At 60.3% G+C, this 130,671-nt stretch overlaps 4 protein-coding genes and 1 long non-coding RNA gene across 12 annotated transcripts; 1 reads left to right on the forward strand and 4 right to left on the reverse strand.

Annotated features, from left to right (window-relative positions):
* Positions 1-1,342: 1,342 nt before the first annotated feature.
* On the reverse strand, positions 1,343-10,139 carry RNPEPL1 (arginyl aminopeptidase like 1). Its single transcript, XM_086375050.1, has 11 exons — positions 9,460-10,139; positions 6,730-6,870; positions 6,148-6,299; positions 5,660-5,776; positions 5,283-5,518; positions 4,947-5,060; positions 4,469-4,581; positions 4,105-4,213; positions 2,830-3,060; positions 2,614-2,756; positions 1,343-2,212 (listed from the first exon to the last, which is right to left on the reverse strand). The coding sequence occupies exons 1-11, from the start codon at positions 10,003-10,005 to the stop codon at positions 1,952-1,954; spliced, it is 2,163 nt and encodes a 720-aa protein (XP_086231176.1). The 5' UTR covers positions 10,006-10,139; the 3' UTR covers positions 1,343-1,951.
* Positions 10,140-12,384: 2,245 nt separating this feature from the next.
* Positions 12,385-15,647, reverse strand: DUSP28 (dual specificity phosphatase 28). The gene is made up of 2 exons (XM_086375129.1): positions 15,156-15,647; positions 12,385-14,920 (listed from the first exon to the last, which is right to left on the reverse strand). The coding sequence occupies exons 1-2, from the start codon at positions 15,546-15,548 to the stop codon at positions 14,792-14,794; spliced, it is 522 nt and encodes a 173-aa protein (XP_086231255.1). The 5' UTR covers positions 15,549-15,647; the 3' UTR covers positions 12,385-14,791.
* Positions 15,648-22,038: 6,391 nt separating this feature from the next.
* Positions 22,039-76,301, forward strand: ANKMY1 (ankyrin repeat and MYND domain containing 1). 8 transcript variants are annotated; one of them, XM_086375004.1, is made up of 19 exons: positions 22,165-22,241; positions 22,758-22,908; positions 23,282-23,384; positions 23,978-24,164; positions 26,834-26,977; positions 31,162-31,634; positions 33,137-33,353; positions 33,630-33,794; positions 35,103-35,524; positions 37,107-37,278; positions 37,955-38,095; positions 39,214-39,354; positions 41,172-41,279; positions 45,028-45,159; positions 47,407-47,520; positions 47,850-48,015; positions 54,643-54,718; positions 55,496-55,656; positions 75,791-76,301. In XM_086375004.1, exons 4-19 carry the CDS (start codon positions 24,072-24,074, stop codon positions 75,922-75,924), a joined length of 2,859 nt encoding a protein of 952 aa, XP_086231130.1. In that variant the 5' UTR covers positions 22,165-22,241; positions 22,758-22,908; positions 23,282-23,384; positions 23,978-24,071; the 3' UTR covers positions 75,925-76,301. The 8 variants fall into 8 exon arrangements, 7 of the variants coding, with proteins under 7 accessions (XP_086231112.1, XP_086231151.1, XP_086231130.1 ...); XM_086374986.1 differs by lacking the exon at positions 23,282-23,384 and having other exon boundaries at positions 22,039-22,241; XM_086375025.1 differs by lacking the exon at positions 23,282-23,384 and having other exon boundaries at positions 22,152-22,266.
* Positions 40,395-41,433, reverse strand: LOC147374804 (uncharacterized). The gene is made up of 2 exons (XR_015154586.1): positions 41,308-41,433; positions 40,395-41,062 (listed from the first exon to the last, which is right to left on the reverse strand). It is a non-coding gene; the product is annotated as an uncharacterized LOC147374804 (long non-coding RNA).
* A 572-nt stretch (positions 76,302-76,873) lies between the features above and the next one.
* On the reverse strand, positions 76,874-104,349 carry GPC1 (glypican 1). The gene is made up of 9 exons (XM_086375116.1): positions 104,015-104,349; positions 83,617-83,775; positions 81,411-81,802; positions 80,652-80,817; positions 79,810-79,940; positions 79,610-79,729; positions 79,376-79,509; positions 78,868-79,043; positions 76,874-78,547 (listed from the first exon to the last, which is right to left on the reverse strand). The coding sequence occupies exons 1-9, from the start codon at positions 104,178-104,180 to the stop codon at positions 78,312-78,314; spliced, it is 1,680 nt and encodes a 559-aa protein (XP_086231242.1). The 5' UTR covers positions 104,181-104,349; the 3' UTR covers positions 76,874-78,311.
* Positions 104,350-130,671: the final 26,322 nt, after the last annotated feature.

A 130,671-nucleotide genomic window follows, 5' to 3' on the forward strand; every position in this document is an offset into this window, starting at 1 on the left:
AATGTCCCGGAGGGGAGGTTAGAGCCAGGATGGACTGTGGTGAGCATGCCGCCGCGGTGTGGGGGTCACCCCAGGGAGGCCGTGGGCTTGCCTCTGAGCCTCCCAATGTCAGGTGGGGCCATGGGGGGCGAAATGTGGCCCCCGCCTGCCAAGCTGGGATTGGGACTTCGGTGGACCAGATGGCTTTTGAGGGCTGAACTGCCAAAGAAACCAAGAGCCTAGGACTAAAAACTGTGACTGGAGACCTGAGAACAGCCATGGCAGGGAGGAGGCTAAGGAAGCAGGTCAGCCCCGTGGAGGGCTTGGCCAGAACATGGGAGGACGGGCCCTTCCCGGGGCACAGCAAGGGCTGCAGAGAGCCCAGGACTCGGGGCCCCAGGCCCGCGGGCTCCAGCACCGCTGCCGGTGGAGCTCCTGGGCCCCTGCTTGCCCTGCACGGGGCTCCCTGTTCACCACGGTGGGGTGGTGACGCTCCCCGTGTCTGGGCTCAGAGCAGCCACACCCGGCCACGGTGCTAGGACAGCCCCTGAGAGCCAGGGCCACGCCTGGGTGGGCTTGGGTCAGCTCCCAGGGGGTGGGGGGTGTGGCAGGGAGGACAGTCACTGGGGCTCTCGCGACCTGGTGGCTCCATGCGGCGGCCCCACCACCCCCCGTCCTCCAGCGCCTCGGCCCCTTCGGAACGGGGTGGCTCTGTGACCGGGTCTCGCCAGTGGGCCAGCTGACAGGTCACTTGAGTCTGCGCGTGTGATCCTGGGGGAGACTCTGCAGCGCTAAGTGGACCCACAGCAGAGGTGCCGCCCCAGGAGCCTAGCCCCGTGGGCGGCCAGGGGGAGGGGGCCCGGACGCTACCCTGGTCACTGCGGTACGCTGCTCCCGGCATCCCAGCTTGGCCGTGCTCTGGGGCCATGCCCCCAGGGAGGCCAGCCCCACCTTCCCCTGGGCCAGCGAGGGCCGCAGCCCCTCCGCTCCATCCTCCCAGGTCACACTCAGGCCTGCCGCTCGCCTCTCCCTTCACTCCAGTTTGGGAGAAAGGCCCACAGCGGGGCTGCTGACAAGTGCCCCTGGCTTTGGTGTTTGGGGATCCTGGGGGTGGCAGAGGGGCTGGAGACGTCGGGGGCAGCCGGTGGCTGGTGCTCGGACCCTGGTGGGCTGCAGGGCAGGATGTGGGGCCTCCTCGTGCAGAGCGGGACAGTCAGGAGGGGCCGGATGCAGGCGAGAGCCCCCGCCTCCGGCTGGAAGCCTGGGTCAAAGGACAGGGCTGTGATCAGCTCCAGACCCCAAGCCACGGCTGCTGGGCAGCTGTGCAGGACAAGAGCCGGGACGGACAGGCCGGGAGGCAGTCTGCAGAGTGGAGGTTTAATGGGACAATGGCGGTGACCCCGAGCGGAGGTCCCCCCGGGGGGCCCAGCTCGAACCCCGGGGCTCCCGGGCCTCTCCCAGCAGGGGGGCTATAAACAGCACCGTTGCCCGCCTCCCCGCGTGTTATTGCTGCCCTGGCCCCGGCCTGGGACCCTGAGTTCCCTGAGGAGCTAAGGCTTTCCGGGGCCCCCTCCCCAGGGACATCCACCGTCTCTGCGGCGCCCTGTCCCCCACGGGGAGAGCGTGGGCATGTCTGCGTCCTCGTCCCTCGGGCAGGGACCGAGGGAGGCTGCCGGCCCCGGGGGCGGGGGGCGGGCGTCCAGGGCTCCGTGGAGGCAGGCGTGCGGGGCGGGCGTGGCAGCCCAGGCCCTCCCGGCAGGCAGGCAGAAGGCACAGTGTGGCGGTCACCGTCGACCCAGGGCAGCGCCTGGCAGTCAGTGTTGAGACAGGAGGGCCCGCAGTGCAAGAGCGCTTGGGGTGGGGTGGGGGGACGGGTCCACAGGCCTCGGTCGGCCCTGGAGAGGCCCCGGCAGAGCCCCCCAGCCAGGCCTGGGGCCCAGAAGGCACAATCGTGGTGTCTGGGAGGCGAGCGCTAGGCAGACACGTTGACGTCCCTGAGAGAGATGGCGCTGCTCGGGGCCTCATCCCCGAGCAGCAGGCCCGGCTCCGAGTCCGCCGCGGCCCCGCCTGGCTCCGCGCCGGGGCCCAGGCCCTGCGACAGGATCTGCTGGATGGTCCGCCGCAGGTTGGGGTGCAGCCGGCCCTGCGTCTGGTAGAAGACCTCCAGGGCGAAGGACTTGAGGGCGCCGGTGCACAGGTCCTCGTACAGCGGGATGGTGTACATGCGCGACATCTGTGGGTGGCCGCCGGTCACGGGGCGCCCTTCCCTCCCCTCCACCGGCCCCCACGTCCTCTCCTCCCCTCCCCAGGAGACTTGGTCTGCAGGGGCCCTGCCAGGGCACAGGCCTGGGGATTCAGTGACCCTTAGGCCTTAAGGAGCTCAGACGGCCCCAGAGTGCACGCCCTGCGGTGAGACCCCAAGACTCTGCTCCCGGCTTCACCACTGGCCTTGGGCACAACCTCCCTGAGGTCTGCTGGGGTCTAGACCCCACCCCATTCTCTGGGCCACCCAGCCTGAGTGGCCGGGTCAGCGGAGGGCAGGGGTTGCCCAGCCTGAGTGGCCGGGTGGGGAGAAGGCAGGGGTCGCCAGCCTGGGTGGCCGGGTGGGGGGAGGGCAGGCCTGCGTGGCCACACCTGGCTCTCCAGGAAGCGCCGGACCCTGTGAAGGTCGGGGTAGTAGTCATTGCGGACCACGATCTGCAGCCAGCGGATGCGGATCTCGGCGTTCATGGAGTCCAGCAGTGACGAGTAGCACTTGGATAGGCTCATCACCACGTCTGTTGGGGCCACAGCAGGTCAGGGCCGGTGACCACCGCCCCCTCCTCCCACCCCGGCGGCTGTGGCACTCACCCTGGGGCAGCGGGGACCCGTCCAGCAGCCGGTCCAGGAAGAGCGCCGTCTGGAAGGTCCTCCACTTGGAAATGTCGATGGCGCTGGCGGAGGCGGCCGCCTGCTCCAGGGGCTCGGCGGTCCAGAGCTGGAAGAGGGCCTCCACGGGCCGCGTCAGGCTGGATCCCTGAGACAGGTCCGGCTCGGCCAGCGGGGGGCCCGTGGCATTCAGCCAGCGCTCGAACTCCAGCCCTGCAGGACAGACGCCCTCCTGGGTTCCCGAGCAGGCATGCCCGGGAGACTGCAGACCCCGAGGGTGTGCCTGAGGGAGACCCTGCCAGGGTCTGGGAGCCCCAAGGGCGGGGGCGGCCTAGGGAGGCGGGAGTCGGCTGCAGACCCTGCAGGCCATGGCGGCTTCCGGGAAGGGGGCACAGAGCACCGGAGCCAGTGGCCAGGGACCCCCTGCCCGCCCGCGCCTCCCGGGCAGAAACAGTGAGATGCCGTGAGCCCACAGGCGGAGGCGCGGGGTGGGGAGCACCGCCCTGGGAGAAGGCTATTCCTGCTTTGGAGCCCTGGAGCCTGGGCAGCTGTAGGGGCAAGTCCTGCCATCCCTGCCCCCCAGACCCTTGGAGCACTTCCCAAACCTTCCCCAACACAAGGTCCCCAGCCCACACCTCATTGCGCTACCATAAACGCTGACTCCCCTTGAGATGGCAGACCCTTCTCTGCTTCAGCCTAAGCCTTGGACTGGGGGCACCCTTGCGAACAAGCCGGCTGCCTTCAGCCTGCTCTGAGCCAAACTTCCCTCTGCTCCTGGATCCTGCCCCAGGCCCGCTGCACAGTTTCCAAGGCTCTTTCTGGAACTGCCTATTCAGCTCTGCATGTATGGGTGCTCAATCGCTCAGCTGTGTCTGACCCTGTGCAACCGCATGGACTGTAGCCCGCCAGGCTCCTCTATCCGTGGAGTTCTCCAGGCAAGAACACTGGAGTGGGGTGCAGGGCCCTCCTCCAGGGCATCTTCTCGACCCAGAGTCTCCTGTGTCTTCCACGTTGCAGGCATTCTTTACCCACTGAGACACCTAGCCTAATTGCCACCTCCTCCAGGAACTCCCCGGGGCCGCTCCGGGCCAGGAATCGCGCTCTCCTCTCTCTTCCTTCCACGTGGTACAGCCTGAGTTCCACGCCAATGAGTGACGGCAGCTGCCGGCCAGACAGAGCCCCCAGGCCCCGTCCCACCCCCGCACCCGACAGGCTGAGGGTGGGCCGGTGAGGACACACAGCCGGTGGGGGCCTCACCTGCCCGGCAGTCCACGCTCTGCTCCTTCAGCTCTGGGAAGAAGGCCAGGAAGGAGTCCAGTAGGTCCTGGGCCACCACGCTGGTGAATTTGTACTTCTCCACGTAGGCCTGCGGGCGGAGTGGACTCAGCAGGCCCGGGTGCGCCACTGTCCCCCTCCCCCCCCAGCCAGGCACACACCGCGGCAAAGGGCCCAGCACACAGGGGTCTGAGCAGCAGTGGGCAGGGCCAGGGCGGGCGCAGGGGCGCCCACGGCTGCCACAGGGGCCTGCCAGGCAGCCGAGGCTGGGAGGTGGGAGAGCCAGGAGCCCGGTGACAACCCCGCTCATGGCCCCCACCCCGACCCCCGGGAGCGGACTACTTACTCGGAGGAAGTCGTCAAAGCGCTGCGGGTCCCCGCAGAGCTGGGACAGGTAGTACACGAAGCAGTAGCCCTTCTCGTAGGTGAACAGGTTCATCAGGTGGCTGGGGTTCACGCCTGCAAGGGAAACCGCGGCTCTGGGAGGCGCTTTGAGCCGCCCAGGCCCCCAGGGGTGGGGGCGGGATGGCGGTGGGGTGCTGCAGGGCAGGGGGCACCGAGGGCCCCGCCGCTCACATCCAGATGCCCCGAGAGTGTGTGCGTGGGGGGGCCTGCCCTGTTCGGGGGCCCTCGGTGGAGACCTCAGGTTACACACTGGGGAGATGGGTGCTCAGTGCCCGTGAGAGTCGGCGCAGGCTGCGGAGGGAAGCCTCCCTGGCCCGGCCTCTGCAGAGAAGCCTCGTGGGGATGCAGGACCCCCCTGGGCTGGGCGGGGGGCCTGACGTCTGCAGGTGACGTGCGCAGGGCAGGGCAGGAACAGGTACCTGGCTCCAGCTTGACCTGCAGCTTGCTGACTGGGCTGTCCTCTCCGAGGAGCTTCATCTGCCTGTGCAGGGCGTCCAGGCGGAAGGCTGTCTCCAGACAGGTAAAGGCCGCACCTGGACAGGCGGGAGCGAGGCCGCTGCCCTGGCTGCTTCCCGCCCTGGGCCCCACCGAGCTGCCCCCGCGGGACACACACACACACACACACACACACACACACACACACACACACACACACGGAGCAGGGACCGCAGCCTGGACCCAGCTCCGTGCATGGTGCCCGCCCCCACCGGCCCTCCCTGGTGCGGGCACCGCGCGCCCCGCCCCGCCTGGCGCACCGTGGGTCTCGGTGGTGATGCGCCGCTGCGCGTAGGTGGCCAGGCCCTCACTCAGCCACATCTCCTCCCAAGTGGCGTTGGTGACGGCGTTCCCAAACCAGCTGTGGGCCACCTCGTGGATGACGTCGATGACCAGGAACTCGTCGCTCTCCAGGATGGAGGAGATGATGAAGGTGAGGCAGGGGTTCTCCATGGCCACGATGGGGAAGGACGGGGGCAGAAAGACGATGTCATACCTGTGGGGTGCCGGGGTGGGGGGCCGCGGGTGAGCCTTGCCTCCTGCCGCTTCTCGGCGGGCTCGGGGAGTGGGGAGGGGTGGGGGGCTGGTGCACGTGCCCTCTGATCCCTCTCACGGCCGGCCGGGCTAGCAGACGTACCTGCCCCACAAGTAGGGCCCGTAGAGCCGCTCGGCCGCGCTCAGCCACTGTTCCACCGCGCCCGACAGCTTGCTGGTGGCCGTGGGCAGGAGACACGGCTCAGCCCACACGCGGCTCCTGCAATGGGGGAGACGGTGGGCGGGGCCCCCCAGCCCCAGCCCACGCCCCCACCGGGCCTTCCCTCTGCTTCTGGGCGTGAAGGCCGCCCAGCCCGCAGGCCCTTGGCTCCATGGGCCGCGCCCATCCACACGCCCTCTCAGAGCGCAGCAGGTTTGCCTGCAGAGGCACTGCCCAGAAGGAGCAGCACAGGGCGCCGGGGTGCGAGCAGCCGGGGGAGGATGGCCCCTGGGCAGTGACAGTTAGGCAGGGGCAGGGCTGGCCCCACCACGCGGGGCCATACAGGGTGGCCTCGGAGGCAGGCCACACACCGGGCCCTGGCAGCGTCTCCTGAGCCTGAACCCCGGGCAACAAGCAAGAGGCAGGCCTACCTGGGCCCGATGTCTGCGGGCTGGAGGTCCCCGGCCACGAGGGCCACGAGGTAGGCGGGCACGGGGTGCTCCATGTGGAAGCGGTAGACACCCTCCTCCTCCACGTAGGTGCTCTGCGTGGCGCTCATCAGGACCTGCACCCCAGATGGGGCCTGCGTCCCAGGAGGCCCCGCCCATCAGGACAGCGTGTGGGAAGCCCCACGCCCCCGTCAGGACAACCCCGTGTCCCCGGTGGGGACCCCACAGCCCAGTCGGCAAGCCCCATATCCCTGCAAGAAGCCCCACCACCTGGGTCAGGCAGCCACACCGCTAGGGACCCTCCCGTCTCTGTCAGGGACCCCCTACGCCGTTCCGGGAGCCCCCAGCTCCTGGCCTGTACACCTCTCATCCCAGTTGGGAGTGGAGGTGGGGCTGGGGGGCTGCCAGGAGCCTTGGGACCGGGCCGCTCTGCCTGCCCTGTCCCTGTATCGGCGTCCTGGGGCTCAGGCCAGGTCTAGGACCCCGACGCGGGCAGGGTGCGCGCCTTCTCAGATGGCCGTCTGGGTGGCAGCTGGGGGGCAGGGCGTGCTGCTGGGCGCTGACCTTGACCACAGCCGAGTAGGTGCACTTGACCGCGGGTGTGTCGAAGCATGGGAAGAAGGAGCGGTTGCAGACGGAGTGGCCCTGGGTGAACACGAAGGGCTTGGCGCTGCCGTAGGTCAGCTCTGGGTCCAGCCACCAGATCTGCAGCAGGTGGTGGGCAAGGGGTCAGCTCTAGCCAGGGAGCCCTCCCTGGGACAGCAGGCCAAGCCCTCCTGGAGACCAGAGCCACAGGCCGATGGCCCTGCCCCGCCAGGGAGCCGTCCCTCAGGCATTCCAGCCCACCACTGCCCCCAGCCTGCCCAGACCAGCTCAGCACTCCCGTTCTTAACACCACCAAGCATCCTGATGTCTCCAGGAAGGGTGGATGGAGGCCAGGGCCTTCCCAACCCAACTGCAGCCACTTTGTGGGGTCCCGAATCTGTCCCCCACATCCCCTCTGCTGGGACAATGTGGTCACTGAGGCCAACTGGACGGGTCTTCAGTGACCAAGCGCACACAGGTTCCCCCAGGGCCGTGATGGAGGGCCCCCAGCCCCCTGCAAGCGACAAGCCCCAGGATGGCAGCCACAGCTGCTTGCCGCTCGGGACCCCAGACCCAGGACCGCCACTGGGGGCTGTCCGTGCTCAGACCCCAGGGGTGGGGGACCCCAGATCCTAGCGGATGTCTGGGCCTGCAGGGCTGCCTATCCGGTTCCTGCAGACCAGCCAGGCCCCTGTCAGCCTTCATGGACTTCTACAAGACTTCTTTTTGGCTTCTATGTCTCTGTTCTCTGCCCATGCAGAGCCTGCGACAGTATCTTCCTTTTCTGCTGACCCGTAGGGCTGCCCCAGTGTTCGGAAGGCCTGTCTGGGGAGACTGTTCAAAAATGCAAACTCCTGGATCTGACCACAGAGTGCTGGGACCTAGGAACCTACATTTCACCCCCTACCTCCACCCCCAGGTCCTGGGACAAGCGGCCCCTGGCTCACGCTGGGGACAGGTCCCCGCGGTCAGGCTGCTGGGGACAGGGTCAGGCCAGCAGGCTAGCCTGCTGCGGGCCCTGGTTCCACCACTCTCCGACCACTCTGCTGGTCTTAGACGGACCAAACACATGGGCTCCAAGGTCAGGGAGAAGCATAGCCTCTGTTTTCACGGCTGTGATGGGAGCCGTGCCCGCCAGCTGTCAGAGCCCCAGAAGGCCCCTGGCAGGCATCAGGGGCCAGGCGGTCAGGGCAGGGGCCAGGCTGGCAGACAGCAGGGGCCAGGTGGGCAGGGCAGGGTCCTGGTGAGCAGGGCAAGGGCCAGGCCGGCAGACAACAGGGGCCAGGCAAGCAGGGCAGGGGCCAGGCTGACAGGCAGCATGGGCCAGGAGGGCAGGGCAGGGGCCAGGCTGATAGGCAACAGGGGCCAGGCGGGCAAGGCAGGGGCCAGGAGGGCAGACAGCAGGGGCCAGGCAGGCAGGGCAGGGCCAGGCTGACAGGCAGCAGTGGCCAGGTGGGCAGGGCAGGGGCCTGGTGGGCAGGGCAGGGGCCAGGCCGACAGGGCAGGGGCCAGGTGGGCAGGGCAGGGGCCAGGCTGGCAGACAGCAGGGTCCTGGTGGGCAGGGCAAGGGCCAAGCAGGCAGGTCAGAAGCCAGACCAGCAGGGCAAGGGCCAGGCTGGCAGACAGCAGGGGCCAGGCAGGTAGGGCAGGGGCCAGGCTGGCAGACAGCAGGAGCCTGGTGGGCAAGGCAAGGGCCAGGCAGGCAGGGCAGAAGCCAGACCGGCAGGGCAAGGGCCAGGCTGGCAGACAGCAGGGGCCAGGCCGACAGGCAGCAGGGGCCAGGCGAGCAGGGCAAGGCCAGGCTGGCACATCTGCAGAAGCTCACAAAGGGGTGAGGTGGCAGCTGGGGGCTCCTGGGAGTCATGCAGGAAGCCCGCAGGTGTGTGTCTGGCCTAGGCTCTTCCAGATCTCTCCTTGATGGCTCCTGGCCTGATGCCTTTTCGTCACCCTGTCTATTCACATGCCACGGCAGTGACGGATGGCACCTCCTGGGGCCTCACAGAGCTCCTTGAATGTCGTGTTTTTGGGGGGTTACTGTCACAAATGTGCGGTCCACACAGGGACCCAGGAACCCCCATGCTCGGTCCTGAAAGCACCCCTGCGGTGGAAGGGTGCTGTCTGGGCTGCCCAGCCTTCCCGTCGAGCCCCTGGGCGGATGGCGCACCATGTCCAAAGCCCCGCAGAGCCTGTGCATGTCTGCGTTGGGGACACGGGCCAACCTGCCGGAGCACCCACCAGTCCCCTGCGGCCTGAAGCATGAGAGCCGATTCAGGCCCCTCGGTCTCCCACTCTGGCAAGTCTGTCCCTCTTGCCACCCCCAGGGAACAGTCCTCTGAAGACCGGGTCACACGGAGGCCCTTGGTCGCAGTGCCAGGCTCCGGCAGATGCATAGCTTGGCATGTGCTCACCAGAAGCTGCCCCTGTCTCCAGGCAGGGACCCGTCCCTGCACAGCTGAAGGGAGAGGCTTCCCTGGTGGTACACAGTCCCCTGTCCCCGGGACCAGAACCTGGGGGCTCACTCGGTCCGGGGCTCCTAAGGGCTCCCCTGGCACCAGCTGGGAAGCCCCGCCGGCGCCTGGACAGGACTCAGGGGACGGCTCGGGGAGAGCCGGGCTGGCCCCCCTCTGCAGGTGTCGCGGGCGCAGCGCCCCCAAGAACGCCCCCCTAGGCCGGCAGCACGGGGAGAGGCCGCCCGGAAGCAGGACTCACGGCGGGGGCGTCGGTCGAGGTGTAGCGCAGGATGACCTGGAAGGGCTGGTGCGCCTGCAGCTCAGGGGGCAGCGTGACGGTGAGCGAGGAGCCATAGTCGGTGAACGGGTCCACCCTGAAGGCCAGCGGGCAGCAGGCGGGCTCCGCGCCGGGCGCCTCGCAGAAGGCGGGCAGCGGCGGCGGCGGTGCGGGTCCCGGCCCGGGGGCAGCGAAGGCGAAGGCGCAGGGCGGCTCGGCGGCGGCGGCGGCGGCGGCGGCGGCGGCGGGGGCGCGGCGGAAGGCGGCCGAGTGCAGGCGCAGGGCCGGGTGCGCGTCGAGCACGAGCGCGCGGGGCGCGGGCCGCCGCGCGCACAGCTCGAGCACCAGGCAGCCGGCCAGCTCGCGCGCCTCGGGCCGCAGCTCCAGGCCCAGCTGCAGGTGGCGGAGGCGGAAGAGCTGCGCGCTGGAGGCCGAGGCCACGTCCAGGGCGGGCGGCGGCTCGGGCGGCGGGCGGGCGGGCGCGGCCTCGGCGCCGGGCGCCTTGCGGCAGCAGCACTGCGCCGCCATGGCCGCCGCGCTAGGTGAAATCCATGGGCGGCGGCCGCCCGGGGCCGCGGGGAGCGGGCGAGGGGCGCCGGGTGCCGGGCGGCGGGGCGCGGGCACAACAGGAAGTCGCGCCGGGAGCCGCCCGGCCCGGCCCCGCGCCGTGCGCCGCCCCGCTCCGGCTCCGCTCGGCCGCCGCCGCCGGGGGCGCTGTGCGCGGGGAGACCGGGCCGCGGGGGACGCGGGGCCGGTGCTCCGTGCGCGAGGGGCCGGGGCGTCCGCGGCTCAGTGAGTGGGGAGACCCGAGGAGCCGAGGGGCTGAGAGCGCGGCTGGGGGCCGTGAGCCCGGGCGCAGTGCGTGGGCCCGGGGCCGCTGTGCGCTGGGCTGCGACCGTGAACCAGGTGCGATGCATGGGGCCGGAGCAGCCGCAGTGTGCAGGTGGCCGAGGCACGGGGCTGGAGGAAGGAGAAGGCGCGGGGACCCGGGCGCGCTGGAGGTTCCTCGGTCACCCACTGATGGGACACTTGTGTCAGGGAAGTGTTACTCGTCCGTTCCAGAGCCTCAGGCCCGGAGAAAAATGCAATGATTCCCATCAGACTGGCCTGCTCCCCTGTGAGACCAGTGGTCTGTGCTTTGAGCCATGTGAGGCATGCTGGTGGCTCTGGAACCTTGAGACTGTACCCTCAGATGTGTGAGGCTTCTTAAATTGAAATTAAATAGAATTAGAAGTTCAGGCCCTCAGTTGCACTGGCCCCATTTCAGGGTCTCCATGTGTGTTTGGAGGGGCGTGTCAGGCTAGTGGGGCTTCCTCGGTGGCTCAGTGGTAAAGAATCTGCCCTCCAGTACAGGAGATGCAGGTTTGATCCCTGGGTTGGAAAGATCCCCGGGAGAAGGAAATGACAACCTACTCCAGGGTTCTGGTCCTGGAGAATCCCATAGACACAGGAGCCAGGTAGACGACAGTGTGAGGTTGCAGAGTCAGACACGACTGAGCAAGCGTGCATGCATCAGGCTAGTAGCACCATACTGGACAGAGCAGGTATTTCATCATCACAGAAAGTCCTGCTGAACTCTGCTCCCTTCAGGGCTGTCCGGGCCCTGGAGGATGAATGTTTAGGAGGTGACTGCTGGGCAGTCACAAGATCTGGCCAGCCTGTCATTCCACTCTCGCCCAGGCCTGTCCATAGCCTTGGGCCCGAGGTAGGTGGCTGGAGATCAGCGAGGATGCTCAGAGACCAGCATTGGGTGGGTCTCAAAGCCATGAACGAGAGGGACTGCCAAGGTGTTCTCCTATCATCGTGGGAGAATTCAGGTCCTCAGGGAGCCGGGCTGTTTTGGCCTGGAGGCCCACCCACCTCTTTCCCTGCTCCGTGTCTGTGCGGCACAGCTAGGGCCTGACTTGCGCTGCACTCGCCCTCGATGGCGTCCCTGGAGGGTGTTTAATCCTTCTGGACTCAGTATCTCCATTTGTCATGCGTGTGATCCCTGGGGGCTGGGGGGGCAGGGTGGAACGGCCAAGCTGAGGACCCGTGTTCATGGAGTCGGCACCCGCACCGAGGCACCTCTTCAGCTTGCCCCATATGTCACTTTAGCCTCGGGGACACAAACTCACCAGCCACTTAGAGGAAGGGGTTCAGCCCTGCATCCGAGACTCAAGACGGGGGATACCTGGGTCTGATCAGTCCTCACTGCCTTCAGGGGCCTAGCACCTGCCCGGAGGCCGAGGGCAGAGAGTTTCAGACGGCACTCCCGGCGTGACCAGCCTTTCGGAGCCATCCTTTCCCCTCTCCCGGCCAGTGGGGCTGGGGCTGGAAGACCATCAGGGACTGCGTGTGGGCACCCACACCGGCCTGCCCTAAGCACCTGCAGGCAGGTCTGCCAGCCCCCTGCACAGGCTAAGTTAACCTCAGGGGGCTTCTTGCCCTCCTGGTGCCCTGGACTTTGGGAGCAGGGGTTGAGTCTCAACTCTTCTCTCCTGGAGGGCCCTGGGCACCTCCCAGTGGCCTGTCCTGTACACAGGACAGTGGGGTAGGTGCAGGCGTGTAGGTCTGGAGGAACTGTTACCACTCCTCCCGGGGCTGTGCCTTCCACCCCAGATTTTTATAAGGAACCAACACAAGTCAGTCTGGAGGAGCAAACAGATGTGTTTTGCAGCACTAAAGGCAGTCCACCAAGGCATCTGCGCACTGTGAAGGACACAGTGGTCGTCTCCGCTCTCCACCTCGTCCCTGTCCCGCGGAGGACGGTGCCTTCCGTGTCGGGGTCGGGGGCACTGCTTTGCTGACAGAGTTCCAGGGTGGGTGCAATGTACCCTCCTCCCCCAGTCCACCTGCGGGAGAGGAGCCGGAAGTTGGGACTGCCAGAGGCTGGGGTTTCTCCCATAGGAATTTTCATACACCAGCTTTTAATTTTTTTTAATTATTTTATTTTTTTACTGTGGTGGGCCTTTGTTGCTGCAAACTTGTGCTGGCGCGGGCTACTGTTCCTTGCGGTGTGCGGGCTTCTCACTGCGGTGGCTTCTCTTGTGGAGAAGAGGCTGTAAAGCACAGGCCTCCACAGTTCTATGGCGCAGGGCTGCCCCGTGGGATGTGGGATCTCCGTGGACCAGTGCCCCTTGCATTGCAAGGTGGAGTCTTAACCACTGGACCACCAGGGAAGCCCCATACACCAGCCTGCGTACGGTCCAACGCTTACTGGCTTGGCGGGTGGATGCACCTTCACCCAGCCTTCTCCTGATGGGCACAGACTGGCTGCCCCTGTTCGAGTGTGCAGGCCCCGGGAGGGGAGCGGGTCCCGGGCCTCACCTGTTAGCAGGCGGACACGGTGGTGGGTGGGCTTCCAGGAGGCCTCACCTGTTAGCAGGCGGACACGGTGGTGGGTGGGCTTCCAGGAGGCCCGTGGGCTCAGGTGGGGGCTGTGCTGTCCCCGGGCCTCTGGTGCAGGCAGACTTGGACGGTTCCCCAGATGGAGCTGGGGGACCAAGGGCTGGCCCGGGCTCTGACGGCTGTGCACCTGTGTCACCAGGGCCGCGTCAGCAGGTGAGGGGGTGTGCCAGCAAGGGCACCACGAGCACACAGGGAGAAGACCTGGGCTTGGGTCCTGGCTCCTGACCTCCCAGCTGGGCAAACCACTCAGCATGCCTGAGGTCACAGATGGAGTCACTGTGGCCTCACCTGCCATGTGCAGATAACGGCAGGAGCTGTTCACAGGTAGATGGAAAGGCAACATGAGCTGTGAGGGGCCTGCGGGGAGTAGGCGGCAGCTGGCAAGCCCTCCATAAAGGTGGCAGAAGTCGGGTTATGATGAGGGCTGTGGCTCTTGGAGATGGGCGCTGCTGATGCATGGCGCTGTGCAGGGCTGGGTGCTGGCCTGCAGGGGGTGGGGTGTGCTCTGAGCCAGGGGCCATCGTGCTGGCAAACCAGGAGCAGGAGCAGGAAGGCTGGGGAGGATGGGCCCCCCGTTCACAACCACCCCAGTGCCTCACTCATGGAGTACATGCTCCCCAGCTTTACCCTTTGGGCTCTGCTTGGTCAGAGGTCTTCATCTGCAGGTGGGATGCTTCCATTTGGGACAGGACGCTGAGACCCCACTTAGCCAGTTGGGGATCCTCAAGGCACAAATCAGAGCTGCTCTGCTTGGTGACTGACACTTTTTTGGGGGGGCGGTGCTGTGCGGCTTGCAGGCTCCTAGTTCCCCAACCAGGGACTGACCCCAGGCCTCAGCAGTGAAAATACCAAATCCTAACTACTTGACCTCAAGTAAACTTCCTGACCCTGACTCTGAAGAGGCGGCAGGGCTTTGCTTGCTGGGATTCATGCTGCTCAGGACTCCCGGGCTGTGCAGGGGATCACAGAGGGCACAGTGCAGGTAGGACGCTCGGCCCTTCAGGATGAAGGCTCCACACACCCACTAGGAGGACCAGGGCCTGAGGCCCTGGCTGCGGGTCAAGGGAAATGATAAACACCAGATTCGGTGTTTTATCCATTACTTTGTTACGTGTACACTCAGATGTGTTAACCAGGGACTACATTATCTGTAATTCATGTATTATCCGTTTTTTCCTTTACTCTCTCCCCTTTGTCTTTTCCTTTACTCTCTCCTCTTTATCTTATTTAAGGAGTGTTGAGGGTGATTAATTTTCTAGTATAGTCTTCAGGCTGTAGGATGCCCAGATGAGGTGCCTCTGAACCAGGGTAATCAACGCGCTCAGACACATGGGTGGTCAGTGTGGTCTGGGCCTGACCTTGGCTGAAACTGGGAGGTCAGTAAGGTAGGAAGTGGGTGTGGACACTGGGAGCCCAAGCTGAGCGGTCTGTCACAGAGCCTCGAACCCACACCCGTGAGTCACAGCAGCTACGAGTCTGTTTGGAAAGCCACTGTGGCCTGAGCTGGTGGCAGGCTCGAATGTGGAAGGAAGCCAGGGTCAAGGTGACAGGTCCTCGTGACTCCTGTGGTTTCCCCATCTCCTGACCTTGGCTCCCCGCCCTCCACCTCTCTGTAGTAAATGTTTTTCTGGCTAAGTTTTCTTGAGTGGTTTTGATGTTCCTGATCAAGCCCTGTCTAGTAAACCTGAGAACCAGGGGAGGAACAGTTCCCCAGTTCTCTGCGGACATACCCCTACGCTACCATCAAGCGGGGACAGAGGGCTTTGGGGAGCTACAGAAAATGAAAACTCCGTGGCACGTGAGGCAGGAGAGGATGGCCCAGCCTCCCGTCAGTGCATGAACTACGTCTTCCCACCCCGAGGATGCAGGAGACCCCCCAGCGTCCTGCTTTGAAGTTGGTTGGTCGTCCTCCAGGGCTGACCGCTTAGGGCTCAGTCGGGCCCGAGGGCTCCTTGGGCAGGAGGGACCGCGACTGCAGGGCCTCCTCGTACTTCTGGAGCTGGGACCAGAACCCCGGGTTGGGCTCGGCCACTGGGCGGGCGCTCTTCACCGTCTGCGAAGAGAGGTTGCGGGTAGACCCTTGTGCAGCGCTTGCGGCGAGGTCCACAGACGCGCCGCACGGGCGCGCCCCGCCGCACGGGCGCGCCCCGCCGCACGGGCGCGCCCCGCCGCACGGGCGCGCCCCGCCGCACGGGCGCGCCCCGCCGCACGGGCGCGCCCCGCCCCAGGCGGCGGAGCCTGCCGCTCCCGGAAGGTCTCGCCCCTCCCCGCCGGAAGTCCCGCCCTACCCGGAAGGCCCGCTCCAGGCTGAGGCCCCGGTAACGCATCAGGTAGGCGGTGCAGACGGCGGCCGAGCGGCTGCGGCCGTTCTTGCAGTAGACGAGGCAGGCGCCGCCGGCGCTCACCGCTGCCTCCATGGCGGCGCAGGTGGGCTCCAGGTGCGCCAGCAGGTCCTCCGCCGGGTCGTCGAACACGGGCACGCGCAGCTCGGCCACGCCGGGCGCGCCCGGGCCGGGCTGCTGGCGTGAGACGTTGACGCACAGGGTGACGCCCGCGCGCGCCAGCGGCTCCGGCGCGGCCGCGGCGCGCGCGCTCCCGAGGAAGAGCGAGGAGGCGACGCGCACGAAAGGCGGCGGGGGCGCCGCGGCGTCCGCGCGCTGTCCGGCCTGTTCCGGGTCCATGGCCGGCTCCCGGGCGCCCGGCCCGGGTGTCTTACTTTGGGTCGTCAGGTGCGGCCGACGCCCCCGGCTCCCTCAGGCCGCCCCTCCCCCTCCCGGGGCAGTCCCCGGGGCGGGTGTGAGGGAGAGGCCACGCCCACCATGCCCTGGCCGCCGCCTCACTGGCCAGGTCTGAGTGGGCGAGGCCTCCTCTGATTGGCTGACGATGGGGGTGTGGCCGTTACCGTGATCATCGGGAGAGTCTGATTGGCCGCAGAAGTGTGGGCGGGTTCAGGTTCCTGGGTGAATGGGCCCTCACCTGTGCCGGAGGCCAGACCCGAGCTGGTTGAGAGGCGCGAGGTTTGAGAGCCTCCCCCTAGCGGTCCTGGCGAGCCCTGAGGGTTCCAGCTGGGCCGGGCAGCGGGCGGCCAGCTTCTCAGGCTGTGGCTGACGCGCTGAGCCAGGGGCCCTGTCGCAGAGTCTCATCTGGGCACTGACCAGTCATTACTTCTCTTACAAGCGCATTTGCCAGGTGAGATGCCCCTTCAGTTCAGTCGCTCAGTCTTTGCGACCCCATGGACTGCAGCACGCTAGGCCTTCCTGTCCATCACCAACTCCGGGAGCCTAATCAAACTCCTGTCCATCGAGTCGGTGATACCATCCAACCACCTCATCCTCTGTCGTCCCCTTCTGCTTTCATCATCAGGGTCTTTTCAGACGAGTCAGTTCCTTACATCAGGTGGCCAAAATATTGGAGTTTGAGCTTCAGCATCTGTCCTTCCCCTTAGTACAGCTTTATGTTTATTCTTTTATGTTCTCTGCTTCCTAATAAATCGCCCTGTGTAATATCTGCATTTTATTTTATTGTAAAACATGGTCATATAAAATAAAGCTACTTACCCTTAGCATTTCCATTTTTCATAGACCAGTATTTCTGTGGTTTTTCTTATTTTGGGGGTTATTACTGTAGCTTTAAAGAATTACACAGTTGCCACTTAAGAAGACCTCTTCAATAGATTTTTCTGATGTCCAGTGTCTTTCGGGGGATCCGTTTCACTGAAAATGAACTGTCTTGCAGTTGTGTACGCGTCTAGTTATTGGTGTTTCGATTCTATTCTAATAATATTGAAACATTTCTGATTTTCAATCTGTTGGACCAGAAATTTTTCTCCAGTGTAGGGATCCCCAACCTCTGGCCCGTGGGCCAGCACCTCCTGTCATATCGGCGGCAGCATTAGGTTAGAAATACAGTGCACAAATGTAATGTGCTTGAATCATCCCAAACACCCCCGACCCCAGCCCACGGGAGACTGGTCCCTGGTGCCGAAGAGGTTGGGAACCACTGCTCTAGTACATCCCCACCCCACCCCAACCCCTGCCGCACACACACATGAACACACGCCACTCGTAAACTGAACCTCTGCAGTCTTTCTGGATGACCTCCATTCTCTCCATTCCAGCCAAAGCTGCCAAGCTTGGTAACTGTCTACCTGGGGCTCTCCTTTGAGCTGAAGATGGAAATGTTGGTCTGTAACCATGTCTTCACGGGCTGTAGGTCCAGACATCACCTACTTCCCAGCATCCATGTGCTTTTCTGTGCCCTCAGTCCTTTTCTGAGGGATTCTGACTTTCCTGGATGGGATTCTCATTTCCCATTTCCCCAGAGTTCACAGGAGCCATCCAACTAGGTGGGAGTACCAATCCCCCAGCTTCAGAATCAGGCTTCTGCTGACACTCTGGTCAGTGACATCTATGCCCAGGATTGCTTCAGGACAGGGTTTGGGCTGTCATATGAACCAAAGAGGACTTCCCTGGTGGCTCAGACAGTCAAAGAGCCTGCCTCCAATTGGGAGACCTGGGTTCGATCCCTGGGTTGGGAAGATCCCTTGGAGAAGGAAATGGCGACCCAGTCCAGTACTCTCACCTTGAAAATCCCATGGACAGAGGAGCCCGGTAGGCTACCATCCACGGGGTCACAAAGAGTCCGACACAACTGAGTGACTTCACTTTCACTTTCTTTCATGAACCAAAGATGGGAGAGGGGCTTGGAAACCTGTCCTCTCCTTATTACCACAAAGGGAAGCCAGCCTCGCTTGAAACCACGTGGAAGAAACCGTCCTCAATGACACTCGGGCACCAAAGCAAACCAAACCTGAAGAGCCTCCGGCTTCTGGTCTCTGGTCTCCTGAGCTGGCCAGTCATCCTTTATTGTTGGATGTCTGAGGTGAGTTTTCTGTTCCAAGGCCTTTTAACTGATAACCTCACACTCCTTTCCCCACCTTGAGTTAGTTAATGGGTAACAACTCATGCTGAGTATCTCAAGTCCATTCTCCCCCTTGATTGCTATGTTTGTTTACAGGACACTCTCTTCTGGACTTGGCACCATCCTCTGCAGGGAGCCTTCTATCCTTTCTCACTAGCCAGAATACACTTTTTAAAGCATTGAGTTTCTGAATGTTGGTCCTGACTCAGCAGGTCGGCAGGATCATTAGTGGGTTGTAAAGGAAATCAGTCCTGAGTATTCACTGGAAAGACCGATGCTGAAGCTGAAACTCCAATACTTTGGCCACCTGACGCGACGAGCTGACTCATTGGAAAAGACCCTGATGCTGGGAAAGATTGAGGGCAGGAGGAGAAGGGGACGACAGAGGATGAGATGGTTGGATGGCATCACCGATTCAATGGACATGAGTTTGAGTAAACTCCAGGAGTTGGGTATGGACAGGGAGGCCTGGCGTGCTGCCGTTCATGGGGTGGCAAAGAGTTGGACACGATTGAGTGACTGAACTGAACTGATACTAGTATTTTAGGTCATACCCATATTTTATTTTTTAGTAAAATGGTTTAGCAAAGAACAGACTACATGAAAATATTAGGGTGCATGTATACAGCACAGTGAGTTTTTCCTCATAATTTTTTGAGTCATGCTATGAAAGGGGAATTGCAGTGGGCCCCAGGCAAAAAGTCTGGAAACCTTTCATTTAGAGCACACATTTTGATTGCACTGCTCTCCTGCTTAAAATATCTTGATGCTTCTGTCTGTAACCTAGCATTCAAGGCTGTTCCTGCTTTGTCCATCTATCTCCTTTCTCTCTGTTCCCCTTGTCACCTACATATTGGCCCTTGCCATCCACCTCTACAAGGATTGAATAATGAGCCGCTGCAGCTGCTGACCTTCAACATCTCCTGAAAGGAGTTCAGGGTGGAGATCAGGAATGGAGGCACTCTGTGCTCTGGGGAAAATTGGCAGAACAGTTCTTCAGACAGTTATGTTTTTAGGAGAAGAAATTTTATGAGCCCAATTCTTGTATCTTTTCATGTCTAAAAAGGCACTCAAATCCTTCATGGTGATGTCTGCTCCTTGTCACTAGCAGTAACCTGCAAAAAATTTATGCTGGATTGCAGGTACTCCGTCTTCACCAGAATCACCTCTATACTGACCTTCCCCCAGTGCCTCTCCAGAGCAGTTTCTCAGAGCTGTCTGAGGTGCTGTCTCCCAGGGTATCATCCTTATTTTGCCCCGCAATAAACTTAGCTGACGCTGAAGCTGAAACTCCAGTACTTTGGCCACCTCGTGCAAAGGACTGACTCATTGGAAAAGACTGATGCTGGGTAAGATTGAAGGCAGGAGGAGAAGGGGGCGACAGAATGAGACAGTTGGATGGCATCACAGACTCAATGGACATGAGTTTGAGCAAGCTCTGGGAGTTGGTGATGGACAGGGAGGCCTGGCGTGCTGCAGTCCATGGGGTCGCAGAGTTGGACACGACTGAGCAACTGAACTGAACTGAAAACTTAACTCAAGATTCTCGGGTTGGGCAATTTTTTCAGTCGAAACCAGCTGCCCACTAGGCCTTGGCCCAGTGGTTCGAACATGGTAGGAATGCACATTCTCAGGGTTTATCTAGTCCGGACCTGCTGAACCAGAAGCTCCAGGAGTGAGACACAGGAAGCTATGTGTTACCATGTAGTCCAGTGATTCTGATACAAGATAAAAATCTAAGCATGATTTGGTCAGTGTAAAAAGTCATTTAGAGCTTTCCCCTGGGGGTCAGCAGAGGCTTTGCTCGTAGCGCACTCCGTTCCGGGCTGCACCTTCCAGTTTCCCTTCTTTTCTTCCTGTGAGCTTAAAGGCACTTGAGAAACAGTCTGCCGAACTGGAATTTTTTAAAAGACTTTTCCCCCATAAATCCTTTACAGTAGTCTCACATGCATCTAATTTGATAGCGGTTTTTTAAAGTGACTTTTGTTGACTTTTCAAAGCCTTCACCTGAATTTTAATAGAAACGCCACTCTGCTTCACCATCCACATGTCATCAGTCATACTTTACTAAATTTCCTAACTGTGATAGGCTCAGCCAGCACCTTCAGGTTTGCAAACACTATGACTGGTAACATGAGCAACTAACGTGCTGAAAACCAGTCTTCCTAAGGTCCGTTTGCTGAATTTTTATCAAGTTTACCAATTCACCAAAACCTTTTTAAACTATTATTCTTGAATATTGTCAATTACTATTAACATATTGTTCCTATGAACGTTTTCTTTTTGGATATACTCTTTAGCATCATTGTAGGATTTGTATCAATTTATGGAAATAAGGCTTTTTAATCTTTGTTTTTTAAAAATACCAGTGCACATATTCTTATGAACATAAGTAACATTTCAGCATTTTATATTGTGTTTTTTCCAGTTTATAGAAGCTTGCAGAACACCTTTTCTTTTGTGGCCACATTTTAGTATTTAGAATTGCTTTGTCAGTCTTCTGAAATTGTAAGGTTTGCTAAAACAAATACCGTTAGCTGTTGTTTATAGAGTCTTTCATGTGAGTTGCCTGGGGCCTCCCCAGTGGCTCAGTGGTGAAGAATCTGCCTGCAATGCAGGAGGTGCAGGAGATACTGGTTCCATCCCTGAGCAGGGAAGATCCCCTGGAGGAGGAAATGGCAACCCCCTCCAGTATTCTTGCTGGGGCAATCCTATGGACAGGGAGCCTGGCAGACTACAGATTGTGGGGTTGCAGAGTCGGAACCAACGGAGTACAGCACAGTATGTGAGTTTCCTAGAATCAGTGTAACAAAGAACTGATGCTTTTGAAGTGGTGTTGGAGAAGAGTCTTGAGAGTCCCTTGGACTGCAAGAAGATCAAACAAGTCCATCCTAAAGGAAATCAGTCCTGAATATTCATTGGAAGGACTGATGATGAAGCTGAAACTCCAATACTTTGGCCACCTGATGCAAAGAACTGACTCCTTGGAAAAAACCCTGATGCTGGGAAGGATTGAAGGTGGGAGGAGAAGGGGACTACAGAAGATGAGATGGTTGCATGGCATCACCGACTTGATAGACACGAGTTTGAGCAAGCTCCAGGAGCTAGTGAAGGACAGGGAAGGCTGGCGTGCTGCAGTCCACGGGGTTGCAAAGAGTCGGACACGACTGAGCACCTGATCTGAACTGAGCTGAGGGTAACAAAGTATCACAACCAACCAGTAGGCTTCAAACAACAGAAATGTATTTTTCTGTATTTTGTCTGCAAATCTCCCTGTCCTTCTAAGGATACCAGTTGTTTGGTCTTCACTCAATTACATCTGTAAAGACACTATTTTCCAAATAAGGTTCATTCTCAGGGGTTAGGACTTCATTTCAGTTTATTATTTGGGGTCGGGGTGGGGGGCCACTGCTCAACCCACCACAGGTGGTATGCTTTAACAGGAAGTTTTAGGTGACTTTTTCTTTCTCTTTTCAGAAACATTTTAAAGGTGGTTCCGTTTGTCTCTGCTCAGCTTCACAAGTAACAGCTGGAGCAGGGCAAAGAGGGGACGTGAGGGGAAGGATTAAGGGGTAGAGAAGGGCTCTAGGAGCCGAGGTGGTGCTGAGGGGCCGAGGGGCCGAGGGGAGAAGAGATGAATTGGGAGACAGACTGCAGGGTTGGGGGAGCGCCCCCGGAACCCTGGGGTCCGGGTACAGCCGCCTTCCGGCCACTGCAGCTCGCGGGGGGCGGCCGGGGCATCAGCTGTTGTCATCTGTTTTCGCTGTTCTAAGAAGGGGCGGTCTGCGCCTCCAGAGACCCCTCCTCTGTCCAGGAAGCCGCGGAAAGCCCTCGCGCTTTTCCCGGTTGCTTCTAGTCCAGTTCCCTGAAATGTGCTCGCTTCTGTTCTGAGAGCTCCTACTCATCCCCCGAAACCATACCTAGGCATCCTCTCCCCGTAAAGGCTCACCTGTGGCCCCGGCTGCCCCCGATCCTGTCCCCCTACCGGGCTGTGAGCTCGGCGCCTTCCATAAATACCAACAGAGCCACCAACCGGCTCTGGAGTCCGGGAGGCTTGACCCAGAGGCCGACCCACCGTGCCCCGCTTGACCTCGAGATGGGTGTCCTAGTGGGACGGCCGGCCTGGGCTCAGCAAGCCGGGGGTGAGGGTCTCGGCGGGGAGCCGGAGTGGGAGGCCGGGGCGGGGGTCTCTGTGAGGTCACAGAGGGGAGCCCTGCCCCGCCGGGACGCCAGGGGGTGTGGCCCTGGAGGGGCGGGGCGGGGCCGGGCGCCAGGGGGTGTGGCCCTGGAGGGACGGGGCGGGGCCGGGCGGGGGGATTGGCGGAACCTGGGCACATGGGCGGTGGCCCGGTCTCCAGGGAAACCTGACTCTTCTGCACCCTGAGCGGTGCAGAGTGCAGGCTGGCAGGCGCGGCTGCGCTGCGTTGGCCACAGCCCTGCGCGGACCCTGTACGGTCAGTGAGACCTCTCTGAGCTTCGGTGCGGCCCTGTTAGGGGGATAAGCGGGGATATCCCCGAGCTCCGAGGAGGCGGCGGTGGGGAATCGGCGCGTGGGCCCCACGTCCCCTGGGCCCGGCCCGCCGTTCTCCCTGGGAGCGGCGGAGAGGAGGTTTGGGGCCCGACGTGCGTGAGAGCCTGTTTTTATATGCGGGCTTGCGTGGGGACCGCGTCCTCGCCGCCCCGTCTCCCGAGGCTCTCGGGGGGAGAAGGGGCCTACTGTCTGCCGCCCAAAACGTGGCCCTAATTTAAGGTCGCGGGAGGTGGCCCAGGCTGTCTTCCTTGGTTTCAGGGACACCCTCAGGCGTTGGAGGGGGTTTCTCTGTGTTGGGGGCGGGGGCGTTCCAACAGGATCCGGGCGTCCGCCGTTTTAGGAGGGGTCCTTGTTTCTCTGAGGCGCGCGGTGCTGTCGGCGGTCCGGGCGCCCGCCAGGAACCCCGAGGGAGACTGTGGTTCTCCGACTTTGCTTCCAGGTTCAAAGAGGAGAGACATGGAATATCGTTATTCCTTGGTCCCACATGACGAGGTCCCAAAGGTTGGGAATTCTGAAAACCAAGTGGAGGAGGGCGGCAGCGTGCCTGCGGCCGCCGGGACACTGGAGAGCTCCATGCTTGGCGCCAAAAGGTGTGGGAGCCCTCCCGCGAGGGCGTGGAATCGGGCTGGCCCCTCTCCTTGGCTTGTAGACGGCTGTCCTTTCTCTGAGTCTTCACTTCATCTTCTCTCCACGCATTTCCCTGCCTCCAGACTTCCCCTTTTATTGATATAAGGACCTCAGTCACACTGGGCTAGAGCCCATTCTCATGACCTCTAATTTGATTATTTACATAAATTGACTATTTGGAGACAGCGTCTGTGAAGATTCTGACTCCAAACACAGTCACACAGCCAGGCCCTGGGAGTTAGAACTCTGACATATGAATTTGGGGTGTGGGGTGCGTGGCTGCTGCTGCTGCTGCTAAGTCGGGTCAGTCGTGTCCGACTCTGTGCGACCCCATAGACGGCAGCCCACCAGGCTCCCCCGTCCCTGGGATTCTCCAGGCAAGAACACTGGAGTGAGTTGCCATTTCGAGGAAGGAACACAATTCAACCCACAGCTACAGGTAAGAAAAAGGAAAACAAACCAGTTTTGAGCCCCCAGACTTTATCATTGTTGCATGAGGGTCTCTATCCTTCATGTTCACAGCAGCTGCAGCCCTTCGGAGTCGGGCAGGTGCTTTGTTAAAGTGCCCGTGGCTCACGGCTGGCATCTGAGGACCAGCTGGTGGAGGGGCTCAGAGCCTGAGGGCTCCCGTGTGTGTGCACCCCACCCAGCCAGCCCTGAGACACCCCACTGCAGCACCCCAGAGAGCCCTTTAGCGTTGGGAGACAGGTGGGTGTGTGTGTGATGGGCCAGGCGCGGGCCCACTTTAAGTCAGGATGTGCACTTTGAGACAGTAAGAGCAACAACAAAGCAGCCTGCTCTGGTGCTCAGCCTTGTCAGACAGCTGCACACTTACTGCCCTTTCCGCTTCCTGCGTGACCCTGAGCATGCTCCATGCTCCCGGTGCCTCCGTTCCCCTCCCTGGAGAGCAGGGACAGCCGCCCGTCTGGCCTCGGGGCTTGTCGGGTTGAAGCACGGCTTCTCGGGACTCGGTGGCCCTGAAGACCTTCGGTGGGCAACGCGCTCCCCACCCCGCCCCCTTCCTCTCCCTAGGCTCCTCCCGGAGGCCCCAGAGGAGGAAGAAGAGGCCGAGGGCCCGCTCAGGGAGCAGGACCTGAAGGGCGCCTACATCCAGCTGGTCCGGGGCATGCAGGAGTGGCAAGACGGCTGCGTCTACCAGGGGGAGTTCGGGCTGGACATGAAGCTGGGATACGGAGAGTTCTCCTGGCCCACGGGCGAGGTAACGGCCAGCCCCGGCCGGCCCCTCTGAAGAGGCCTGTGTTGTGAGCTTGTGGATCCGGAAGGAGGCTAGGCAAGCGTCCCTGTGTGAGCAGCACCCAGAGAGACTCCTGAGATCACGTCCGAGGTTCACCTGGTGTCCCCAGGCTGCAGCTCGGGAAACTGTGCCTTCAGAAGATAAATTCTTATTCTAGGCAAATTTTTTCTTTTCAATTGTCAACTACTGCAGTGAGTTGTATATTTGCAGTGGTGACACTGCCTTGTATTTAAGCTCGAGCAGAAGAAATGGGTCTTCTTAGAGACACAGTGAACGCGCGTTTCCGTGCGCCCGCGGTGGGCGGAGTTTGGGGCTGTGCGTACGCTAAGGGGCCCGTGGCAGGGCTCTTGGCGCCACCTGGTGTCCCTGGGGGAGAAGCAGCCGTGTGTGAGGCGAAGCTGGGGGTGTGCGTGTCCTGCGGGCTTACTGCGCGCCCCCCCCGCCCCGGCGGGCAGCTGGGTTCTCAAGGCTTCCCACGTTGTGCGGGCCCCTCCCCTCCCGCCGCATCTGCACTGCTGGCGGGTTCTGCGCTGCTTGCCCTGGTCTTTGCTTGCAAGTCATAAAAACCGTCTGGAGGCAATGCAGGGCTGCATTTGGTGGGTTATAAAAGCATCTGGGGAAGCCCTGGGGACCTAGAGGGCAGGACCCCCTGTCACCGAAGCCCTGCTGGGAGACGGGCACTGGGTGGCACAACCTCCCAGGGGCTGCGAGGGTCCCGGCTCTGTCCTCCTCCACGCGGCGGCCCTGGTTGCTTGGTTGTGGTACCTCACCCAGTCCCTGACCTCCCGCACTTAGCTTTCCTGGTTCAGGGAGGAGAGGGGAGGAGGTGCACAGGGGTCTTGGGCTGGAGCCTGGGGAGTGGTGCGGGCAGGGCGAGGCGGCAGGAGCAGCTGCAGGCGCAGGCGGAGCTTCGGGGCTTCCAGCCCAGTCCCACTTGGACTGCACCCCCAGAGCAGGGGACAGAGGCCGGGACCCGAGCTTCTGACATGGCACGCGAGGCTCCTTGCTGTCGATGACGCAGCACTGATTTTGTTCGGCATCTGCTTCTTTAGTCCTCCGTTGGCTTTTCTTTGCCCCAACACGGGTCCAGTGGTCAGACACTGTGAGCTCCTGGTTGTGGGGGTGGCGTCCCGCTGACAGGTCCTGCAGCCCTAGTCATCCCTGCGCAGGGAGACGGTGGCAGGCGGAGCATCCGCTTTGGTCCAGCCTGGGGGGACCTCTGGGTCCACCGAACAGACGCTCCTGCCGCCATAGAGGCTCCGGAACCAGAGGGAGCAGGAAGGCGAGAGGGCGCAGGGGGTTGAGGGCAGCGTCTTTGAAGAGCGGGCCCCAGCACATCCATCGGTCTGGTCAGATGAAGCTCCCGGTCTGTGTGGAGCACGGATCAGGAGGATCCTCCTGGGTGGACAGAAACCCCGTCTTCTATGGGTGAACCAAAGAGCAGCGGTTAGATTCTTCCTGAAGTTCTACACAGATGATCTGCAACTCGGGACTTCTTTCAGTTGGGTAAACTCTGTAAGCCCCACAGATGATCCCAATGAAATGAATGTGGGCAGATGATGGGCCGTTTCCTGCCCTGTGTCTCTCTGCTCTCCGTGTCCCTGCTCCAGCCATTCTCTAGGAGTGAAATGATGAGCCAGAAAACACCTCTCTTGGCTGTGGTGCCTGGAAAGCCCGTCACTGGGTCCCGGGGCCCCAGGCTTGGCTGGTTCCAGGGGTTCTCAAGACTCCATCAGGTCACTTCTTCCCTTCTCCCTGGGGGCGGCCAAGGTTGACCTTCTGCCACCTGGCAGAGGGGAACGGTTTTGGGGTCCCAGCCTCTTACAAGAGAGAAGAGGCCCCGTGGACACTGGTGTGACTCAGGGATGGGTCCTGTGGCCAAACGCAAGTCAGGGCTGGGGGTGGGAGCCCTCTGCTTGGCCGCTCATGCCAGGGAGGCTGGGGCCAGGGCACCACCTACCTGTGGGGACTTGTCTCCATTGCCAGAGGACGATGGGGCACTGGGCAGGTGGCAGTCGCCGGCCTGCTGGTGGGGGTGGGGTGGGGAGGGGTCTGTGAGCACAGCCGTCGGCCACGTGAGCGCCTGGCCCGCCTGCTTCTGGCTGGAAGGTGGCCGTCTGACGCGTGAGTCAGGGCTGGAGACTGAGAAGGGCTTGGGATGGACATTGTGTCCTTTCTCCCTCCTGGGGCACCTCCATCAGACCCCCCGGGGCTCGGGACCAGAGCAGCCCAAGTGCGTGGCCTCAGAAGCCAGGAGTCTTCAGTCAGGGCCAGGGTGGTGACCCCTGGGCTGGCAGCCCCCGACTCCCTGGGCCAGCCTGGGGGGTGCGGGCGGAGCCGGGGCCAGGGCTCACGCATGCAGACAGGTCGTGCCCCAGCCCAGGCAGTGCAGACACCTACAGCCTCCCCACCCAAGCCAAGACGGGGGCGGCATGGCCATCGGGGGGCCAAGTGTGCCTGGCGCCTGCTCTGTGTGAGTCGGGTGACCTCCCCTCTTGCGCCCAGGGCAGACCCAGAGCCCCACTCCATGTGGCCCAGGCCCAGAGGCTCAGCTGGGAGGGCGTTCTGGAAGGTTCTGGGGCAGTAAGGGGCTGCTCCTCAGACAGACCGGTCACCCCACTTTCTGTTCACAGTCCTACCACGGGCAGTTCTACCGGGACCACCGGCACGGCCTCGGCACCTACATGTGGCCGGATGGCTCCAGCTTCACGGGCACGTTTTACCTCAGTGCCCGGGAGGGCTACGGCACCATGTACCTGAAGGAGAGGCTCTTCCAGGTGAGGGGTCGGCCTGGGCATCCAGGCCACTGGCCGGCACTGCAGGCGCTGCTGGGTCCTGGGTGTGCCTGACGAGAAGCGGCTTTCTTAGTCTAAGGGAATGTGATAGTGCCAGTAATAAGGCGCATGAAGGGGAGTGAGGACATGAGACATGTCGCACAGTGAGGACATGAGAGCCGGTCATTGTCCTGTTCCCCGGACTGGGCCCGGGGTTTCCAGCAAGCCGCCGTGCATCTTGTAGATGAAGCAGTGAGCTCGGCGGAAACATTCACCTTTCTACACGTAGACTGGCTCGTTGCGCACATGCTCTTCTGGAAGTTCCCTTTTTCTGGGAGAACATTCCTGCCTTTGCAAATACAGATTCCTCCCCCAACCCCGCCTTACTCATTACAGTAACACTCGCCCCCGTTAGCAGGTCGTGCTGAAAGTTTTGGGGCTTCCCTTATAGCTCAGTTGGTAAAGAATCTGGCTGCAATTCAGGAGACCCTGGTTTGATCTCTGGGTCGGGAAGATCCTCTGGAGAAGGGATAGACTGCCTACTCCAGTGTTCTCGGGCTTCCTTGGTGACTCAGCTGGTAAAGAATCCACCTGCAATGTGGGAGACCTGGGTTCGATCCCTGGGTTGGGGAGATCCCCTGGAGAAGGGGAAGGCTGCCCAGTCCAGTGTTCTGGCTGGAGAATTCCATGGACTTGCAAAGAGTCGGACACGACTGAGCGACTTTCCTGCTGAAAGTTTTGACAAGCATGGTGCTGTGTGATGACTACCGCGGTCAAGGGTCCCAATAGTCCCGTCAGCCCCGAACATGCACCCGGTCCCTCTGGAGCAGGTCTCCTCCTGCCCCCAGTGCCCGGCTGTTCCGTTTCTGCCTATAATTTTGCCAGGTCATGAGATCATCATCTGCGTTTTCTTCTGTGTTTATGGTTTTGCCATAACGTGCCCGTCTGTGTTTGCGTTAATGTTGGTGTGTCACGGGAAGTAAGGCTCCCTCCTCTGCCACGCGGGGACGTCCGGGTGCTCCAAGCCCATCTACTGGAAAGACTGACTTACCTCCCGCCCAGCCGTTTCCTCTTTGTCAGAAGTCACATCTGGAGGCAGCTGCCTGGTTCTTTCGTGACACGATGTCAGGACTGACAGGTGGGCGCAGGTGTCAGCAGCCTGGTTCTGCCCTGCAGGGCTTCCCGTGTTCTTGCTTCCTGCTCTGCAAGGAGCTCCAGCCTCACTCAGACGCTTCCTGCCCTGCTTTGGGTGGAGCCTGGCTGCTTCAGTGGGATGCAGTATTTAGAAACCACGGTTTGGCTGCTCATCACTGCTGCACTGGTTGGTTTTTATTTTTAGGTGTTTTCAATAGCATATCTTGAAAACACCTTTCAAAACTTTTTTTTTCCACGCGTTATTTTATGACATTTTTTCTTTTTTTTTTTTTAAAGCGTTTTAAAATCGAACAATTTTTAAAATCCTGCTGTTGTTCAGTCGGTAAGTTGTGTCGAGCTCTTTGCGACCCGATGGACTACAGCACGCCAGCCCTCCCTGTCCTTCACCATCTCCTGGGATTTGCTCAAACTCATGTTCATTGACTTGGTGATGCCACCAACCATCTCATCCTCTGTCGTCCCCTTCTTTGCCTACCTTCAATCTTTCCTAGCATCAGGGTCTTTTCCAGTGAGTCAGCTCTTCACATCAGGTGGCCAGAGTTTCAGAGCTTCAGCTTCAGCATCAGTCCTTCCCATCAGCATTCAAGGTTGATTTCCTGTGGGACTGACTGGCTTGACCTCCTTGCAGCCCCGGGGACTCTTGGGCGTCTGCTCCAGCGCCGCGGTGCTTCACCTAGGCTCTTCAGTTTCCTTGCACAGCCTCACTCTCGTGGGCGTCTGCTCCAGCGCCGCGGTGCTTCACCTGGGCTCTTCAGTTTTCCTTGCACAGCCTCACTCTCGTGGGCGTCTGCTCCAGTGCCGCGGAGCTTCACCTGGGCTCTTCAGTCTCCTTCCGCAGCCTCACTCTCCTGGGCTCATGATTTCGTATGACCCCTGGATGACCGTTTGTTGTGACCCCCCCGTCCCCTCCCCCGTCCCTCTCCCCACTGGCAACCACTAGATCGTTATCTGTACCCATGTCTCTGCTTCCTTTTTTGTTTGAAAGTACACTTTTTTAAGTGAGAAAATGCATCATCAGTTCACACTGATATCTCCAGCGTCAGTGTAGGGGTGCAGGCTTTGCCCTCGACAGCTGTGGTGCTGTTTGCCTCTCTTCGTCTTAACAATCGTGGTTTCTAACAAGATTTCCTGCTTGCTTTATCTCTGAACACGTGTATACGAGTTTCAGAAAAGGGCAGAGCCTCATCAACGCCCCTCTGATGATTAAAAACAGTCTCAGGTTCCTTTGCTGTCCTTTTGTCCCCGGGGTGGCCCCACTGGGGAGGCTGGGTCCAGTCACGTGAAATAATTCCTCTCTGTGTGGTCACCCCACCGCCTCCCCCCCACCACTGGGTACAGAGCTGCAGTCACTTGCTTTATTTTGCTTTTGTTATTTTTGGCATTCTATTTTTAAAATCTTGTTTTGATTTCATTTTGTGATTATGAAAAAATCTGATGCTTTCTCCAAGTCAAATCCATCAGATATGGTCCCCCCCACAGGAGTCCCTTCGCTTCCTTCTCGAGCCTCCCTGGTCCTTGGTGATCATCTTTGTACTTCTGTCTCTGCATTTACAAATGATGGGCGACGGGCACACACGGTCCTCCCCCCGAGGGCATCCTGTCCTCCCTGTGCTCCACCTGCAATTACACCTGCTCCCAGAGCCCTGCCCCCTCCCAGCAGCTCCTGAAGGCCTGCGTCTCCAGGCAGCCTTCCTCACTGAGGATTCCATGTTTTCACCTGTGATCTTTGGGATGCATTTCTAGAAGCAGGATTGTTTGGTTAAAAAGTGAACACATGTTAAGAAAAGAATTTTCAAAGCCAGTACCTCTGGATAGCCCCTCTTTATTGAACCATCAAGGTTCCTGGATCATCGTCTGCTGTTCGCATAAGGCTGTGAACATATTATAGCTTTGATGAGCTGGGATGACTTCCTGTGACAGATTCCTAGAAGCGGACTCCTGGGACAGCTGCTTTTCTGACCAGACACCTGTCTCCCTGCCCAAGGCTTTCTTCCAGGCTCACAGCTCCTGGGGGACTGTCCCCCCACCCCGCCACTTTCACCGAGTCTGATGGTGTTTCTTGCCCTGTCACCGGTCCATTCACAGCTTCTCTTGGAAACAGCTGCAGCCCCAGCCCAAGCCTGTACAGTGGTCCTCACACGCTTTCCCTCCCTCATTTCGTCTGCTGCCGCCTGGTCTGGCCTGCCAGCTTCTTGTGGGCAGGGCCTTCCGTCCACAGTGCCCAGCCCCAGGCTTGCAGCCACAGGTGCTCCACGGGCAATGGGAGCTCCCGAGAGTGAGGCTGCCGTGCGGCTCGCAGACGAGGGGGTGGGGGCGCAGCTCCAGGGACTGACGTGTGTGCCCTCGGGGTTTCAGGCCTCTGTGCTTTTGCTGGGGGGTTCCTCTGCCTGCCCAGCGACCTCCAGGCATCATCCCGTGACTCCGTCTCAGGGAAGATGCAGCCCGTCCTCCCCGGGAAGCCGGGTCTCTGCGGTCCCCAGGTCCCCTTTGTCCCAGGTCCCTCGCTGAGGGAGGCACTGCTGCTTGGTGTCTCACTGAGACCCTCCTGGCTCTCCCTGCTCCTCACACCCACCCCCGGGCACCGATGCCAGCAGGAGCATCAGAGCCGCCCGGCGCTGGCTGCGCTCTGCTGGGCTTGAGGCAAGCCAGGCTGACTGCTCCTCCTCGGTTCACACCTGCCGGGGTGTGTCTGACTCGGCGCCCAGCGCCTCTACCTGCGTGCTCCTCCCCAGCCTGATGGGTGCCTAGGCCAGGCTCACCATGTTAGAGGAGCCGGGGGCACCCTGAAATGAGTCTGCACGCAGCATCCCCGGCTTCCCCTCACAAGGCCCCCGAGCCCGCAGCCCCTCTGCCCACGACGCGTCTGTCCCGACGCCCGTGCTTTGGGCCTGGAGCGTCCAAAGCCTCAGCAAACTGTCGATTGAATGAACATGTTTCTTAGGATGATGCTTTCTTCCTCTGATTTAAGAAACTGGCCGCAGAGCACAGGCCCTGCCCAGCCACCTGTTCTACCCCGTTGTGCCGTCCTGCAGGGCCTGTACAAGGCAGACGAGCGATTCGGGCCAGGCGTCGAGACCTACCGGGACGGCAGCCAGGATGTGGGGCTGTGGTTCCACAACCACCTCCTCAAGCTGTGCGTGGAGATCCCCGACAGCCTCTCCATCCACAGCTACCCCGAGTTCTTGGGCTTCCTGACCCACACGCCCGCCACAGTCACCCTCGCGGACGAGGAGAAGATGGGCTGGGGCCTAGAGGAGGGGCAGGACCCATTCTTCTACGACTACAAGCGGTTTCTCCTGAATGACGACCTCACTCTGCCTCCGGAAATCTATATCTACTCGACCGACAACAGCCACCTGCCCATGACCTCTTCCTTCCGCAAAGACCTGGACGCCCGCCTCTTTCTGAACGACATCCCTCCGTTTGTTGATGACGGAGAGCCCTGGTTTATCAGAAACGAGACCCCTCTGATGGTCAGAATCCAGAAGCAGGCTTACAAGTTCAGGTAACCCAGCCCGTCCTCTCTCCTCACCCCCAGGGCTCCTGTCCTCTGATGGGGGCACACTCAGGCCGGGGGTCCTGAAGGCCTCTGGCGGCCAGCCCCGCAACTTGGCTGTCCTGGCTGGCTGTCAGGCTTGTCTTGTTTGACTAACCAATGCAGCCCAGTGATGAAGGGCTGGGGAGCTTGTGCCTGGAGCTGGAACACGCTGCCCAAGTGCTGAGTGCTGCCCAAGTGCCGAGCGCTGGCGGGGAGCAGGGCAGGAGGAGGCTGGGTGGCTGGCTCGGCCTCTGGTTTCTCCACAGATGGCAGGGGAAAGATGGAGCACTCTGCTGGGCTCCAAAGATCACCGCCACCTGCCCCGGCATCCCTGGGGAAGTCAGCAGCCACTTGAGGAAGACTTATTTTTTAAGTTAAAGTTTTGAAGAATATTTTAACCCCTTTCCTACACTTTGTCCTCAAATATCTGTAAACTATTTTGGAATGCATGTTTTGTGAACATAAATGCTACTTACGCATGCATCATCTACCCATCCACCCATCCATTCACCTATTCATCCACCCATCCATCCATCCATCCACTTATCATATCCATTCACCCATCCATCCATCCATCCACCCACCCACTTAGCATATCCATTCACCCATCCATCCATCCATCCATCCACCCACCCACTTAGCATATCCACCCACCTATCCATCCACCCACTTATCCATCCATCTAACCACTTACCATATCCATCCACCTATCCATCCATCCATCCATCGACCCATTCATCCATCCACCCACTTATCATATCCATACACCTCTCTATCCACTTATCCATCCATTTATTCATCCATCCATCCACCCACTTAGTGTATCCACCCACCTATCCATCCATCTACCTATCCATCCATCTACCCATCCATCCATCCATCCACCCATCCACCCACCCACTTATCATATCCATCCACCTATCCATCCATCCATCCACCCACTTATCATATCCATACACCTCTCCATCCACTTATCCATCCATCTATTCGTCCATCCATCCACCCACTTATGCATCTATCCACCTATCATATCCATCCGCCCATTTACTCACACACCCACCCACACACCCACACACCCATCAATCCACTATCTGTCCATCCATCCATCTATTCACCCATCCTTTCACCTATCCATCCACCCATCTATCACCCCTCCATCTATCCATCATGCAAAGATCAGCTGAGCCTATAAATTTTTTTATTTTTAAAGTGATACAGCTCTTCCTGCTGAGGAAAGATGCTTGCTTAGCCATAGCATCTTCACCTGTGGGCAGCGTGTCCCCCAGCAGCTGGCCAGCCGTGCAGGCCTAGGGCTTAGGGTGTCCTAGGAGCAGACTGTGATGGGGGGGAAGGCGGGGTCCTGGGCAGAGGCATGAAAGAGGAAGTGTGGACGGGAGGGAGGGCCCCTTTCGTGGCAGGGCTTGGCATCCAGAATCGGGCTCCCCCCACTGAGGCTCCCTGACTGCCAGGAACAAGAGGGCTCACAGCAGCTGGAACATGGACACCATCCTGGAGGGGCGGCGGAGCGGCTTTGCGCGCCGTGGGCCCAAGGAGCGGCTCTCCAAGGAGATGATCCTGAAGGCCCAGGAAGGGAATTATGACTGGATTTACGGGATCCTGAGGGACAACCTCGCCAGCCCCGACGTGGCCGATGCCAAGGGCTACACGGTGCTCGCCGCCGCTGCTGTGAGCGCCCCACCCCACAGGGTGCTTGTGCGGGTGGCAGGGTCACTCACAGGACCGCTGACCCGGAGGGCCCTGGGCGGTGGCCCCTCGTAGGCAGGGGCTGCCCTCCCCCTTCCCCTCTGAAGCCTGCCTGTGGGACGGGCGTGCGGGGTCGGACGGGGAGAGGGGCGGGGTGCCTTCGCCTGGCTGAGCTGGCTGGGGCGGGGGGCCTCACTGGGGTCCTGGCCCCTGCTGAGAGCGCCCGCTGTCCTCGCCAGGCTGGCCCCCTCCCTGCAGGTTCACTGTCACATTGACATCGTCAACCTCCTGCTGGACAACGGGGCTGACGTGAACAAGCGCACAGACGAGGGCCTCACCCCGCTGAGCATGTGCTTCCTCCTCCACTACCCAACCGTGTCCTTCAAGCCCAACATCGCTGAGAGGACGGTGCCTGAGCTCCAGGTCAGCCTGGGGGTGCTGCGCCCTGGCTCAGAGTCTGCGCCAGCCCATCCCCACCCCCATCCCTGGGTACCAGTCCCCTATGCAGCTGTCCCCTTCCCCCACCCCCTGCCATCTCTGTGTCCTCAGTCCCCCACCCCCATCCACCCCTCCCCCTCCCCCTCCCCTGCCATCCACCCCCGTCCTCAGCCCCCTACTCCCCATCTAGTGGTCCCCGCTCCTCCATCGCCTACCTTCCATTCCCCGCCCCCCCACCCCCAGCCACCTGTCCCCCAGCACCCCATCCCCCAGCACCCCAGACTCATCTACCCGTCCCCTCCCCATCCCCTGCCATCCACCCCCCTCCCCCCGCCTCAGCCCCCCTCCCCCCTCCCCATCCCCCATCCACCCATCCAACTCTCCCTTGTCCGACTGTCCGCTGGTCCACTCGTCCCTCACCTGTCTACCTGTCCCCCAGTCCCCCAGCTCCCCGGCCTTCTTGTGCAGACCGGGCTCAAATGGGATGAACTGACGCTAAGGTGGGCAGGCAGGAAATGGGAGGAAATCATCATGGTCACTGGGTGCCCTGAGCTTGTTGCTACGACACAGCAGACGTGTCCTTTAGGAGGCCATGCACAGCCGCTGGGGCCTCAGGACAGAGGGCGCCGTGGACCCCGCACAGGACCCACCCTGGCCTCTGGCGACTGGCACTGCTGGGCGCCCCTGAGCCTTGCAGGGTGCCTGCTCCGGTGGTTCTGCGCGGGTACTCAGGGTGGAACTGCCGGGCCCTCAGCAGCAGTTAGTCACAGAGGGCTGGGCCCAGCCGCAGCCTTTCTGCCTGGGGGTGGTCCGCGGTGGGACCCGAGAACCTGCATTTCTGGCGCTGCTGCCGCCCGTCCCTGGGCCACCGCTGAGAAGGAGGCTGTGACGGCGGGTGGAGGGCGGCAGCAAGCCGCAGAGCGTGCCGCCGGCAGCCGCTGGATTTGGACGTTTTCAGGGCTCACGTGAGAAAAAGGCAGGACAGGTGGGATTCACTGTAATAATGACATTTCTTTAACCCATGTATCCAGAATTCCCCGTTCTGGTGTGTAATCAGTATAGCGGCCCATGGGGAGACATTTGGCATTGATTTTCCAGTCGCCTTGCCTACAATGCGGGGGGTCTGTGCCTGGAGCCTGCGTGGCACCAGCCTGGTCCCCGCGCTGGGGCCTGCTTAGCGCGGCAGGTCCGGGTGCCAAGGGGGGCGTGGGCCGGCCCTGCAGATGGAGGCGGCTTGCTTGGGTCAGCACTCTCTACTTTGTCCTAAAGACGTTTTCTCGGTCCTTTCCAAAGGAAGCTTCGAAGCCCATCACCACGACCCAGCGTTCCTTGTCAATTCCAGAATTGCCCGCAGAGCCAGTGGTTCTGGAGGAGCCTGTCCCGGCTCCTGGAGGCCCGGAGCGGAAGCAGTCCTCCGCCAGGCCGAACATCGAGGAGAGCCGCCGCGGGGCTCGGGAGCGGGGCTCCACGTCGGGGAGGAGCAGCGCCAGCGACTCGGGGCACTCTCGGGGCGCGGCGTCAGGGACACTGTGCCGGAGCTCGGCCTGCAGCAACGACTCGGACTTTGAGTCCGGCCGGGCCGTGCGCCATTTCCGCATCGACCTGCCGCAGGAGCTGCTGGAGTGCAGCGCGCAGGGGCACAGCCTGCTGCAGACCCCGGGCCCCGCGCCTGCCGACCGGGGCATCATGAGGAGGATGGCGCTGGACATGGTCCAGTAGGTGGCGGGCCCAGGGCGCGCCTCAGGGGGAGCCGTGAGCCCCACTCCCGCGGGAGGGCGGTTCTGCACGCCGGGGGCGGCTCCCAGCGGCTGGCCTCTGCGCCCTCCCTCGGGCCGAGCGTGGGATGGGGGCGCTGGCACCGGAGCCGCACAGGCGGGCACTCACCCTCAGTCACCCAGGGACACACGCGTGCTCTCGTGCACACCTGCCCGCACACAGCCACTCATCGTGGATGTGCGTGCACACCACACCTGGGGAGCCTCTCACTGAAGCAGGGCTGCCCCTCCACCAAGTCCTGAACACACAGAATGTCTTCAGGGCCAGCGGCGCCTCACAGCGAGGGCTCTGAGGTGGCCAAGTTTTTCATAAAAACTGGTTATCTCCGTGAATATGCAATGGTTAGTGTTACTTTTTGAATGTGTTACTAAATATTTGAACACATTTCTCAGTCTTAATTTGTAAGACAGCGGACAGGGATGGCTAGAACCCAGGTAAATAAAGCCCTTTGGGGGCCTGGAAGGATTGTACAAGTGCGGAGGGGTCGGAGGGCAAGCCATCTGAGCGCTGCTGCCCTACACTGACCCAGCCTCCTCTCTCCCTCTGCTCTGCCGGCGGTCAGCGGGAAGGCGGGCCCCCACCTGCCCCCGATGGGCCTCTCCACACACCCTGCTCTCCTCCCCGACCTTCTCCCTGCCGCCCCCACCCGCCCAGCCCTCACGGCGTCTGCACAAGAGGCTGTGTGTGCCACTCTGTGCTGCTGGTGAGAGACGTGTGTGCCATGTGAGTGTGTGTTGTAGGCGTGCGTGCACTGTGTCACACGTGTGGTTGTATGTACGTGCCGTGTTGTGCCTGTGTGTATATGTGTGTCGTCTGTGTGTGCATGCCGTGTGCTATGCATGTGTATGCACTGCAGCTGCTGCTGCTAAGTCGCTTCAGTCGTGTCCGATTCTGTGCAACTCCATAGACGGCAGCCCACCAGGCTACCCCGTCCCTGGGATTCTCCAGGCAAGAACACTGGAGTGGGTTGCTGTTTCCTTCTTCAGTGCATGAAAGTGAAAAGGGAAAGGGAAGTCGCTCAGTTGTGTCAGACTGTTCGAGACCCCATGCACTGCAGCCCACCAGGCTCCTCTGTCCGTGGGATTTTACAGGCTACGTTGTATCTGTGTGTGTGTAGGTGTGTGTTTACATACCTATGTGCATGTCTGCTGTGTGTGTACAACCTTGGACCCTATGGGCACCAGGCAATGTACATCGTCCCCTCACGGCCGCCCCAGGAGGGAGACTGGCCCCCACCCCCAGCCCGTATCACAGGTGACCTCAGGCTAAGTGAGCACCAGGGCTGAAGTCGGGCAGGGCCGCAGCTGGACCTGAGCTTGGCCAGGCTGGCCCGCTCGAGGTGGGCTGCCCTGGAGCAGAGAAGGGCTGCAGTCTGGTGAGGCAGGGCCCCGGGGTCGGCGTGCTCCACGTCAGGCCTTGCCAGCATCCGCGGCGGGGTCTCCTTCCGGCCCGGGGCATGTCTGGGCTGCGGGCCGCGCGTGCCCCTCCGCCAGCCTGTGACGGTCTCCCTGCTCCTTCCAGACACAGGCGCAGGTGGGCGACCATCACCCTCCTGCTGCACCGCGGCGCTGACCCCAACCTGTGCCGCGCGCCCATGCAGGTCCTCTTCTTCGCCGTCAAGGCTGGGGATGTGGACGGGGTGAGGCTGCTGCTGGAGAACCGGGCCAGGACGGACATCCAGTTCCCGCCCGAGGTGGGCTGCGCCGGGGGCCAGCGGCGGTGGGGGCCGGGCCGACCCGACGGTCACCCGCAGCGTCTGCTCTTCCTCCCTGGCTGTGTCGATGCTTGTCAGTCACTCAGGCCGCTCATATTCAGAGGGTGTCGACTTTTGAAAAGGCTGCCAGTCTCACTCTGGCTACTTGCTCACCTTCCGGGCCCCTGAGCCTGGTCGTTTATTTCCTCTTTTTTCTTGGGTGTAAGTGCAGGGGTGCAGGGAAGCGGGATTTCAGGTGTCACTGAAGACCCAGGAGGATCTCACAGAACTTTTTGGGTTCACTGATTGGACTCCATCTTTGAAACCTCCTGGAGGAGGGCGGGGACAGTTGGTCTAATAGGAAGCTGGGGCACCAGGGCCTGGTGCCCGTCTGTCACCCTGGCGGACGAAAGCGTCTTATGAGTCAGAGCACACAGGTGGGGTCGTGCGGTGTGTTTGTGGGCCGCTGTGGGCGGGCCTCTTGTCCTGAATGTCCCGGGATGACGGGAACGTGGTGCCTTGGGGACCCGAGGCAGGCGAGGGGCAGACGGCCACGCTCTCACCCTGGACGGGGGCCCCACGGGCCTTGTTCACACGGAGCCCCACCCTCGGGCTGCCGGCTGTCGCTCCCCAGGGACCTGGGGCTGCACCCTTACCGCCTGTGCTTCCTCTGCAGCTGGGGGCCCTGACCCCTCTCCACATCGCGGCCGCCCTCCCCGGGGAGGAGGGCGTCAAGATAACAGAGCTGCTGCTCCACGCCATCACCGACGTGGATGCCAGGGCGGCCGACCAGGATGACGTGTACAAGCAGGGCAAGGTGGGCGTCCGCCCTGTGGAGGGTGGGGTCCCTCTGCAGGCGCTGTGAGGTCCCCACAGGAGGGTGCCTGGCACCCTGTGAGCCGCAGGCCAGCCTGGATCCGGGCAGCGTGTGCCTGGTCACACCCGCAGTCATCTGTGCGAGCCGGGGCCCGTCTGGGCAGAGGGAGGCAGTGTGGCTTGGGCACCAAGTGTGAACACTCTGCACACAGGCCTGTAGTGTGGGAGAGGCACGCACACTTGATGAATGTGAGTGAGAACCTGCTTCTTCAGGCAGCTCACAAAGCCCGGGGGTCCTTGCCACGGTAGCCGGGCCCCCGGGAGGGCATTCTGTAGGAAGCTCTGTCTCACTCCACTCGGGGGTGCCCCTCTGCCTGGAGACACGTCTGCCCAGGGCCGCACTCCCTGGCCGGGTCTTCCTGCCCCTCCTGCCTCCCAGCCGCCCCTCCATCCCCTGGGCCACCTCTAGGCTGCCGCCATCTGAGAAGGCCGGCCTGGAGCCCTGCGGGCTCTGAGCTCCCGAGGTGCCTGGGGGAGTCGGACTGTGGGCCTCCTCAGGCAGCCTCCAGGTCCGCCCCGCCCTCAGGGAGCCTCGTGTCCCCAGACCAGGGCTCAGGGCCCAGTGCCCCCTGCCAACCTGCTCCAACACGTGATGGGGAGGGGAATGGACCCTCAGGGGGCGGGGCAGGCTGCCGAGTGGGTGACTGACACTGCAGAAGGGCCTGGGGGCCAGAGGTGGGGCATGGAGCCCTCTGGGTGGGGTTTTGGGCCGCAGGGCTGGAGAGGCAGAGTTTGGTCCTGGCACATGCAGTGACACCCCTGCCTCAGCAAGGCCATGCCGAGGCCCCCTCCACCATGCAGCCCTCCCAGCCTTCCTCCTCCAGGCTGAGCCCCTTGAGCATCCACCCGAGCCTCATTCAGCCCCCAGCGCCCGAGGGCGTGGGGCCGTGTTGAGGAGTCAGGGTGGCTCACAGGGCACCGCTGCGCATGGCCCTGGGGGAGCCCTGGGTGTGAGCAGCTGCCTGCAGGGGGCACAGGACCTGGGCGGCACATGGTGGGTCTCTGCACTCTCGGGGGACGGGCTCGAGGGTGACCCTCAACCCCTCTGTCTGCCCACAGCTGAACCTGCCGCCTTCCAGCCTGAAGCTCAACAACGAAGCGGGCCCGCCCAGCATCTACTACAGCAAGTGCACGTCCGTCCCCGACGAGGGGGGCAGGACGGCCCTGCACGTGGCCTGTGAGCGGGAGGACAGCCACAGGGTGAGGCGGCCTTCCGGGTGGGCCGGGGGGTGTGCACGGACGCCTTGAAGCGTACCCGTGAGTGCCCGTCCATGAGTGTGCGTGTGTCTGTGTGCAGGCGTGTGTGTCCGTGTGCGGAGCCCGCGGCCCTGGTGGGCTGAGCCAGGCCTCCCCGTGGCCACGCGAGCAGACCTGGGCGTGTCTGCCCCTGGCTGCTGTGGCCCAGACCAGGGTCCCCCAGCTACAGGTCATCCTCCCTGAGTGGGCCCCGGACTCGGGGGACTGGGTCAGGTCGTCAGTGAGCTGGGACATGCTGTGTTGAGATAGGATACGAAGCATCATAGAACTCGTGTGCACGGATGTGTTATTTCAGAGCACGTGTTGGGGACACGCGTCCACATGCAGGCCTGTGTACCTGGGCGTGGGGGCCCGGGTCGCCTCGTGAAGTCACTGTCTTACTGCAGGCGTCGGTCACACACGTCTGTGCTGTGAGCCCATCGCCCCCTGGACGGTGACCCCGTCTGGCGCCGCTGCCTCCTGTCCACCTTGGGGATCAGCTCGCATGCGGCAGGTGCAGGAACCCCTTGGAGGATGGGTGCAAGGGGCCTCAGGGGAGCTGGGGAGCCGGACCAGAGAACCCCCGAGTGCGTGATGCACGGAGCCTCTGTTTACCTGCCTAAACAATGAGACAGCAGCGGCCTCGTGGGCCTGCGGCAGGAGGTCTTTGTCACTGCCCAGGATGAGGGTCACACGTGCCGCCTTGATGGGCGCTGTGAGGGCCTGAGTGGGGGTGGGTGCCCACACAATGCTGGCAAGGGACCACCTGCTCCGGAACACCCCTGTCTCACCAGCGCATCCTCGGGATGTGTCACTGCCCTCTCAGAGAGGGGTGGCGAGCCCAGACTGAGGCTGGGGACAGCAAGGTTCCAGGAAGGCGGGCTGCCCAAGGCCCATGGTCAGCAAATTGGAGCCCTGGACTTGGAGCACAGCTCTTTCTAGCTCACACGTCTTTGTCCTTTGTACTGATTTTGGATTTGGAAAAAAGTTAAGAGGAAACAAAGTCAGGAGACACCATAGGCCACATCCTCATCAGATCAAGGACAGATCAATAGTGTAAAGTCTAGTTCTAAGACGTGAGGGCTGCAGCCATCCAGCCATCATGCCTGCATTCCAGCAGGGAGAGTGAAAAGAAGGGAAGCTTCCCAGGAACCCCTTGGCACACTTCTGTGGGCTCCCCTTGGCCTGGCCAGTGAGGCTGGCAAAGGGAGTGGTCTTGCAGGGTGGCCCAGCTGGCCCCTGGGGTCCGCAGGGCAGCAGGGATTCAGCAGAGTGCTCTGTGGTGAGGAGAGTCCAGGTCAACTCCCGCAGGCACATCCCAGAGAGGAGGAGGGGGAAGCCAATAGCTTCCTTGGGGGCGAAGGGCTGAAAGTGCCCCTGCGTTCCTTGCTCCTGGTGTGTCCTGGTGAAGGGCTCATCCTCTGCCCCACCTGCCGTGTGCCCGGCCCAGCTGCAGTAGTCCCGATACAGCAGCAACAGCTCTGTTAGAGTCTGCAATAGCCGTAGTAGAGCGGCCCCAACTCTCCTCTTTTCTTCAAATCAACTTACTCATCACCGACATCGCTGTTTTCCATCTTAAATGATCGACGTTTGGAAAGCCTCTTCTCAGCTTGAGGATCCACCCACCATTCACTATCCAGCGTTCAGGGCACATGGTGTGCCAGGCAGGGCCCTAGTACAAGGGAGGAGCAGTCAGTGGCCGGGCTGACCGCACGCTGTGTGAGTTTCCCCTGGAGGGGACGCGCCCCTGTAACCCGCCGTCCCGCCTCTCTCCTGCCCAGTGCGCCAGGGACGTCGTCCGGCTCCTGCTGGCCCACAGAGCCAACCCCAGCTCGCTGTGGAGCGGCCACTCCCCGCTCTCCCTGTCCATCGCCAGTGGCAATGACCTGGTGAGCAAGTCCTACCCTGCTGGTGTACCTGCGTGTGTCTGTCTCGTGCCCCCTCTCCAACACAGGCTCTGGGATGTGCTGTCCTTGAGGTGCCCCAGGGACAGCATGGTGTGATTGCTGGAGGGTCCCCTCCCGCGAGGACGGGGGGTGCGCCCTACAGAGGGAAGGGTGGAGGGAGGAAGTGAGCATGAAGGTGAGGGCACACCCGGGAGGTGCTGACTCAGCCTCAGAGCACTGGGAGGCCACCCTGGGTGGTTCCCACCTTCCCCAGCGGCCAAGGAAGGTGTTTGTTCTTCCACCCTCCCATCCAGCCACCCCCCTGACTAGCCCACCCAGGCATCCACTCTCCACCCAGTCAGCCGTCCATCCGTCCTCCCAGTCAGCCGTCCATCCGTCCCTCCACACTCCCAGTCATCCACTCTCCACCCAGTCAGCCGTCCATCCGTCCTCCCAGTCATCCACTCATCCACTCGGTCACCCACTCATCCATCCTCCCAGTCAGCAGTCCATCCATCCCTCCACACTCCCAGTCATCCACTCTCCACCCAGTCAGCCGTCCATCCGTCCTCCCAGTCATCCACTCATCCACTTGGTCATCCACTCATCCATCCTCCCAGTCAGCAGTCCATCCATCCATCCATCCTCCCAGTCATCCACTCGTCCACTCGGTCATCCACTCATCCATCCTCCCAGTTAGCGGTCCCTCCATCCCTCCACACTCCCAGTCATCCACTCTCCACCCAGTCAGCCGTCCATCCGTCCTCCCAGTGATCCACTCATCCACTCGGTCATCCACTCATCCATCCTCCCAGTTAGCGGTCCCTCCATCCCTCCACACTCCCAGTCATCCACTCTCCACCCAGTCAGCAGTCCATCCATCCCTCCACACTCCCAGTCATCCACTCGTCCACCCAGTCAGCCGTCCATCCGTCCTCCCAGTCATCCACTCATCCACTTGGTCACCCACTCATCCATCCTCCCAGTCAGCAGTCCATCCGTCCATCCATCCTCCCAGTCATCCACTCATCCACTTGGTCATCCACTCATCCATCCTCCCAGTCAGCAGTCCATCCATCCATCCATCCTCCCAGTCATCCACTCATCCACTCGGTCATCCACTCATCCATCCTCCCAGTCAGCAGTCCATCCATCCTCCCAGTCATCCACTCATCCACTCGGTCACCCACTCATCCATCCTCCCAGTCAGCAGTCCATCCATCCCTCCACACTCCCAGTCATCCACTCTCCACCCAGTCAGCCATCCATCCATCCTCCCAGTGATCCACTCATCCACTTGGTCACCCACTCATCCATCCTCCCAGTCAGCAGTCCATCCATCCATCCATCCTCCCAGTCATCCACTCATCCACTCGGTCATCCACTCATCCATCCTCCCAGTCAGCAGTCCATCCATCCATCCATCCTCCCAGTCATCCACTCATCCACTCGGTCACCCACTCATCCATCCTCCCAGTCAGCAGTCCATCCATCCCTCCACACTCCCAGTCATCCACTCTCCACCCAGTCAGCCGTCCATCCATCCTCCCAGTCATCCACTCGTCCACTTGGTCACCCACTTATCCATCCTCCCAGTCAGCAGTCCATCCATCCATCCATCCTCCCAGTCATCCACTCATCCACTCGGTCATCCACTCATCCATCCTCCCAATCAGCAGTCCATCCATCCTCCCAGTCATCCACTCATCCACTCGGTCACCCACTCATCCATCCTCCCAGTCAGCAGTCCATCCATCCCTCCACACTCCCAGTCATCCACTCTCCACCCAGTCAGCCGTCCATCCATCCTCCCAGTGATCCACTCATCCACTTGGTCACCCACTTATCCATCCTCCCAGTCCTGCACTTTCCCTTCCTTCCATTCATTTATCCACCTCCACATCCACCTGCCCACCCACCCCTCCACCCCTCCATTCTTCATCATCCATCCCTCCTTCTGTCTTGTTCAGTTGCTCAGTCGTATCCAGCTCTTTGCAACCCCCCCCATGAACTGCAGCACGCCAGGCCTCCCTGTCCATCACCAACTCCCAGAGCTCACTCAAACTCATGTCCATTGAGTCAGTGATGCCCTCCAACCATCTCATCCTCTGTCGTCCCCTTCTCCTCCTGCCCTCAGTCTTTCCCAGCATCAGGGTCTTTTCAGATGAGTCAGGTCTTCACATCAGGTGGCCAAAGTATTGGAGTTTCAGCTTCAGCATGAGTCCTTCCGATGAATATTCAGGACTGATTTCCTTTAGGATGGACTGGTTGGATTTTCTTGCTGTCCAAGGGACTCTCAAGAGTCTTCTCCAACACCACAGTTCAAAAACATCAATTCTTCGGCGCTCAGCTTTCTTTGTAGTCCAACTCTCACATCCATAGGTGACCACTGGAAAAACCATAGCCTTGACTAGACGGACCTTTGTTGGCAAAGTAATGTCTCTGCTTTTTAATACACAGTATAGGTTTGTCATAGCTTTTCTTCCAAGGAGCAAGTGTGTTTTAATTTCATTGCTGCAGTCAGCATCCACAGAGATTTTGGAGCCCAAGAAAATACAGTCTGCCACTGTTTCCGTTTTTTCCCCATCTATTTGCCACAAAGTGATGGGACCAGATGCCGTGATCTTCATTTTTTGAGTGTGGAGTTTTAAGCCAGCTTTTTCATTCTCCTCTTTCACCCTCATCAAGAGGCTCTTTAGTCCCACTTCGCTTTCTGCCATTAGGGTAGTGTGGTCTGCATAGCTGAGGTTGTTGGTATTCCTTTATATCTACCCATCTATAATCCACCCACCTATTCATCCTTTCATTTAGCTGTTATTTTTTGAGCATGGTCTATGTACCAGGCAGGCACCATTCCAGGCATTAGGTGTTGAATGAAACAGAAGTGTCAGGGATCATACGTTCTAGTTGGGGCAGATGGACCACAGTCCGGTGTGCGACAGTGTCAGGCAGTAAGTTTATGAAGAAAGTGATGATGGGTGAGGGGAGGAGAATGACGGGGGCTCCTTCAGCTGGGTGGCGGGAGGGCCTCTCTGGTGAGATGGCATTTCGGGGAGGCCTGAGGCAGCCATTGTTGGTGAGGGGCTGGGGCTCCCGTGTCCCTTCTGCTGGCCCCTCCGCCTCCTGCCTTGGCTCGTGCACCGAGTCATTCACTCAGCGGGTCACGCGGGCATCTGCTCTATGACCAGCCCTGGAGTGGGGGACAGGCAGCCTGGAGGAGAGCCTCACCCCAGGCGCAGAAGCTCCTGGAGGGCCAAGCTCGGTGTCTCGTGTGTCTGGAGCAGCTGCTCTGACTCCGGGCTCCCCGGGGGCCCCTGGGCTAGCGACTGGGGATGCAGCAGGGAGCAAGGGAGCCCCTTCCTCTGCACGTGCTCAGGTGATCACGGTGACCGGCTGCCCCGGGTAGAGGCAGGCCGGTCCCAGGGACATGGACCAGCAGGACGTGTGCCTGACCCTGTGGGGTGAGAGGCCCGGCAGGATCCGGCTGCGTCCCCGGGTGGAAAGCAGAGAGGCACCGGGACCACTTCTGAGCAACTGGATATTGTTCTGAGGAAGCCCTGGACCTGGGCTGCCCTGGGTAGTGGGAGTCCTCGCTAGGGAGCAGCCGCTTGGCTGCCCCAGGCTCGCCATCTGAGCCGCGGCCCCTGGGGGTGGGAAGCAGGGAAGCCGCCCTGCATGGCCTGGCTCCAGGCGCTTCCTCTGCTCATCGGGAGGGAGCGCGGTGGGTGCTGACAGGCCTGTCTGTGTCCAGATTGTGAAGGAGCTGCTGTCCTACGGAGCTGACCCCAACATGCTTCTGACCAAAGGCTTGGGCAGCGCCCTGTGCGTCGCCTGTGACATCACCTATGAGAGCCAGAGGAGCCTGGAGAGCAGGCTGGCCCTGGTGAGCCGAGGCGGGGGTGCTGGCCCTGGGGCGGGAGGGTAGAAAGGCGGAGGCCTGGCAGGTAGGGTCTGGGGTCTGCACTGGACCCTCTGTCTGGCCCTGCTTGCAGCAAGGTGCTTCATGGCGCTTCGTGGGCTCTTGCTCTGTGTTCAAGACTTGATGTTCCAAACACTTGAGAAAGTACAAACAATTCTTGCCTTTTATAGTTTATAGACCTAAAATATGTTAGTGGCAAGCCCACTCAGAAGGCCAGACGAGAGTCCCTAGTTTGTCTTGAGAGACATTGGGCTTGGCTTTGGTCTGGCTGCAGGACTCTAGAGTTTTCAGTGACAGAACCAGATGAGCAGGGATCCAGAAGCTGTATGGGGGGCGGGGGGGATGGGGAGCTGTGCCCCGGGTGGGGGGGGATGGGAGAGCTGTGTCCTGAGTGGGGGATGGGGAGCTGTGTTCTGAGTGGGGGATGGGGGATGGGGGAGCTGTGTCCTGGGTAGGGGATGGGGAGCTGTGTCCTGGGTAGGGGATGGGGGAGCTGTATCCTCAGTGGGGGATGGGGAGCTGTGTCCTGGGTGGGGGATGGGGGAGCTGTGTCCTGAGTGGGGGATGGGGAGCTGTGTCCTGGGTGGGGGATGGGGAGTTGTGTCCTGGGTGGGAGATGGGGGAGCTGTGCCATGGGCGGGGATAGGGGAACTGTGTCCTGGGTGGGGGATGGGGAGCTGTGTCCTGTGGGGGGGATGGGGAGCTGTGTCCTGGGTCAGGGTGCTTTCTCTGCTGGAAGCAAAGCTTCACTGGCAGTGCCCCCAGAACCCAGGGTTTTTGTTTGTGAAGAAGGAAGGTTGAGTGATGAGAGGCTGGTGAGTCATTGAGGCCGCCTTGTGTCTCCCCAAATAACGACCCTGCTGACGCCTGCTTGGCAAGTGTGACTTCTGAACTTCCTGTAGATGACAGCGTGATTCTTGTCTGTCACATCGAGCCTTGTGGTTTGTGGTTCTGTCAGCATTTCTCGATGAAACTGTGAAACCAAAGAACCTCTGTGTAGCACAGCATCCTTCCTTGTCGTGGTCTGGGTGGGCGCCTCTGAATGCTGTTTGCTATGAATGCAGTTAGTGCTGCGTCAGGAGCGGAGGACCTTGCCTCGGGGTGTGCCAGGGGTCCAAATGCGCACACATGTGCATGCACAGGCACATCACATGCCTGTGCATACGTGTGCAAGCACCCCCCACACTCACATAGCTGCTCTCTGCAGCCACACACACATGCATGCACACACATGTCCACACACCTGTGCATACGTCTGCATGAACCACACACTCACATAGCTGCTCTCTGCAACCACACACACACGTCCACATGCCTGTGCACACATGTGCAAGCACCCACCCCTACACACTCACATAGCTGCTCTCTGCAGCCACACACATGCATGCACACACATCCACATGCCTCTGAATACGTGTGCAAGCACCACACACTCACACACACACTTACATAGCTGGTCTCTGCAACCAGGCACACAGTACCTGTGGTCTTACTGAGTGCCCCGGGTGGTTGGATGGATGGTGAACATGTGCGGACTAGGGCTTTTGGCATCTTTAACCTACAGAACCTGAGAACGAGTCACGGGCTCCCTTGCTCATCCCGAGGCGGGGTGAGCTTGTTCCTACACGGGGTGAATGGGGGTGTGTCCAGGGCTCAGTCTGGAGGCGTAGGTGGTCTGCCGCCCTTCGGCGGTGTTGAGCGCAGGGTACGTGCGCATACCCTGCTTTTGCCCTGGCTCTTTAGAAGCGGCAGCTGGGTTTCTGGTCTTTTTGTATCTTGTCCATAATCTGCCTCAACTGCACCTGCACCCAGCTATTTTTAGTCCATTTGGTTTCTTTGTGTTTTGTTTCCGAAGGAGACGTTTGTCCAGGTGCAAGCACTGCAGCAAGGGGACCAGGTCCCAGTCTCTCAAACAGGCCGGCTCGGGGTTTGCCCTCCTGCCAGTTACAACTAGCGGAGTGGGGCCAGACCTCAGCAGGGTGCCCTGGGGGTGCAGTTGGGTCAGGGAGGGCCGCCCCAGGACCTTGCTCTGAGGGTCGCTCTGAGGACACACCACCCTAATGTCTCGTCCGTCTGTCTTGTCTGTCTTGCTGACACTCCGCACACCTGGGAGGGTGCCCAGCTGGGTGGCCCTGCTCTCCTGCTGGGGGTGAGAGCCCCCTGGTGGCTGGGGCAAATGTGAGCCTTTGACGTGGGCTCTGTTCTCCACAGATTGACCGGCTCATTAATTACGGGGCGGACATCCTGAACCCTGTGACACTTTCACAGGGGGACAAAACGGCCGTGGGCACAGCTGTTGACTATGGCTACTTCAGATTCTTCCAGGTGGGTTGGGTCTCTCACTGGCGATGGGGTGGATCTGGGGCTTTTAGCAACTCTTGGGCAAGGCGGGCCAAAGGTCCCTCGTGCCTCTGACCAAAGTCCTCCCTGGCTTCCTAGAAGGGAAAATCCAGGGCCCCCAAGCATGTGCTGCCAGCACGGCTGCCTGTGTGCCGGCTCTCTGAGCGTTATCCCGGTCTGTCCTCACAATCATCGCCGCGACCACAGTGTGCCCCCGTGTCGGCGGTGGGCCAGGGCTGCTGGACCTGCTCCCCCTTGTGGCCTGGGGGCCAGGTGCCCCGCACTCAGAGGTGGTGACCAGCGCTGGGTTGCAGGACCGGAAGATAGCCCACTGCCCCTTCCACATGCTGATGCCCGCGGAGCGGGAGACATTTCTGGCCCGGAAGAAGCTCCTGGAATACATGGGCCTCCAGCTGCGGCAGGCTGTCTTTGCCAAGGAGTGCCAGTGGGACCCAAAGGTGCTGCATCTGAGCAAGAGAGGTGGGCGTGGCGGGCGTTCGGGCAGTGTGGGGGCGTGGGCGTGGTGGGCTGCCAGCGGGGTGGGCAGCTGCAGTGGGCTCCTCAGGCAGCTCAGAGCCGACCCGGAGGCCCCCTTGGCCTGAGCGTGTGTGACAGGCTTTATGCGTCGTGGAAGAGCATGGGTGCCCTCTGCTAGGGGCTGCATCCCCTGAAGGCTGGCTCCAGGAGGCTGTGTGGGGCATCCCCTGAAGGCTGGCTCCAGGAGGCTGTGTGGGGCATCCCCTGAAGGCTGGCTCCAGGAGGCTGTGTGGGGCATCCCCTGAAGGTCTGGCTCCAGGAGGCTGTGTGGGGTGGGCCAGGAAGGGACATGCCTGCTGGGCCAGTGTCCACCTGGCCCTCACATGTTCTGCCAAGGATGTCTGCAAGGGGAATTGAGAAGGGGGTTCCCGGGCTGGGGAGGTGAGCCTGGGAAGAGAAACTAGGGGGCCCCATCACAGGTCTGGGAGCATCACCTTTGTCCAGTGTCCCAGCCGGCCCCAGCCCCTGCCGGCCCCGCTGCCACGGTGGGGGATAAGACACCTGAGGAGGGGCGACGTGCCTGCACCGGGGGTGGGGGTGAGGAACCCTGCCCTGCGGTATGCTTGGTGAGCAGCGCCCTGGGGGTGGAGCTGGTAGACAGCCTGGTCGAGGGGTGAAGCCCTGGGTCACCCTCTCCCGAGGGCCCTGCGTGTTCTAGCCCCATGGAGAGCCAGCCTGAGCTGCAGTCTTGAGTGAGAGCCAGGCGGGTCCTCGGGCGTGGGCGAAGGATCCAGAACCCCATGGCACACAGACGAGGAGCTTGTCTCTTGGCTCAGCTGGCGAAAGAGAGTGGACTCCCGGGGAAGCCCATGGGCCCAGGGGAGGGGCTGTGCCTTCCAGGAGAGGGGGGTGGGGTAGGGCGAGCGGCGAGCCTGGGGCACGGCTGCCTATGTGGCGGGCCGGGACCGGTGGCCTCTCCTCAGCCACACCTCTGCTCCTGTCCGCTGCCCGGAACCCGCACAGCAGGTGATGGGGAGACAGAAGTGGTGCCGGGGGCGCTCAGAGAGCAGCTGGGCGGGGGGACCCCGATGCTCTGCCCTGCTCGACTCCCTTACACGTACCCCACCCCCTAGGCCCCCAGCAACATCGCCGCCTGCCCACCACCCATGCGTGTGCTCACACACACATGGACCAGCCTCCCCATCTCCCCCACCTGCCAGGCCCCCATCCACACACGTCCATACACACACAACCTCCAAGCCCACACCCACCCACCTTTCCACACACCGTCTGTCTGCACCCCACAGCCTCGAGATGCCCACCTTCCATACACAGCACTCCTCACTGCTGCATACACACTCACACACTAACGTAAACCTGCCAAATCCCCCACAGACCTACGCACCCTCAGCTCCTCACCCACCTCTGTTGCACACACACCCCAATATCCAAACTTCCTGCACACACAAAATAAGACCCCTGTTCCCCAGCCCACAAATAGTTACTAACCAGATGCCCACCTACACGCTCACACACATCCCTACCAACTGCTCACCTCCACCACCCCTCACACCCCTGTCCTCACACACCTGCTACCCCAGCCCAGTCCCCACACAAGCCCCCAGGAACCAACCCCCTCACCCCCCACATACCCACACCATTCCTCCCCACATGCACAGTCATCCCATCCTTCCCCACAGAACCGCCTTGCACCCTGTTACACATACACACCCACCATCCATCATAATCCTCCCCACCCCCACACTCACCAGCCCACCCACAGCCACGCACGTCCACTCACCCTCACACCAGCTCGTGGCCGCCGACCACCTCATAGCTGCATGCCCACACATGACCTCCCTGTCCCGTCGGGTCAGGGGCTGTGAAGGTACCATGGCCTGAGTTCAGCAGGGCGGGGGATGCCTAGACAACAAGCGGGTGTTTGCTCAGTTCAGGAGGCTGGAGACCGAGCTCCGGGAGCAGGCGTGGCCGGTTCTGGGGAGGGCTGCTTCCTGGCTCCTCGACACGGGAGGGAGAGCGTGCACTTCCTCTTTTTACAGGGTACTAATCCCACCAGAGGGGTCTGCCCCATCACCCCAAAGCCCCCATCCAAGTCTCGTGGCGTTGGGGTTAGGCTTTCAGCAAATTAATCTTGGAAGGATACAGGTGTGTCCATAACACCCCCCTGCCCCCGACTCAAACACAAACCTCCCCTACCCTGTCACCTGCACACCGCCCACCACACAAATGACGACTGTCAGCCCCAGAGGGGGCGTGATGATGGGAAATGAGCAGGTCCCCAGTGAAACGTGGGCACTGCTGAGCACAGCCACGAGGGCGTAATGGAGAGAGGGGAGCAGGACATGTAGTGGAAGATACCGTGATGAAAACACCCCAAATCTGTTGAAAATTGTCAACCTATATACCCAGAGAGCTTAATGAACTCCCAATAGGATAAACACAGACACCCACAGACACACGACAGTTAAAATACTGAGACCGAATGATTCGTCACAAGGGGACCCCAGTGAAGTCAGCAGTTGGCCCCTCGTCAGAAGCCACGAAGGCCAGGAGGCAGTGGTATGTCATAGTCAAGTGCTCAAAGCGGTAAGCTTCAGCTGAGAATCCTACATCCAGCGAAGCTGGAGGAAGGTGACAGAAAGGCATTCCTGAAGAAGGAACCCTTGAGAATTTGTCCCTCGTAGTCCTGCTTTACAGGAAGTACTAAAGCACGTAACTCCAGATGGAAATCAAGTCCCCCATGTGCATAAAGAGCACTCGCAGAGCTAATTGTAAAAATAAAAAATAAATGCATGTTTTCTTAACAGGTTTAAAAAGAAATTTGCATGATTTATATATAACCACTTTATAGAAACATTACTATAAGCATATACGTATGGATTTTATTTATTGTAATCCTGGTGGCTCAGGTGGTAAAGAATCCATCTGCAATGCGGGAGACCTGAGTTCGATCCCTGGGTTGGGAAGATCCCCTGGAGAAGGGAACGGCTACCCACTCCAGTATTCTGGCCTGGAGAATTCCATGAGCTGTATGGTCCATGGAGTCGCAAAGAGTCAGATTACTGAGTGACTTTCACTTTCAAGGAAATAACAAAAGTATAGTTTAAAATAATTAAAGAAATTAAACATTACATTTAAAAGTATTCACTTAATGCAAAAAAGTAAATAAAGGAGGAGTAGAAGGACGAAAATACAAGACACGCAGAAAACAAAACGTGAAACAGCAAACGTAAACCCAGCGGTGTCAGGGATAACGCCAAGTGTGAGTGGACCGAATGATACAGTCAAGAGGCAGAAACCAGTAAACCCAGCGGTGTCAGGGATAACGCCAAGTGTGAGTGGACCGAATGATACAGTCAAGAGGCAGAAACCAGTAAACTCAGCGGTGTCAGGGATAACGCCAAGTGTGAGTGGACCGAATGATACAGTCAAGAGGCAGAAACCAGTAAACCCAGCGGTGTCAGGGATAACGCCAAGTGTGAGTGGACCAAATGATACAGTCAAGAGGCAGAAACCAGTAAACCCAGCGGTGTCAGGGATAACGCCAAGTGTGAGTGGACCGAATGATACAGTCAAGAGGCAGAAACCAGTAAACCCAGCGGTGTCAGGGATAACGCCAAGTGTGAGTGGACCGAATGATACAGTCAAGAGGCAGAAACCATTAGACGAATAAAAATAAGAAAAGTCTATTTACATGCTCCCCACAGGAGACATATTTTAGACTCAGTGATGCAAAGAGATTGGAAGTAAAATGAAAACAGAATCTTACATCATGAAAATCACAACCACGAGAAGGCTGGAGTAGCTACACTTATGTCACCTAAAAGTGGACTTTAAAGCAAAAATATTACGGACAATAAAGAGGGACATTTTTAAATGATGAAAGAGTCAGTTAATCAGGGAGATAAAGTAATTATAAACCTATATACATCTACCAGCAGACACCCAAATAAACAAAGCAGAAAAGACACACGTGAAATGCAACATAAATATTCAATAATAAAATGGTTGGAGATGTCAATTTCCGATGTTCAATAATTTGTAGAAAATCTAGGCACAAAATTATAGAGAAAAGAAGATTGAGCAATACTGTTAGACTAGAGAGGACAGGGAATCCTGGCGTGCTACAGTCCATGGGGTCACAAAGAGTTGGGCACGACTCAGTTGACTGAACACACACACACACACACACACACACACACACATTGGACCACGAGACCTAATTCATTTACAGACACTATAACCACCAAGCTTCAGATGCATATTCTTCTCAAGTGCATGTGGGATGTTGTTCAGGGCAGACCATGTGCCCGGTCAAAAGAACACCCCCCCCCCCCAAACTCTTAATACATTTATAGGCATAGAAAGAATGCAAATTAGGTACTCTGGCCACAACAGAATGGAATTAGAAATGAGTATAACAGGAAGACATTTGGAGATATCACATAAAACAATATGCTTCTAAATAACCAGGGGGTCAAAGAAGAAATTAAAAAAGCAATTAGAAAGTACTTTGGTATGAATGCAGAAGAAGACAACATATCAAAACTCATGGAATGCAGCTAAAGCAGTGATTGCAGGGAATGTATAGCTATGAATGCTTATATTAAAAGGAAAATCTCAATCAATAACCTAACCGTGCTCCCTAAAACACCTGCAAAAGGAGAGCTCACTAAACCTGAAGTAAGCTAGTTTGCCACTAGATAAATGTATGTGTGTCTTTTAGAGAGAATATTAGTGAAATACAGGATAGAAAAGTAATAGAGAAAATCAGTAAACCTTGGAAATGGTTCATTGAAAAAATCAGGAAAACGGATACATTTGGCTAGATTTACCAGGAAAAAAATGAAGACTCAAATTACTAAAAGCAGAATTAAAAGAGTAGACATTACTACCAAACATTTAGGAGTGAAAAGAATTATGAGAGAATACTATGAACAACTTTATGACAACGAGTTGGAGCACCAATGAAACGGACAAGTTGCTGAAAACATAGCATGTACCCCAACTCATTAAAGAGGGAATTAAAAATCTGCCCAGATTTATGACAATTAAAAAGATTGCGTAAGTAACAAAAAACCTCCAAACAAAGGGAAACCCAGGCACAGATGGCTCCACTGGTAAAGTATACCAAACATTTAAAATGGAATTAGCACAAATCCTTTTCATGAGAAAATTAAAGAGAAAGGAACACTTCCTAACTTACGAAGCCTCATTACTGATTCCAAAGCCAGACAATAGCATTATAAGAAAACTAAAGACCAATATCCTTTATGAATATAAATGCAAAAATCTACAACAAAATACTAATGAACTGGGACTTCCCTGACAGTCTAGTGGCTAAGTCTCTGTGCTTCCAAGGCAGGGGCACAAGGCCCATCCCTGGTTGGGCAACTAAGATCCCCATGCTGCACACTGTGGCCAGCAATACACATACAGCAGCAAAGCAAACTCAGCATCGTGCCAAAGAACTGCCTACCGTGACTGAGTGGGATCTACTCCAGAAATGCAAAGATGGTTTAACAACAACAAAATTGTCAATGCAATATACTACACTATTAAAATGAAAGAAAAAATTCAATTGATGTAAAAACAGAAAACTGATGTAGAAAATCCAACATCCTTTCATGATGAAACACAACAAAGGAGAGAAGGGCATTGCTTTAACCTGATGAACGGCGCCTGAGAGAAAACCCCCACCGCACACATCAAGTCAGTGTTGAGAGGCTGGGCACACGCTCACCCCAAGGTCGGGAAGAGGACGGAAACATGTTCTCTCCCCACTTCCGTGTAACATTGTACCAGAATTGTAAACTATGCAATTAGACAAGAAAAATGAAGGAAAGGCATCTGATTTGCAAAGGAGAGTTAAAGTTACATCTTGCTTTATCGCCAGCTCCCCCAGAAGCGTCACTCTGGTGCCAGTTGGTTCGGGAGGCTACGTTGGCCCTGCCCAGTCTGTCACTCACAGAGCTGCTTCCGGACCCCACAACGGCATGGGGAGTGGTCCTGGGGGCTGGGGGGCATGAAGAGCGAGGAAGGAGGGTCTCCCACATTCTCTACTCTCCTGGCCAACGGGTGTTTCTTTGTGGGGCTCCTCGTGTTAAGGGGTGCCGGGGGAGTGGAGGATGCGTGGCCTTCCTTGAGAGGACTGATGCGTTGTCTAAGGACGGGAAAGCAGAGGGTGCGGTTCAGCATCAGCTGATTACTGTGGGGGGCTCGCTGCTCTCCTGTCCCCCAGCCCTCTGGGCGTCCTGCCTCCAGTGGCCAGAGAGCAGAGCCAAGGGTCTCTAGACCAGAGGGGCGTGTGAGCTGGCCAAGGCCAGAGGGAACCTGGTGCTGCCCCGTGGCCATTAAAGGTGGAGTTGGGAACCCGGAGCTGGGGCCAACGGCCAGGAGGCTTGCAGAGTTCATGGATGCACCCTGCTCTGCACCCTCGGACCTGCTGGGGGCCGCTCAAGCACTGTGCTGCCCACCCCGCCTGCCTTGCAGGGCCAGGGAGGGGGCTCACTGGGTGGTGGAGGCGGGCAGCACAGTGCCGCCCTCCACACGTGGGCATCATGCACGACCGGGGGCCGTGGAGGCTGACGTGGGTCTCTCTTGGTGCAGCGGAGCTGGCCCCCTGCCTCCGGCTGAAGCGGAGGGGCGGTATGCCCAAGGGGCAGGACCTGCTGGAGCAGGAGCAGTAAGTGCTGGGTGCTGCCCGGCTGGGTGGTGCTGCTGAGCCCGCCGCGACCTCCCTGCCTGGGGCAGGGTAGCTCCCGAGAGGCCCAGCTCTGCTGCCGGCCATGGCTCAAGCCAGGATGGGGGCGGGGGGGGTTGCAGGCTCACCTGTGGACTGGCCTCTGTGGCTCTGGGTGGGTTCCATGGCCCCAGGCGGGGGGAGTGGCTAAGTGGAGGTGAGCCCAGCTCTGCTGCTCGGAGACGCCCCCCACCCCTGTCAAGGCGGAGGTGCTGCCCTGCGCCCGACACCCTCCCTGCCCCTCCACTGCTGGCCCCCTTGGGCCTCAGCTCTGCCCCGTCCCTGCTGTTGGGGGCAGTCTCTGGATGCCCAATGCTGTGTTATCCCCATGGGCATCCCAGATAGTTTCTGCCCAGGAAACCCTGGTGGGCAGGGTGGGGGTAGGTGGGCAGGAGGGGGAAGGGCATGCACCCAGCTCACTGCCCCATGCCCCCTGCAGGCCCACCCAGAACCGGCTCCCCCACTGCAGACTCCTTCCACCCCCTTGCCATGGTGATGATGTGAGGGTCTCCGAGTAGGGGGGTGTCATTTCCTGCCCGCTCGGGTTGGCCAGCACAGGGTGGGGGTTTGTTTCCTGTTCTTGGTAGCACTGGGCTGGACATGCTTAGACCAGGGCTCACAAGCCGGCCGCTCTGAGCGCGGGACGTGGCGGGTCCCGGCGCCCAGGGCCTCAGGCACACGTGCCGGGTGCCCCCTGACTGCCTGCCCACTCCCTTGTAGGATTCCCTTCTTCAAGTTCTGCTACCAGTGCGGCCGCTCCATCGGGGTGCGCCTGGCACCGTGCACCCGCTGCTATGGGATCCTGACCTGCAGCAAGTACTGCAAGACCAAGGCCTGGTCCGACTTCCACAAGAAGGACTGCAATGCCCTCACGGCCATCGGTGAGTCCAGGCGGTGGCTGGGCTGCTGCAGGGCTGGCAGGGTGACCCCGGTCGTGCCCCGAAATCTCCCCAGTTCAAGCCACTTTGTGGAATTCCTCGGGAGGGGGCTGTGTGGGGACAGGAGGCACGCAGGGAGGAGAGCCCGGGGCTGAGGGCGATGACTTTCCCTGGCCCTGCTGCTACGGCGAGGCCGCTGGTGGGTGGGGCGCTGTGCAGAACTGTCCCCTGGGACATGGCTAGGCAGCCTGGGCCCTGTTGGGGTCGGGGTGGGGGGAAGCAGGGATGCCCTGTTCTTTCTTAGACCCTGTCCTCGGCTCCAGTGAAGGCTGGACGGACCCCTGCCCTTGGGCCCGTGCCCCTGGAGCATCCCCTCCATTTCCCACTCTATGAAATGGGTCTTTTAGTAGCAGACTGCTGTGGGGGGCACCCTGGATCTGGCCACAGCGCCCTCACCTCAGGGGCTGCAGGACAGAGGCCTCATCTCTGAGGAGCAGTTACCTGGTTCTCACCGTGTATCCCGCACACGTGTGAGCTCTGAGCAGAGCGTGCCTGTGCAGCACTCACCCCACATCGGGCCCTGGGCTCCGGGTGCCCCTGCTGTGGTGGAAAGAGGGGAGGCCCAAGAGCAGAGACTGCTCTGGGCGGTGCTTCCAGCAGCTGCCACTGTCCTGTGCGGGCATGTGGGCTCCTCAGGGACGTCCCGGTCCCTCACCTCCAGGCTCCCCGCTCCCTGCCAGTTTCTTATCCAGGGGAGCAGCAGGAGGAGGAGTCCTTGAGGGTGGATGGATCTCAGTGAAGAAGCAGCGCTGGGCTCTGCGGCCAGGCAGGCTGGGCTGCCGGTCCCCTCTGCTGGTACCCGCCTGTGGGGCTGCCTCTGGGCTGCTGGCCCTGAGGACTCTAGGGCAGGGGTTCTGCTCACTGACCCTGAAATAAAGCAGCCCCGCTGGAGGGGTTTTAACCCTCTCCACCCTGACCTGGCTTCCCAGGTGGCTCTGGTGGTAAAAGAACCCGCCTGCCAGTGCACGACACATAAGAGACGCAGGTTTGATCCCTGGGTGGGGAAGATCCCCTGGAGGCGAGCATGGCAGCCCACTCCAGTGTTCTTGCCTGGAGAACCCCAGGGACAGAGGAGCCCGGTGGGCGACAGTCCATGGGACCCCAAAGACTCAGCATGACTGAAGCCACAGCAGGCATGCATGCAGCCCTACCCAGGCCAGGGGCTCTGCATCTGGTCTCGCTGGCCCCCTGGCCTTGGCTGTCTGTCGGAGAGGAGGGCGGTGTGTGCACATCAGGACTGGAGTGTGCTCTGGAGGTGCTGCCGGGAGGTGGGGATGTCTGGGCTCATCACAGCTCACAGGAGGTGGGGCGGCACCTCCCGTTCCTGCCCACGGGCTCCAGGATGCCCACTAGTGGCCAGGGCATCCGTTTCTTCCACGTGCATTTACTGAACATCTGCTTTGCCAGGGCTGTTCTAGGGGGGCTGGTGGATGTGGGAATCACCCCCAGTTGAGATGGAGGGGGAAACTAGAGGGTGACCGTGAACCAAGAATGGGGGTCCCGGGTGGCGTGTCTGCCCCCATGGAGGGGCAGGAGGAGGGGTGGTGAGGTGTGAGGGCCGGGGACCCCATCTTCTAGCAGGAAGGTGGGAGGTGCTCCAGGGAGGGGCTTGCTGCTGAGAGCAGAATGGTGGGGGGCGGGGTGGGCAGGTGGCAGAGAAGGTGGAGGGGGTTGCAGCCCAGCAGGGGAGGACCCCCCCAACCCAGAAGGCTTTTCGCTGGTCAGGGCGGTGTCTGCAGCCGTGCTGGTTTGGCCTGATTTCCAGGGTGTCTTGTCGAGGGCCGGGCTCCCTCGTGGGGCTCCCTCCTTCCCCGAGGGAAGTTCGCTGGGGGCCGTCCCCTCTGCTGCTCCCGGCAGGGCTGAGGAAGGCAGCTGGGCAGAGGAGAGGGCCTGGCCGTCGCCCTGGAGCTGGGCTAGCTGTGCAGAGGGGCTCCCCGTGGAGGCTGCGGGTGGGCCTCTGGACCTGCCTCAGCCAGTTCTGGCTGCAAGCCACCCTGGGACACATAACGTGGCTGTGAAGCACCTTCCTGGTACATCTGCCAGAAGGAAACCTTCCTAACGATGACTTCTTACAAGTTACAGAACATGTATACACAAAAGTAAGAAATGGGAAATAAGTTATCCCAGCACCTGGAAATTACCATGGTCGATACTGGTGTGTGTGCTTCCAATTTCATCTGAGAGTCTATATAGACACCAGTGGGAACAGTGACAGACTTTATTTTCTTGGGCTCTAAAGTCACGGTGGATGGTGACTGCAGCCATGAAACTAAAAGATGCCTGGAAGAAAAGCTATCACAAACCTAGACAACATATTAAAAAGCAGACACATCACTTTGCTGACAAAGGTCTGTACAGTCAAAGCTATGGTTTTCCCAGTAGTCACGTATGGATGTGAGAGTTGGACCATGAAGAACGCTGAGTGCTGAAGAATTGATGCTTTTGAACTGTGCTGTTGGAAAGGACTCTTGAGAGTCCCCAAGCCAGTCTATCCTAAAGGAGATCAGTCCTGGGTGTTCATTGGAAGGACTGATGTTGAAGCTGAAACTCCAATACTTTGGCCACCTGATGTGAAGAGCTGACTCATTTGAAAAGACCCTGCTGCTGGGAAAGATTGAGGGCAGGAGGACAAGGGGACGACAGAGGATGAGATGGTTGATGGCATCACCGACTCAATGGACATGAGTCTGAGCAAACTCCAGGAGTTGGTGATGGACAAGGAGGCCTGGTGTGCTGCAGTCCATGGGTTTCAAAGAGTCTGACATGACTTAGCGACTGAACAGAAGACATCATATGTAATGCGTGTTTACAACACGCACATACATGCACATCTAAAGCGGGAGCATGGTCATATTGTAGTCTAGGCCCTGAACATCTTTCTGTGCTATTTATCTGCAACATCATTTTCCCCAAATGAAGACAGTCTTCATTCTGGTTGTGCAAGATGAACTCAGCATAAAGCATCCCAGTCTACTCAAGGATAATGCCCCGAACGTGTTTAGATTTTAATCTGTGCACACGTGCACACATGTCCTCCAGCACTCCATGCACACACGTGTGCTTTTCCATGCACTCCATCTGTCCATCCACCCATCAAAACAAAGGTTCACTTTGAGCCTCAGCTTGCTGTCCTAGCGCCCTGTGGGGTCCTGTTGCTCCCACGCAGGAACCCCAGCATGTCTGCCCGACGTGCCTTTGATGGGCCTGGAGGCTCACCGTCCATGTGTGCAAGGCCGCTGCACGCACGCTGTTGGCCCATTTTCCACTTTGTCTAAATTCACGGGGATTAGCTCTTCAGACCTTTGTTCTGCGTCCAGGGCTCACCCTCTGGAGGTCATTGGTCGTGTCCCTCCCCCGCCCTGCCAGCCCTGGGCTCTGGTGGTGTCGGCCTGTCCAGTCCCTGGGGTGCTGCACGCCTCAGCTCACAGCTCACTTCCACACGTCGATTCTGCATTTGTTTTTCCTCTTGCCTGCTTCTCCTGGGGAGGTTTGCTCTCCCTGACTCGTGAGGACTCCCTAAAGCACACCCCACCCCGCCTCCGGCTGCCACGGGAAGGGCCTTCTCCCGGTTGAACTTGGCCATGTGGAAGTGTCTACTCTGCGGTCCACTCCATCCATCCTGTCCTTGAGGGCCCAGTTTGCTAGCGTGCTTAGGAAGCAACCCTGGATGAGACTGTACGAGGCTGCGCCCAGATTCTACAAACGATTTTCTTACACTGTGGTTTTCACCTGCTTACCTGTAACTTTTCATTCTTTCTGGAGTTATTTCTCCACTCTTCTCCAGTGGCATGTTGGGCACCTACTGACCTGGGGAGTTCATCTTTCAGGGTCCTACCTTTTTGCCTTTTCATACTGTTCATGGGGTTCACAAGGCAAGAGTGCTGAAGTGGACCACGTTTTGTCAGAACTGTCCACCATGGCCCGTCCGTCTTGGGTGGCCCCACATGGCATGGTTCATAATTTCATTTAGACAGACAAGGCTGTGGTCCATGTGGTCAGATTGGTTCATTTTCTGTGACGGTGGTTTTCATCCTGTCTGCCCTCTGATGGAGAAGGATGAGAGGCTTATGGAAGCTTCCTGATGGGAGAGACTGACTGAGGGGGAATCTGGGTCTTGTTCCAATGGACGGAACAGTAAGTCTTTAATCCAATTTTCTGTTGAAGGGTGGAGCTGTGTTCCCTCCCTGTTATTTGACCTGAGGCCAAACTATGGTGGAAGTGATGAGGATAATGGTGACCTCCTTCAAAGGTCCCATGATGCACTGCTGCCCTCAGTGCCCCCGACCGTGCAGCAGGCCACCGCCGACCCACGCCGCTGCCGAAGACTCCTGAACACTCACGGCAAGTCTGAGTCAGCCTCCTGTGGGGTCACTGCTCCTTTCTCCTGGGTCCTGGTGCAAACAAGGTTCTGTTTGTGCCCTCCAGGAGTCTGTTTCCCCTTTCCTGACTAAGTTCTGGCAGCTCCATGGTGGAGTTAATGGCAACCTCCTCCAAGAGGGCTTATGTCACACCAAGTCTGCGGTACCTAGAGCCCCTACCACTGCAAGCAGGCCATGCTGACCCATACCTCCACAGGAGACACCCAAAGACAGATCTGACTCAGTATCTGTGGGGTCTCTGGGTCCTCGTGTGCACAAGGTATGTTTGAGCCCTGTAAGCGTCTCTGGCAGGTATGGGGATGATTCCAAACACGGTTTTCCCCTCCTACTATCTCTGTGGCTTCTCCTTTGCCCTTGGATATGGGGTATCTCCTCACAGTCCCTCCAATGGCTGTGAGATCAGTGGAGAAATAACTCCAGAAAGAATGAAGAGATGGTGCCAATGCAAAAACAACACCCAGTTGTGGATGTGACTGGTGATGGAAGTAAAATCTGATGCTGTAAAGAGCAATACTGCATAGGAAACCTGAAATGTTAGGTCCATGAATCAAGGCAAATTGGAAGTGGTCAAACAGCAGATGGCAAGAGTGAACACTGACATTTTAGGAATCAGCAAACTAAAATGGACTGGAATGGTTCAATTTAACTCAGATGACCATTATATCTACTACTGTGGGCAAGAATCCCTTAGAAGAAATGGAGTAGCCATCATAGTCAACAAAAGAGTCTGAAATGCAGTACTTGGATGTAATCTCAAAAGTGACAGAATGATCTCTGTTTGTTTCCAAGGCAAACCATTCAATATCACAGTAATCCGAGTCTATGCCCCAACCAGTAATGCTGAAGAAGCTGAAGTTGAATGATTCTATGAAGACCTACAAGACCTTCTAGAACTAACACCCCAAAAAGATTTTTATTATAGGGGAATGGAATGCAAAAGTAGGAAGTCAAGAGATACCTGGAGTAACAGGCAAATTTGGCCTTGGAGTACAGAATGAAGCAGGGCAAAGGCTAATAGAGTTTTGCCAAGAGAATGCACTGGTCATAGCAAACACCCTCTTCCAACAACACAAGAGAAGGCTCTACACATGGACATCACCAGATGGTCAACAGTGAAATCAGATTGATTATATTCTTTGCAGCCAAAGATGGAGAAGCTCTATACATTCAGCAAAAAAAAAAAAAAGACTGGGAGCTGACTGTGGCTCAGATCATGAACTCCATATTGCCAAATTTGGACTTAAATTGAAGAAAGTAGGGAAAACCACTAGACCATTCAGGTATGACCTAAATCAAATCCCTTACAATTATACAGTGGACGTGAGAAATAGATTTAAGGGACTAGATCTGATAGACAGAGTGCCTGAAGAACTATGGACAGAGGTTCGTGACATTGTACAGGAGACAGGGATAAAGACTATCCCCAAGAAAAGGAGACGCTAAAAGGCAAAATGATTGTCTGGGGAGGCCTTAAATAGCTATGGAAAGAAGCAAAAGTGATCAGTGCAAAGAAATAGAGAAAAACAACAGAATGGGAAAGACTAGAGATCTCTTCAAGAAAATTAGAGATACCAAGGGAACATTTCATGCAAAGATGGGCTCGATAAAGGACAGAAATGGTATGGACCAAACAGAAGCAGAAGATATTAAGAAGAGGTGGCAAGAATACACAGAAGAACTATACAAAAAAGATCTTCATGACTCAGATAATCATGATGGTGTGATCACTCACCTAGAGCCAGATATCCTGGAGAGTGAAGTCAAGTGGGCCTTAGAAAGCATCACTACGAACAAAGCTAGTGGAGGTCATGGAATTCCAGTTGAGCTATTTCAGATCCTAAAAGATGATGCTGTGAAAGTGTTGCACTCAATATGCCAGCAAATATGGAAAACTCAGCAGTGGCCACAGGACTGGAAAAGGTCAGTTTTCATTCCAATCCCAAAGAAAGGCAATGCCAAAGAATGCTCAAACTACCGCACAATTGCACTCATCTCACACACTAGCAATGGAGAAGGAAATGGCAACCCACTCCAATGTTCTTGCCTGGAGAATCCCAGGGATGGAGGAGCCTGGTGGGCCGCCGTCTATGGGGTCGCACAGAGTCGGACACGACCAAAGCAACTTAGCAGCAGCAGCAGCAGCACACGCTAGCAAAGTAATGCTCAAAGTTCTCCAAGCCAGGCTTCAACAGTACATGAACTGTGAACTTCCAGATAGTCAAGCTGGATTTAGAAAAGGCAGAGGAACCAGAGGTCAAATTGCCAACATCTGCTGGATCATCAAAAAAGCAAGAGAGTTCCAGAAAAACATCTACTTCTGCTTTATTGACTCTGCCAAAGCCTTTGACTGTGTGGATCACAACAAACTGTGGAAAGTTCTTAAAGAGATGGGAATACCAGACCACCTGAGCTGCCTCCTGAGAAACCTGTATGCAGGTCAGGAAGCAACAGTTAGAACTGGACATGGAACAACAGACTGGTTCCAAATAGGAAAAGGAGTACGTCAAAGCTGTATATTGTCACCCTGCTTATTTAACTTATATGCAGAGTATATTATGAGAAATGCTGGACTGGATGAAACACAAGCTGGAATCTAGATTTCCAGGAGAAATATCAATAACCTTAGCTATGCAGATGACACCACATTTATAGCAGAAAGTGAAGAAGAACTGAAGTTCTTGATGAAAGTGAGAGTGAAAAAGTTGGCTTAAATTTCAACATTCAGAAAACTAAGATCATGGCATCTGGTCCCATCACTTCATGGCAAATAGATGGGCAAACAGTGGAAACGGTGAGAGACTGTGTTTTTGGGCTCCAGAATCACTGCAGATGGTGACTGCAGCCGTGAAATTAAAAGACTTCCTCCTTGGAAGAAAAGTTATGACCAACCTAGAGAGCATATTAAAAAGCAGAGACATTACTTTGCTGACAGAGGTCTGTCTAGTCAAAGGTATGGTTTTTCCAGTAGTCACGTATGCATGTGAGAGTTGGACCATAAAGAAAGCTGAGTGCCAAAGAATTGATGCTTTTGAACTGTGGTGTTGGAGAAGACTCTTTAGAGTCCCTTGGACAGCAAGGAGATCCAGCCAGTCCATCCTAAAGGAAATCAGTCCTGAATATTCATTGGAAGGACTGACGCTGAAGCTGAAACTCCAATACTCTGTCCACCTGATGTGAAGAACTGACTCACTGGAAAAGACCCTGATGCTGGGAAAGATTGAAGGTGGGAAGAGAAGGGGACGACAGAGGATGAGATGGCTGGATGGCATAACTGACTCGATGGACGTGAGTCTGAGTGAACTCCGGGAGTTGGTGATGGACAGGGAGGCCTGGCGTGCTGCGGTCTATGGGGTTGCAAAGAGTCGGACACGACTGAACGACTGAACTGAACTGAACGTGTAACTGTATAGTCAGCCTAGAGTTCATTTTGGTGCAGGGCGTGAGAGCCGCCTGGCTGGAGCTCACTTCCCGGGATTAGTGGTGACTAGTGTCCCCTTCCGTTTGCTGCCCGTCCTGGGTGCTGGCCCACCGCCCGGGCACAGCCGCACCAGAGCTCCTGCTCTCTGAGATGCACCGTTTGTTGTCCGTACTCACTCAGTCGATTGAGTGTCAGGTTCGGGAATGTCTTGTCGGGGGCTGTACTTATTCTCAGTGTTTCGTCTGGGAGACAGTCGGCCGCTTTCCTGTGCTGTCTTCCAGTCAACCACGGGTTGCGTTGTTTAATCCTTTCCGTTGCGTGGGAATCACTGTCATCCGCTTTCACACCTCGCACCGGCTGCTCAGCTCCGCCTTCATTGTAGGTTCCCCGACGCTGCCACGGCCGTGTGTCCCCTCCTGCCCCCGGCCGCCCCCGAGGCGATGGCCACTCCTCTGTGGTATACCTGTGCCCTGAGTGCCTCCCCGCCGCGCAGCGTGTCCCGGGCTCCCAGGACCCTGCAAAGGCCAAGGACACGGGTCCCCGATCCGCAGGGCCCACATTCCAGGAGGCAGAGGCCTGGTGTGGAGAAGGCCACAGCTGCCGGCCTCGGCCAGGGCAGGAGCGGTGTCCGTGGCTGACCTGCAGCTGCTGCGGCGAGCCCCAGTGCCCTCCCTGGGGGCCCGGCCGCAGGCCCCCCAGCATGCAGCCGCGCAGGCAGCCGTGGCCGCCGCTTGTCCCCGGCTCTCTGGGTGGTCAGCTGTGGGCTCTGCGGCCCATGACGCCCGGTCCATCCCTTCCCGGGCCCGCTGGTTGAGGCCGCGGTGAATGCTGCGCCCTCTGTGACTTCCCGGGAGCGCTCTCGGCCTCTGGTTTAACAGCAGGGCTCAGGGCCTGCCTTCCTGTGGTTGCCCCACTGAAGCCAGACGTCCTGGCTCGCATCTCCCCTGCCCGTGGGCTGCACCCTGCTCTGGTATCTTGCTCCCGAGCAGGTGCCGCGCCCCTGTGTGTTTTCACTTGGGTGGGGCGCTGTCTCCCCAGCCCCACCACCCTCAGGCCACAGGCCAGGGCTGAGCTCACCTCCCTCTCTCTCCTGGAAACTCAGCGCCTCCTGCCTCGCCCCTGGGGGTCACCATGGTGATGGGAGCGTGTGCTCCGTCAGCCCTCGTCCGTGCCCAGCTCTGGGCCGAGGGTCCTCCCTGCCGGCTGCTCCCTTCCCACGTTGCCGTCCTCAGTGACTCCCGCTGGAACGGGGTTGCAACCAAGCCAACGGCCGCCCCCTCAGGCCCCGAGTGCCTCAGGCAGCCAGTTGGGATTTCGGATTCGCGGACGGCTCGGGCTGGGCTCCTCTCTCCTGTGGACAGACTCAGACTGTGTAGGGGCCTGGCACTGCCAGTGTGCGTGGAGCAAAGTGGATGTCACTCATCCCTGGGGCTCCTGCAAAGCCAAGCTTCCTTTCCAGAAAGTTCTGTGCTCTTACAGAGGTTCCCCCTCCCCGCTTCTGTCCTCTGAGTGAGAAGAGGCGCCCATATCCTGCCTCCCTTCTCTGGCTGCTGGGCGGGCCACCCGGCCCCTTAGCTCTCTGAGAACTTGGAGCTGCGGTCACTCAGGCTGCAAGCGGGAGGGCTCCCAGCAGGCCAGGGAGGCCCCACCTGTCCCCCTACGGCCTGGGCCCCGGGGAGCCTGTGGACCCTCCCTTGTGGGCCCGCCCCATCATCATCGTGGGGGATGGTTCGTCATCTGCTGGAGGCTGTTGGGTGGGGTACATGCCGGGTCCCTGGGTAGCGGTGCTCAGGGCCATCTGCTCAGGCTGCCTGCTGGGGGCTGGGCTGAGAGCTGGCCTGGTCTGGTCCCTCCAGTGCTTGGCTGAGCGTCAGGGAGAGGAGAGAGCGAGCCCACGAACAGGCAGTGGGGACCACATAGCAGTGATAAGCGGGGGTCAAAGTGACTGATGGGGGTCACGGTTTGGCCAGGGGGGTTGCAGGGGTCAGAGTTCAGTGCAGAAATGGTCAGTGTGTGGGAGCATCTGGGAGGCGGGGCTGCGGAGAAAAGTGGGGAGGGGGAGGGGGGAGAGGAGGGGCAGGGGAGGAAGGGTTGATGGAGGGGGAGGGGGAAGGGGAGGGGAGGGAGGGACAGGGGAGACAGGGCGTGGTGGGTTGGGGTTTCTCCTGCCCTGTTCAACTGAGGCGGATGCATGTGTAAGTGTGTGTCCATGTGTGCCTGTCAGTGTGCAGAGGGTCATGCCAAGTGGCTGGAGGGCCGGGTTCCCTGGGGCCGCCTCTCCAGACATTTGCTGAAGAGTCAGTCTGCGGGGAGTGAGTGGTCCAAGGCGCTTCGCTTCTCCCCTCCCCCACCTGGCCCCCCTCCCCCCACTCCAGCTCGAGTGTGTGCCCGATGCCCCCTCACCCCGCCCTCCAGGACCCTCACTCTCACCTCCCTGCCCTCCAGGCTTCTCTCTTCCACCCACCTGGACTCCGGCCCTCCTTCGGGCTGGGAAGAGAAGCCCTGTCCACTGCCCCAGACCCGGCCCGAAGGCAGCTGAGGCGGGGCAGGCGGAAGGCAGGACCGCGGAGGGCGCGGTGTCTCAGGGGGATCGTGGGCGACTGCGGAGCGCGGGGCCGCGGTGGCCCTCAGAGTCCGTCATGAGGACGGTGGGGGAGGACGGGGGACAGACGGGGCTGCAGGCGGAGGGCCCAGCGAGCAGGTGGGTGGCCGGCGGTGCCCGAGGTGGGCGTGCCCCAGAGCAGGCGAGCTCTGGGAAGTGGAGCGGTTGATGGGTCCCTTTTGGAGCAGGGGAGTCAGGGGCTGGGGGCGGGCCACGGGGACGCTACACTCAGAGCCCATGTCTTCAGCATGAGGGGAGGGGCGGTGCTGGGGTTGGAGGCTGGGGCCTGGGCCAGAGAAGGTCAGGGGAACCTCAGGAGGAGACGGCTGGGGAGCTGGAGCTGGGGCGGTCAGGGAACCCAAGACGGGCGCAGCCTTGGGGGCAGCTTGGGATGGGCAAGGGCGGTGGCATTGGGCCTGGAACGTTGGTGGCTGACATAAAGGGCCTGGAATTTGTGGGTGTCGGGATTCTGCCCAGAAGCCAGCATTCTGTGTTCTGGAGAGGTGGCAGGGGCGCGGGGTGAGTCTCTCTGGAAGGACGCGAAAAACAGGTTTGTGTATTCTGGAGCTTCAGGTGTCCTTCCAGGCCACAGAGTCCCCCAGCTGTAAGTGTGGCATGCTGCAGTCCATGGAGTCGCAAAGAGTTGGACACCACTTGGTGACTGAACAGCAACAACAGTATTCCACTGTATAAATAGGCCACACTTTCTCTACGTTCATCTGTCAGTGGGTACTTAGATTGCTTCCGTATCTTGGCTGTTGTAAATATTGCTTCTTTGAATATTGGGGTGTTTTGTCATTGTTGAGTTGCTAAGTTGTGTCCAACTCTTCGCAACCCTGTGCACTGCAGCACGCCAGGCTTCCCTGTCCATCACCAACTCCTGGAGCTTGCTCAGACTCATGTCCATCGAGTTGGTGATGCCATCCAACCATCTCATCCTCTGCCACCCTCTTCTCCTTTTGCCTTCCATCTTTCCCAGCATCTTTGGGGTGCATGTCTTTTCAAATTAGTGTTTTCCTTTTCTTTGGCTTATAAATAGCTAAGCAGGATTGATAGGTCGTATGATAGTTGTTTTTAATTTTTAATCCATGCTGTTTTCCACAGTGGCTGCACCAGTTTCCATTCCCACCAACAGTGGCTGAGGCTTCCGTTTCTCCACGTCCCTGCCAACACGTATCTATTGTCTTTTTAATGATGGCGGTTTTGACAAGTGTGAAGTAGTATCTCACGGAGTTTTTGATTTGAATTTCCCTGATGGTTAGTGATATTGAACATCTTTTCATTTGTATGTTGGCCATCTGTCTGTCTGCTTTGGAAACATGCTTATTCAGGTCCTCTGCCCATTTTAAAATCAGATTGGGCTTTTTAGAACATATTGACTTGTATGAGTTGTTTATATGTTTTGGGTAGTAAGGCCTTATCAGACGTATCATTTACAAACATCTCCTCCTGCTCGGCGGGCCGCCTTTTCAACTTGGTGATGGTTTCCTTCACTGTGCAAAAGCTTTTTAGCTGATGTAGTCCCATTTGATTATTTTTGCTTTTTTAAAAGCCTTTGCCTGAAGAGACGGATCCGTAAAAATATTGTTAAGGATGATGATATCAGAGACAATATTGCCTGTGTTTTCTGCTTGGAGTTATGTGGTTTCAGGTCTTAACCTTCGAGTCCATTTTGACTTCTTTTTGTGCGTGGTGTGACACAGTGGTCCAGCCTGGATTTTACCTGTAGCTGCCCGGTTTTCCCAACACCATTTATTGAAGAGTCTGTCTTTCCCCCATCACATTTTTTCCTTCCTTGTTGTAGATTAATTGACCACGTGTGAGTGGGCTTATTTCTGGGCTCCTCCTTCTGTTCCACTGTCTATGCGTCTGTTTTTGTGCCAGTACCACTCTGATTATTGTAGCTTTGTAATGTAGTTTGAAGTCAAGACGTGTGATGCCTTCTTTCTTGTTTCTCAACATTGCTTTGGCTATTTGAAGTCTTTTATGGTTCCACACACATTCTGGAATCGTTTTCTCTATTTCAGTGAAAAAAATGTCATTGGCATTTGATAGAGATTGCATTGACTTTGCAGACTGCTTTGGGTTGTATGGTCATTTTTAACATATTAACTCTCCTAATCCATGTGCAACTGACATTGACATTGACAAGTCGCTTAGTCATGTCCAACTCTTTGCAACCCCGTGGACTGTAGCCTACCAGGCTCCTCTGTCCATGGGATTTTCCAGGCAAGAGTACTGGAGTGGGGTGCCATTGCCTTCTCCAGCCAAATGCACTCATCTCACACACTAGTAATGTTCAAAATTCTCCAAGCCAGGCTTCAGCAATACGTGAACCGTGAACTTCCAGATGTTCAAGCTGGTTTTAGAAAAGGCAGAGGAACCAGAGATCAAACTGCCAACATCCACTGGATCATGGAAAAAGCAAGAGAGTTCCAGAAAAACATCTATTTCTGCTTTATTGACTATGCCAAAGCCTTTGACTGTGTGGATCACAATAAACTGTGGAAAATTCTGAAAGAGATGGGAATACCAGACCACCTGACCTGCCTCTTGAGAAACCTATATGCAGGTCAGGAAGCAACAGTTAGAACTGGACATGGAACAACAGACTGGTTCCAAATAGGAAAAGGAGTATGTCAAGGCTGTATGTTGTCACCCTGCTTATTTAACTTCTATGCAGAGTACATCATGAGAAACACTGGGCTGGAAGAAGCACAAGCTGGAATCAAGATTGCTGGGAGAAATATCAATAACCTCAGATATGCAGATGACACCACCCTTATGGCAGAAAGTGAGGAGGAACTAAAAAGCCTCTTGATGAAGGTGAAAGAGGAGAGTGAAAAAGTTAGCTTAAAGCTCAACATTCAGAAAACTAAGATCATGGCATCCGGTCCCATCAGTTCATGGCAAATAGATGGGGAAACAGTGGAAACAGTGGCTGACTTTATTTTTTGGGGCTCCAAAATCACTGCAGATGGTGACTGTAGCCATGAAATTAAAAGACGCTTACTCCTTGGAAGGAAAGTTACGACCAACCTAGACAGCATATTAAAAAGCAGAGACATTACTTTGTCAACAAAGGTCCGTCTTGTCAAGGCTATGGTTTTTCCAGTAGTCGTGTATGGATGTGAGAGTTGGACTGTGAAGAAAGCTGAGTGCTGAAGAATTGATGCTTTTGAACTGTGGTGTTGGAGAATTCTCTTGAGAGTCCCTTGGACTGCAAAGAGATCCAACCAGTCCATCCTAAAGGAGATCAGTCCTGGGTGTTCATTAGGAGGACTGATGTTGAATCTGAAACTCCAATACTTTGGCCACCTGATGCGAAGAGCTGACTCATTTGAAAAGACCCTGATGCTGGGAAAGATTGAAGGCAGAAGAAGGGGGGCACAGAGGATGAGATGGTTGGATGGCATCACCGACTCAATGGAAATGAGTCTGAGTAGACTCTGGGAGTTGGTGATGGACAGGGATGCCTGGCGTGCTGCCGTCCGTGGGGTCACAAAGAATCGGACACGACTGAGCGACTGAACTGAACTATTGCAGAATTCACGCTTAAGTTGAAGAAAGTAGGGAACACCACTATGCCATTCAGATATGACCTAAATCAAATCTCTTATGATTATACACTGAAGGTGACAAATAGATTCAAGGGATTAGATGTGGTAGACAGAATGCCTGAAGGACTATGGACAAAGGTTCAAAACATTGTACAGGAGGCAGTGACCAAAACCATCCCAAAGAAAAAAAGAAATGCAAGGAGGCAAAGTGTTTGTCTGAGGAGGCTTTACAAATAGCTGAGAAAAGAAGTGAAAGCCTAGGGAGAGAGGGAAAGACATACCTAACTGAATGCAGAGTTCCAGAGAATAGCAAGGAGAGAGAAGAAAACTGTAAGTGAACAATGCAAAGAAATAGAAGAAAACAATAGAATGAGAAAGAGATCTCGTCAAGAAAACTGGAGATAGATATCAAGGGAACACTGCATGCAAAGATGGGCACGATAAAGGACAGAAAGGTCAGGACCTAACAGAAGTAGAAGAGATGAAGAAGAGGTGGCAACAATACACAGGAGAACTATATATAAGGTCTTAATGACCTGGATAACCACTCACCGAGTGCCAGACGTCCGGGAGTGTGAAGTCAAGTGGGTCTTAGGAAACAGTACTACAAACAAAGCTAGTGGAGGTGATGGAATTCCAGCTGAGCTACCTAAAATCCAAAAAGATGATGGTATTAAAGTGCTGCACTCAATATGCCAGCAAATTTGAAAAACTCAGCAGTGGCCACAGGACTGGAAAAGGTCAGTTTTCATTTCAATCCCAAAGAAGGGCAATACCAAAGAATGTTCAAACTACCACACGATTGCACTCATTTCACATGCTAGCAAGGTAATGCTCAAAATCCTTCAAGTTAGGCTTCAACAGTATGTGAACTGAGAACTTCCAGATGTACAAGCTGGAGATAGAAAAGGCAGAGGAACTAGAAATCAAATTGCCAACATTCCTTGGATCATAGAGAAAGCAAAGAACTCCAGAAAAACATCTCCATTTGCTCCATTTGACTGTGTGGATCACACCAAACTGGAAAATTCTTAAAGAGATGGGAATACCAGACCATTTTACCTGTCTCATGAGAAGCCTCTTTGCAGGATAAGAAGCAGCAGTTAGAACCAGACATGTAGCAATGGAGTGGTCAAAACTGGGAAAGGAGTACGTCAAGGCTGTATGTTGTCACCCTGCTTATTTAGCTTATATACACATTATAGCATGCAGAATACCAGGCTGGATGAATCACAAGCTGGAATCAAGACTGCCAAGAGAAATATCAGCAACCTCAGATATGCAGACAGTATCACTGTAATGGCAGAAAATGAAGAGGAACTTAAGAGCCTCTTGATGATGGTGAAAGAGGAGAGTGAAAAAGCTAGCTTAAAATGCAACATTATAAAACTAAGATCAAGGCATCCAGTCATGGCAAATAGGAGGGGGAAAAGTGGAAACAGTGACAGATTTTATTTACTTCAGCTCCAGAATCACTGTGGACAGTGGCTGCAGCCATGAAATTAAAAGGTGCTCCTTGGAAGGAAAGCTGTGATCAACCTAGACAGCATGTTAAAAAGCAGAGGTATCACTTTGCCAACAAAGGTCCTTCTAGTCAAAACTATGGTTTTTCCAGTAGTCATGTACAGATTTGAGACTTGGACCATAAAGAGGGCTGAGCCCTGAAGATTTGATGCTTTTGAATTGTGGCACTGAAGGACTCCTGAGAGTCCCTTGGGCAGCAGGGAGATCCAACCAGTCAGTCCTAAAGGAAATTAACCCTGAATATTTGTTGGAAGGACTGATGCTGAAGCTCCAGTACTTGACTACCTGATGTGAAGAGCTGACTCATTGGGAAAGACCCTGATGCCGGGAAAGATTGAGGGCAGGAGGAGAAGGGGATAAGACAGAGGATGAAGTATTTGGATAGCATCACCAACTCAATGAACAAGAGTTTGGGCAAACTCCAGGAGATCATGATGGACAGGAAGCCTAGTGTGCTGCAGTCCATAGGGTTGCAAAGATTTGGACAGGACTTAATGCCTGAAGAACAGCAAAGGCCTATATTGCTATGAATTTCCCTCTTAGAACTGCTTTGCTTCATTCCACAGATTTTGGAAAGTTATGTTTCTATTTTCATTCATTTTGAGGTGCTTTTTATCTTTGATTTCTTCATGGACTCTTTATCTTTTTCAGTAGCATATCGGTCAGTCTTCATGTTTTTTCCCACTTTCTTCCTGTGGTAGAGTACTAATTTCATAACACCGTGTTCAGAAAAGATGCTTGATACCATTTCAGTCTTCATACATCTGTTGAGACTTGTTTTGTGGCCTAGCGTGTCATCTCTCCTGGAGGATGCTCCCCATGCACTTGAAGAGAATGTGTATTCTGCTGTCTGGGATGGAATGTTCAATAGACACCTATCAAGTCTTCTTGGCCGAGTGTGTCATTTAAGGCCCTTGTTTCCTTATTGATCTTCCGTCTGGATGAACAGTCCATTGATGTATGTCAGGTCACTGTAAGCTTTTCTCTTTCTGTCTGAATATTTGCTTTATATATTTTAGGTGCTCCTGTGTCAGGAGCATATATGTTTATGAACATTGTATCCTGTTGTTGGGATAATTACTGTATCATTATATGATGCCCTTCTTTGTCTTTTGTTGCAGACTTTGTTTTAAATTCTGTTTTGTCTAATATATGTATTACTACCCCACCTTTCTTTTTGTATCTGTCTTCAAGGAATATCCTTTTCCATTCTCTCATTTTCAGTCTGTGTGTCTTTAGTTCTGAGATGAATCTCTTACGGGCAGCATATGGATAGTTAAACAAACCAAACCAAACGCATTCAGCTACGTAATGTCTTTCTGATGGAAGTGATCGGTGACGGGTGCGTGCTTACTCCGTTCCGTTACTTACTGCCTAGTTGTTTCCGTGGCTCTTCTCTGATCTCTCCTTTTAGTCTTTCTCTCCCCTTGTGGTTGGATAGCTGTCTTTAATGTCATGTTTGGTGTCCTCTCTTCTCTGTGTGCATCTGCTGCAGGTTTTGCTTTGCTGTTACTGCGAGGTTCACACATACGTCTCTCTGTAACTGTGTCTATATCTATCTATAGCTCTAATTTGTTTTACCCTGATAATCATATTTTAATTCAAACACATTGTAAAAACTACATTTTTTTACTCCCCCACTCCACAATTTTATGCTCTGATGTCACATTTTACATCTTTATGTGTATTTCTTAAGTCCTTATTGTAGTTCTATGTAGTTAATTTTATGATTTTTGTCTTTTAACCTTCGTACTAGCTTAAATTTTAAGTGGCCGATCCACTGTCTTTACTATATATTTGCCTTTCCAGCGAAATAGTTTTCCTTCATAGATTTTCTTCTTATTTCTTTTTATGGCCTTTTCTTTTTTGATTAGAGAGGGCCCCTTAACATTTCTTGTGAGGCTAGTTCAGTGGAGACAGACTCTCTTAGTTTTTGCTTGTCTGGGGAACGCTGCTTCAGTCCTGAATGATGAGCATCTTTGGTTGTAGGTTTTCCCTTTCGATACTTTAAATACATCACGTCACTCCCTTCCGGCCTACAAAGCCTCTAGTGAAGCATCAGCAGGTAGCGTTATGGAGGCTCCCTCGTCTGTGACTCTTTTTCTCTTGCTGCCTTTAAAGTTCTCTCTTTACCCCCACATTTCGCCATCTTGTTTGGGACCCTTCGTGACCTTTACCTGGGTACCGGCTTCCTTCTTCAGGAAAGGGGTGTTTTCAGCCATCATTTTATCGAATGCATTTTCTGCCCCCTTTTTCCTCTCCTCCCGGGGCCCCTACCGTGTGAATGTTAGTATGCTTGATGTTGCCTCGGAGGCTTTTTAAACTGTCCTCATTTTAAGAGAAGTGTTTTCTTCCCACTGTTCTGATTGGGTGATCCCCATGACTGTGTCTCCCAGGTCACTTGTATGTTCTTCTGTATCAGCTCGTCTGCAGTTGACTCCCCGTTGTGTGAATTTCACCTCAGTGAGTTCTTTTGCTCTGGTTGGTTCTTTTTGTTTTTTTTTTTTTTTGTATTTTCTAATTCTTTGTTGAAGTTCTCACTGTATCCCTAAATTCTTTCCCCAAGTTTGGTCAGTATTTCTCTGGACTGTTACTTAGAACTTTTTATCTGGTGAATTACTTATCTGTATTTCTTTAGGGTCCTTCTCCCCCCTGGGGTTTCATCTTGTTCTTTTGTTTGGAACATGTTCCTCTGTCTCCTCAGTTTGTTTGGCCTTCTCTGTCTGTCTCTACGAGGTTATGCAAACTTTGTGCCGACTTTGGAGGCATGTCCTCGTGTGGGGGCGTGTGCCCTGTGAGCTAGCGGCTTAGGCGGCAGAGCTAGGTCTGAACTGAGCCTGGCCGCGTCCTCTAGGCTGTGTCGGCGGCTCCTCACTCTGTATCCACCGCGCCACTTTCCATCACCTGATGTTCTTGGGGTGCTCTCTCTGCTGGGATGCTTTGGCATGTTGGAATTTTAAAACCTGAGCTCCTATCAGTAGGGATTTTCTATTCCTCCTCCCCCCAAGGGAATCACATGCTGCCTGCCTGACACCAGGTGAGGCCTACGGGTTGTTTCATATCTGCTCCTTTCCACTGTCAGCTGAGGACCAGTGGGATGCCCACGCTGCTGGGAGATGCTTCTGCTCAGAGCCCTGGCAGCAAAGCTTTCCTGGCCCCTCTGCCCATAGGGAGAACCTTTTGTCCCTTCCACAGTCCAGGCTGCACAGGGCTGCCAGCTCCACACCTGTGATGCCCTGAAGGAGCTATTGCTGCATCTGATATCCACGCACACACTCACTACGGCCCCACAGGTTTTTTTAAGTGTGTGGGACTTAGGTCCCCTGTGACCTCAGGTGGCTGTTGACTTTATATTAATAAATATTGATTTTGCCTAACATTTTGATGTGTCTGCGAGGAAGGTGGTCATTTCAACAGTTACCATACTGCTGTGACTTCTTCAAAATAGACGCTTCTGGATACTTATCTCTCTTTCTTGATACTCTCATCTTGGGCCAGTCAGTCTGATTCCCCAGGTAGATGCTGGTGCATATTTTGAGAATTTTGCTGTTTCTCGCTGGTGTTTTTCTCTGTTTTCCCAGGTTGGGTATAGAAATAGGTTTGTGGTATAATAGAAACCGGGAAGGTTCTTGTTATTTTTTAGGCCACATAGAGGAAGGAGGGAAGTAGGGTCATGGAGGTCTCACTTTGGCCTCCCTGGTGGCTCAGATGGTAAAGAAATCTGTCTGCGATGTGGGAGACCTGGGTTTGATCCCTGGGTTGGAGGATCCCCTGAAGAAGGAAATGGCAACCCACTCCAGTATTCTTGTCTGGAGAGTCCCCATGGACAGAGGAGCCTGGCGGGCTGCAGTCCACGGGGTCAGAGTCGGGCACGACTGAGCGACTAAGCATGCACACAGGTGTCACTGTAGAGGGCTGGGTCCTCTCTGGAGGGAGTCCCTGCCGCACAGGGGGCACCTGCTGGGGGTCCCCTGGGATCCCACCCACATGCCTCGTCTTTGATGGCTCTGACACGTGACTTGTCACGTCTTCACTTTCTCGTAGGGACACAGACGCTCTGGTTCTAATCCTTCCACTGTTCACTAGGGACTTAGGGTTGGAGAGTCAGTTCTCCACTCAGAATTTGAGCAGCAGCACTGTCTTGATAACCATCATTTCTAGACAGAGGGGTTGTCTCCAGGTAAAGGAATGCCGTGTCACCTGGAGGGGAGTGGAGAGTGCATTCCTGCAGGTGTGTGTGCACACACGCGTGCATGAGTGTCTCCCATGGCCAGTCCAAGCACAGGTGGCTCCGAGGCTGGCTGCTCTGCACCCATCAGTGTGGGTCAGGATGTTTGTGACTTCTGGATCCTCACGAGAAACAAACAGGAACCAGGAGGCAAGGAGGGAGCCTCTCACTGACCGGCACCTGGCCTGGAGTGGGCAGGGCTTGGGAGCTCAAGGGCGGCCCCGGGCCTGACCCAGGGCAGGGAGGGCCCAGTGCTCCAGGGACAAGGCAGAGAGACCTCTGGGGACAAGGACAGCCCCCTCCCCTCCTGACCTGGGGGCTGTCCTGTGCCGGACGCTGCCTTACCTGTGCCCTCCTTCCCGACAGGAAAAATGTACCCAATGATGTTCATAAAGAAACCCCTGAAGCAACTTGGCAACGAGCCCCAGGGGTCTGAGGCCCGGAAGCCGTCACGCAAGTCCAGGTGCCGCGTATCATACTCCACCTACAGTCATGAGTGAGCGTCTGGGTGCCCCGCTGACTACACAGGGCTCCCAGAGCACCCCGAGACTTTGTCCCGGCCTGCCAAGGGAAGAAGGCCTTCACAGCAACCTCCGCCCCGGGAGGAGCTGGGCCAGTGGGCTCGGGGTCTGTCAGGACTCGAGCAGGGGGGCAGGTGAGCACCCCACGCTGCCCGGCGGGGTCCATGGAAGCCTGGGCCGCGCCCTGCAGGTCTCCCTCCGAGGAGCCACCTCCTGCTCCCAGAGTCTGCTGCCCGGCCCTTCTCCGGGCTGGGGGCCCTCAGCGCTACAGGGCCCTGACGACCGAGAAGCTTTGTTGAACGCTTGCGCGGCAAGCCAGTGTGGGCGGCGACACCCGAATAAAGTGACCATCAGTGGCTCGTGCCTCTGCTGCAGCCTCTGGCTGGGGTCCGGGGCCCACACGCGGTATGAGGCTGGAGAGGCTGCCCCACTGGGGCTGCAGGGCACATGGGGGTGCAAGGGCGCAGCTGGTGGCGTCACTCAGGGGTTGTGCAGGACTCTGCCTGGGCAGGCAGGGCAGCTGGGCAGGGGTCCCTGCTCTGGTGAGAGATGCCAGCTAGGCAGGGCTCTCTCTGTGGTGCTGGGGGTTGACGGGGCCATCAGGATGTCAGGCCAGGCCCAGCTACGGGATGACGCTGGGCCCCCACGCTGCGGCCTCCAGGGTATCTCTGAGGCTGCTTGGCAGGAACTGGTAATGGGAAGTTTCCTGGACGTGCCCAGCTGTGTGCGTCCAGAGCGGGGAGAGGGAGGGTGGACGGCACAAGGACCAGGGCGGGGGGCAGGATGGGCACTCTCCAGCCGTGGGCCACCCACCAGGCGGGACCCGTGTGCAAGCCCGCCCTCACCTCCCCACCGGCCCAGCGTGCCGGGCACGCCCATGGTGCACACCTGCTGCCAGGTGGGGTACGGCGGGATCACTGCTGCGACGCGCGGTCTCCAGCCTTTTATTCATACGAGGACTCGAAGAACACATGTCACCTGCGGACGCCGTGCAGCCCGAGACACAGCTGGCCGGGCCACTGACCACACAGGGCCGCCCCGTCCAGAGACGAAGGGAGGGCGGGCCCGAGTGGCCGTCCGGGCACACTGCCCCTGGGCTGGGAGTCCAGCTGGCTCCCACCCGCAGGCAGGGAGGCCCTGGCCTGACCCCGCCCCGGCACAAGGTTCTGACATGGTTGGCGTGTTTGTGTGAGCAGCCCTGGACCCCGCGTGTCCCAGAGCCCGAAGCCCTCCACCCCGTGAGGAAAAGCAAAGCGGCAGGAAGCAGGCTCCTCGGGGCCCAGGGGCTGGTCAGGAGGGCGGCCTGGCCACGTGGCTCAGCATCCCCCACCCTCGAGACCACTCTGCCTGGCCCAAGCCCTCTCTGGCAGGGAGTGGCCCCTCCCCAAACCCTGCAGTGGATGGGGCTTAGGAGGGCGGGCCTCGGCCTGGGGAGGAGCCTGCAGAGACCCCAGGGCTTCGGAAGGTCACCTGGGACCCTCAGAAGCTTCCGGGGAGAAGCCGAGAAGGCAGCTCTGGGTGAGAAGGGCGGGAGAGGCCTGTAGAGGAGGTGCGGCTAGGAAAGCCCTTAACTGTAGAGCGCCCTGGCCTGCGGCCGGCAAGGTCAGGGAAGGGAAGGCCCTTGGCATGGGCGCCGGGTCTCGCTGGCCCTGAGCTCAGATTTCCCCAGCCACCCAGCGTCCCCGCGGCCAGGCGGCGGCCAGGGGTCGGCTGCGGCCCTGGCTCACGTCGTCCTGAGCTGGGACGTGGCCCTGGTCTGGGTGGGGGTGGGGAAGGGCAGGGGCAGGCGGCGTCTCTGGAAGTCCCCGTGTGGGCCTCGCCAATGGCCAGGAGCGCAGCCCAACGCGGCTGCCGAGAGGGGGCCCAGACAGGGTCCTGGGGGTGGGGTCAGGGCTCATGCATAATCCCAAAGGCCCCGCTCAGCCCCAGCGGGAACCCTGATACCCTCTGGGGGGTTCTTGGGCCTGAGGACTGGGCGTGGCTTTCAGACACCTGACCCCCAGGTGCTCGGTGGTGGGGGAGGGGGGCACAGCCCGCGCTCAGCCGGACACCGCCCAGGCGGCCTCCTCACCCGGCCCGGTGTTGCAGGGGCTCCGGGGAGAGATGGCCAGCGGCACCTCGAGGTCTCTGAAACGCATGGCTTTTGGGGGACACTGTCCCCGGCTGACCTGAGGGCCCCATACAAAAGTAAAAGCTCGGGGGGCCGGGCGAAGCCCCCCGCCCCATCCCCAGCACAGTCACAAGCCGGGTCCCTCGGCGACCCCTCCTGTCCCGCTCCGGGGCCTCCCGGCCCAGGGAGTTAAATATCGTCTGCTGCGGGTTTTGGCAAAGTCGGTCCTTGGCCGCGGTCCCTGGGGCCGGGGCAGTTACCGCCCCCGGGGCGCAGCTGCCGGAAGGGCCAGGGCGAGCCCCAGGAGCAGCAGAGGACTGGCGTGGGGCTGAGGGGGTGCGGCAGCCGAGGTCTGCTGGCCCTCCCGCTCCGACAGCCCCGGGAGGGCGTGCGTCAGCGGCGTCCGCGAGCTGGCGCTCTTCCTGCCGACCTTCCGGCCACACATCTCATCCGGGCAGCCCTCGCCGCTGCCTGAGCCGCTGCCGTCGTCGCCTGGGGAGGAAAGGGGAGGAGGCTCTGGGGGACCCCGAGAGCAACAACCCTCTGCCTGGGCCTCCTCCGCTGGGGACGGCAGTTCCTGGAGCCTGCCGAGGCTGGGCGGACGTCCTGGCCGGCTCACAGCCGTGTCGGAGATAGGGCGGGGGACCGGGACCACAGCTGGGCAGCAGCCGGGCCTTCAGAGCCACCTGGGCCCCGGGGATAGGAGGCCGCCCCCTCCCCCAACACCCTTCCCCAGCTGGGGCTCCCTGGCATCCCCACCCCAACCCCAGGGCCCCACCCCGGGCACTCAGCTGCCCCCGGCCCGCCCTCACTGGCGTCCTGGAAGTCCAGATCGTTGCCGTTATAGGCGCCGCGCAGGCGGTTGGTCATGATCTTCAGCTGCATGATCTGCTGGCGGATGGTCATGTCGGGCTTGGTGATGTCCACCTCCACCTCGGGGTTGTTGATCTGATTGGCCAAGCCATCACCCATCACCTCGGGGAGGTACCTGGAGGCCAGAGAGACAAACCCTGGGTCACTGTCCTGCTCCCCACAAAGGGGCCTGGCCCCAGCAACACCCATCCAGCCCCCGCTCCTCCCGTCAGGGTGGTGGCAAGCCTGAAGCACCCCCCCCAACCCCCCAAGGACTTCAAGGGCTGCCAGGAGCCCACAAGGGCCCCTGCAGCAGAGCGTGGACGCACTGAACCTGTGTATGCGGTGGGGATCTGGCCCTCGTCCCGGCTCTGGGTCCCGTGGGGTGTCCCACGTCAGACCCGGCGCAGGGCATGACGCACCCGGGGCCACGGAGACGCTGAGGGGCCGCAGTGGCGGGACACTCACCGGCCCTTGGCCATGCCGTTCCAGCAGCGTTCGTCACTGGCCGAGCTCATGGCCAGCTTCTCACTGCACAGCGTCCCCGGGAGGCTGATCCAGAAGTCCTGAGCGTCTCGGAGCTGGGCCTTGGCTTCGGAGACCTGTGGAGCAGTGGTCAGGCCACCAGGTGCCCCCGCCAGCCTGTCCCGCCCACCTCCCCCCACCTCTCCACCCCGGGCCAGCCCGGCAGAGGCCGCTCACCAGCTTCTGCAGCGTGCCCGCGGGCGGCCTCTCCTGCAGCGCCAGCTTGCCCCGGGGCCACTTCTCCTCAGCGCCGGGGCCCTGGGGGTTCACCTTGGGGTTCCCGCAGCCCTGGATGACCTGGGGGAGCACGCAGGGGTCCTGACGGGCGCCAGGCCGCATTGGGGGCCCCTCCCCTGCCCACTGCTCCCCCGCCGCACCTTGGCTGTGAGCGTGTCACTGTTGTCCTGGAGGGCGTTGATGGCCTCCCCCAGCCAGTAGTGCACGCCGCCGACGACACTCTCCGCGCCCGACGGGCCCCAGAACTTGTCCGTGATGAGCACCATGGAGTCTGGCCCAGGCGTGAACAGAAACATGGGGTACTTTGCATGGACACACACTGGCTCATGGCTGTGCTACGCGCAGGCACGTCAGCCCGCACAAGACAGTATTTCTGCACATCTGCTCACTGCAGGCCAGCCCTCTTACACGCGCTCCTGATGTGTTGGCACGCGGGTATAGGTTGAGCACGTGTGTCTAAGCGTACGCCTGCCGGCACACACACACCCGGCCCACCGTGCGCACACGTCACCGCATGTCTCACAGTGTTCGCATCATGCCATCACACGTCCATGTCAGCCTGTGTTTGGGCGTGTATGCGTGCTGGCCTGTGTCACCACGGGTGTCAATACGGATGCGTGTTGGCTCACCTCACACGAGCAGATGCACACACGAGTGCGTCTGGTGACCCACCTCACGTCTGCACATGCCAGCCGGCTCACCCGTGGCAGCAGTGCACACGGTAATTCGCGCACGGGTCGCCCTGCCACGCGTCTCACGCGTGCACCTCGGCGTGCTCGCTCAGTGGGCAAGGACAGGAACCTGACCCTCAGGGCACCCTCCCGGGCAGCTGGCCATGGCACCTTCCGTTGGGAGATTAGAGGAAACCCTGCCCCCCAGCCTCGGGGACCACCCACTCTAGAGGTGGCCCTGGCCCTGCACGAAGGTGCGCGCCGCCACGAAGGGCCAGGCCCCTGCAGGCGGTCGCGCAGTGGGGGCTCACCCAGAAGGTTCCTCCACTCTGCGTCTAGGTCGGCCTGGTTGGCTAGGCAGCCCTTGAGCACGTTGCGGCAGTAGTCGGGGCAGGGCCGGGCGCCAGGCACCCCAAGGCAGTGGGCGCAGTACACCAGCTTCATGACAGCCCGCGAGCACTCGGGGCTCAGGGGCACCTGGAGGGCCAAGGCAGTCTGACCCCGAAGCCACAGAGCCCCGGGCGGGGCTGGGCGGGAGTCAGGGTGCCAAGGTCTGCCCCACCACGGCGGGGCCTTTACTGGGGCCCTGTGTCCTCCCAAATGACCAAGTAGGCCTGCGGCCCCGGGCAGTGAAGGAGCACGCTCAGTCCAACCAGTCCGGTCACCGTGCTGGGACTCCCCCGGGAACACTGTGGTCACGAAACCTCCTTGGGGAAGCGAGAACACTGCCCGCCATGCAGACGAGGGCCCCGAGGCCGGGGCGACTTACTGAGGGCCCTCGCTGGGGGAGTGGGGGGGTGCGGGGGTGGAGAGGTGGGTTCTACCCAGCCCCGTAGGGCTCTGACGCTTATGCCCTCCCACACCGGACACCGCACTCCACCGCTCAGCCAGGGAGCGGGCAGCCCTCTCATGTCCTGTCCACCTGACCCCTGGAGCCCCTGGGGCGTCCAGCCCCAGGCCCCTCCCCTTCCCGCTCCGACAGGCCTGGGCCCTTGCCCAGGGCAGAGCTCACAACCCAGGTCCCCCACCCCTCCCGCGGGCAGGGGCGGGGCAGGGGGCGGGGCGCGCACCTTGGCCACCTTGCGCACCACGTCGCCGGCCACGCCCAGGCCCTGCACGAAGGTGCGCGCCGCCACGAAGGCGCGGGTGGCGCGCAGGCGCAGCTCGCGGGGGGCCTCGCCGAAGGGCCGCAGCGGCTCGGCCTGCTTGCCCAGGCAGTCCAGGTAGTCGTCAGGCAGCAGCAGCTGCGGGTGCAGCTGCCTGAAGAGGCGCTCGAGCAGGCGCGCCCAGAACTCGGCCAGCGTCTCCTGCAGGTGCAGGTTGGCGCCGCCGTAGTAGAGGCGCAGCTCGGCGTACAGGTCGCGGAAGGCCTTGGCGTTCTGCGTGTACAGCTCTCCGAAGGCGCCCGGGAAGGCCTCCTGCAGCGCCCGTTCCGAGTCGTTCAACAGGCGCTGGAAGTGATCTGGGAGCGGGGGGAGGTGGGCGTGAGGCCTTCAGGGGCTCCTGCCCACCCCACGTGCTGCAGCAGCCCCGACTGGCATTCCTGGGGGCTCTGCCAGCGACGCCCCCACACCCCCGATGCTCTGAGTCATCAGAACCTGCGGGGGCCCTGGATGCCAGCCCCCACGGGGTCCTGAGCCCTCCCCCTCCCGGCCTGGAGACTGCAGTGTCCAGCATCTATTTCTGACCTGAGCCCCACACGAGCACCTGGAAGGGACTGCTTCCGAGGGCAGGAAGGGGCAGAGTTGGGGTGGGACCCACTGGGGGGAAGGCCCTAGGTGCCCCTCACCTGCTCTCCTTCCCAGCAGCTCTCCTTTCTACCCCCACTGTCACCCAGCCAGTCCCCCGTCCTGGGGAGTCTTCAGTCCCCCCGGGTGTCTCTGTCCACCCTTCACCCTGCGGGTCTCTGAGGCTCTCCTGGGCTTCCTGCCCTCCCGCCTCTCTACGTGGCCCTCCCTCTGGTTCTGGAAGCCGGCCTGCCTGGGGGTCTGGAGAGGGCCCCCTGCAGCCCTCAGGACACGTCCAGAGTCCAGTCAGGGCTGTGGAGGTGCGGGGTGACCGTGGGCAGCAGACCCCAGGGCTTTGGGGAAAATGCTTCTGCCCTATGTGCTGAGAACCGGGGCCCCCACATCGTCCTCCTCTCTCGCAGGGAGACTGCAGGGGACAGGGCACACCACCCGCCCATGCAGACGCGTCCTCAGGAGCTGTGGCCACCCCTCCCCACCCAGGCCCACCCTCGGGTGTCCAGGCCAGCTCAGCTCTGCTCTGAGGCCATGGGGATGTCAGGCTTGTAGCCCCTGGATCAGTGCCCACACCTACCCCACCCAGGGCCTCGGGCAGGAGACCCTGGCACAGCCCTGGCTGAGCCGTGCAGCCCCCTGGGTGGGGGTTGTGGGAGGAAGCAGCCAGTCCATATTCCCATCCCCCCCAGGGGCCTGGTCCCCACCCCAGCCTGGCCTCCAGAAAGCTCAGCGACCAGCCCAGCAGCACAGGGGGTGGTCATGGGGCCGCCACGCACATGCCCAGCCCCCTGCCCCATCCTCAGATGACAGCCCTGGTGACTGCGGCTGGAGAGCTGTGTTCTGGAACACAGCCAGCATGGGCCCGCTGGGCTCAGGGCCTGGAATACTTCAGACCAGGGCCCCCTGGTGCGGGCGGCCTGGGGAGGGGTGCTTGGGAGACCTGGGGTGGCCGGACCAGGTGCAGTGGTGGGGCTGGGGTGGGAAGTGGCACGCAGAGGGTTGGGGGGCCCAGGTGGGACTGGAAGAGGGTGAAGAATCGCTTTTAACACAGATGAGCGTCCTGAGTGGGTGACGTGCAGGCTCTGACAGCTCGGTCGCTTCCGGGGGCCCCTGCCGCCGCCCCCTCCGAGGGGCCCACAGTAAACGTCACCAAGTCGTCCCACCACTCCTTGCTCCGGGGCCAGATGTGACAGCCACGCCCGGAGGGAACCGCTGACCCACAGACACCGGGACCACGCCACGGGCCCCCGCTCGCGGCGCCCTGTTGTCCTCATGCAGAGCTCCCAGCTCCAGAGCCTGGGGTGGCCCGCCCCAGGCCAGTCCCTGGCAGGCGCTGGGAGAGCTCTGGGTGCCGGGGAGCCCCTGGAGGTGGACGGTCCCCTCCGAAGGGCTGACAGGACAGACACGCTGGCTCCTTGAGCAGATGAAGAGGCCCGCAGGCGACTGCCACCACGCCCGCTCTGGCCCGCCCCCCGGGGGAGGCCTCAGGTGCCCACCTCCACCGCAAGTGTCCGTGGCCCCCGAGCCTGCTCACCGTCAAAGCCCCGCTGCTGGGCGGCCAGCGTGGCCTGCAGCGCCCGGCTGCCCTCCAGAAGTGCTGTCTCCAGCTCAGCGCGGCTGCGGTTGGCAAGGTTCTCCTCCATCTCACTGGTGCAGCAGGTGTAGCCCTGGGGGCAGATGCGCAGGTGCTCGCCTGTGGGGAGGGGCTGGCGTGAGGGAGAGGAGGGGCTAGGGGGGCTGGCCCCAGGAGGGGGCACAGTGGGGGTGGGGGGCCGCCCAGGGGAGGCAGACCCGGGAAGGGCCTGGGCCCCACGTGGGCCGCGCTGCCCTCGGCAGAATTCGTCTCCCAGGGCCCTGAGAGCCAGGGCAGGGTGTGGGTGCCGCTCCCAGCCCCCCTCCCTGCCCCCATCCACGTGAAGAGGTGTCCCAGGCGCCCCAAGCGGCTCAGCTCAACTCCCAAACTCAGCACAGAGGCCGCAGGGCCTGTGGTGGTGGGGGCCCGCCAGACTCCAGGTTCATGGAGGAGGGCGAGGGGCGTCCAGGACTGCCGGCAGCCCTCCCCGGCGTCCAGGCTGAGGGCAGGGGGACGAGAGGACGCCTGAGGGGCAGGACAGCCCCAGCCTCCCCCACAGCAGCTTGGGGTGCTGGCTCCCACCAAGGGCAGGAGGCCCTGCAAGCTGGGGGGCTGCCCACCCATAGCTCTGGGCTGGCCAGATGCAGGGGCCTCTCGTCAGGATGAGCGGACACACGTCCAGTGGGGCCCTGCTGTGAGCCCTGCCCCGCTCGGTAGGACACGCCTGCGCCCCTCAGGGCCTCCACCGTCCCCTGCTGCCGCCCAGGCACTGGCTCCCAGTGGCCCAGCTCACAGCAGCGCCAGGACAGCGCTGAGGCTGGCCCGGTGGCCCCTGTGGTGAAGGGCGCACCTTTCAAAACGTGCTGGTCCGGGTTTTGAGTGTGAACCCACTTTGCAGACCAGGAAACAGGCTGGCTGAGGTTAGCTTTCGTGTCCAAAGTTACACAGTGAAGGGCCACGTGGCTCAGGCTGCCCGATTTCAGGCCCCACACCCACTGGGCCGCCTCAGCCCACCCCCCACTCCCAGCCCACCCCGCACCAGCCACAGTTCCTGTCTGAGCAGTGCAGGAGGAGGCTCCCTCCTGTGCCGGCCTGGGGTGGGCAGAATGGAGTGGCCTCAGGGGTCCCGCCTGGATGGAGGCCATGTGGGGCTGGGGTCGGGGGCCTGGGCACTCGGTCTGACCAGCAGAGCTTCTGGGGTGGGAGCGGTGTAGGGGTGAGCAGGCAGCATCCGGCACAGGGGCTGGGACCTGAGGAGGCGCCCGGAGGCCTCCTCTCGGCCGTTGCTGACTCTGACCTGGGCCTGGCCCTTCACAGCAGGCGGGGCAGGACAGCGGGCCTGGGGTCTCCGCAGGGCCAGCTGGCAGAGACTGGCCGTCTCCGGGGTGCTGGAGGCTGTGCACCCAGCCAGATGGGTTTGAACCTCCCCACCAACAATGGGCCAGGAGCACGCCTTCCCTGCTGCTTGGGACCACCAGCCCCGTGGGGGGTAAGCTGGGGGCGGGCGGGCAGGGGGCTGCAGGCTGCCAGCACCTAAGCACTTGCGCCATGGGGTGGGTTTTGGGGGCAGCGTCCCAGGCTTCCTGTCTCCCCTCCCCAACCTTCCTGATCCCCTGGTGAACCTGACCCCCTCCCCCGACCCGATCCAGGACACACAGGAAGCCCTCTCTGGCCGGCTTGGAGGGGCTCCTGGGCACCGCAGCTGGGAGGGAGCTGCCCGCTCTGGCCCCCGCCCCCGCCACCTCGTCCAGCCGCCCGGGCGCCCGCGCTCTCCCGGCCGCCCCAGCACAGCCCCCGTCCCTCCCTCCCTCGGTGGACACACACGGGAGTGAAGACACGGAGCCAGAGCCTGGGCGCCGGCCTGGGGCCCCGGGCGGGCTGGGCCGAGGCGCCCCGAGCCGCTGCGGGGCGGATGTCGTGGCCGGTGGTCAGGGCCCGCGCTCCAGGGTCACCTGTGGGTCGGGACACCTCCCGGGCAGAGGGCAGACTCTGCGGGGCGCCTTCCTGAACAGCAGGCCTGCTCCCCCCATCTTAGCCAAATAGTGGGGGGGGGGTCTGCCAGTGTGAGGAGGGCATGAGCTCCAGGTCCCTGGAGGTGTGCAAGGCGGACGGATGCAATTCTCTTCCCGTCATTTCAAATCTCCATCCCCAAACCCCACCTCTTCTCGGTTAAACGCCTGGAGAGTAGGGAGGGGTCCTTGGGCCAGGTGGGGGCACGGCTGGCTTCCCGTCCACCTTAGAGCGGCCCAGTCCACCCCTCTCATCACCACTTTCCCCCTCCCGCCCCCTCTGGGAGGCATCAGCATGCCCCCTCTGCCGGCTGACCCGTCCCACCTGCACTGACCCCCCCACCCCACGGCTGGTCCACGGCTGGTCCACAACAGTCCCTCCTTTCTTTCTCAGCAGCTGCTGCTCTTTCCACAGCCGCCTAGATCCTTCTGGAATTCTCCCTTTCCTCTGTCTTTGTGACACCTTCTTTCGTGATGCAGGTTTTGGGGGGGGTGAGAGGGGAGGGCTGTTTCATGCTGGGTTTGCTCCCCCACTTCTGGGCCCCACCCCCACGTTTCCGAACCCGCCCCCCCACCCCGTTGCCCTCCCCAGGTTAAAACACCCGCGCTCGCTTCCTGACCCCATGGCAGGTCCTCCCCTTGCTGGACAGCAGACCACGTAGCCAGCCCCCCCCATATTCAGGCCTCCCGGAGTCCCCCCAGACTCCCGCTCCTCGGTGCTAGATCCCATCTCTACAGCTTAAACATCTTTGAGGCTCACGCCTCCTGCCACCTGCGCACATGGCCACAGCCCTCCTCACGCCCACCAGCTCTGTGACCCCAGCACTGGAGCCCAAGACGCCATGCCAGCGGTGGTCCTCGCCTCCTAGGCTGGACAGAGTGCACGTCTGTGCCGGCCCAGCCCAGCAGTCCTGACTGGTGCCTGGGAGCCCTCCCAAGGAGACTGCAGCGGGAAGATGGCGCCAGGCCAAGCCCATCTTTCCAGAAGCTTCTGCGGCTCACACAGGAGCACGCAGACCGCCTGCGGCACCAGCCTCTGAAGCCACGATCGGGTGCTAGGCACCAGCTCCCCCAGCCACCCCCAGGATGCACCGGCTAATTCAGTGGAGACAGCCAGCCTCCCCAGACCCCTCGGAGCACAGCTATGCGGGCAGCTCCGGGCACCGGGGCCCCCAAACACCAGAGGGGAGGCCGGGGCTGGAAGAGCAGGGAGGGGCCCCTAGCCACCCCGCCCTTGCAGTCTGCCCTGGACCCCGCCGGCCTCCTGTGGAGGGGCGGGGTGGGGAGAGGCTTTCCCAGAGCCGCAGATCCTTCTCTGGACGATTGTCCGTGCCCACTCCTGCTCCGATGGTCTGCAGGACCCCCCGGGCATGTCCATCAGGCTGGACGTGGTGGGTGGGGAGGCACCGGACAAGCAACCCCGGGTTCCCTGGGCACCGCCCACCGTGGGATCCCCAGGCCGCCTTTTTGCATCTTCTCACCCCGCCCCACCTCCCACCCGAGAGGCGTCTGAGCCTGGCCTCTGTCTGCGGCAGGTCAGCCCTGAGGGCTGGGGTCCACCCGGGGGGCAGCCACAGACCCACCGCGGACAGGGCTTTTCAACCGCCACCACCCCCGGTTCCTAACGCGGCAACACACCCCGCAACCGCCCCCGCCTCGCTCCCCTAGCCCCCTCGGAGCACCTCACCGCCGGCCCCAAGCCCCTCCACCATTCCGGCCACCTGCCAGCATCACCGAGCCGGCCCGCAGCCGCCGCCAAGCCTCCGTCACCGGCGGGGACCCGAAACCCAGGGGTGTCGCCTGCGACACCCCGGCGCCCGGCGGGAGGGGTCCGTCCCTCCGGCCCTTCCGGGACCCCGCCGCCCCGGGGCGGCAGCGCGGGCGGCGGGACAAAGGCCGAGCGCCCGGGCTTCAGCGGCCGCCGGCCAGGGACAGAGGGCCGCACGCGCGGAGCCGCAGCCGGCGCGGTCTGGAGAGGCGGCCGCGCTCCTGGCGCAGCGAGGAGCGGGCGCTGGCGCAGTGGGCGCGGCAGCGCCGAGGGGAGGGGGGCCGCGCCGCAGGAGGGGGGCCGGGGGCGCTGTGATTGGCGGGGAAGGGGCTTGCCGCAGTGGGCGAGGCGGGCCTGGCTGGGGGCGGCAGGCGGGGCGCGCACGGGGGCTGCCGAGAGCGAAGGGGAGGGGAACGGGCTTGATGGAGGAGGAAGGGGGGCTTGCTGCAGGAGGGGGCTGCGGCATAAACGCGGATGGGTGGCGAGGAGGCAGCCGAGTGGGGCGTGGGAACGGGGCGAAGGTGGGGGACGGATGCGCGCGGTGAGGACGGGGGCCCGATGGGGCGCACACGGAGACGGCGAGGGGCTTGCGCTGGGGGCGAAGGTGGGGTAGGCCGGACTGAAGGTGGGGTCTGGGCGGTGGTGATGGGGGCAACAGGGTGAGCGGCGAGGAAGATCAGTAGGAAGGGTCGGGGTGACGCGCCCGGGGATGGAAGTGCGGAGGGACGCGGGCGACGGCGGGTCCCCGCGCTTGGATGCCAGCCCCGGGCTTAGCCCGAACCCCCTTCTCGGCGGCGGCGGTCCCGGCAGGCGGCGTGCGACTCCAGGCGCTGGTGCATGGAGGTCTGGGGTCCGCCCGGGAGAGGCTGCGGAGCGGGCGAGCGGAAGCGCAGCAGAGCAGGACGCACTGGCGGCCGCCGCCCCGCGCAGCCCTGCGCAGCACGGGCGCGCACGGTCCGGGGCCGCCTCCTCCCGCAGCCCCCGCCCCGCCGCGCGCCGCGCCGTCCCCTTCCCCCGGAAACCGCGGCGGCCGCACTCAGCCCCGGAGCTTCCCGCGGCCCGGGCCTCCGCCTGGCTCCTGCCCCACGGGGCTCCTCCCGGCGTGGGGATGCGAGGGGGGCGCCAGCTCGCTCCCCATGGAGCATGGCAGCCCCCCGCCAGCGAGCCCCCTCTCCCCATGACAACGACCAGAGCCCTACGCTGGGCGCTCAAAGGCCACCATCAGCCACCCGTACTCTCTACCCGCCCCTAGTCTTGAGTCGGTGATCCCGGTCTGCATGCTAACGTCCTGTCTGCTTCCCCTGCGAAATATAAGGCCCCTGCCTGGCCACGCCCTGCTCCGGCCCAGTACCCACCTCCTCCTGGGCCCCCCTCCCACACGCTTAGGCGGTCACCATGGCTGGCTCTCCCCCGTCCCCGCCACTCCCCGCAGCCCCAGCTCTGGGCCTGGCTGCCACAGCACGAGCCAGACCCACTGCAGGGCCTGCCAGCCGAGGCCCCCTCCCCGCAGCGCCGCATGCCCTGGAACGCCCCCCGCCCCAAGGCTGGCCTGCAAAGAGACCTGCTGGACAGGCAGCTCTCAGCAAAGCGGCCTCTCCAAGGCAGCCCGCAGCACCCACGGTCCAGGAGCAGGGGGCCCCACCAGGCAGCTCACAAGGGTGCTCCCTGCGGCCTGCTTTCTGCTCAGAGACCCCTGAGCAGGCCACCCTGCCAGTGGGCACTGGCCTTGGGGGCTGCCTTGGTGAGGTGGTAGGGCCCCCGGATGTGGGCCTGGACGCAGGCCCAGGGAGCCTTTCGGGGCCCGGGAGTGAGGTACCCCTCGGAAGCCTCGCCCACCAGGGTGAGCTCCGTGCGGCTCTCTCATCCTTGGCCCAGGCCAGGCTGCAGAGGGCACTCACTCGAGATGGTGCAGACCCGTCCCTGACAGGGGCCCCCAGGAACATGGGCTCCGTACGGCTCTCCCGTCTCTCTCGCCTGACCACCCCACCTCTGGGCCGGAAGTAGCCCAGGAGATGGACTGGTGCCACCCACCTCTGCTGCGTCTGCCCGGGTGATCCCAGAGTAGCAGAAGGGGGTGCTGCAGCCCCAGGGTCCTCTCGGTAGGTTCCCCACAAAGTCTCCATGCTGGCCTGTCTGTCCACCCCGGAAAGGCAGTGGACACAGCCCCGGCTGGGCCAGAACACAGCAGACCCCGGTGCCACTGCAGGAGCCTCTGGGGACAGCAGTTGTCCCCGGCCATGCCCAGTAATGAGGACAGAGCGGACAAATGGGTTCGGCTCCTCACCAATCCCCCCAACCCAGCCGCTCCAGGAAACTTGGCAGCCAAGTCCAAGGTCACAGCCGCCCCTGCTGGCGCCCGTCTGACCTGCTGCTTCCCCCAGCCCCCGGGTCGCATGCACCCTCCCCTTTGCCCTACTTTTTCTTTCAAGACCCACTCGTCTAGCCCTTCATCCAGGAAGCCTTCCAGGTTCCTCTGAGCCAAAGCGCCTGCGCAGCCTCTGACCTCTCGGAGCGTGAGCGGCCTCAGTGGGGGCTTCCTGCCTGGCCACCCTCCCTGGCAGCCGGTGAGCTGCTGGGCCTGCCGGTGGGGGCCTCTCTGCCCAGGCCCAAGCTGGACCTGGTGCTCAGGGACCTGTGTCCAAAGAGAGACTCTCTGGGCTGTGCCAGCATTCTGGGAGACAAGGCTGGACACCAGCGTGGCCGCAAGCTGCAGCCTCGGGCCTGCGTCTCCACTGGAAAGCCAGCACCCCCCTGACCTGACCCCTCCCCAGAGCTGGTCTGCTTCCTGCTGGTATGAGGGGGGTGGTGGGGCGCTTCCCCCACCCACGAGGACCCCCTCATTCCTCCAGGGGCCCCGCCACCCCCCGACGAGGTGCAGAGCGCACTGGGGGCCCGCATGGTCCGAGGGTCCTCTCACACTCATGATTGTCCCCTCCGGTTCTTCCTGCTGGAGCCACTCAGGGAGCTCGAGCCACGGGCCCAGGGCACTCAGCCCGGAGTGCTGCACAGGACCCGGAAGGACCCAGGCCTCCCCGCCTCTCCCAGCGAAAGGCTGCCCTTGATTCCAGTCCCAGGGGAATTCCTGAGCAGGAGGGCGGAGGCCGAGGCAGGAGCCGACATGCTCTGCCACCGAGCCGGTCACCCGTGGCCCGCCTGCCTGGAGGGCCCCGGGCAGGAGCAGGTGGGGTGCCCCCCACCCCCGGTGCTGACTCAGCATCGCCACCCAGGCAGCACCTCCAGGCACAGCATCGCCCACCTCCCTGCCGCGCGTGGGCGCTTCCGAGCCCAGCCTGGAAGGCACGACTGGGGTGGGGCACAGATATGGTCAGGACACAGTTACACGTGCACTTCAGATTAACGATGCGTTATTTTCCAGAATAAAAGTATCTGGCCCCAAAGCATTGACAGCGAGGACCTGAATGCGATTTTGTCCACTGCTGTGCACAGCAGCTTTGGGCAGAAGGCCAAATGGTGGAAAGAGCTCAAGCGGCCACTTCACCGTCCGGTGAAGTGATAGACACGGGGGCCCAGCCAGACAAGGGGCCGGACGCCACACAGCCTTAGGGAGTCACCAAGCGCCGAGCCACCGCAGTGTGGACCAACCCCAAAGACAGCGTGGAGCCTGAAAGCCAGTCCTGAAACGACAAACACTTAGGATTCTGCTTCAGCGAGGGCCCCTAGAGACAGACGGCGGCGTGGTGATGACCAGGGACTGAGAGAGGGCGTGGGGGTGTTCAGTGGGGCTGGAGTTGGGGAAGAGGAAAGCTCTGCAAATGGTGGGGTCAGCTGCACGAGCGTCAGTGCCGCAGTGCCACCGGGCATACGCTCAAAATCGCCACAGTGGGAAATTTTATTATGTGTATTTCACCACAAAAATGCACGCACACCCCCTCCCCAACATCTGGGACATACTTGCACTACATACGTGGAGACGTTTATCCTAAGAACGCATTTGTCATTTATTCAAAATTTAAGTGTTCAAGATATATGCCCTCAAATGATTACCTACCTGAAATACCAATTTATTAAACGGGTCTCCGATAGTTTTATCTGCTAAATCTGGCAGTCCTTGTGGGGTGTGGGGAGAAGCCTGACTGAGTCACCCATGCTCCCCACCATGTGTGGGTGTGCACACGTGTGTACTCTTTTCTGAGGCCCTCAGACCCCGCCCAGGCAAGCAGCAGAAGCAGGGAGGTGGACGTCAGAGGGGGCCTGCCCTCCCACAGCCCCCAGCCTCCTTGGAGAATGATGGGCCTCACCGTCTCTGTCAACAGGAGGATACAATTATCCCCATCTCACAGATGAGAAGACTAAGGCTGGAGGCGTCTGAGACTCGCTCGATGGCTCAGACCTGCTGCCTAACGCTGCCTCCTTCTACTGGCCCTCAGGCCTCCCTGTCTTCACTGACGGGGAGGAGATGAATGTCCCGGGCACTCAGGGGCCCACCAACCTCCTGGAAGATGAGGGCAGAGTGGGCCTCACCAGACACAGCCCTGGCCACCCTGCTGGCTGCACCATCCCTTCAGTGACCGAGGACACCGGCAGGAGCGTGCAGGGCCAGCAGCCACCCCACCTGCACCCGGGAGGGACAGGGGCCAGGACAGCCACTGGAAAGGGCCCCCAAAGCTGACACGCAGAGGGCTCCCAGCTCTGGGCAGCCAGCTGAGCTCAGCACGTGCTGCTTGCCCGGCTCCCCAGAGGTGGGACCCTGGCCTCCTCTGGGTCCTGGGGGCAAGTGGGAAGGTGGGACCTGCCTGCTTCCTGACTTCTCCAGCTCAGCTCCTCAGGGATGGTCAAGCTGAAGCATCTGTCAGAGACGGTCTCTAGGTTGGCAGGGAATCTGGAACCCCAGGCACCCAGTGAGTGTCTCGGTCCCCACTCTGTCCAGCCATGTCCACCAGGCAGAGGTAGGATGGCCCCGCCCGGGGCAGCCGGGATTCCTGGGGCAGACAACCCCATCCCCAAAAGGGGCCAAAGGGACAGTGAGGGGTGGGCCCCAGTGAGCTGGGCAAGGACAGGCTTCCTCTGATGTGGGCCGCCAGGGCCCGAGACTGGCCGTGGGCTGACCATGAGCAGGGTCCTGTGGGCACCTCTCCCCATCGCCTCCCATCTCTCTGTAGCACCCTCTGAGACTCTGCTGGACTCCTTTCTGAAAGCCAGCTGCCACTCTCAAGGTTGCACCAGGAGCCCTCCTGGCTGGCCCTGGGCTTGGAAGCGGGGGCAGAAGGGACCCTCCTACACTGTGGGCTGCTCCTCCTGGGAGGCCCAGAGCTGATGCTTCTTGAAATTCCCAGCTTCTCTGGACGAGCCGAGTGGGAGCAGAGACACCAAGAGATGGCGCCGCCCAGGACGCGGCGGTGGCGACGGGGAGACCCGCCTCCTGCCCGCGCCCCACTGACCCCCAGCGGGCAGTCCCCTGCCTCCAGTCTGCACCCCGCTGACCCCCAGCGTGGCTCTGGAGCCCGGCCAGGGCAGGCAGTCCCCCGTCTCCTGCCCACGCCCCGCTGACCCCCGGCAGGCAGTCCCCCACCTCCAGCCCGTGCCCCGCCGACCCCCAGCAGGGCCCCGGGGTTGGCCCATCTCCGCCCCAGCAGGCAGTCCCCCGCCTCCTGCCCGCGCCCCACTGACCCCCGGCAGGCAGTCCCCCGCCTCCAGGCTGCACCCTGCTGACCCCCAGTGTGGCCCCGGGGCCTGGCCAGGGCAGGCAGTCCCCCACCTCCTGCCCGTGCCCCGCTGACCCCCAGCGGGCAGTCCCCCGCCTCCTGCCCCACAGACCCCCAGCAGGGCCCCGGGTCTGGCCGATCTCCCTTACCCCCAGCAAGCAGTCCCCCGCCTCCTGCCCGCGCCCCGCAGACCCCCAGCAGGGCCCCGGGGCTGGCCGATCTCCCTTACCCCCAGCAAGCAGTCCCCCGCCTCCTGCCCGCGCCCCGCTGACCCCCGGCGGGCAGTCCCCCGCCTCCAGCCCGTGCCCCGCAGACCCCCAGCAGGGCCCCGGGGCTGGCCGATCTCCCTCACCCCCAGCAGGCAGTCCCCCCGCCTCCAGCCCGTGCCCTGCCGACCCCCAGCAGGGCCCCGGGGCTGGCCAATCTCCCTCACCCCAGCAGGCAGTCCCCCGCCTCTGGACACGGGCTGGGCCGGCCTTTCCAGCAGGTGTGCCCTGACATGACGCCCCCACGACGCACGTGCACCTGGCTGCCCTGTGCTGTGCGTGCCACACGAGAGCCCAGTCTCACAGCCACTCCACGGGGCAGGCGCTGCTACCATCCCCATTATACAGAGGCATTCTGAGGCTCAGAAAGGTTCAGTACTGGCTCAAGGTCACACAGCGCTCAAGCGGGGAGCTGGGCTTGAATGCTGGCAGGACGGCTGGGTCCGGGCAGCCAGCTTTTAGCCTCTGCTACGGCCCCACCTCTTTCCCAAGACATCGGCCACTGGGAATGGCCACTGGATCTGAAAGACCTGGCTCTGGGCCAGGGGAGGGGCTTTGCCCATTAGCCCAGCAGGCTGCCTCCTTCAGAGCGCTGTGGGCAGCGCCCACCCTCCTCAGAGCGGTCCTCTGTGTCCCCCTCTCTGGGTGGGGGACAGCCTCAGGATCTTCCTCCTCAGTCTCTGGCCTTGCACACCAAGTGCACCCACGACCCCTGGCCTCCAGGTGGAAACTCCAGATAGCAGAGGGGGTGGGGGCTGGACTCCGTGCACCAGCAACAGCCGGGGGTGGGTGGTCCACCCAGGGCAAGAGTCCTGCACGGGCAGCGCAGGGCCCTGGGGCTGGGAGGTAGCTGTGGCCGAACGAGCATCTCAAGTCCCCAGGGAGGACAGGGCAGGAAGACCACGTCTCAGCGAGAGTGGTCATGAAGCGCTGGGTCCCGGGCCACCCCAGGCTGGGAGAGGTCTTTGCTTACAGTCAAGGTGGGGGCACATATATGATGGTGCACTACGTGTGCACGCTAAGCCGCTCAGTCATACCTGACTCTGCGCGACCCCATGGGCCATAGCCCGCCAGGCTCCTCTGTCCATGGGATGCTCCAGGCAAGAACACTGGAGTGGGTTGCCATGCCCTCCTCCAGGGGAGCTTCCCACCAGAGGATCGAACCTGGGTCTGTCTCCTGCATTGGCATGTGGGTTCTTTGCCAGCTGTGAAGCTTGTAAACCACATGCATCCATCTAACCCTGCACGGGTTCTCTCTACTTGTAACTTACAAAAGTAACACGTGGTCACCACGGCCGGCAGAGCTGCAGCTTATGAGACCTCTGACGGCCGCCCAGTGCCTGCAGAGAGAGCACTGTGGCTATGTTTCAGCACCAAGGACAGCACCAGGCATGCAGTAGGCGCTCAAGGACACTCCGAAGGGCTCAGACTGTGTGCCCCACACCCCCACCCCTGGCCCACAGGCTCTCCTGGAGCAGACAGGGCCCCGCCAGCACTCGACCTGGGCTGAGGGTCCAGCCCACCACGCAGAGGCCTCCTTCCTCTGCGCCCTTGAGTGTCCACTGAAGCCAGCACACCCTTTCTCAGAATAACGCTTAGGAAAGAAAGGTTGTGCGGGGTGTAGTGAAGGAAGCCGCAGGTGCGGTGACGCGGCTTTTGAAATGTGATAAATGGGCAAGCAAGGGGGAACGCGAAGCTGCATGAGTGGAAGCGGCACCTGGAGACATCTGCTCGAGAAGTAAAGGGGCATGGGGACCCAGCGGTCCACGGTGAGCGAGCCCTGGACTCCAGAATGCCATCGCCACGTTGTTCATAATGACAAGAGGTGCTAAATTCTGGCTAAAGGTGAGCAAAAGAGATGTACTGTCTTTCTCAGTCGAGTTCACGAACTCCTGGATTTCTAAGCCTGGGCCTCCCCTGGGCACCCTGGTTAAGGACCCCAGCCTCAAATTCACACCTCAATCTGTCCACCGCAGTTCACCGATCTTTCTAGAGCTGAGTCCACCCCCAACCCCAAAGCCTGTCCTGGCCTCAAGCAGAGGGCCGCCCCCTCCGCCCTGCTCCCCCGGCCGCTGACTGCGTCCCATCTAGAGCTGTGGTTCAAGTGCTTCCCGTGTGGTGCGACCGGTGTTTCTGGAAGCCGCCCCTTGACCTGTTCAGGAGTGACCTGCACTTCACGGGGCCCCTGGTCTCCCTGTCCCCTGCCCTGCACACTGTGATGACCAAACATGGCCCCAGGGAACTGCTCCTGGCTGGGGACACCGCTTTACCCTAGGGGGAGGGTGGTTAGCTGTGCGTCTGACCCGCAGCTGCCCCAGTGTCCCCCCAGCCCCCAAATACACAGTGACAGGGAGGTCACCTGGGTATTAGGTCACTTGAAGAGAGGTTGCCATGGTGCCTGACTGCCCTGGGGGCAGCCACTGCCAGGCCAAGGGAGGGGGTCGGGGATGGTGGGGCTAAACATTGTAAGAGCCTCTAAAATACGGCTGTGGGTCCAGTGCATCCCGAGCTCCGAGGCGGTGGGAGTCGGGTGTGAACGCCTGAGCCAGCCCTGCAGCGGGTGGCGTAATCTGTGTCCCGGGGGGTCTGCGGGCGGTCACAGGTGGCGGGAGGCACTCCCTGCGGCCCGGAGCCTGGATGGGCGCCCGGAGCCCCACTGCTGCAGGACACAGCTGCAGCACGCGGCTCAACCCCGGGGCCAGAGTGCTGCTGGCGGCCCTGGGTGCCCAGGACGTGTTTAGACACAGGGATGAGCCTGGGCGGTCACCGCCAGGGTCAGACAGTGTCCTTGGTGCTGGGGAAGGTGCCCCAAGGTGTGCGTGGGCCCCAGGCGCCCACAGCCTCTGGGGCTGACAGTGAGCCTAAGGAAAGTCGCCCCCGGGGAGGCGCAGGGGCACTTGTCCAGGGCTGGCTGCCCACGTGGGAGGGAGACGTGCCGACCTACCCCTCAGGCTGCTGGGCTAACTGAGGGTGTGACTGTGGTCACACGCACCGCGGGGCCAACAGCTGGGCACAAAGGCGGGTGGTACAGCCGCTGATGGCCAGGCCCTGGACTGTGGGGGTTGGGGGGCCTCGCAGCCCTGGTTGAGCTTCTCACTAGACCCTGACCTCGTGGAGGGGGCCCATGGCTTACGGGTGTGTGCGTAGCAGTGAAGGATGGATGGGTGGGAGGGTGAGGGTCCTCGCCTCTTGCTGGAACTTCCTGGTGGGTGGGGCTCGAACCTCAGGCACTGTCAGCAGGACTGGCTCTGACTTCAGGAGGCTGTCCTGTGGCCCAGGTCCACGTGGGGCTCTCATGGGCCCCGCTCCTCTCCTGGCCCCCACCCCCACCCGGCCCCACCTGGGACTCGCCACCTGCCCCCCAGCCTTGGAGAAGTCAGTCCTCGGGGTCTGCCAGGGCCCATCTCTGCGGGCAAGTGCGAGGGGCTCTGTGACCTCACCCCCAGCTCCATCCTCTGATCGACCATGCCCCGCAACCTGGAACGCGTGCCCAGAGCCCATGGACAGAGCCACACGGATGCCCCCCAGCGCCCCCATGGGGCCTGCGTGACGGCCCCGCCCCTGACCTCCTCCCTTCTGGGGCACCCCGTCGGTGCTCACACCAGGCACCGGGGGCACAGCGAGGCCAGGGCAGGGAGGCCATGGGGGAGCAGCCACTCCAGGACCAGGGCCCTGAGCAGCGGGGACCCCTCGCTGGGACCCAATTTCTGCCCCGACCGACTAAGCAGTTGGATCAGGTGGCGCTCAGCCTGCCCTGCAAGCCCCCTAACCTGCCAGCTCCGGAAGGCTGGGTGGGGCTGGCTGCCAGGCAAGGGCCAGGCAGAGGCCAGGGCGTGGAGGAAGGAGGCAGGGCCACAAACCCGGGCCTGGCCTGGCTCACGGGCACCTGGTGGGAAGACGGGCTGCGGAAGGCAGGGCCCGGAGCTGGTGCTTCCGCAGGGCCTCCTGCATGGCCAGCTCCGGCCCCGTCCTCCCCTCGGCCCCAGGCCTGGCTGTGCTTACGCCGTCCACCTGCGGCGCCCGGGGCCTGGCACAGCACAGCCTCCCAGAGCTCTGGCCGTCCCCGCCAGCTTCCCAGGGCTCCTCCTTCCAGCTGAGGCGGGGGCGGTGGGTGGGGCTCTGGGCCTCTTGGGGGCTGAGGTCGGGGGTGGGGGGACAGCTCGTGGGGGAGCCCCCAGAGCTGTCCTGTCATCCGGCCAAGCCTCCAGAACCCAGGAGCGTTCAGCACAAAGGAGCAGCCTGGGTCCTCAGGATGCGGAGCCAGGAGCCAGCCTCCCGCCCCCGCCCCCACACTCACTCCCGCCCCGCCCCCCCCACACTCACTCCCGCCCCGCCCCACACACTCTCACTCCCGCCCCGCCCCCCCACACTCACTCCCGCCCCGCCCCACACACACTCACTCCCGCCCCCCCACAGTGTCCCCTCCCAGGGCCTCCCATGCGTCGGCAGGGACCCCAAGCCTGTCCACGCAAATCGGCACCACTGAGTCACGACGGTCCCGGCCCGGTGGCCCTGCCTCCTGTGGAGGTCTTCACTCCGGGCCCTCACTGCCCACCAGGTTCTGGGTGGTCCCTGCCACCAGGGAGACACCTCAGCAGGTTGAGTGCCAGGGAAGGTCAGAGGCAGAGGACCCTGCTCCCTACTCCCCACCCGACTCTGATGGAGACTTTCAGGCCCACGGGGCAGGGCCCCGGCTGCTTCCTGAGACGCTTGTGGGCCAGTGGGGGTGAGGAGCAAGCTAAGGATGGCCTGACCCTCTCACCCCGTCACAAGGCCCCACAGCTGCACTGAGGCCCTGGCCCAGGGAGCCCCCCACCCCCCATGGAACACCCAGAGCCCAGGAGCCCTGCTCACTGGATGGGAAGCGCCCCTGACCTTGACTGAATCCTGTCTGTAGTCCACACATTGGGTCCTAAACCCTCGGACCCAAGGATGGGGCCTCGTTTGAGTGTGGGGTCTTTGCAGACGTAAGTGCTCTGCTCCTAACTTGAAGGGACCGGTGTCCTTATTTCCATAAGGTGGAATCTGCACGCAGGCAGGCACAGGCCTCGTAAAGACAAAGCAGAGACCCCCAGACCAAGGGTTGCCCACCACCTCCAGAAGCAGAGACCCGAACAAGTCTTCCCAAACGGTCTTGGGAGGAACCACGTAGATCTCGGACTTCCAGCCCCCTCACTGCAAGACCGCAGCCCCCTGCCGTGGAGCCGCCCAGCCTGGGGCATCTCCATGGGCAGCCCCGGGGAAGCGGCTTCATGCCCGGGTCCCAGTGCCCAGCCCAGCCCGGCGCCATGCAGCCGGTGCCCAGAGACCTCACTGCTGAGGCTGTCCAGTCTGGGGAGCACCCTGGGGGGCAGAGAGCCCCCAGAGTGGGGGGGGCACTCAGGACGCCGGGCACCACGCCCCCGAGGGATGCCCGTGCAGGTGGGCCAGGGGGCCGGCCTGTGGGAGGGGGCATGTGTGCTAGGACAGTGGGAGCTGATGCCAAGGCCACAGGCAGACGCGGGTTGGGCTGAGGCTGGCCTGGCCCCGCAGGGGCTCCCCGACCTGCCCAGGCTCCCACGCTTCTGCCAGCAGAGCAGGTCCGCACCCCTCACACCCAGGGTGCCCCCGCACCTGCGGCTGGAGCAGGAATAGTCAGGAGAGCGGGAGGCCCCGGCTGTGCCCCCAGGGCAGAGGCCACGGCAGGGAGGACAGGCCAGCACCCCCTACCCCACAGGGGGAGACAGGGGACGACCGCGGCCCCCACCCCGCCCAAACCAGCCCTGCCCAAAGGCTGCAGGCAGCTCGGGACTCCTGCCCAGGCCTGTTCCTAGATGCGCGCGATGAGAAGGCCGCCAGCCGGTACAGGGTGGGTGGCCCTGCACGGGAGCCCCGCCCGAACGTGGGCAGGGGCCTGCCCCACAGGACTAGCCTGGTGGCTGGACGTGGTCAGGGCGGGCACCAGGCATGGGCCTGGTCCTGAGCCCTGGTCTGAAACGCTCCGGAAATAAGCTGAGGCCTTGGGGAGAGCCGGCCAGCCTCTCTCCAGGGGGCGAGTCCTGGCCAGGGCCCGACCTGACCCAGCGAGGCCTGTTCCCCTGGCCTGGCCTGTCCTCCTGGCCTGGCCCGGCCTGGCTGACACCTGTGCCCGTGTCTCTGGGGGGCCCAGCACAGGCCCGGTGCACCCACACCCGCTCTGTGCTCCCCTCCCTGGCTCCAGGGTGCACCTGCCGTCTGGCCAGTGTGCCCCAACCCCTCTGCCAGGAGACCTGTCCACTGTAGGCTCATGCTGTTCCTAACTAGGGCCAGCATGGGGCCAGTTTACCGAGACTGCCGGCCAGCCCTCCAGAGTGGACAGGACATCCCCATGACTGCCGGGGGACCTGGCTTGCTGTGGTGCTGGGGATACGCCAGGCCTGCCCCGAGGGTCACAGCTGTGCCGCCCTCGGGTCATGCCCCTGGAGGAGCCCTCCTGAGCAGGGTAGGGGCAGCGGGCCTTCACTGGCCAGGTGCCGGGACTGGCCAGGAGTGCACCCGTTGGGAAGGCCGGGCCGCCGTCAGCTCAGTGAGGGAGGGGCAGGGAGGCACCCGGGAGGGGTCAGTGCAGAGGCTTCCCACTTGGCATGAGAGGTGGGCCAGGACTGGGGGAGCTGCGGAGAGGGCAGCTGGCAGCCCAGCAAGGCCTGGGCCGTGAGGCCCCACGGCAGGCCTCCAGGCTGGGGTGGCATGAGGCAGCCAGAAGCCTGAGCCCAGCACTGCTCAGCGGCAGTGCCATGGGCCTGGGGGTCAGCACACCGGGCTCTGGACCTGAGCACCCAGTGGGTGCGTGTGGAGCTGGAGAAGTGGCAGTGGCCTCGGGTACTCACCCCTGAGTCAAGTCCAGGACCCCCACCCCTGGACTTGCGGGACGGTCCCAGGGAGTGACCCCTGAGTCAGGCCCAGACCCCCCACCCACTGGACGGTCCCAGGGAGTGACCCCTGAGTCAGGTCCAGACCCCCCACCCACTGGACGGTCCCAGGGAGTGACCCCTGAGTCAGGTCCAGACACCCCACTCACTGCACCCGCCAGACGGTCCTGGGGAGTGACCCCCCGAGTCCAGGGCAGGACAGAGCTCCCACCTGCTAGACACCACTGCCGGAAGGGCCTGCATGGGCTCCAGGGCTGGAGGCAGCCCCCAGAGCGCACAGGGTCGGCACGCTCCCCACTCCTGCGGCCTTTGGGGCGGTCCTATGTCCGTTGTCACACGTGGAGAAACGGGGCCAGAAAGCCCAGGTGGCAGAGGGCGGGCGAAGCAACAGGGCTGGCCTTTGCGCCCAGGCCCAGGGAGGACGCCCTGCCCCTCTGAGGAGCACGGTGGTGTGTCCGGGGCTCCGGCAGGGGCCTAGGCTATTGCATCATGCAGTGGCCCTGTCGGCTCCTGGCTCCCCTGGGCCCCCACCCTTCTTCCCCCTCCCTCCAGCCTTGTCCTCAGGCTGGGGATGATGAAACCGTAGCGGCTCCGGGGGTGAGGGGCCAGAGCAGCAGCTCAGCGGAGGCTGGAGACCACCTGGGGACCCAGGGCAGGCCCCTGGGCCTCTGCCCTCTCAACGGGGCGGGATGCGCACACTGTCTGGTCTGGGGCTGGGCTGGGCACCAGGTGGTCTCTGCGAGGCCCGCTGACCATGACCGAGAGACAGCCTTGGGCAGGCCGCACGGAGAAGCAATGGTTTCTGCTGGGAGGCCTGAGCGGTGGCCCCTGTCCCGGAGCCAAGGAGCCGCTGACAGCGCCGGGCTCCCCCTCTGACCTCCAACCTCAAAGCCAGGCAGCCAGGTCCCTCCTCCTCGGCCTGGGCCCTCCACCTCCCACGGCCCCCACCATGGCCGGGCATAAAGTGGGACGTGTGTGGGTGTGGACTGAGAACCGACTCCGTGCCAGGAACCGGGCGAGGTTCTGCGGCTGCCGCAGAGAACACAACAGACAGATGCGCCTCTGCCCCAGGACCCTAGCGAAGGGTCAGAGAGATCATGATGAACCGTGGCGTCAAAGGGTCAGGAGAGCCAGCAGGCGCCCCGGGAGCAAGCCCCTAGGCAAAGGCCGGGAGACCACAGGCACCTATACATACGTATGTGTACATGTGTATGCACGTGTGTGCACGTGTACGCGTGCACAGATGCAGATATATGTGTGCATGGGCCTGCAGGTGTGTGTACATGTGCATCACGTGTATGCACACACGTGTGTGCATGTGTGTGTGTGCATGTGTGTACGAGTGTGTGCATGTCCTGTGAGTGAGATGCAGCCTGGGGCTGGGCTTTTCCCAGCCGTTGCAGACGGATTGAGGTTGAGGGGCGGCTCCCTCTCACTTTCTATGCAGGGCTCTGGCTGGGGGGAGGCCCACCTGTAAAATGGGATGACTGCTTTCCTCACCCTGGCTGGGCCTGGCTGTCCCTCCAAAAAACTACACACGTCACGAACAGAAGCCCCTTGTGCTCTGATGGCCCCTCTTTCGTGAGCCCACGGAGTTTCTACCCCCTGGGGAGGTGGAGGCTGGAAAGGTCGCCCACAGGCCCAGGGCTGCCCTCCCTCCCCTCCAGTCCTGGGAAACACGGAGCCTCCACCCCACCAGCCAACTCGGGCGCCCACCCCCGGGGGAACCCCAGGCCAGAGGAGTCCACCCACCGGCCCCCAAGACTACACGGAAGGCCCGGCTCCAGGAGAGCGTCGTGCCTCCACGCGGCCACCAGGGGGCGCCAGGCCCGCGGAGCCGCGCCAAGCTGCCGGAGCAGGAGGAGCGTACAGGGCCGGCCGCTGCCTGGGGAGGTCACCCCGCTTCCTTCACCCCACGTGGCGCTGGCACTCCTCTCGGTGCCTGGGCCCTGCGGGGCACTCAAGGGGGGCGGGGTGCAGCCACAGGACCCCCGGGAGCTGGGGCGGAGGAGTCACAGGGAGTCCAGGCAGGAAGGCTCCGTGAGGGCGGCACCCTGAGCCCCGGCTGGCACCACGCTCCCCAGTTGCAAAGTCCCCCATCACACGCACAGCAGCGCGCTTTGCCGGTCCTGGGCCCTGAAGCCCTGCACCCTGCAGCCCAAGGAGGCCGAGACTCGGCCCGGCCGCCAACCGGCCTCGCCTTCCCCAGCCTGCCCGTCGCGCTCCCAGCCCTTGGCGGCGGCCCAAACTCCGCCACTCTGTGTCTCAGCCTAACTGGGACAGAGGCCTGTGGATGCGATCCAGAGTAGGATGGCCCCCAAGGGCACAAAGGCCGCTTGGGAGTGGACATCTGAGGCAGGGCTGTGGGGTCCAGGGGACTTGGGGGCGTGCCAGCCGAGACTGGGGCTGGGAGACCCTGGGGCTCGGGGATTCACCCGAAAGCTCAAGCATTTCCAGGCACCCGGCCCCTGCATGGGGCAGGGTCGGGGGAGAGCCTGAACCGACTGTGCAGGGGGTCTTGTGCTGGTCCGGGGTGCCCAAATGCACCCACCAAAATCGCCCCTCCAAGGGAGGAGACAGCTCTGACGATCAATGGCAGGGCTCCGTCAGCAGAAGCACAGGAAGGCCTGCCTGGGGGACTTGAGAGGGGGGATCTCCAGAGCCCTGGGCAGGGGGCTGTCAAGGAGCCCAGGCAGTGTTCTGTGGGTTCTGTCCTCCTGGGGGCAGGGGTCAAGGGCCTGGCTGACTTCCCCCCTCCCGTTCCCCAGCCAGGCCCGGCCATGGACGCGGCCCTCACGCTCCTCTCTCATTCAGAATTGCTGTGGCTGCGGTCCTTCCCTGTCCCCCGTGTCTCCACTTGAGTGTGGTCTCTCCCCGCCACCCCCCTCCCCCCGGCTTGGGAGGCGTCCCCAGGACAGGAGCCTGGAGCTCTGCTCCCGGCCGCCCCCCTCCACCCTGGGTCCCGGGAACCCTGCACCGCCGTGCACACCCGGTGCGGCTCTGGACACGTTTGCAGTTTGAGGAAGGAGACTGGGGGTGGGGGGAGTGTCTGCGAGCTCCGCAGACTCCGCGCTCCCCTCTCAACCCCTCTCCGGTCCCTACAGCTCCTCCGAGGCCCGCAGGGAGGGTGTGCAGGACTGCGGGCAGCTGCAGGGCCCAGGCCGCCTGCGACGGCGCTGCTCTTACAAAGAAACGGCACGGCCCCTGGGCGGGATCCAAGGCGCCGACCACCTGCAGCTGGACTCCCCGCCGGAGGCGGCCCGGAGCGCCAGGCGAGTACAAGTTCCCCAGGCAGGAGTCCCTGCGAGGTGGCGTTCCGCTCCCGCTGGCCGAGGTCGCGCCCGTCCGCCCCGGCCCTCGCCCTTCCCCAAGCGCACAGCTCGCTCCCTGCCTCGCCGGGGCCCCGAGGATGTCTCTGCTGGGGACCCCCAGGAATCACCGGGCCGACGCCAGGAGCCTCCGGGGAAGGCCCGCACGACCCCGGGGGAGTCCCGAGCCCACGGCCGCGGTCGGCTGCGCCCCCACAGCCGACCCAGCGGCTCAGCCCAGGCTGCCCTGGAGGACTCGCCGGGTCGGGGAGCGCCCCGTTGGCTGCGCGGCGAGGACAGCTCCGTGGGGAAGGGGCCGGTGTGTGCGCGCCGGCGGCCGGGGAAGGCCGGGCGGAGTGGAGGAGACCCGGGCAGAGGGAGGGCGGCGCGGGGCGCGGGGTCGCAGGGCGGGAGAGAAGAGGGGGCGCAGCGGCGCTCCGGGCGCACGGGTCACTCACCCGAGATCTCCGCCTGGGGCACATCGCTCAGGCTGAAGCCCTTGGCCCCGTAGATCTGGCGCACTTCCCCGCAGCTCCGACTCTTGCTGGCAGGGTCCCCGCGGGCGCAGGCGACCAGCACGGCGGCCGCGTACAGCAGCCACCAGCCTCGGGCCCGGAGCTCCATGGCGGGGCCGGCGGCGCCCCCGGCCGGGCCCGCGCAGCCCCCGCCCGCGAAGGGCAGAGCCAAGGTCCCCGCGCACTCGGCTGGCGGTCCGGAGGCGCCGGCGGCCGGGGAGGCGGAGACAACAAAAGCCGGCGGGGCGCGAGGTCCGGCCGCTGGCTCGGGCGGCCCCAGAGCGCGGCAGGCGAGCGCGCAGTCCGGGCCCGGCCCCTGGGCGGCGGGGAGAGGGGCGGGGAGGGGTGCGCGGGGAGGGGCGAGCGGGGCGGGGCGCGCGGGGCGCGCGGGGCGGGGCGCAGCGCGGGGGCGCGATCCCAGGCGCACGGGGCGCCCCTCCGGCTCCCTGGCCTGGGGCGGGGGCCTGCCCGGCTCGCTCGGATCTGCCAAGAGCTGGAGGAGAGCGGGGTGGCGGAGAGCGCGGGGCCGCGTCCGGGGTCCCCAGGGCGGGCCCCCCACGCCCGGCGCCCGGGGCGGTGACACCACCTGCGGGGGCGGGGGCGGGGGCGCTGAGGCAGGGCTTCCCCCGCCGGACGTGACGTCACGCCTCCCGCGCGCCTATCAGGGGCCTCCCCGCCCCCCGCCGGCCTCCCTCCCAGCTTCCCTCGGCCCCGCGCCGGCCCTGCCGGCCTGCGCCCTGCTGGCAGCGTGCCGCGCGCGCCGGGTCCCGCAGCCTCCTCTGCCCCCAGTGTCCGTCGTCCGCACCTGGCCCTCACCCCTTCACCAGCCCCTCACCCTCGCGCCCGTTTCAGCCTCCTCGCCCGCGGCTCCAGCCCCGTCTTGATTGTTTTGAGGAGGGTGGGGGGCTGTACGCGGGAAACGAGCCAAGAGTGCAGCCCGCACCCGCTCGCCTTCACGCGCAGAGGCAACCCGCTGCTTAGTTGCCGGAGATCGTCGGCCGGTTTTTGTCCCCTCCACGTGATGCTCTGGATGCTCGAGAAGCGAGAGCGGGGCAGAGGCTTGTCCGAGGGCTGGGGCCGCCGGGTGGTGGCAGGTGACCTCTTGGGGAAGGGATGGGGTTGGGCCAAGAGCAGATCAGGTGGGGGGGGGGGCGCGGGGAGCGCTCGCAGACCGAGGGGGTGGCCGGGACCGCGCGCTGGGGGTTCGCAGTGCTGTCGGCCGCAGGGAGAGGGAGAAGGGGCGGGGTGGGGGGCGCGGGAAGGGAGATCAGAAGCTGGGCACTGGCACCCAGAGGGCTCCTTCGTTTCTTCCCAGCGGCTGCCCTCCCCCGCTTCGCGTTCCTGCTCTCCTGCTTTGTGAGCGCCGAACCCAGAGGCCACCAGGCTCCAAGCCCAGATGCCTGATGGGCAGAAATGGGGTGAAAGCAAATGAACCCGCACCCTTGGGAGAGGACCCCGAATCACCACCGTGAGCCAGGAAGGCTCCTGGACCTTGAACCTGGGGCCTTACTGTCTCATCTCACAGGAGCAAGCCTGCTCACTGTGGGAGGAAGGGGGGCCCATCCCTCCCCTGGGGCTCCCAGAGTGGTGGGCGCCGCAGCCCTAGTGTCTCCTAGCCCCTCACCCAGAGACTTCGAGTCACTGTGTGGAGACAGGGGTGAGGCCCCCGCGGTGTGCAGGCCTCCAGCTCTCGGCGTGCACCTGCTGCTTTGTGCAGTGGGTGACTCAGGGTGCAGCCCTCGGGCGGCCGCTCCAGGACCCCCCTCCATCTTTGCTTCCGGATCAGGCAGGAGGGGGGTGGGGGGCTAAACCTGGCCTGAGGGCTAAACTTGACCCCACCTGGTTTGGTGGGGTCACCCACCCTCGCTGTAGTTACTGGGGTCTGTCACCTGTCAAGTCGGCCAGACCGTGCGATTCCTCAGGGTGGGATCAGTGCACCAGAGCCTGGGGGGCCGCTCTCATGCGGCTGGCTTCCCGGATGTGGTGGTCGTGGGCACAGTCCCTCCCCGGCTCCTCCCAGGTGTGTGCTGACTCCATGCCTTAGAGGAGCCCTCACCACCGCCCCTAAGGTCCTGTGTTCTTTCCCCTTCAGAACCAGGGTCCTTCCACTAGTGAGGAACTGTACCCAGGCAGTTCTGACGTCTTGTTGCCAAGACGTGGGGGCGAGCCAGGCAAGCGAGGGGCACGGTCCCCCCTGGAGGATAGCTGCGAGGGCCGCCGGCCCCCCCACCTCCTGGGAGCGTGGGGCTCTGCCTGTGCCCCTGTTGCTCCATCCCATGCTGGGGGGCTGCCTGGGGAGGTGGTAGGGCGGCCAGGGTGCGGTGTGGGCTGAGGACCAGGGTCCCCCGGGGCACACCGCGCCTCCCGCAGGTACCATCTTTCCGGCTCTCCATCACCAGGTCTTTGATTGAAGGTAACAGAAAGCGGTGGGAGGGAAAGCCCATGCTTTGTCTCATCACCGGCGCCAGCGGGCTCCCTGGTTCCATCCCAGAGTGAGAGCTGCAGACCCGAGTTCAAGTCCCAGCCCCACACTCGTTGGCCATGTGGTTGCAGACACCGTACTCAACCAGGTTCCGTGTCTCCTCGTGAGGATTGAGGGCGGGGCCTGGCTGTGCCCAAGCAGGCTTGGAGCTGCTGCAGAGACCCGGTACAGGGCCTGTCCTCGGGGCCAGGGGACGCTGTGGAGGGCCTGGTGTTGGCCCGTGTCCACGGGGAGGCAGGGGACTGTCCCCCTGGCTCCGGATGGGTCCAGCACCTGCCAGGAGCCTTGTGACCAGGAGCTGGAGGCCAGGCGCAGGGGCAGCTGACTGCTAGGCGGTCGAGGCTCCGGGTGGCTCTGCTGAAGGCGGCAGGTCACAGGCCTTGGGGCCTGGAGAGGAGGCGCCATCTGCACCCCCATGTTCCTTCCTCTCTTCCCTTCCCGCTCTCTGGCCTGCAGAGCCTGCCTCCTTGCTGCCCCACCCAGGGGTGTGCTCTCTGAGTTCAGATGCTCACCCCTTACTGGGCAAGGGAAGGGGCCCCATTCGGGGTCATAACACCCCAGTGCCAGCTGCTGGGAGTCCACTGCTCCTAAGACACAGCTGCCTGTGCCCTGCCCCCAGTCATGGCCCTGGGCCTGCTGTGCAGACTGAGCGCCCCCTCAGGAGAACGCACAGCCCGGGTCTCCAGGATCTAGGGCCAGGTTGCACTGGGGAGGGCCTCATGAGCCCACAGGTGGCTGCTGTGGCTCCGGCCAAGACCGCCATCTTCTGCTCTGGGGTCCCGGTCTGCCAGACGTTTGGGCACAGATGTGCGAAGGGAGGAAGGCGTGAGTGGTTTGCTCATAAAGAGAAAACAGCATCATCCCCGTCGAGTGGGTGTGTGATGGAGGCTGGATTTGCCCTCTGCTGACACAGAGTGCGGGCTTAGAAGAAAAGGATCATTTAGAGTCATCTCAGAAGGGGGCGTGTGCTCTCCCACATTTCCGTCTCCTCGAGGAGTGACCCCGAGTCCTGGAGGGCAGCCCACTTCCTGCCCCCCACTTCCTGTCTCTGGCCGGTGAGGGGCAGGCAGCCAGGGTTGCTCAGAAGCCATGGGAGCCAGCTGTTAGGGCTCCACCCCGGTGGAGCCCTAACAGCTGGGGCTCCCCCTGCGGCCGCTGGGGAGTAACGGGGTTTGTGTTCTGGTGGGCGCCTTTCGGGACCCCCAAGGCAAGTGTCCAGGTAGACTGAGCAGTTAAGGTCGCCTCCATCCACAGAACTGTCTTTGCCCGACATGTCCCCAGCAAGACCCTGTCCCGCTGGCAGGACCGGGCGGGGTCAGGGGGTGCTGGGCCCAGGACAGCTGGGCTGCCGCTGACCTGCTGCGGCCCCAGAGCTGCTGTGATGCCCTGGGGGTCTGCAGAGGACACAGGGTACCCCCACCTCCGTAGGGCGCTGGGGGCCGCCAGGCAGCAGGCTGAGAGAGGGAGTGGGCACCCCGGGTGTGGCCGGAGGAGAGGAATGGGACTCTGGCGGAGCAGAGGCTTCTGTGGGCAGGCGTCATCGGGGTCCCTGACGGCTCCCCGAGCCTGGGGGTGAAGGGGGCGCCCTCCCAGGCCTCGTGGCTGCTGCTGGTTTTCTCTTGCTCCTTGCCTCTACGGGGAGGTGGGCCAACGCTTCTAGTTGCTCACGCATCCCTTTGGGAACATGTTTCTTGTCCTTATAAAAGATCTCGCCCCAGGATCGCCCCAGTGCAGAGTCCCCAAGGTGTGGCCCCGGCCTGGGCTCCGCCCAGCAGTGTCCTGGAGGCCCCGCAAGCGAGGGTCTTGTCCCCAACCCCCAGAAGGCTGACTCGGCTCTGAGTCTGAACTACTCCTCCAAACCGGGGTGGGGGACGCCCCTCAGAAGCAGGGAGGGTGGAGAAGGCCCACGCTGAGCACGGGGTTTGCAGGTCAGACGAAATGGGGGTGCCGTCATCCCCCAAGGGTGGTCCTGCCCGTCCCCCGTCCCTTGCTCCAACTGCTGCAGGGGCTCGGACCTCAGGCAGACATCCTGGCAGCCCGCTTAGCTCCGTGGGGGCCCTTTGATCAGCCAGAAACCTGGGCAGGCCTTCCAAGCTCGCGAGGCTCAGGCACGCGGGTGGGGCTGGGCAGGAGCTGTGGGCGGGTGCCTGAGTGTGGGGTCCGCGCACCCCCAGGAGGAGGTGGCCACGTGCTCAGCTCTGGGCCCGCCTGGCACAGCCTCCCCTGAGCCTCCTTCCTTGCCAGGTTCCTGGCCTGGCCCTGGAGGAAGGGCTGAGCTGGGACCCCAGGCGCCCAGGCACTGTCTGACATGTTGGGGGAAGCCCTCCTGATGTGCCCGGTATGGGAGCTGCTGCTTTCCTGGGGCCCTGCCAGCCCTCCCTGCCCGCCTGGCTTCTGTCTGTCCGTCCTGCACCATCTCCAGTCCTTCTCCATGCCTGCTAGTGATGCCGGAGAGCTCCCAGCTGCTCCTCACCTCGCGGCCGACCGGCCAACCAGCCCACTGAACCAAACCAGGCCAGCCTCTCCTCCCCAGGCGTCCGTGGCTTGCCCCAGAATCTTCCGCCAGTCTCAGGCAGGTCTGAGGTTGCTTCCAGCTCCAGAGGTTTGGGGCCCAGGGCGTGTGTGTCCAGGCAGGGGTGGCACCTGAGGGTCTTGGTGAAGGCGGTCTGAATGTGAGGTCTCCCGGCGTCTCTTCATCACCGTTGCCCAAAGGGTGTGCACAGCCCTCTGGATCCCTCAAACAAAGAGCAGTTTCCAGGGCCTGGCCAAGTTCAAGGTGCCCTCTGAGAAGCCAGTGGAGGACTCACCCTGGGGCGGAGCTGGCCCAGAAGCCCCACCATGTGGCTGGAGGAGACCCGGGATCCCAGCCGTCATTTGTAGGAAGAAACAAACCCGTGTCTGAAATAGGCCATCCCCTTTACCCCCGGAGGGGACTTGCTCGTTCACCCAGGTGTGCCCTGGGCTCCTGCAGGCGAAATGCCGACGGGCTTGGGATGCGGGGACTCCGCTGGGCCGCATGGCTGCAGGGAGGTGCCTGGGAACCGACGCTGGCTACCTGGCCCCACCTTTGCCACTCCGTACGAAGGGGCTGTGGGGGCAGGGCCGTGTTTCTGAGGGTCTTCTCCAGGGAGGGCAGGGGAGGGGGCTGGGGTGGGGCCCTGGTCAGCTGGCATGGGGGGAGCCGTCCCCCTGTTGGGAGCCAGGCACCATGGACTGGCGAGTGGGAGGTGACTGTGGCCTCGGTGGCCTTGGCGGGCAGCCCGCAGACTGGGGGTCTGAACACCAGGCTGAGAAGGACCCCACCTGTGTGGTGTCAGGGCCCAGAACCGCCTGCCAGCTGTGATGCTGGGGGGCAGAGCAGGGCCTTCTCTGGGGTGGAGTTGGGTATTGCTCTGCAGGGTCCCAGGAGCAGGGTCTTGCAACCTCAGCAGGAGGGCTGAGACCTGGGTGCAGACTAAGGGCTCTTCTGGACCTTGAGGGGAGGCGTTGGCAAGTGAGGCTGCAAGACAAGAAGGTTCCAGCCCCACGCGGTCTGCTGCTGAGACTGCTGAGGCCTGACTGTGCAAGAGGAAAGCCCTTCAGAGTTGGGTGGGGGGGCATCTGATGCTGAGCCTGGGTCCCCCGGCCCAGGAGAACAGGCTGCAGGCGAAACGCGGAGGCCCTGAAGCCCGTGGAAGGCGGGGCGCTTCCAGAGTCAAGGTTATGCTGCAGGTCTTGGGGGAGGGGGCTGTCGTGGGTGCAGCCCAGGGTGGGAGGTCCCGGCCCCAGCACTGCTCGTGGGAGGCTGCAGCCCCTCTGTCCCCCAGCACAGCCAGGCCATCCCCACACGTAAAGCGGCACCTGCTGGACTTTAAGGGGAGGCCTGGGGCCACAGCCTGTGCCATGACTGGCCGTGGGGTCAGCCCTACGGCCGCGCTCAGTCCGAGTGCCCAGCCCTGGTCGGTTCTGGGCGAGTGGGACAGGGCAGTGGTCCACCCTTCCTGGGAGGCGGGGGCACTGGAGGTCGAGCGTCCCCTCCCCAGAGGTGGGTGGTCGCTTAAACCAGCATGCGTGGCTCCTGACACCAGCCCTTCAGTGAGAGTCTGGCCCTTCCTGAGGGGCCCTGATCCAAGTGCTCCCCAGGCCTGAGGCCAGGGCTGGAGCCGGGGAGGGCAGAGAGGGATGCCTGTCTGCTGCGCTCTTGGCCTCAGCCCTGGCAGCCCAGAGCTGGGGTGAGGCAGTCCCCGAAGGAGCTCCTGGCCCCACAGACCCTGGCCTGGCCTCCAGGCCCGCTCCTTCCTCCCCTGCAGCCTTGCTGGCCCCAACACCGACAGTGACCAGCTGAGCCGCCCAGGAGGGCGACATGTGTTTTGCTTTCTCCACTTTCTCGGAAAAATGGGCACAATACAGGGTTGTTCCCCAAGCAGCCAAATAACCTACAAAAGAGCAACAGAGTGTGTGTGGGGTTACATTTCTCAACTTCAGACCGTGCTGCAAAGCCAGTAATGAAACAGCCTGAGACTGGCATAAACTCAGGCCCCTGAGATGGGGGAGCCCGCGGGGCCTGTGGCCAGTCGGCTTCCCCACGGGTGCTGAGACTGTTCACCGAGAGCAAGGCTGGTGCCTTCAGCGCGTGGGGCTAGGCCAACGAAGGGAGGCCCCTGCCCCACACCACACGCAAAAGCCAGGTCCAAATGAAGAGCTAAAGCCATACAACTCCCAAGAGAACGGGTCAATCTTAATGCCCTTGGATTTGGCCATAGGTTCTTAGACAGGACGCCAAAAGCACAGGCGATGAGAGAAAAACACGGATGCGCTGGGCTTCGTCAGAACTAGAAACTTCTATGCAGCAAGGAAAGGACAGCCCCTGGCGGGGAAGAGAATGTCTGCAGTTCACACTGATAAAGATCTAGTGTATGTATAGTATGAAGAAATTAACACATAGATAGGTTTGATAGACGCGTATATATGTAGATAGCCAAAAAGTGCATAAAAAGAGACTCAGCGCAGTTAGGCCGTTAGGGAAACACAAATCAAAACCACAATGAGGCACCTGTTCATACCCACCGTAATAAAAAAGATGGAAGGTAACCGATGTGGTCCAGGATGCGCAGAGTTGGAAAGGCCATGCGTTGCTGATGGGCGTGTGTAACGGTGCAGCCACTAGGAAAGCAGTTTGGCGGGTCCTAAAACGAAGAACAGAAATACCGTTTGACCTAGCTCCTAAGTACACGTACCCCAAAGAGATGAGAACAGTGATTAAGCAAAACCTCGCAGACGATTGTTTATAGCAGCGTCATTCACAGGAGATGAAAGGTGGGAGCAACCCAGATGTCTCCCCGCTAATGACAGCATAAACACGTGTGCTCTGGCCGTCCAGCGAGTTGTATTCGGCCATAAAAAGGAAGTGCTGACTCAGCCGACAACCTGGTTGAACCTCGAGATCGTTAGGCTCCGCGAAAGAAGCAGGTCACAGGAACCCCCTCCTAACGTGAAACGTCTGGAGGAGAGAAATCCCAGGTGACAGCCCACAGGTTGGTGGGAGCCAGGGGCTGGGGCTGAGACGTGGGCTGACTGCTCGTGAGGCCAGCTGGGGGGACCTTGTTGGGGTGATGAGAGAGTTTTAGAACCAGGTGGAGGAGGCGGTTGCACCACATTGCAAGTGCCTCAGAAGCTGCTGAGTCTTTAAAACTGTTCATTCATACTCTGTGAGCTTTCTTAACCCACCCCGCCCTCCCCAAACCAGGGTTGTTGTCCTTCGTACATCTGGTTAACTTCTGTGAAGCCTGAGGGTGTGCCTGGTGTCAGCGATCCCCCAGGGCGTCCCTGTGACGAGCACCTTCCAGGATGGGGACAGCAGCTGGGAGTGTGTCCACCGTGGCTCCAGCCCTGATGGGGAGCTGCGTTTGTCACTTCGAAGCTCCCCGGGCCCCTGAAGGCAGGTTCCCTGGATGGAGAGAGGCTCGGGGTGGGCAGGGGCAGTGCCTGGCAAGAGGAGAGCTTCTCAAACTCTGAGTGTTTACTCTCCCAGCCCCCGGGGATGGAGTGACACTTGCATAATGGACTAGAGCCACAGAGGCCGCCCTGGGTGCCGCTGACCCATCCCTCCCAGGCCACGGGCCATGGGGGGCCTGGAGCTCGCGGCGGAGCTGATGTGTCCGCTGTTCCTCCAGCCGCAGGTGAGCGAGGCTGCAGCCCCTCCTTTCCTACCCTGACCCCAGCTCTGGCTCCCCAGCTCGGTGGCTCCTGGGGGGCAGTCACCTCTGCCCTGAACCCACAGGCTGGCCCTCTCCCGAGCGTTCGCCCTGCACGAGGGCCCTGTGCTCTGGTCTAGACCCGGAAGGCAACCCCCACACATCCTGCTTCTGCATCCTCGGGGGCCTCCCCTGTGGGGAGGGGACACGCCCACTCAGAGTCATTCAGAATGGGGCTCAGAGCCGTGGTCTCCGGCCAGCAGGCGTGCCGACCCTCTCGTTGCCTCAGAGAGACCGCTAGCCTCAGGCTCCTTCCCACCCTGACTGCAGATTTTCCTAGAAGGAACTAGTCTCGCCAAAAGGCCATTTCTTGGTCTGCACCTTCAGACTGTCCAGGTGGGGTATTTTGACTAAATTGCAGTTGTAGAAAATACACTTCAAAACCAGAGCCCTCGCCTGGGGCCTGGCCACCCAGCCCTACAGCCGTTAGCCAGGGTGTCCCCTGCCTGGGTTGGGTCCAGGTGACACTCAGACTGCTGTCATGTGCAGGGTGGCAGGTGGGCTGGGACCCTGGGGCTTCCAGGTGACAGGCCTGCCCACTCAGGAGGGTCCGCCACCCTCAGGAGGGTCTCAGGCAGGGGAAGTGTTTGCTGCAGCCCCTGCCTGAGTGGGCGGAGGCCCCAGGAGGCTGAAGGCTGCTGCTCTCAGACAGGATCCAGTTTGCATGACCAACAGCCAGAATTTAAAACTTCCTAAAAACTTAAAAAAAATGTCTCTAGTAGTAATGTATGCGTGATTGCTACAACTCCAAATTCAGAAGTGTGAAAAAGAATAGTCCCTGTTCACAACTCAAATCACACTCCACCCAGAGTATTGAGGTTAACACTGCAGGCGTGCCCTTCTGGAACTTTCTGTGAGTCGTCTCTGGGCAGCCGAGAGACCCTGGTAGCTCAGGTCTGCTAGGCACATTGTCCTGGTGCATTTTTAGCTGAGCACTGATTCCTCCCCTGGTGGCTCAGGCAGTAAAGAACCTGCCTGTAATGCAGGAGACCTGGGTTCCATCCCTGGGTCGGGAAGATCCCCTGGAGGAGGGTCTGGCGACCCACTCCAGGATTCTTGCCTGGAGGATCCCATGGACAGAGGAGCCTGGCGGGATGCAGTCCATGGGGTCACGAAGACTCAGACACGACTGAGCAGCTACCACGCTCACTTTCATGTCCTGGTGATTCCCCCTTGTTCCTTTCCATCTGTTGCCTGATTTCCGAAAAAGGGCTGCATCTTCCCTCTATTTTAAGCCCCAGAGTTTTGTTATTTCAAACAAAGCGACATTAAAAACCCGCCAGGCACTCTGTGTGAGCACAGGAATTCTTCTATAGAACAAATGATCAGAAAAACATCCGCTGAGTTACGTGGTGTGTGTTTTAATATTTTAAATGAACATGGCCAAACTGTCTCCCCAGAACGCCGGGCCAGGCGAAGCCCCTTGTCCTATGCCAACCTGGATGACCGGTGATCCTCCCGAGTAAATCTGTCCGTGCTCCCCGTGGAACCGGAGGTTAGATGCTCTCATCTCACACCCTGAGAGTGTCCCAGGGTCCGATATCCGAGCCCTTTGCCATTTCCCACCTTCGTTGTTGGTCTTTCTGTGTTGATATTTTTTTTCTTGGTAGTCAAATTTATTAAGGTATCATTGCTACACATTTTAAGTTTACAACTTGTTGAGGTTTGACGAGTGTATATACTCATGTAAATATCACCCAGGTCGTGATACAGAAAGCTCCCATCATGCCAGAAACTTCTGTCTTTGTAGTGGATCTCCTCCCCGAAGCTTACTTGACCCAGGAAAACACTGATCTAGTTTCTGATGCCATAGACTAGTTTTGCTTCTGCGTATGTTAAGCAGAATCTCCTGCTAGGTGTTCTTCTGTGTCTGGCTTCTCTCCCTCAACTGTGGCTGCCAATATATTACGTGTACTGGCAAGCATTCCGTTTTTATCGCTGAGTAGGATTCCATTGTGGACAGACCACAGTTCATCCATCCATCTACTGAGGCCACCTACATTATTTGCCCGTTAAGCTGCCTTAAACGTGCAAGAGTCTTTTGGTGGTCGTGTGTTTTGTCCTTAGTAAACAGCTAGAAGTAGAATTTGAGCTGTAACTGTATGTGTTTAGGAAGGTGCCAGACTGTTTTCCTGTATTGATATTTGAGGAGCTCTCCGTGGATCAAAATGCAGCCTCTCACTTGAGTCCCGGAGGCAGTTACCCCCCCTCTCCCCACGTGAATTAGTCTGGACAATTTCTGACCCACATGCGTGCGTTCCCAGACGCCCATCCTCTAGTCTCTGCAGATTTCCATCTGCACCAAGACCTCATCACAGTTTCATGGACACACTTTTCTTTAGCTTCGTTTTTTTTTTAGCGTTTATTTTGGCTGTGCTGGGTCTTTGCTGTGGCATACAGACTTCACTGTGACCTGTGAGATCTTAGCTCCCCAAGCAGGGTCTGAATCTGGGCCCCCTGCCTCGGGAGCATGGGGTCTTACTCACTGGACCACTGGGGGAATCCTGGACACACATTTCTTAAAATTTAAAATTTCTTGGTTCTTCTTTCAGATGTTATCCTCTGTAAGAACTTAAGGCTCAACCTGTTAAGTCTCATCAATTGCCCTGGATTTGTAGGTTAGTTTTGGGAGAACTGACTTTTTTTTTTAATCAAAATTGAGAATCCTGTGTATTGCAAATTTCTCACTTTATTCAGTTTTTCAAAATTGCTTTTCAGTGAAGTTTTATAATTTTTACTATCTAAGTCTTTTAAGCTGAGCACCAAAGAATTGATGCTTTTGAACTGTGGTGTTGGAGAAGACTCTTGAGAGTCCCTTGGACTGCAAGGAGATCCAACCAGTCCATCCTAAAGGAGATCAGTCCTGGGTGTTCATTGGAAGGACTGATGCTGAAGCTGAAACTCCAATACTTTGGCCACCTGATATGAAGAGCTGACTGACTGGAAAAGACCCTGATGCTGGGAAAGACTGAAGGTGGGAGGAGAAGCGGACGACAGAGGATGAGATGGTTGGATGGCATCACCGACTCCATGGACATGGGTTTGGGTGGACTCCGGGAGTTGGTGATGGACAGGGAGGCCTGGCGTGCTGCGGTTCATGGGGTCACAAAGAGTTGGACACGACTGGGTGACTGAACTGAACTGAAGCCTTTTACATTTTTTTAAATTTATTTTTAGATTTTTGGGGACTCTGGTAAGCAGTAGCTTTGAAGGTGTATTTTCACTGGTCATTACTTGTACAGGAAAGTTAATGACTATTGAATGTTGCTTTTTGATCTCACAACTTGAATAAATTATGTAATTAGTTCTAACAGCTTTTCAGTTGGTCCACTTCTGATTTCTCAGTTAGTCATGGCTTGGTCTTTTTATTTTCAAGCGTTTTAGCCTTTCAGTTCTTTAAAAACAGCACATTTATTAATGCCTTGACTCTCACCTCTAGTATAATACTGGTAAAAGATAAATGTATCAAAAATATCGTGAATGGTGAAGACCCTCATCCGTTCTCCTGACTGTAAAGTGTTACTCACTCAGTTGTGTCCGACTCTGCGTCCCCATGGACTGTAGCCCGCCAGGCTCCTCTGTCTGTGGGATTCTCCAGACAAGAATACTGGAGCGAGTTGCTGCTCCTTTCTCCAGGGATCTTCCCGACCCAGGGATTGAACCCGAGTCTCCTACATTGCAGACGAATCCTTTACCATCTGAGCCACCAGGGAAGCCGCCCCTCCCCCTGACTCTAAGGGGGTACTTTTAAAGTTTTCCTGTTAATCACAACTTTGGCTGAGGGTTTCTAGAAGAAATCTTTATCAAGGCGGGCAAGTTTACTGCGTTCTTTTTTTTGCTAAGAGAGCTCTTTTCAGAGTTTTTGGTAGGAAAGGATCTGGAATGTTTTCAACACCTTCAAGATGATCATGTCATTTTTTTCCTCCTCACTGAGCCTCGTGGGTTATATTTATAGATTTACTGATACTGAGCGTCCTTCCACCCCAGGACTGAACCCTATGTGAATACAGGCATTTTCAACCCCATCCTGTGGGGCTGTGGCTTGCTGCAGCCAGCCCCGAAGCTCCCCAGTTCCGATGGTCTGGGTGAATTCTCCCTCCTCGCTGGGCTGAGGGTAGGTGGTCACTCTGCCGGGACTAGTCGGGTGGGAGGGGGTGGTGGGCGTCCGTGGCTCTGTCCCCCGTGTCCCTCTGGCTGCTGTTTGGCCAAGGTGTGAGGGATGCTGTCGGGCCTGGCCTGCCTCAGCCAGCTTCCAGCCCTGAGTGTCCCCCAGTCTGGAATGCGCCCTGTAGAGCCCTGACCCCCACCCCGTCCTGCCCTGGGCTCCCGTGGCCCACTCAGTGTCCCTGGTCAGCACCGTCTGTGCTCATGGTGGGCCGTCCTGCCTCAGGAAGCCTGGCGTGGCCTTCCTAGGGACTGCCTGGAAACGGGTGCAGGCCTGCAGGAGGGACTCTGTGTCCCCTGCCTGCTCAGGAGGGGGGCTCCTGACCGAGCAAGTCTCTGAGCAGAAGCCCAGCGGAGGACCTGCAGGTCCGGGGCCTTGGGCACCCCGAGCGGGCGGAGTCCCCCCACCTTCCCGTGCCCAGCCTCTGAGACCCAGGGGCCTGCGGTCTCTCCCCCTGCGTCTTCCTAGTTGGTTCTCTGGAATACTGAAGGCAGGGTGCACAGCTGAGGGCTGCCCAAGGGCTGGAGGGCGGAGGCCTCCCCTCATGAGGTCTGGATGCCGGCCTGCGCCTGGCTTCGTGGGCCTGCTGTGCCCAGCGGGCCGGCGCCCTGGGTAGATCCACAGAAGGGGCCACACGGCGGAAATGAAACCATTCAACCCTTATCCGACTGGAGACCGCAGCTCAGAGATGGGGACCCTTGGCTCCTGGACCTGTGAGCGGGCTGGTGCCCTGTCATTACCTGTGGGCGTGTAGCTCGGCGGCTCCCTGGGGCCTGGCACCCGCCTCTCGGCAGCTGTCGGGGGGCCTGCCGGGTCCCGCCTCCCCCGAGGGCCACAGAAAACCTGCCAGTGAAGGACACGCAGCATGGGGTGGGCAACCCAGACAGCGAAGGCATCTTCGGGACCCTGCCTGACCATCCTGAAATAAAGTTCAGCCAGGGGTCCCAGTCCTCCAGGGTCCCAGCTCTCCAGGGGTCCCAGCCCTCTGGGGTCCCAGCTCTCCAGGGGTCCCAGCCCTCCGGGGTCCCAGCTCTCCAGGGGTCTCAGCCCCCCGGCGTCCCAGCTCTCCGGGGTCCCAGCTCTCCAGGGGTGACCAGTCCTCTGGGGTCCCAGACCCCCGGGCCTCTCTGCCTGGTGCCTGCTTACCCAGGAGGCTGTCCTTCTAGCCTTTATTTGCCTCAGAGGACAAGATGCAGGTCAAGCACAGCTGTGACCCCATGGCCTTCATCCGTCCTTCCCCAGCCCCTTCCTGCTGCCCCCAGGAGCACTGAGCAGAGTCCCTGGGGGCCCTCCGGGCGCCGTGGGTGGTGGCGGCCAGTCTTTGTCTGACCCGGTACGTGGAGGGGATCAGCAAAGTGTGTGTTGGGTCCCTGACCTCTGAAGTGGACAGGCCGACCGAGGGCGGCTGCTCACAACCCAGGACCCCCTCACTGGCTGTCCCCACCCCGCCCAGGGTTGGGGTCCAGCCCGCTGGCTCCCTGGCCGCCCCGAGGAGGGGATCTTGGCTCCCTGCGGCCTGGCCAGCTCCTAATGCCCTGCAGAGACAGCGCCTCACTGGTGGATTAAAACTATCAAATAGAAAACGAACGAAGCTGGGGAAGGGCTCTGAGACAAGTTGGACCCAATGCCGATTCTCCAAACCGTGATTTTGATGACGTTGCAGAACCGGCCCGCAGACCACGTTTCCCTTGAAATGCACAGTGGTTTTGCTTCTTATTTTTTTTTCTTCTTTAAATTACAGGAGGAAGGAGCACTTGGCAGAGTCTAGTTCAGGAGTTGCCAAGCCCAAACTATTTGAAAAAAAAAAAAATCACAAGATTTTTGCCCAAACTCTAAGAAGACTTTGATTCTGTTTGATATTTGAGGTCTGTGCAGATGGGCCCGCCGGGCAGAGGTGGAGCCTGGGGCCGGGCCCCCCAGTGTGACCGCAGTGTCCTGGGGGGTGGCCTAGGTGGGCGGACCCCCCCACCCTTCCCCTCCCGTGCCATCCTCCAGCTTGGCACCCTGAGTCCTGGAGGGGCAGTGCCAGCGCTCGTTCAAGTGTTTACAGACCCCTCTGCACCTTCACCCCACCCACCACGCAGGCGCTTGTGTTCAGGGGAGCAAGTGGCCCATCTCCAGGGCCTCCCCTGCCACGATCGGGACCCCCGGGACAGCAGCACAAGTCTCCCGCAGCAGCTCTGGGAGGCGGCGGTGGTTAGTCACTCAGTCGTGTCTGACTCTTTGCGACCCCATGGACTGTAGCCCCCAGGCTCCTCTGTCCATGGGATTCTCCAGGCAAGGATACTGGAGTGGGCTGCCGTTTCCTCCTCCAGGGGATCCTCCCGATCCAGGGATCGAATCTGAGTCTCCTGGGTTGCAGATGGTCTCCTGCACAGCAGGCGGGATTCTTTACCAACTGAGCCACCAGGGAAGCCCAGGATCCGGGGTTTACCTGGCACGGATTGAAGGGAACCATCCACATGATGCTGCTCCCGACAGTAGTGCCAAGTGTGTGTCCCTGGGCCCCCCTGGAGTGCTGTGATTCTCTAGAAAGACTCAGAACTCAGCAAAGCTGTTGTATTCGGGGTTATGGCTCCTCCCAGGAAAGGACAGAGATTAAAGGCAGCCTGGGCAGACGCTGGGGGCAGAGCCCAGGAGAATGCCGGACAGGAAGCCTCCACGATCCTCTCCTGGAGTTGGGATGGCGCGCCTCCTGGCACCCAGGCCCCTCTGTCCCTGGGGATTCCCCAGGCAGGAAGACTGGAGTAGGTCGCCATTTCCTCCTCCAGGGGATCTTCCCGACCCAGGAATTGAGCCCGCATCTCCTGTATTTCAGGTGGATTCTTTACCACTGACTCACCTGGGAAGCCCAGCAGAGAATCTGACTTTGCCCAAAACAACCGAGCCACTGCCCCAACTCCCAAAACAAACCTGCCACTCATGTCAGAAGTGGTCTTGCAGGGATGGTCCTGCCGACCTGTGCCAGGTAAAACCCTGGACCCCACCCCCCAGAGCTGCTGCGGAAGACTTGTCCTACTGTCCTGGGGGTCCTGGACATGGTGGGGGAGGACTGTCAACCCAGCCTGAGTCCAGAGGTTTTTCCTGGGGCCCTTATGTGAGCATTCATTGACTCACTGTCCAAGTGGCTGACCTCACGGTCCAGGCCCTTGTGAGGGCAACTGATACCACGTGACCCCAAGGCAGCACCCCAAACCCCACTGGCACTGTCTGGCATGGCCCAAGGTCTCCAGGTAAACAAAGGCGCCCCGCCAGGTGGAACCTGAAAGGGCACAGAGGTCACCTCCTGGTAGTCGGGGGCAGTGGCCGGTTGTTTTGGCTGAGGTCAGAGTCTCTGCTGGGCTTCCCTGGTGGCTCAGTGGTACAGAATATGCCTTCAATGCAGGAGATGTGGGTTGGATTCCTGGGTCAGGAAGATCTCCTGGAGGAGGAAATGGCAGCCCACTCCAGTACTCTTGTCTGGAGAATCCCATGGACAGAGGAGCCTGGCGGGCTACAGTCCATGGAGTCACAGAGTCGGACACGACTGAGCGTCCGAGCGTGCAGGCACAGCCTCTGCTAGGCGGGCTGGCCCTGGGGGTGTCTGGGGACCCACTGGGACCAGCATTCTTTCTTCTGAGGCGTCTCTGCCTCTTGTGTGTTTCCCCATGGTCACCCCTTCTCTGGGGCTGCCCTCCCAGGGGTTCCCTGGACGAAGAGTGGAGAGCAGAGAGGGAACGGGAGCAGGCCCCTTGGGGTGAGAGTGCTGGGGCTTCAAAGCCCCCGTGGGCCCCAGACTGCACTGGGGTTGGCCTGTCCCTAGGGCAGGCTGTGGAGCGCCCAGCTCTGTCTCCCGGGCAGCAGGCGGGCAGCAGCCCCTAAGCCCCGGGGCCACCACCGCCATCCCTCCTCCCCAGGCCCTGGATGCACCCCCCGGGATGAACGTGGGGGCGGGCCCGGGGGGGAATGGCTTGGAGCCCCCGCCCAGGTCAGTGCAGGTGGGGGACGGAGTGGGCCACCTGCAGCTCTGGGCCGCCAGCTGCCTTCTGGAGAAAGCGGGAGCAGTGAAGCAGGCCGGCGTGGAGTCCTCCCGAAGTGCGGCTCCATCCTCCCTGGGGACTGAAGACGGGCCTGGGGCTGCCTGCCAGCGGGGAAGGCGGGCAGCTTGGCGCAGCCGCGGGTGGATCTCCGCGGGGTCCCTCTCCCACCTCAGCGCGCACGGCCGGCTCCCCACGCGCTACCTGCGCAGGAGTGCCGCGCCTGGCTTTGTCCTGGACCAGCCCGGCCTCCTTCTGGGCCTTGCTGAGGTCTGGCTCCATCAGTGGCTTGAAAGCTCTGCTTTTAGCAGAGAAGCCTTAATTGAAGAGTAACTCCCCGGGATCCCCACTCAGTCTATAAGGAGGACAGGCCCGCAGATCTTCGGGGTGACACCGGAAGGGGGCTCTCCCCTGCCCTTGAAAACCCGCTGTGTCAGAGAAATGAAAACAAGACCACCTGTTATCAGCAACTTTGGGTTTCTGGGGGCCGCCCAGAAGTGTGGGGGTCACTGAAGTCAGCTGACTTGGACGCTGGTACTGCGTACAAATGCCTTCCTAGCAGCACCTGAGTTCCGGTGTGATTGAACCACGGGGACCAAAGCTTAACAGAACGGTCACGTGAACTGATCACTGCCCCCAGGACGCCCGGGCTCCGAGCTCCAGGACCCCCCACAGGAGCCTCTGCTGTCCGTCCCCAGGGTGTCCCTGGGGACCTGGACTCAAGGTGGGGGCCGGGGAGGGTGGGGCAGACCCTGGGCCTGGTGAGGGAGGGCAGGGCAGACCCTGGCCCCACGCTTGTACCGAGGAGTGGACCTGGACCCTCACCCCACCCAACTCTGCTCCAGGACCCTTGGCTGTCACTGGGCAACAGCCCCTTGATGACAGCGGAGAGGGAACGGGACAGGCAGAGGTCCACACAGGTCCCCGCAGGCCCAGGACCCGTCTTTGAGAGTCTCTCCCCCGCCCACCCCTCGCTGAACCCAGAGGTCCATGGCCTCTGGGGGGCTCTGAACCTCAAACCCCATCCGTGGCAGACATCCTATGGCAGAGGCCTGTGCCACTCACCTTCCACATGAGGCCACGGCTGGGCCATGTGGCTGGTTGGGGGAGGGCCAGGCTGGGGTCCAGTGCTTGGACTCAGCCTGTGTCCTTCCAGCTGCTGCCCGCCCCACTGAGCACATGGGAGCCCGGCCCTACAGTGTCCCGTGGGGCCCTCCGTCTCCCCTCTTGGACTGACCCTCCCCGCCAGCATCCACCCGGTGACCGAGGCCTGGCCTGGGCCCCTCCTGGGATTCTCCCGCCCTGGGGGTGGTGAGGAGCAGGTGGTCTCACTCCTCTCTGGCCGCGCCCTTGGTGGGAAGGGGAGACTGCAGGGGGAGGACCACACCTGCGTGTCTGAGGTCTCGAGGGCATGATTGCTGTGACCTCGTGATCCCTGGACCCTCGGGAGTGGGGATGGCAAAGATGAGCTGCAGTGGGGAGGTCACAGCAAGCCCCCTCACCCACTCTGCCCAGACGCCGGGGATGGGGACACGGCCACATCCCGGGCGGGAAGCGGGGGTGGCTGTACTGCGAGAGGGTGGGCCAGGCCCCTCAGGAGGCTGAGGCTGGGCCTGAGCTGCTGGGGCAGCCTGCTGCGGGGGCGGTGAGTGCAGCCGTGGCGGATGCCTCTCCCGGGGTCCCCCCTCTACCCCCCACCTGCTCCCCCTCCCTCCACAGCCTAATACCTGGAGGAAGGAGCAGCCACCCCCAGCCTAGAAATGAGGACTTGGAGGCTGAGGTGCCTGGGGCCCCGGGGGCAGGGCGCTCACGAGCCAGGGTGGCTTTTGCTTCAGGTCTCAGGAACTGTACCCAGTGAGGGATGGGAAGGGAAGGAAGGCAGGATGGCAGGGGTGCCCTGTGGGGTGCTGACTGGATGAGCTGGGGGCTTGCAACCGCGGGGAGGGTTGGGACACCACGTCCTGCTGTGGTCTCACGGAGCCCACAGGCCCCAGGGGGCCACGTGCCCAGCTTCCCCAGACCCTCCTGGCCGGCCTGGGATCAGTGACAGGGAGAGAAGGTCTGAACAGGCCACAGGCTCCCAGGGCAGGGCCAGCGGGCCCTTGGTTCCCCCGTGTCTGACCTGCCCGTCCTCCTCCTGGAAGGACCCCCTCTCCTTTTCCAGCCAGGAACATTCCGTGCAGCTCTGGGGTCTGCAGAGAAGGTCTCTGGTTGACCTGGGCGGAGGGGAGGGCGAGAACCAGAGAGCGGGGGCTCGAAATGCAGCTGTCAACTTGGAGGCAGCGGGGTGGGGGCAGGGGTGGCGGTCGTGGGGGCTGGTGCCCCGAGCGCCCGAGGGTCAGCAGGCGGGGAGAGCCCGTGCCAGGATGTGCGCCGGTGTCCACTGGCAAGCAGCGCTCAGTCGGGCCCGACTCTGTGACCCCCTGGACTGTAGCCGCCAGGTCCCCCTGTCCACGGGATTCTCCAGGCAGGAATACTATTGGAGTGGGTAGCCATGCCCTCCTCCAGGACATCGTCCCGACCCAGGGATGGAACCCGTGCCTCCTGTGTATGTGGCCTTGGCGGGCGGGCTGTTTCCCACCAGCGCCGCCTGAGAGGCAGGACCGCTGCCTTTTCTGCTGCGCTGGATGGAGGCTGCAGGAGGGGAACAGCGTGGGAGCCGCTCCTCGGTGCTGGCGTTTGTTTAACTTGTCGGCACGTGGGTGCTGACTACTGGAGAGTTCCGGGAGACTGTTCGCACAATGCCGGGACAGTCCCTCTGTCCACACTGACACTCAGCCTTCGTGGTCCCCCGACCTAAACGGCAGACACAGGACCCGCTGCCTGAGATGGAACGTGCCGGGCCTCCAGGGCGCTCTCTGCCTGTTTCCCCACCCCTGGGTACCCAGGCCAGGGTTTACCTGAACCCCATCCTGCTCCCGAAGGCAAGAGGGTCCCTGTCCCCTGCCTCAGAGGATGCCTGCCTGCCAGCAGACGCAGCCTGACCCCCCACCCGGCTGGCTGGACACCCCCTGCCCTGTCCCGCGGGGCGGCTCTCCAGCCCAGGGCGGACCCCAGGACCTAAAAAAGCGTGGCCGCCCCCGCACGCACCCTTGGGTCTGGACTCCTGGGCTTCCACACGGACGCCAGCCCCTGTGGGGTCCTCAGAACTTGCCGAAATGCCAGTCGTTTGGTGTTCCCAGCTTGGCTGTTCTGCCAGAGGTGGTCTTGTCCTCTGGATTCCCCTGGCTGTCCTCCACCTCTGCGCCCAGGGACCCCACAACGATGATTCTGAAGGCTTATTCATGTCTCGGGGGAGTGGTGTTCCCCGTCACCTCTTCTATCCTAAATGAGAAAAGGCCCCTGGGCAGTTCCTTTGTACCACACTTGTTTTGTGGCTTCAGATTTTGCCTTGTGCAGAAAGGCCTTCCTCACCCCGAGATGAGGAAATGGAATATTCTCCCACGGGTCCTTTGAATGTTCATGCTTTCATTGTATTAATGTCTGGGACTTCTCTGGTGTCAGATGTGAGATCCGTATCTCAGCCGTCCCCCAGCCGGCTCCATCTGTCCCAGCATGCCCTGTCACACGCCGAACAGCCCATCTCTGCATGCATGACGTGGTCACGTGTGTTTGGGGTGGGTCCCAAGACTGCGTCGTCCAGCACCTACTTGGTTAGGCGGGTGACGGACCTCCCGATCTTCAAGTGATGCCTCGAGACACGTCTTAGTTTAAACTTTTCCTTTTTTGTTTCAAATGTTTTATTGAGGTTTTTGTTGGAATCACGTTAATGTTTTAGATGAAGCCGTGGAGAACAGACATCTTTATGATGTTGAACATATCTACACAAGGGCACAGACTGATTTTTTATTTGTTCAAAACATATCTGTGTCTCCCAGACGTATTTAAACATTTTCTTCATGTAGAATTTGTACGTGTCTCCATAAGTGTATTCTTTAGGATTTTATCAACTTTTGTTGCTTATATTTCAAGTGGGGTCTTCTATTTTATCTTCTACAATTATTTATTGGGGGTATTGATGAAAGCTACAGACTCCTATTCAGAAAACGAAGATCGTGGCATCTGGTCCCATCACTTCATGGGAAATAGATGGGGAAACAGTGGAAACAGTGTCAGACTTTATTTTTTTGGGCTCCAAAATCACTGCAGATGGTGACTGCAGCCATAAAATTAAAAGACGCTTACTCCTTGGAAGAAAAGTTATGACCAACTTAGATAGCATATTGAAAAGCAGAGACATTACTTTGCCAACAAAGGTCCATCTAGTCAAGGCTATGGTTTTTCCTGTGGTCATGTATGGATGTGAGAGTTGGATTGTGAAGAAAGCTGAGCGCCAAAGAATTGATGCTTTTGAACTGTGGTGTTGGAGAAGACTCTTGAGAGTCCCTTGGACTGCAGGAAGATCCAACCAGTCCGTTCTGAAGGAGATCAGCCCTGGGATTTCTTTGGAAGGAATGATGCTAAAGCTGAAACTCCAGTACTTTGGCCACCTCATGCGAAGAGTTGACTCATTGGAAAAGACTCTGATGCTGGGAGGGATTGGGGGCAGGAGGAGAAGGGGACGACAGAGGATGAGATGGCTGGATGGCATCACTGACTCGATGGACGTGAGTCTGAGTGAACTCCGGGAGTTGGTGATGGACAGGGAGGCCTGGTGTGCTGCGATTCATGGGGTCTCGAAGAGTTGGACACGACTGAGCGACTGAACTGAACTGAACTGAACAGATTCCTATACATTTTTGGACTTGGTCATCATGCAAGATTCTCCGTTGTTTTATAACAATATTTAGTTGATTTTATTTATTTCTGCAAGTATGCAATCATGTAATCTGAAAATAGTACTACTTGTACCTTTCTCTTTTCAATTTGAATGCCCCTGGTCTATTCTCAGGCTTTCCAGTGGTAAAGAATCTGCCTGCCAGTGCAGGAGATGCAAGAGATGTGGGTTTGATCCCTGGTTTGGGAAGATCCCCTGGAGAAGGAAATGGCACCCCACTCTAGTATTCTTACCTGGAGAATCCCATGGACAGAGGAGCCTGGTAGGCTGCAGTCCATGGGGTCACAAAGAGTGGGACACAACAGCATGCGGGCATGCACGCATGCTTCTCTCACCAAACATAGGGCGGACGGTGGCTTTGTTTTGCTTAGGTCTTGGGGGCAAAGACCGATCAGGCACGATGCTGGCGTGGGGCTGAGATAGGTGTCTTTATCATGTGACAGGGGTTTCTACCTGTTTCATTAAAACTTCATTAAAACGTTTTTTTCTATTTCATTTTTAAACTTTAAATGAGAATGAATGTTCCATTTCATCAAACGTCTTCATCAAATCCATGAGCTATGCCAGTAACTGCCCCTGAAGTAAGCCCTGCTTCTCATGGAGTGTGGTGTTTCAAATGTGCAGACAGGTTAGAACCTGCTTGCTTGCGTTTTATTTGGGATTTTTGCGTGGATCTTCATAGAAGAGATCCACCTTTATGAAGAGGTTGGATTTTGACATTGGTATCGTGCTTGCTTTGGGCGTGACCGGAGCTTTTCTGTGCGCTCTAAGACTCTGAATGATGCCGGAATGATCCTTTTCTAGGCGGGTGGGGGTCGGGTAGCCTTCCTGGGTTACGTAGCCTGGGTCTCGTACTTTTTGGAACATTGCTGCTTAATGAATTTCTCTTTCTTCTGGCAATTGTTCTGTTTAGATCTCTCCCCCCACTCTTGTTAGTTTTGGTAAATTATGTTTCCTAGGAGAGTGCCCATTTTATCCAGTTTTTCCACATTTATGTCCACAGATTTGACAAGGTAGCCAGCGCTTTCTCCTCGCAGGGTCTGTGGGGCGGCTGCTGTCAAGCGCCTGCTCTCCTGGAACGTTCCTGTTTAAGAGCAGAAGGACGCGTCTGAGGCGGAGAAATGGGGATGCCGTGCATTGCTAGTGCAGCCGCTTTGGAAAACGGTTCACTGGAAGGTTAAACACGGCGTCACCCCGTGACCCGGCAGCACCACTCCACCGGGGCGTGTGCTCAAGAGAAATGAAAACACATGTTCCTGCGGAGACTTGTTCGCGGACGATTACAGCAGCGTCATCCACCGTAGCCGAAAGGAGGAAACAGCCCAACGGCAGATGTCCGACGGCGGGTGAATGGATAAGCAAAATGTCATCTATTCGTACAGTGGAATATCATTCGGCCACAAAAAGGACTGGAGTTCTGATCCGAGTTATGACGTGAGTGCACCCAGCACACGTTATGCTAAGTGAAAGAAGCCAGTCCCACGAGGCTACAGGTTGTACGATTCCATTTACGCAACATCCAGAGGAGACGCATCTGAAGAGACAGAGCAGGTGTGGTTGGCCAGGGCCGCGGGCAATGTGGAACGGAGCTTCTTTTCGGGACGATGAAGACGTTCTAAAGAGAGATGGTGGCGACGGCTGAACGACTCTGTGAAGGTGTTAAAACCATCAAACTGTGCGCTTTAGGTTGAGTGGACTTCACGGTTATGTGAATTATAGCCCAGCGAAGCCAGTGGAACGGGGGAAAGGAAACAGCCTCAGCACATGGCCTTCTCATCCGAACGGGCAGAGACGAGCCTTGGAAGGAGGGGTCGGGGTCACGTGAAGCAGTACGTCATGCCCGAGTAGGAGCCTTGAGGCTGTTTTGTGCCCGAGTAGGAGCCTTGAGGGAAATGGACACACAGCAGTGTTTTGGAGACAAATCTCCTATCATGTAAAACAGTAATTTATTGAAAATTCAAACAATATGTAGACAGTCAGTCTCATCCGAACCCTCCACTCTCATCCCTGCATCTCGGATTCCAACTTTGTTAATGGTGTGGCCGGCAGACTTTCAGACTCCCCGAAGGCTGTGTTCTGGGGTCTCTCAACCTTGACTCTGTGGGGGACGTGCTTCATGGGAGGGTGCTGTCCACCCACTAGACGCAGGAGTCGTGACACCCACAGCGTCTCCAGATGTGGCCGTGTCCCCGGGGGGTGGGGGTGGTGTGGGAACCTGTCCCTGGCTGAGAACTGCAGCTCCCTCCTAACATAGCTGAGATCTTGCTGTAACTTCTGGAACCCAGGAGCAGCTTTCCCAGCCACATGCACACAGCGAACCCACCCCACCCTGTGGGGAGACCATTTATTCCCTCCACCAGCTGGGTTCTGGGGGCTTTTTTCCAGTTTTTCCATTGTTATAGCAAAGGCTCCTGCCATACACATCTTTGCACGATTGTTTTCTTAAAAGCAATTCTCAGAAAGGCAGGGTCAAAGGTCTGCACGTTTTAACTTTGGACGTGTTTCCAGGAGTCCTCTAGGAAAAGCTGGTCACAGTCCCCAGCATGTGGAGGCCTGCAGGACAGCTGGACACTCTGGGCGAACGCTGAATGTGGGTTGTTGTTGTTCAGTCATGTCTGACTCTGTGACCCCGTGGACTGCAGCACGCCAGGCCTCCCTGTCCTTCACCATCTCCCTGAGTTTACTCAAACTTATGTCCATTGAGTCAGTGATGCCATCCAACCGTCTCATCCTCTGTCGTCCCCTTCTCCTCCCGCCTTCAATCTCTCCCAGCATCAGGGTCTTTTCCAATGAGTTGGTTAGCCGTAGGTAGCCAGTCTGAATTTTGATTAATGTATTCAGGAAGTAAAGCACGGCATATGATATAAAAGAACAGTTTCATAGCAAAGGATCACATTGGGTGTTAAGACAAACTTTTGTAAATCTTGCTCCTTGGTTTTTTCAGTCTTTGATACGTGGAATTGTTTCCCACATCTCAGATGCTTTAATCACTCAGGGTTGCTTTGACTCTGTGTGTTTTGGAAACAGCTCCACGGCGGGATCTGACACGTGCGCGGGATCTGACATGTGCGCGGTATCTGACACGTGCGCGTCCCGGCCCTGGCTGTGCGCGCTCACGCTCCTGGTGCTCCGTCCACGCTGCCAGCTCTCCAGGGCTGCACATGCTGAGCCGAGCGAGCGTTCAGCGCTCACGTCGCCCCGTTGCCTGGGAGCTGGGGTGAGAGGGCTGGCGGAGGCTGGGGTGCACCCCCATTCCAGGGCCGGGCATGACCTGCGGGGCGGGTGCATGAAGACCCGGGTGGGGGGATAGGGGAGGTGGACGCGTGGGGAGAGCCCCACGGGGAGGCAGCGAGGAGGAGGAGAGCGGGGTGCCAGGCTGGAAATCAAGGCTTTTTGGGTGAGGGGTTCCGGGAGAGGAGATGCGGGTGTGTGGGGCCGGGGTGGGGCCTTATCTTTGGGGATGAGAGAAGCGATGCCCAGCCCACGGAGGGTCCCTGGGGCGTAGGGGGCAGAGTCTAGCCTCTGCGGAGCCCCCAGGGCTGGTCCAAGGGCTTGTCCCCCACCCTGGGCTCTGACTGAGCACCTGGGCCTGGGGCGGACTCTGGGGTCAGAGCAGCTCCCCGCCGCGGCTGTGCTGCGAGCCTCGGGGGCGCTGACCGCAGGCGGGGTGGGCGCTCGTGGTCCAGGGGTCCATGGGGGGCTGGCGGTGGGCGCAGGGTGGGAGCCAGGGCCTGTCCACGGCCGGTGCCTGCACTGAGCGGAGGTGTGCGGCCAGCCCCCCGCGTCCCGCCTGTCCGCCCCCTGCCCCCCCAGCCCTCTCTGGCCTCCATCTCACCCCTGATATTCCTGAAGTGTGAAATCGACGTGTCCGGTGGCTGAGTTTTCACAATCGGGACACACCCAGACCACATAGCTGAGCCCTTCCAGACCCGCCAGTCTCCCCGGGTGACACGCCCTGGCCCCGGGGGTGGGCACTCCTGCCCCTGCCCCCACTTACCCTGGGGTGGGCGGAGCAAAGAGCACAGCCCCCAGCCCCTCCCCGGCCTCCCCTGGGGGCTGACCCCCCAGATAAGTGGCTGAGGCAGCACTTGCCTTCTCTCCAGGTCAGAGGTCAGAGTCCACAACCTGCGGGGCCATGGGGTCCCTTCTTGGCCTCCTCCAGCTCCTGGAGGTGCCTGCAACCCGAGGCCCCCTCACCCGGGGCCTGATTCCTTCTCTGGCCCTCGGGGCTCCCTCTCACAAGGCCCCACGTGGGGACAGTGGGACCTCGGGGGCCTCCACGTAGTCCCACCTGCAGTGTCCTCTCTCTCGGGGGGACACGGTCGTGGTTTCTGAGTCTCAGGATGGGGATGTCTTGTGGACCGGGTTCTGCCATCCCTGGGGGCTGCTCCCAGTGCATTCTTGCCCCTGTGTGGAGCCCATGGGCCGCTGTCTGCCGGGGTTGCCCCGAGGGGTAGAAGGGCTGGATCAGCTTCCTGCCCAGGCACCTGGGGGTCTGGGCGGCTGGGAAGGTGGCACCCAGACCTCCTGCTGCCCCTCCTGCTGGCCCCTCCCTCCCAGGCACCCATTCCCCCGGGGGGAGCCTCTGGCCTGCCTGCTGGGCACAAGGCAGGGTGTCTGGATCGCAGGTGACAGCCCTGTTCTGGGGGGTCAGACAGGCGACTCGCCCGGCCAGGGACCCCAGCACCCTCACGTCCTGTCCATAGGTGAGGGGAGGCGGGCAGGGGGTCCCCAGACCCTCGGGTGCTGCGGTCTGATGCACCGGCTGTCCCCGTGGGTGCCTGTGTGTGTGTTGGGGGTCAGGGCTGGGGGTGCCCATGTCCACGCACATGGGGCACCTCTGGGGCAGGCAGGGGGGCCCCTGGCTGTACTCTGAAACATCCGCTTGAGGACCCGCGTGTGCTCCTTGGAGAGGCCGTTCGGAGAG

Source organism: Bos grunniens, chromosome 3 (genome assembly GCF_055505025.1).
Source record: "Bos grunniens cultivar Pamir isolate PY7600 chromosome 3, Bosgru_T2T1.0, whole genome shotgun sequence".
In the NCBI taxonomy this organism is placed as follows: domain Eukaryota; kingdom Metazoa; phylum Chordata; class Mammalia; order Artiodactyla; family Bovidae; genus Bos; species Bos grunniens.

Excerpts from the sequence above, each read along its gene's own strand:
- GPC1 (XM_086375116.1), bottom strand. The coding sequence starts at position 104,180 with ATGGAGCTCCGGGCCCGAGGCTGGTGGCTGCTGTACGCGGCCGCCGTG. Across the intron at positions 79,941-80,651 it reads AGAGTGGAGGAACCTTCTGG|ACTCCATGGTGCTCATCACG; the intron begins GTGAGCCCCCAC and ends CGCCTGGGCCAG. Across the intron at positions 79,510-79,609 it reads CGGGCACGCTGCAGAAGCTG|GTCTCCGAAGCCAAGGCCCA; the intron begins GTGAGCGGCCTC and ends ACTGCTCCACAG.
- ANKMY1 (XM_086374977.1), top strand. The coding sequence starts at position 23,439 with ATGAGGGTCTCTATCCTTCATGTTCACAGCAGCTGCAGCCCTTCGGAG. Across the intron at positions 48,016-54,642 it reads GCTGCATCTGAGCAAGAGAG|CGGAGCTGGCCCCCTGCCTC; the intron begins GTGGGCGTGGCG and ends CTCTTGGTGCAG. Across the intron at positions 54,719-55,495 it reads GACCTGCTGGAGCAGGAGCA|GATTCCCTTCTTCAAGTTCT; the intron begins GTAAGTGCTGGG and ends ACTCCCTTGTAG.
- DUSP28 (XM_086375129.1), bottom strand. The coding sequence starts at position 15,548 with ATGGACCCGGAACAGGCCGGACAGCGCGCGGACGCCGCGGCGCCCCCG. Across the intron at positions 14,921-15,155 it reads GCCTGGAGCGGGCCTTCCGG|ACGGTGAAGAGCGCCCGCCC; the intron begins GTAGGGCGGGAC and ends CTCTCTTCGCAG.
- RNPEPL1 (XM_086375050.1), bottom strand. The coding sequence starts at position 10,005 with ATGGCGGCGCAGTGCTGCTGCCGCAAGGCGCCCGGCGCCGAGGCCGCG. Across the intron at positions 5,519-5,659 it reads GGGCCCTACTTGTGGGGCAG|GTATGACATCGTCTTTCTGC; the intron begins GTACGTCTGCTA and ends GGCACCCCACAG. Across the intron at positions 4,582-4,946 it reads GCAGGTCAAGCTGGAGCCAG|GCGTGAACCCCAGCCACCTG; the intron begins GTACCTGTTCCT and ends TTTCCCTTGCAG.